General features: G+C 40.8%; 3 protein-coding genes and 2 long non-coding RNA genes across 6 annotated transcripts; 4 read left to right on the forward strand and 1 right to left on the reverse strand.

The window, feature by feature from the left end:
• Positions 1 to 1299: 1299 nt before the first annotated feature.
• LOC139611709 (uncharacterized) lies at positions 1300 to 71867 on the forward strand. Its single transcript, XR_011686344.1, has 4 exons — positions 1300 to 1618; positions 10662 to 10734; positions 70438 to 70564; positions 71736 to 71867. It is a non-coding gene; the product is annotated as an uncharacterized lncRNA (long non-coding RNA).
• A 4068-nt stretch (positions 71868 to 75935) lies between these two features.
• On the forward strand, positions 75936 to 80439 carry LOC139611708 (zinc finger protein 703-like). The gene is made up of 2 exons (XM_071466580.1): positions 75936 to 76536; positions 77629 to 80439. The coding sequence occupies exons 1-2, from the start codon at positions 76294 to 76296 to the stop codon at positions 79162 to 79164; spliced, it is 1779 nt and encodes a 592-aa protein (XP_071322681.1). The 5' UTR covers positions 75936 to 76293; the 3' UTR covers positions 79165 to 80439.
• Positions 80440 to 89574: 9135 nt separating this feature from the next.
• LOC139611434 (uncharacterized) lies at positions 89575 to 90536 on the reverse strand. The gene is made up of 2 exons (XR_011686312.1): positions 90396 to 90536; positions 89575 to 90167 (listed from the first exon to the last, which is right to left on the reverse strand). It is a non-coding gene; the product is annotated as an uncharacterized lncRNA (long non-coding RNA).
• Positions 90537 to 90583: 47 nt separating this feature from the next.
• On the forward strand, positions 90584 to 98195 carry LOC139611433 (GRAM domain-containing protein 2B-like). 2 transcript variants are annotated; one of them, XM_071466121.1, is made up of 14 exons: positions 90584 to 90722; positions 91125 to 91250; positions 91983 to 92070; positions 92169 to 92238; positions 92330 to 92433; positions 92540 to 92635; positions 92716 to 92787; positions 94349 to 94429; positions 94610 to 94721; positions 95130 to 95246; positions 96046 to 96136; positions 96274 to 96378; positions 96511 to 96595; positions 97261 to 98195. In XM_071466121.1, the coding sequence occupies exons 1-14, from the start codon at positions 90628 to 90630 to the stop codon at positions 97297 to 97299; spliced, it is 1281 nt and encodes a 426-aa protein (XP_071322222.1). In that variant the 5' UTR covers positions 90584 to 90627; the 3' UTR covers positions 97300 to 98195. The 2 variants fall into 2 exon arrangements, with proteins under 2 accessions (XP_071322222.1, XP_071322223.1); XM_071466122.1 differs by lacking the exon at positions 95130 to 95246.
• Positions 98196 to 99738: 1543 nt separating this feature from the next.
• Positions 99739 to 111638, forward strand: LOC139611431 (TNF receptor-associated factor 2-like). Its single transcript, XM_071466120.1, has 11 exons — positions 99739 to 99927; positions 101923 to 102132; positions 102931 to 103009; positions 104196 to 104294; positions 104427 to 104588; positions 104701 to 104775; positions 105860 to 105934; positions 106343 to 106909; positions 107241 to 107418; positions 107737 to 107885; positions 108513 to 111638. Exons 2-11 carry the CDS (start codon positions 101945 to 101947, stop codon positions 108729 to 108731), a joined length of 1791 nt encoding a protein of 596 aa, XP_071322221.1. The 5' UTR covers positions 99739 to 99927; positions 101923 to 101944; the 3' UTR covers positions 108732 to 111638.
• Positions 111639 to 138803: the final 27165 nt, after the last annotated feature.

Here is a 138803-nt window from a genome sequence, read left to right on the forward strand (position 1 = left end):
ACTATGAAGAAAGTGTCCCCTGTGACTGATTTATTATTATATTTGACATTTAACAAAGCAGTTCATATACTGTAAAAGTAGCAATACTACAGTTTAGAAATATTTTGTTATGACTGAAAACTCTGCATTTGATTTCTTCTCAAGTACAAAATCACAAGCATCAAAATATACTTAAAGTACAAAAAAATAATAATACTTGTGCAGAATGTTCTATTTCAGAGTCAAGTATATTATAATATTATATTGTAATTATTGATGCATCTGAGGTGACATACCCTGCTGGATACCATGTGAATTTCATCAAGAGATCAATAAAGTTGTATCCATAATAATATGCCATAATCTATTTATTGATTATGTTATGTTTTATTAATCTCAATCTTGAAAGCGACTTAAATTATGAATAAATCTTGTGGAGTAAACAGTGCATTATTTCCCTGTGAAATGTAGTAGGGTAGAAGTAGCTGCAGAAAATGGAAATACTCGAGTTAGCAAAGTAAGCACTTCAAAATTATAGCCTACTGAAATGCAGTACTTGAGTAAATGTACTTTCAACCATCATTTATATATAGTTCCCAACCTGGGGTTGTAAGACAAAATCAGAGGGACCATGAGATGGTGATGGGAGGTGGCAGTAGTGATATTATACCTCATGACTTTATTGTCCATCCTAAGCTCCAGTGTTGTTACAGTAAAGCACCAGATTTTTGATAAGATTAAGATTCTCTACAGAAATTGGATGTTACTTGCAGCAGCTGCCTGCTTCATGCTGCCAACAGTGAGCCTGCTTCGCTCTTCTCTTAGCCAACCACAAACCCAGTGGCAGCGTGCCTGGTACATCTCCTCACACATTTTTTAGGCTGCAGCTTAGGTATACCTCACAGTATAATGCAACCTAGTAAATCAGTGGTGAAGGAAGTATTCATATTCTTAAGTAAACATTGCAACACCACCCGATGCCACAAGTAAAATCCTGCATGAAAACATTAAATACATGAGTATTATCAACAAAATATACTTAAAGTATAAAAATACATGTCCCCCTTCTGCAGAAAAATGGACCTTGTGACTGTTGACCATGTGCAGGTCAGCGTCCAATAATAAATGGCCATTGACCTGAATGGATTTTTCTTGTAAATTCATACAAAATTGTGTGAATAACATGAAAAGAACCTTAATGTTAATTGATTTTGTAATTTCAAGTGTTTTTTATGTCTTACCTCAATTTGGGGATAATCATGCTTCAAATTTCCCATTATGCTTTGGGTGATGCAATCAGGAAGTATGGGCTAATGTCAGGGACAAGTGGCTATTTTTGGCAAATTGACCCCGTTAAAAGTATGCCGATTTGGTTTGCAATCTGCCAAGAAACACACAAAGAAAAAGAAGAAGAAAAGTATGCAGAATTAGCAATTAGCAGTTTAGGTTTGCAACGTACCCATGGATGTATAGACAACTGTTACTGGATTAGTTTTATACCAAAGAAAACTTAAAAACGTGATGATTCTCAAGCTAGTTCTGGAGTAATAAGGAACGTCTTTTTTTAGTACGATTTCTAAGTGGATTTATGGACGTTTCTTCACGATGGACATCGGAGACAATTATATCTTCAGAAATTGTAAGTCACAGTTAATCTGAAAATATGTGTTACATGTATGTGTGTTGAGATTTGACCGAGTTATGAGTCGGAGACGGAGTACTGGTTTTGACACAAATTGGCAATTTGGTTTCAAAGTTAGCTACATGACAATGGGAATATTTATTATTTAAGATAGTTACATCACAGTCACATGTTAGTATGTAAAATTATGTGTTATGTGTTATCTTAATGTGAAAAGTAGTTAGTAACTTCATCTGTAAAACAAATGTGATGGAGTAAAAACTTACTTACCTCAAAAGTGCATTTCTGAAAAATAACCTGTTTTTCCTCTGAATTTCTGACTTTATGTTTTGTACAACTTATAGAATTGTGCATTAATTTCCCAAATTATCATTTCCAGAAAACTTTAAGTGTAATTTTAGTTAAAAAAAATCCAGTCTCCAAGCTCTTTAAGTACAGTACTTGGGTAAATGTACATGTACTCACACAGACATTACTCAAGAAGCTTTAAACAACAGAGGCATATGATATTTATTCATATTGTTCAGATTTAATATGTCACATAAACAAATCCCTGAACAATGTGCTGATGTGGGGCCAAATTTCTCCTCCTGCAAAATCCACCTCAGCATTTCTCCTCCCAGTTTTTCTTTCCTTTTTTTATCACTCTATCCTCTCCCCCTTTCCTTTGCCCCCTCTTGTTCGCCCCCTTCTTCAGCCTCCATGAAGGACAGACACCGGGGTAGAGGAGGTCAAGCATTAGCACAACTATCTAATCACTACCTCTCCTCTTTTTCTTTCTCCTCTCCTCCCTTTCTCCTCCTTCTCCACTGACAAGTCATCTGTCAACAGGCTGGCGGCCCTGGCCTCTCCATTAGAGCCGTGGCACCTGAGTATTTCTCAGTCCTGCACACACACACACACACACACTTTTCCATGCACCTCCATTGCCCAGACATCCTCCCTATGGGAGAGGGGGAGTTAGGAGGAGGGGGGGATCAATGCTGCCAGCTCTATGCATCATTTGTCACACTGCTGCCCTCTCTTTAATGAGCTTGTCTGGCTTCAGCTCCTCCTTCGTTTTCATTCTCCCTTCTTCCTCCTCACCTCTCATCCCTCGCTCAGCTGACTATTGCAATCTTTTAACATGTAGATCCACATTTTTTCTGCACTCTTGTCCCACCGTCGGCCACCACTGACTCCTTCGTTATTTTATTTATAGTGGGTGGAAATGACAAAGGTCACCCTGTGGACAGTGTGGGAGGATGTATTCAGATCCTTCAGCTCCTTTGGTAAAAGTGCCACAGTTTCAAAATATTTCATTTTTATTAAAGTGAAAGTCCTGCATTCAAAATCCTGCTTCAGTAAAACTACAGAAGAATTAGTATGAGGTTGAGGTGGAGCAAATTTTTTGTGTATCTAATGACTGACTGTTTCTCCAGCCAAATAAAACAACTGTGTGGACAAAACAAACTTTTTACACTCCTCCATTTAGTGCCTAATGACGCCCATGTAAACTTCATAGACCCACAGTTAATGGCTGAAAGTTAAGATGACAATTGTGCTATTAAATATATAAGCATAAATGTTTTTTATAAATATCGTTTGAACACATCTTTTGACAAAAATACATTAAATATTTTATTTACATATATCCAGGGTGAAACCAACACAATGATAGCACTTATCAATTTCTAATTTCATATTTCATAATGTTTCATAATATTTGTAGCTCATAAGTTGCTAATAATTTCAAGACCAGTATTTGTTTGATACAGTCATTAGTTTTGCTGACTAAGCAACTTAGGCACTAGCATCCACAGACAGAAGAAGAGAAGAGAAATACTGTTGGTTAGTTTATCTATAAAAAAAATCATATAATTTGTACGTAAAATCTTAATTTGTAAAGTACCTAGTAGCTGTGGCTGTCACATAAATGTATTTCATATAAAAAGTACAATTTCCCTCTTAAATGTGGTGCAGTAGCAGTAGAAAGCAACATGAAAGTGCATCAGGTTCGTACTTGAGTGAATGGACTTCCACGTCTGCCTGTGGGTAATAGTCTTGGACAGGCTCGAGTGGTGCTGCTGGGCCGGTAAATATGTGACGGCAGTAAAACATGCTTAGGTAATGATGGTAGATGAGTAGTTGCCACGGTGCTTGAGCAGCTAATCTGTCTTTAGAAAACTAGACGAATGAGCCGTTTGCCAGTTTGTGTGTGTGTGTGTTAAACAGAGAGAGAAATAACAGAGAGGAGGGAGGGAGGAGCCTTGAATGACTCTATTAAGAGATATATGTGGTGCCACTTCCTGTTGGGCTGCCAGGAGTCACCTTACTTGTCCCACAAGAGGTGATGCATGGGCCCCCGGATCCCAAACATAACACCTCATCAGCCTGTTTGACTGTGCACAGGCGTATCAGTGGCTGTGTGTGGGTGTCTGTGGTTTTCACTGCTGCTTCTGCATTTGTTGCTTTGGGTGTTTATCTCTGAGGCCGGAGCTGCAGACACTGTGGTTTATGAGGACGGTCTTTCGTGTAACCCCACACTCCTCCACAATTAATCGAAATGTTGATATCATAATATGTCCAAGTGCAATATCGTACTCGCAGGAGCTGCAGTTATTTGTTATAAAGTTATAAAGTTATGTAATGTGTCATAACATAATGTAAATGAAGCATTGTGGTGCTGCAGAGATGCCCCCAGCCTGCAAAGCTTATTCTCCAGACATAAAGGACCCCAACAAACATCCCATCATCATCATTTTTATAGATTTTTTTCAGTAAATGTGAAATATAAAAATGATCATATTGCAATCGCAATAGGATTTTTTTTTTTTTTTTTTGCATATCGTTCAGTCCTACAACATAGTCATAAAAATGGTCATAAAAATGCAAATTCAGTAATTTAGAAAAATTCTTCAAACAGTGGCCAGGACTTTTATTTACCTGAGTGGCAGAGAGAACCAGGCCTTTATTCCTAAATTCCCTGGAGTCATTACAATCTCCAAACCTCCTCCATGTTTTTCTGTTGCCTTGATAAATTCCAGTATGTCCCCGTTCTTTTAGCTCTGTTTTGGTCTCCACCAGCTCCTGAGAGAAATATCTGGTTGCTAAATGCTCCACTGAGTCTAACTTTAGATGTTTGCTGTTCGATGCCATTGTTAGCATGCAAATATTGATTAAAGCAGCTTTAACTACACTGCACAATGCACAAGGCTGACTAGATGTGGACCGTTAGACTTAAAAAGACCGTTGAGGACACTGTAGTCACGCGTCATCTGTGCCTCTTTGATAGATTCTGTTTGCACTCTGCAGCTGTGCAAAGATGGAGTCAACATGGAGAACAATGGCGTCAACACAAAGGCACAAACCATCCACACAACTGGTCAGTTCATATATGTTCCTGCAGCTGAATAGCATCGGGTGACGTTGACAGTATTCCTAGATAGCAGGGCTGCGATCTGAAACTCGCCGTTCACCATCAACAGTGCAGCGCTGCAGTGTTGGAAAGGTAGTCAGACTAAAATAAAATACTTTGGTGTCATTTCAGTCTAGAATGAGATCCAAACAGTGATTTATGAGGCGTTCGAGGGTCCTGAAGGCTGGAAATCACAGCCATAATGGATGATGTCCCGTGGATACAGAAACATAAAGACCGGCAGAGCAGGACGCTAAATTTTCTCTGTGCTGAGGAGCGAGACTTAAGGGGAACATTTATCCTAAAACAGTCTTTAAAATGGGTTTTTAAAAGCCTATTGGTGATGTAACTTGTTGTCGTGGAAGCCATTAGATATGTACCGCTGTATTAATCTTCACTATTACCACATCAAAAGAATGATGTCACACTGAGAGATTCTCAGCTACTAAATACATCTACATTTTCATGAGCTTCTCTCTAGACTCATACTTTCCACCAGTGTTAAGCAAGTGAACATGGAAAAGATCATCATGTTTAGCAGCCTCCATAGACCATTAGACCATGAGGGAATACAGCTGCAAAACCTGTTGTGTTTTTCATTTTAGACAGATACGCATGAATAAATACCACTGTTAGTTTCTTTTCAGACTGAGAGTGAGTTCCAGTGCGCTTTCCTGCACCATATAAACAAAACAACATGTAATGTAAAGTGACAGTAAAGGCAACAGTGTGTGCAGGATATCAGGTGAGACTGGAGCTGTGGCACATGGTGTTGTCTCTGTTGGCAGGTTGTACTCGGCTTGACTTTAGAGACCGTGATGAATCACCGGTGCAGTGTGAGACCGGGTTGTCTGAGTCACGTGCGTCAGGGCTGTCGGCTCTCTGGTGTTACTGTCTCGTGGTCTGTCCCGCAGTTTTGAAGACTCTGAGACTGGAGGTGGAGCTGTGATGAACAGAAAATACCCTTTCCCTATTTTACCTGCCACTTTTACAACCCAGTGTCCCAGAAAGTACATTTATATACAGCTAATCTGCAACATAAATATATCTTAAAGGAGATATAATTCAGACTGGATTATGTTTTGTTTAACATCATAAGGAAACGCTAATTAACATCTGGCAAGTCACAAAAATCACAGTGACACTGAATGAATCAGTGAGATGTTCACTGACAACATGTTTCATTTGTTTTCCACCAAAGGATCTGATCTTGATCCTTTAGTGACAACAGCATTATGAAACTTTTCTGTGGTTTTGTTGAGGCAGTGGCTGCTCTTTTTTAAGGTGGTGTTGGTGTAATACAGAAAAAATGTACAGTGATGGAGTGTTTATCAATATTTATCTGAAGCCACGATCTAATCTTAAACGTAGCGCTGTGGAGACGTCCTGCTCTACAACTGAAGAATAACAACAATAAAGTTTTTTTCTTTTAAATAAGTTTACCTATTGGCTTCACCTCCCCAAAAATCACCTGTGAGAAAAGACAGCGGCTGGTTGGACCAAACGATGAGCTTTAGTGGTGCAGTAACTGATCAGCTTCTTTATTGATTAATCTGTGGATGATCCCATATAATAAAATACAATTTTAAATAATAACATAAATTTAGGCGTGGCTTACTTTCACCACCACTTTCAGATTGAAATACCTCACAAAATATTTAAGGGATTGCAATGATATTTGTTACAAATATTCATGGTCTCCAGAGGATGAATCCTATTGAGTTTCGTGATCCTGTAACCTTTCATCTGGCACCAATATCAGGTCAGAATTTCAGTTTCTTCAATACTTTGGTTTATCACTGAATATCTGCAAAGCTAATGACCAATTTTCATAAACCTCTTCAGCACTTTGTTTAGTGCTAATTAGCAAATCTTAGCCTACACCCTAAATTCAGATGATGAACATGGTAAACATAATCTCCACTGAACATCAGCAGTTTAGCATTTCTCATCAGTAATTAGCTCAAGGCACAACTCCAACTAAATACAGCCTTACAATGCGACTGTTTAATAATATATATGAGAGGAATTAGACACATGAAGTCTCAGGTTAGTTATTTAGTTAAAGGATTATTTATCTACAGACTCAACATTGATCATTTATGATTCTTCACTGCTGTTGATTTGTTGTAGTTTGGCTTTTTCTGCTCTACTAACACTATCTGGTCCTCTGTTGTCTTTTTACTTCTTTTTCCCTGATGCACAAAGACTGAAAAGGTGTTTATGAGGATAAGATAGATGTAGATATGTAGCAGTTATTTTCTGGGAATAGTTAATTTGGAAATTTTTCCATATAAATACGTTATTTGAAAGAATACAGAACTTTTTGGTCTGGTTTTTCTGCATGTGTATTACCAGAGGAGGAATGTTTTCTTTTAAATAGCAGTAGTTTGTGATCCCATCAGGAGTGGGCCAGATGTTTAGTATGACACAATCAAATATTATCAAAGACATGATGACAACTAGCTTCATGTATTTATCAGTGTGTGAGTCTCTCTGCTGCCCCTGCCTGGTCTTCAGCGGCTGCCTCCTCCTCCTCCTCCTCCCCTCTGTCCACCAGCTGGCCCATTCCTCAGTGTTATTATTGGATTTCAGAGCGCCGGGAGGGGGCGCATATCGCATCTCCCTTCGTCACCCCTCCTTCCCCTCGTTCACACTCATTCTTTCATTCATCCTTTTCCTTTTTAATAACTCCCTCTCTGCTCTTTGGCCATTAATAAAGATGAACTCCCTGTGCTGTCGCCTCCTGCCCTCATCTCTCTCTCAGTCGCCTCCTTTTCTCTTTGCACTTTATTCACCCTCTTCCTTAAAACCTGCATTTACCTTCCTCCTTAGATTCTCCTCGATGCCCCCCTCCCCCATCCATCTATCCCTCAGTTCACCCTCTTCCTCTCTGTCTGTAAACAGCCCTTGTCTTCCCTCAGTTCTCCTCCGCTCTCTCTTCTCCTTCACTTTCTCTCCGTCTGACACAGCAGTCCATCATGTGCCGGGCTCTGGACGCCGGCCTCCCTCCCGACGCTCTCATTCATCAGGACTTTGAAAAGCAGAAATCACTCTCTCCTCTCCTCCGCTGGCCGCTGCCACTTATTGCGCTATCCATCACACCTGGCGGATGATCAATACGAGCCCTTCCCCTCTGCCCCTCCCTCACCCCCTGCTCTTTTCTCTCACCACATCTCCCCCCTCCTCCTCCTCCATTACTCTACACTGTATTTCTTTCACGTCAGCACGTCTTTGCAGCCTGGTTTGATGTGAGGAAACTGAACTTGTCAGCCCTTTAAGGAAGCTGAAACAAACAGAAAGGGACATATCCAGTGGTGGAGTGTAACAAAGTACATTAACTCAAGTACAATTTCAATATACTTTACAAGATTAGTTACCTTATACTTGTACTCAACTACATTTCAGCAGAAAATATTGTACTTTTTACTCTGCTAAATATATCTGCAACTCTTTATTTTCCTTTCCATAATTTCTTGAAAGTTTCCTGAAAAGACTCATGTAGTTTGGTGCTAATTACATGGAGATTATTGACACTAAGACAAATTTATTTAAACCTTTATTATTCATTTATATTATTGGTGACTTAATTCTCCATACAAACTGAATTGTGTGTTTGTTTGTAGACACACTTCACATGTGTAACTACACCTGCTGCACCTGCATTTAGAAATTAAGGAAATGTACCAACTTATCATTCTGTATTCCACCTACAATTACTACCAAATTCTGTGGGGTTTTTCAGGAAGCTTCTTGGGAGGTTATTTGGAAATACAATGGAATTTATGGACCCATTAAAAAAGCATAACCAATTATTATTAGTTATTGGTTAGTTTACAGATTTTAGAGACAAAACATTGGATAAACATATTAAATAGAACGTATTCTTAAAGGTCCCATATTGTTTAAAGGTAGATGTCCATGTGTTTGTGATTATAAAGCAGGTCTAGGTTCTATATTAATACTGTGAAAGTATCAAAGCCTCAGTCCACAGAGAAATGCACACAGCCTGTATTCAGACACTGAGCCTTAAAACCAGCCGTCAGTCCTTCTGGAACTTTGTGATGTCACAAAAGAGAGGTCACAGCTCTCAGCCATGCCCCCAGCCCTGCCCACCTGGACCCACCACCCAACCTTGCAGGATTTGGTTTCTCTGAGGGTTTACCTAAAATTTGGTATATTTTTATTTAGTCACTCAGAAACAGTCAGCCAATCAGAAGAGAAGCTCAGAGACTCTTCTGATTGGCTCGACTTCTTGTTATGAGAGAGGAGATGTAAAATTACATACACACATATCTTCTTATGGATATCAACACTTCAAATAAAACATTAAAATTAAACACTGAAAAATTGTAAACTATCGGACCTGTAAAGTTTAAACCAGTGGCTCCAAACCTTTGGCTTGTGACCTCTTTTCGTTATATGTTGTTAATGTTGGACCAAACTGGGGGGCCGAGCCAGTGCCACACAGCTGGCATAGCAAAAGAAAAATATTTCACATTTCTGTAAATATGAGGAAAAAAATGAAGCCATTTTTTACTGCAGGGGAACTTCTCCCAGGAACTTGTTAGACAGCAGTCTGAATTAATGCTGTTATTCCAGCGATCCCTCTTCAGGTAGGACCCAGTTAATGGGGGCAGGCAATAAGAGTGGCTAACAGTGGCTGTAATTCTGCTGAGAGCAGCTTTGCTTTGTAAAACTGATTTGCTCAGGACAGAGGAGTCGTTAAGCACCGCGGCCGAGCCTCCCAGATCCTAATGCCTCCCTAATCTCCTTTGGTATCACTAATTCTTTTTGGTCTATACCGCCATTAAACTTTTTCACAGGTTGTTGGCGATGAATTAAATTATTCTGGATGTATTGAGCAAGCTAACCATAAATTGGCCTTTGCTGCCCACACTGGTGTAGGTGGAAAGCTGAGAATACATCAGTTAACTGGCTGCAGCTGCACCGTAAAAATGTAAGAGGGACAGAAAATGCATAAACTACAGAGACACAGACTCCTGCATACCTCACCTCAGTTTGTGCCTCTCATGTGTTTTCATTACATTCAAGTCACAGAGCTACTGTGAGCTACTCCCTCTGAAAAATTAATAGTAGGTGAGCTTTAAAAAACCCAGACTGTCATTTAAACACTCAATATGGCAACATTTCAATTTAAGTCCTCATATTTATCATTTATAAGATTTAATTAAAATGTATAAGGACATTTTAAGTGTTTATTCGTATGTTTGACATTTAAACTTCAGTGTGGCAGTAAATCTGATTTCCCTGAAGGACAATAAAGTATGATCTTGATCTTAAACTTGTACGACATGAACCAAAATGAAAACATTTCGTCATCACTCATTGGTCTGTATCGATGTTGCTTTCTATTATTTTGTTTTTTTGTGCTAAATACGTTTTAAAATGAGAAAGGACAGTCATTAATTTCAGGCTACATTGGAAAACAGGTTGGCAATTGATTCTGTTGTGTTGTATTGTCTCTGAGGATCCTGGAAATACCTCCAAAAATCACTGGGAAGGTTTTTTTCAGAGGAACATGTGTTTAGCTCTGTGTATGAAATCTAATTCTAATTAAGAGCCACAAACTTAAGCTATCTTCACCTTACTGACACACATTCATCATCTTTGCTTTTGCAGTGACTCTGCCGCCTGAGATGACCCCACAGTTGCAGCAATATGATGTGGGACTTGGATCTGGACGTGAAACCAGGTGGGCAAACCTGCCAGCGGCTCAATTATCTGTCATTAGCAGGCAGCACAGGCAGCACCGGGTAATTTGACAAGCTAAACTGATGCTCTTTCATACCGGACCGCTTCAATGGACATGAGTAAATATATTCTCAGGCTAATGCATATAAATAGAAGAGTTGTGTTTGAACAGCTGAGAGAAAATGAAGGGTCAGGGAGAGTGGGTAGCAGACAGAAACAAGGGGTAGGTTTGATACAAGTCAGAAAATGATGACGAGCTGTGAAAACCTGGACAGGAGTCGATCGAAATACTTGAGAAAACGGTTTGTGAATGGCATCAAACCTTATGATACTATCTCAGTGGACATGCAGGAGTGACCGGGGGGGGGGGGGTTAATCTTTTCTGAATCCCTTTTCTCCCAAAACAGCTTGTTCACACTGATTGACATAATCCCGAGGTCACAGTCTGTTTCAGCCGCCTTATCTCTCCGCTCCTTTCAATGATTAATTCATGATTAGTCTGTATTTGTGTATGTTGGAAAACAGGCAGGTGCTAACAGTAGCACCCAGTCTTAACACTCCTCTTCATCCTCTTGTTGAACAGGACACTATTTTTTTTTTTATTCTCACAGATTCTTGTTAGCATATTAATCACCTTAATTACCTCAAAATTAGCTTGTATGTGTTTGAATGTTCGGTTAAGCTGAATTCTGAGACAAGACTCTGAGGTATATTATGTATGTTGAGCCTCCCAACTGTGGCAGCGTTTACTGAAGAATACTGACTGTACCCCAGAGCCTATACACAGACATAATGCTGGACAAAACTGTACAAACTAATCTTATTCGTACTTCTTCCAGGAAATAGCTGAGTGCTGCGCTCCAGTGTCTAACACTAACAAAAGATTTCACCTTCCTCCATCCTCTCAGCTTTTATATGTTGTAGAGATGCTCCCATATTATTTTTTTCCTTCCTGATACTGATTCCGAAACCTGAACTTGTGTATTGGCTAATACCGAGTACAGCTCTGATACCAAAACATTAAAATAAGATGTAACAGCTGTTTACTAATAACCCTGTATAAATGTGATATGATTGCTACCATTGTTGTGTGGCATGGCTGAGGTTAAACCCTTTGTAAAATATGAACAAACACATGAATGCCACAGCATCTCTCTTTTACTATCTAATTTGACTGTCAATCAAATAATGAATGAATAACAATTCCTCGCTGTCCTAACACTTGAAATTAAAGCCACCCATCCTGTAACGTTGCCTTTTTACTTTTGGGACTTTCCACTGTAACATGATGCAGAATTGGTGACATTTTGCTAACGGCTAATGTTACTCTGCTCGCTGGAAATCAGTTCTCAGCTGTTCTACAACATCAATTTTTATCCAGGTGTGAAACTATAACATTTATTCATAAATGAAGTGGTATCTGATCAGGTCAGTATCAGGGTCATTTCTGATAGCAGCTCTAATATGTTGCCAAACTGACTGTCAGCTAGGGGTGTGCGATATATATCGTTTAAAATAATATCGAAATTGTTGTTTTAACAATGAGGCAGCTGGCATTATCGAATATTTCTCTCACTTTGCAATTACCAATGTAAAATAGCAGGACACGTATTGATTACGTCGTGGCTTTGTGAATTGTACTAGTTCGTATGCGTATTCAGGCTCCAGAGAGCTGCAGAGTACAGGCAGAAGTTAATTTCACCATCTCTGGACTAACCACCAGGCTCAGTACGAGGAATATGAAAAGCTTCGGGAGTCCGGTAAAATTCACGTTAGCTGTGACAGCAAAACAACAACCGCAGCAGCAAATTTTAAAGTCGTTTGGTAAATTGGCAAATTATTGTTTTTACAGTTATTGTCAGTTTTGAATAAATTCAACAAGACCTGCTCTTCTTCAAGCGTTGTTGTTGATGTGTTGTTGTGTGCTGTTTCTCAAGTACCATTAGTAAGCAACAGTAAATATTCTATTCACCAGAGCAAGCAGGAACAAAATAAGACTTAACACTTTTTGTGATTATTAAAATATCGACAAATTATCATTATAGGGAAAATGGCAAAAAATATCGTGATATCAATTTTTGTCAATATCAAACACCCCTGGTGTCAGCCATATAAATGTAAACATAACAACCTTAAACAGTGGTGCAAACTCACATGAGTGCTGTGTGTTTAGCTGTAAGCAGAGCAGACAGTGTCTGACTGAGTCAAGTTTTGTCCTCCGGGGACAGAATGGATGGGAAGAGATAAAACAGAGTGAGAGAAGTGCATTAGCTGCGTCCTCTCCGCCCTCCGCCCTGCTGTCTGTCAGCTGTCAGGATGCCGAGTGAGGACGGACACTCCTGCCTGACACACGGAGCGACAGATGTCAGGGGAAAAAAAAAAAAAAGTGTCAGAGAAACAGGAAGTGACACAGAGGGCGAGAGATCTCTCATCACCTAAACATCCTGTGAGGAACCTCGTGTTTGAGAGTTAACGGGTCAGACGCTGACGGACTGTCGCTGTGGAGATGTGCTGTATATGAATATGAGCACAATATGAACAATATGTGGGTTTTATGTGTTCAAATAGTTTTGCACTGTGCAAGTGTGGAGTGATTGATTTGTCCTTCCTCCCTCAATGAGTTCTGCTCTTCTTTCCTTTCCCTCCCGACGACCTCTGACCCTGATACTGTGTGACATGCAGTATTAGGACTGATGCAGTGCTCAGGCTCACCTGTTTATCCTCACACACCCTTAACACAACCCAGGAACATTCCTCCTGTTGTCCTGGCACTGACACTATGAAGTATGGACATTTACTTATATACTTGGGAATAACCCGGTTTTCCTCCTTTCTCCGTGTTGACCAATATCAGGGTTTTTCCACTTTCTTCCCCACCTCTGAGAACATGTGGCATCAATCGTTTTTTTTGGCTATACTCTCCCACTTTAATCCTTCTTCTTGTGAGACAGAGCGAAAAGAGGGGAAAAAGAAAGATGGGAGTGTCAGCGAGGAAGCACACGGCAGCTGAGGGTCATTAATCACTGTCATGAGGGAGGGAGACGGAGGATGAAAGACATGAGAGATGGAGCGCAGCAGACATGGCAGGAATCTCTCTGCAGAGATGAGATGAATCAGCCCATTCAGCGGCCTTTGCTTTGTTGTTCATATGAGGCTGCGACATCACATCCTGAAGGGCTCTGAGTCAGTGAAGCAGTGACGTCCTGGTCAAGAGAGAAGGGAAGTGAATGCATCATGCTCTGATTGCTGAACAAATATGGACTGTGCATTGAATTACTGGCTCTCCAGCAACTCCCACGGGCCAAGGAGACAACCAGCTTATCAAACCCAGAATGTACAAAATCACAGACAGATTAAAGAGCCAGGACACACCAGAAAAGTGGTCTGTGAAACTACAACTTGTTGGACTTGTTGTCCACCATGTTGGAAATCAAAAGTAGTCGTAGTAGTTTATAAGGAAAGCTGGGTGTCATGCCGACTGTCAAAGAGAGAGGGGAGACCACTGGAGTTTTGAGAGAGCCCGCTAGTAGTGGACAGTCTCTGCAGTATGGGATCTTCCTCATTGACCAGAGACGTCTGTAAAACTGGGGACAGGACACCTCCAACTGCAAAAAAGTCAGTTATTGTTGTTTGGACAGAGAGCTGAGGTCATGATGTGATGTCAGCGTGGCAGTCATTGTAAAACTCGTGTCTGAGCTAACCGCTACCTGTCGACTTGCTCATGGACTCACCTCTGCGGATGAACTGTGATGTTTAGCCTAAAAATTACAAAAATAAAGGTGTTCGTTAAGGGCCACGAAAAACATAAATACTGAAGAAATGGCAATATTGGGACGGCTATGGCTCAGGTGGTAGAGCGGGTTGTCCACGGATCGTAAGGTTGGCAGTTTGATCCACAACACGTGTCCCCGTGACGGAGCGTCCTTGGGCAAGACATGAACCCCAAGTTGGCTCAATTGTAAATCATTTCGGATAAAAGCTTCAACGAAATGTAAATGTAAATGTAATATTAGATCGCTTTTTAAAAATTTACTGTCCCTGTCTAAACATATGAAGCGAGTCACACAAGATACTGTTGAGAAAGGTTCTGTCTCAAGGCTGGAATTTTAGTTATAAGCTTAGTTACAAATCTCAGTGGGATTTTTAATGAGGTTTTCTTTCTTCTGGAACAGAACCGAGCAGTTCTAGTTTTACTTTGGCTTTCTATTATGATTATTATTATTTTTTTTAAATCATGGAGGTTTTATATTTGTAACACTTCTACAGAGCCTAGAAAAGTATCTTAAAGTCTATGAGCCGAGCGGCGCCACACAGGCAGGGGCAATGGGAGAAACTAATGAACATGTGCACTGGGCTGTACAACACTGGAGCAAACCTGGAAGCTTGAAAGCTCTTTTGGATTATGTGTTGGCGCCATCTTTGAGTCTGGTATCCAGTTCTGATAAAACAGCCAGAAGACACATTATTGTTTAAAAATGGGGATAATGGAGCTCATTTCCAAACAACAGCTCTTTGAGGATGTTGATAGTGTTGAATTCAGTTGTTCACATGAAAAGTGACAGAAACTTTCTAAAAGAGACGTTCGAACCCTCGCTTCTTCCTCACCTCCGCCCTGCTGACCTTTCATGGCGTGAAGTGGCAGTGAATGTCAGATTGCAGGTTTTGGAAAATTACAGAAATAATCGGAAACCCCCTGTTCTGATGTTGGAAAGGTGCGGAGGGAGGGAATTTCTGATGCATTTTCAGCCGTTTTCAGCGTACTGTACGTTTCTCAAAGTTGGAAACAAACGTCTACATTCATAAGGAGGTCGTATGAACTGACATCACCACATTAACCACAGATATCAGGTTACAAAGGACAATCGCTGATCGCAGAGGTAACAACTGTGGCAATTTTTTGCTGTTGTCACAATTGATCACTAAACCTGCAGATTTTAATTCTGTGGGTCTGGAAGCTGATTTATAAATATAGTTTAAAAGAACTTTTCACCAAACCCAGTAATATGATCATGTTTTTTTTTTTTTTAAAATAACAGTATAATTATGAATTATCAGCCTGTTACACAATAATAAGCACATTCATTTAAAAATTGGACTGTGTTTAATCCTGAAACTAAACAAATAAGACTGTTTTGGATGAAGAAATATCATTTGCACATGTTTTGAACACCCAACCTCTGTTATGTTTTTATAAACATATAATTAAACACAAACATCTTTCTAACAAGTCATCATGAGTTTTGTAACAGTAACATGTCATAATTATAGAGAATGGAAAACTGACCCAACTGTCCCTGTTATGTAAATAGTGGGGGATGTTTGTCAGATTGCTATAGAAGAAAATAACATCTATCAATCCTTCACACTTTACGTTAGCAGATACCAGTCTACACAACAACGTGTGCATCCTCACTTCCTTGTGTAGATGCCAAGTTAATAGACAAACTTGCTGAAACACAAAATGTGAATTACATTTGGATTAATGCAAAAACATGGTCTCCCATCCTAAAACCAAAAAATATAAAAAATAGATTTCTCCCTTCTGTTTTTTTTCCTCAAAGGAGAACACAAGACGTGTGATTTACAGAGCAGATATGCTGCAACAGAAAGAAATACACCCTAATTTAATCTGGACTTAAAATTATACAGAGAAAACAGGGAGGAAAGCAGAGGAATGAGCGTGATACTAACTCCTTTCTCCTGCCCACATTTCATACCAAGACTCAGGCCTGCTGCGCTGTGGCCGACTCCTCAATATGAACCAGATCCCTGGAATCACGATACTTTATTATTCCGGCCATCCTGCAAATCTATAACATCCCTTAGCTTCAAACGTGAAACGTGTGGATTGCATGTTCTGTATATATTTTTCTTGCCTCAGGCTGAGACGTTGGGGTGGAAAAAAAAAAACTTAAGAGTATGATGAATGTGTTCTGGCCAGAGGAGTGTGGGTGGTCTGTATCTGTCAGCGCCACTATTACAGCAGACAGCAGAGTTACAGGCCAATAAGCCGCACTATCATCACCGTCATCAGCAGCAGATCCTCTTACAACAGCTCTCAGCTGTCCACATCACAACCCTGACAGCACAAACATGTACTTACCCAGAAAGCTCTGCACTTGAATGTCTCCCATTTAAAAAAAAAAAAAAAAAAACCAAAACATTTGGCTGTTTTACTGTGTGTTCTTAAAGGGCCAGTTCATCCAAATGGCAATTCTCACTTACATCTAGTGGTAACCAGTCATTAAGATCATATAGCTCTTACCTCCTGTTTACCTGTGTTTTATTTGTAATGATTTTTTAGATTTAATATTTTAAATATGTTACAGAAATCAATCAAAATTAAAATAAATAACTGAAACAATTTTTTGTTCACTGTCACATTATCGTTATGGCAATTTAGTGATAGTTAATAAACAATATTTGTGCGGATTTTTTTTTTTAGTTTAGCAGTTGGTTAAAAAAACATCTCTTCTAGTCTTCTGACTGCTTTCTGAGTGATCGAATAAAAATATATCAGATATATCAGGTAAACACTGATTCTATAAGGTTGGATGGTGGGTCCAGGTGGGCGGGGCTTGGAGGCGAGGCTGAGGGTGGCGACTGCTTTGTTGTGACATCACAAAGTTCCAGAAGTCCTGGCGGCTGGTTTTAAGGCTCAGTTTCTGAATACAGGCTGTGTGCATTTCTCTGTGGACTGAGGCTTTGATACTTTCACAGTATTAATATAGAACCTAGACCTGCTTTATAATCACAAACACATGGACATCTACCTTTAGGCTGGATGGAGCTTTAAAGCAGTTGTCAGCACTATACTGACGACAGAGGAAATGATAGGGCCTCATTGTTTGCTCGAGCTGTTTTACTGACTGTTTCACAAATGTAAAAAAAAATCACGCTGGCTGACACGAGTGCTGTCAGGTTTATTTAGGTTGCACAAAAGGAGAAATGAGGGGGCATGGTTTATTATCACTGGAGTAATGTACAGTATATGTGAAAATTAGCATGAAGACTCAACCTCACAGGGATTAGTGTGTGGAGCAGCAGTGTTCTCTGGTAAACAAACTACACAGCATCAACACTGGTCATAAAATAGCTCAACACCTATCTTTGGCTTTCCATTACTTACAATCTGCCTTTATTAAGAGATTAAGATTTTTCTGCAGTTGGATTAATTCATGCTCTTCTTTGGATTAACCAGAGGAACAGGGACATTGTTCCTGAAAAGAGAAATACCTCAAAACATGGACACACAAAATGAAAATGGTGAAAAAGAAAAGGAAACATTTGTTTTGATTAAAGAAACAGCTGTTGAGAAAGTAATGGCTGAAAAATTTTGAAAAACAAGACAAGTGTTCGTGTTCTTTCACAGCGTCTTCCCCCCTGTTACCTCTTGTTTACCTGTGTTTTCCCGGAGCTGTGACGCTCGCTCCCTGGAATCTTTATGAGAGATTTACTGGAGCAGTACGAGCCTGGGCGTTATAATTGCTGAGCTAAACAGGAGAGAGCTGCTATCAAAACAGTGTGACGTTGGTTAGTCGCGCTGATTCATGACTGTGAAAACAGGCGACATGCACACACGCACACACACACACACACACACACACACACACACTTCTAGAGGGCAAATGCAGGCAACACTTTGTTATCTATGAGATTGGGGAGGAGAATAATGAGGTCACCTATGAGCCATCTCCACTGTGTTACATTAATGAGGTTGCTGTCTGCCGCTGTGGCCGGCTGCAAGGACACACACACAGTAGATCACCTGGCATTATCTGTCCTCTGTCGCTTGGCCTGGCACCGGTGCAGAGCCAAAGCGGGAGCGTATCAGAGCGTGGAGCTGGACTGTACCACTGCTTCCCTCCCCTCTGCTGCTTATGTTAGACCCTGTGACAACACAGCATTGATTTATGACTCCTGCAGACAGACGCAGCCAGCAGACAACCAGTGCCTGTGTGTTTTGCACTCACGTGATTGATTATCCTGTCTGTCTTGTCTGTGGCGTTTTTGAAATGTAATCTCTCTGAACAGCATGAAAGGTGTGAGACCCCAGAGAAAACACCCCCACCCCAACCCCCACGTGTATCCTTGCCTGTATTATATCAGCATACCTTTGCTCAGGCTTGCTTGGAAATTGAATTCCCTCTCTTCCTGTAACACTCTCCCCGGGATTAAACCGTCACTGTGTGATTTACTGTAACCTTGCCATGAACAGCAGCATCCCTCCACACAGCGCTGATTGATGGGCCAGCAAGTGTTTTGTGTTGCCACGTTGTCACGCCATCATACAGTACAATTCATTTTGCTTACAGCACAATAAAAACAGAATAAAATGAAGGATGTTTGCATGTCCGTAGAGAGAGTCACACTGATGTGTTTAAGACTGATTTCCTGACTCCATTCTCAGAGTCCAGAATCGATTGGCTCCAGCTCGGTTTGATTATTGATGGTTCTGTTACATCACATAAAAAACAGTGTTGTGTGACACGTTTCTCAGAATTTATCCTGCACATCATCGTAGACTAAACTGTAGACACATTTCTCAGTTATGTGGACCATATTATAGTACAGTATATAGTATATTATAAAACTAATATACTATAACATGATATATGGTTTGGTACAGTTATATAGTGCATAGGATATATAGTAAAGTGAAGCAGTACAGTACAGAATATAAAATATACTGCAGTATAAAATGGTATAGATGCCTCACTGTCTCATTTAAAGGACAGTTAGAATAATTTAGGATTGTCCAATCATAGCTCACTGACTATAACTAGGCACAAGCTTTATACACTCAGCGACCACTTTATTAGGAACACCTGCTTATTCATGCGTTTACCCAGTCAACCAATCATGTGGCAGCAGATAGAGGTGAGGAGTTTCAGTTAAAAAGTGACTCCTGCCGATCTTCTGGATTTTCACACACAGCAGCCTCCAAGGTTTCCTCTGAGTGGAGCCAAAAACAGAAAACATCCAGTGAGCAGCAGCTCTGTGGAGGGAAAAACTCAGTGATGAGAGAGGTCAGAGGAGAATGGACTGAGAGGTTGGAGCTGACAGAAAGGCTACGGTCACTCAGATAACCACTAAAGAGCAGAAATCTGAGGCTGCAGGAGACAAAGACTCACCAACACTGGACAGTTGAAGACTGGAAAAACCCAGTCAGGTCTGATGGATCTGGATTTCTGGAGCAGATGGTGGGGTCTGAGAGGACACTGTCCATTCTCCTCATAGTACAGTCTGGCCCATGAAAACCATGATTGATTGGTATTAAGGGCCCCTCAATACCAATCAATCATGGTTTGAATGCCACACTCTATCTGAGTATTGTAGCTGACCATGTTCATCCCATCATGGCCACAGTTGACCATCTTCTAATGGCTACTTCCAGCAGGATAAAGCTCCATGTCACAAAGCAAACGTATTTGAGTGGCCTCTTCAGTCTCCAGATCTGGATCCAGTAGACCACCTCTGGGATCTGGCAGAACAGCAGATTGGCAGAATAAATGTGCAGCTGACAGATCTGCAGAAATGTTGTGATACAGTCATGTCAACACGGAGCCGAGTCTCAGAGGAAAGTTCCCAACATCTTGTTGAATCCATGACATGAAGAACTGAGGCTGTCTGAGAGCAAAGGAGGAACTACACAGTGTTAGTATGGTGTTCACATCCTGAACCAAACTTACACTCACGCCTTACCCACTGTACTCGTCGTTATGTGTGTAGTTTTCCAGCCTTGACTAAACTGTGGTGGCTTCTTTATGGTTTATGTTTCAGGCACCATCAAAGTTTGTTCTTGCAAAGTCGCTGTGTTTCCAGACTTCACTTTGGTGAGTGCAGCGTTATCGTTACCTACCTCTGAAACGAGACTAACATCATAATAAATTAAAATGATGATCCTTTAAAGCTTCCGCACTGACGCAATCCTAACAGCCAGGACTCTGGCACTGCTCCTCATTTTTCTTCTTGCGTTTGTGTGTGTGTGTGTGTGTGTGTCTGCCTCTGTGTAGCTGATGATAAATGAGTGCAGCGGATCCTGAGAGAGCTCACAGAGGAAAGAATAATGGGTATTTAAGCACACTTGTAAATTACCAACACATTTGTCTTAGACTGTCCCCTCAGGGAAGTCTGACAGCACAGCACACAAAGTATATAAAGCTCGCATACATCTGTTCCCACATAGCCTTATTGGATCTGCTGACATCACTTAAATACAAACTGTCACGCCATGTACCATAACTCATACTTTGACAAAGCGCATAAAGCCAATCTTTGCTGTCTTTGCACCTGCATGTGTGTATATGATAGAGCCTGTCTCAGCAGGTGTGTGCCGGGTCACGCAGAGTGCACGGCGATGTTTATCTCTAAGTACCGCAGACAGGCATGCTGGACCGCCTGGTGGGAAAATGGGATTACAGCTATCTGTTCCTCTGCGGCGTGCTGAGCGCAAAGCCTGTGATTCTGCAGTTACATGCTTCCATCAGCTGCACACATGCTGTCTGCCACTTTGTTATGCAAAGATGTTTGACCTAGCAAAACAGCTGCACACAAGAAAGATGATGACGATGAAATGTCTGGCACGTTCGATTAAGGTTTCTGATGAAGAGAGATGGCAAAATTAGTGAGAAGGAGCTTTATTGTTATTAATTAGTGATTGGAATATAAATCAGAAAACAGCGGCTCCGCTCTGAACTTGATGACTTTGCTCTGACTTTTCGTTGGGCCGCGTCCTGCAGCTGAGTTGTTTTGAGTTTCCTGCCAAAGTTGGGATCATAACACAGCTTTGTGTTTCTCCAGCCGCAACCTGCTGAACGGCTTCCAGAGAAAAGCCAGAACGCTCCAATTCATCATCCTCATTCATAAACAGTCATTAATGTTTATGACAGGTGTCGTGACATGTTTACGACAGCATTATGTCTGCTTTACGAGACCACTGTCAGGCCGGGTTTTTACGACCGTGGCACTCAGAGGCAGCGAGGGGACGGCTGGCAGCACGCCCGAGAGGTTTCTGGGATGTTTAATCAGTTACTCCAACACACTCACAAATAAAAAGAGAGAACAGCGTTTGGCAGCGAAGTCGGTCTGTTTGACAGGGTTAGCCATCAAACCTTCTCATTAAACTCTCTGGATGCAGGCTCCCCCTGTTCTTGAGGGCTTTTATTGGAAAATCACTATTCTCAATTTGCTAGTTGTTGTAAAAGTTGTGTTCCAGGTAGTGGTTGTGGGGTCTGGTGGGGGTTAAGCAATGCCACAGGATCCCCCACCCTCCTGCTTTATGGCCCACTGTAAAGCTGTTGGCAGGCCGACAGCGGCAGTATCATTTTATCCGGCTGCTAATTTAAGGAAGGAGATTAAGGCTGTGAATTACATTTACGGCATTGGCTTTTTTTGTATTTGTTGATGGTGAGTCGCTCTTTCTCCATGTTTTATCAATGGTCTTGTTTCTGCTGTGTTTCTCTCTATTGACACTGAGGTTAAACAGCCATGAATAGTTGTCTTAATTCAAATGTAATTTTGTATGTATTTTGTGATTATGCCACTTTCTAGCCAGACAAAGCTTGTAAAGGCTTTTTGACTTTATTAATGGTTAATAAATCATTTGCTTAAGCTTTTTAAATCAGTTATAAGCCATTAATATAAAGAGCTTTTGGTCTGTCAGGTTGTGAAAAATACCTTTGACTATGGATTACCAACATTTATAACAGCTTTACTACCAAAGTATTAACTGATCTATTAGACATTAAACATGAACTATGTCTTATAATGGCTTTATATGGGGTATTGGTTATTTCTGTGCCATTTCTGTTCTATACATCCATCTAGAGATGGTGGCATTAGAGTTCTGCAAGGGCCGAGACCAGAACCTGGCCTGAACCTGGGCATAGGCCCGAGGCCTCGTGAAAATGGCTAGATACAAGCTTTACACAAGACAACAACCTGGTTTAACAATGGTCAGTGTGGTCTAGAGTTCAGCTGCCAGACCCAAACTCAAAGGGTCCCGACAGCGTGTTGCGCGTTGGGTCTGGTTTTTGAACTCTACACAACATTTCTCGTTGTTAAAACTGCCTTATGTTTATGTTTTCTGATGTAGAAGAAGCATAACATTAAAATGCAGTGAAACCTCCTCAGGACGAGGTCTGGAGGAGGTCTAGAGAAGATCTGGGTGGATAACTACGACGATCGTCTGACTTTGACACCTGAGACTGCAGTTCACATAAGAACATCAGTATAGGACAGTTCTGTAAATCCAGGTTAAGGTTAGGGAAAAAGTCCCAACAAATGAACTATGGTAAAGTTGTGGTTCAGGTTAGGCAACTAAAACACATGGCAAAGATCAGGAAAACCACTGTTATTGTTAATAACCTAAAAAAAAAATGTGATAAAATGAAAGAGGTGAGAAACCTGGAATGAACCTAATTATTACTCGAACTGCTCAGCTTCATGGAGGTTTATAGCGAGTTTCAGCTCATTGTTTATCTGTCTGGCTGCAACTTTGGTGGCTTGGCTATTGTTTTCTGTGTTGTGTTTTCAGCAAAAAAAGCTCTCAAAGGCCCCGTACATGACCTGCTCAGCACATTTCACATTTTCCTAAATCCCTTTAGGACACACTAGGATGTCTTGTTTTGTAATTCTCACATTTAAGAAGCTCGAACTCGAGAGTTCCCTGTAATTTTGCTTGAAACTGATTAATCAAATGTTGAAATAGTTTGCAGCTAAATTTTCTGGTGAAAGACTGACCGATAATCAACTAATCCTTTCAGCCTCAGCTGCTCATGTAAATTGTTTTGCAATGGATGAATAATTAGTTTGGGATGGCGAATAACACAAAATGTTTGTATGTTTCTGACACAGGCATGTAGCACTCCGTCCAACTGAGTCACAGTGATGCTGCAGTTTTAAGTAATTTACAACTTTTATGTCTTTACAAATGACTCAAAGATTTATTGCTTGACTGAATTCACCTCTTTATTTTTACAGCAGAGCTTTCTGTGGCCAGTGTAAACATTTAGAGAATATGGTAAAGAATGTCTCTCTTTAAATAGCTAATCTTTTACCTGTAATAGTAGCTGTGTGTCACCGGGGCCGTGGACGTGCACTGCCCTTCCCTGCGCCCCGGCAAGCACTTTACAAACAAACGTAAGCAGTTTTATTGATAGGGTAATTCTAGACTGATTAATGACCCAATAATCAGCCGTAACCTGCAATAAATCAGCCGCTGATCGATACAGCCTGTGCTCTGCAGCCGTGGCCAGATCATTACCATGTCACTGTATATCTACCATTAGCACAGGATGGCTGAGCGCTAACGGGAGGGAGAGCAGTGGAAGAAAAAGCGTTTCCTTTCTAATGTGTTGGAAATGGGATTGATAGAGAGGTCATTTTTTAATTTCATTTGTCTGCCTGCCCGCCTCCCTCCCTCCCTCTTCTTTCAGACTGATTAATGACCGAACAGCAAAGGCAGTGATAAAGATGGAGAGGGGTGAGCAGGATGTTAAATTATGATAATGACAGCACAATTAATGACATTGGGAGACATTATTCTTCAGCCTTTCGGCATATCACAGCTGCTAGTGGGGCTGAAGATGTACAGTGTGCTGTTGCAGTTAAAGGTGCACTCATATAGACAGCATCCTATCTCAGGTGTTCTGTGGCTAGACTTCAACAGAAGTGGTTTCCTACTAGGAATTTGAGATAGAAATACAAAGATTTCTTGAGCATGTATGCTGTCATACTGAGAAAAACCACAGTATCAGGCTACGTCAATACAACTGCGTCTTAGTTTTCAAATGCATCTCTTTTGCTACGTTTACTCCTGCAGTTTTCAAATCCCTAAAACAGAGACTTTAGGAAATACTGCTGGCCCTGTTTTAGTTCAGCCACAGTCACTTCCTGATTGGCTCTAATCAGGTGGTGAAAAGCAACATGAACAACGAACTACAAGCATTAATGGCCTTGTTGTCTTTGCTTAGCAGCTTTTGTGGAGTTAAAGTCATTGTTCCTCCTTCATAGCAGTTGCAACTAATCAACTCCAGAGCAGGTAATCTGCTTCCTGTTCACACCAGCTCGCACATGCCCAGTGTACTAGTTGGTCATGTATGTATGTGTTTTTTCAGGTGTGATGATATGGACGGAGATTGTTTCTGATACGGAGCTAAAACAGTCATCTGGACAAAGAAAGTTTTCATTTTAAAACTGACATATTTGTGTGGATGTGGCCTCAGATGTTTCAGCAAATGCTAAAAAACACCATCTGCTTAGCTTGAAGTGACAAAGAACTGTAGCGACCATTGCTAATAGCGTCAGAAAGGATTCTTTTTGTACACTTTATTGTTGTAGATTTAATTTTAAATGGATAAAATGCCAGTTTTACCCATCAATCTCAATGACCCATAATTAAAAAATAGCTAATTCACAATTTCGATAAATCTCTTGCGTCATTCTACCCATTTGTCTTTTTGAATTTTTTTTTTTTGGTGCATTTGCATTTTTAAACTTTTCATGGCTAAAAATGTTCTTCATTCTTTTCATCCTTTGCCATTTCTCAGGCTACCTAAACATAATCATTACAGCATTAAGTTTTCCTTTTTTCAGTAAATGTTGTTCCAGCTTTGTATCTTTTTCCCTGAAATCTAATTATGTGGATTAAGACGTGAGCCCGACTTTGCTCCCTGACCTGGCTCTGTTTCAGGGACAAGCAGGTGAAAGCAGAATTAATCAAAACCAGTTCTTGGACAACTGAAGTAAGAAATTGACAAAAACTGCTCTCTCAGCTGAATTGGCTGAAACTAGATCTGCAGCGTCTTATTTATGCGATCTGGGAACATGCAGCTAACTCAACATGAATCACTCCGTCAGTCAGTGTTTATTTATAAAACCATAACAACCATAACACAATAAAACCAACTGTGTGTGTGCCTATAAATCTTTCACATACTGCTTGGAACATAATCTCTGCTGATATGTTCTGCACCTGCTGCACAATCCAAACCTCTGTCCAACGGCATCTTTGAGTTGAGCAACAGCTCAAACAAAAACGGATCATTTCCAACACAGTGAAGCTGGAACGTCTCTGCATAATGAGCGACCAGAAGTCACACAGGAAGAGGAGGAGTTGACGTCCAACCTCCCAAATCTAAACATCGTGGGGGCCTACACTCATCAACCGATCAGTTCAGCCACTTTGAACCTCTTACTCTTTTCACTTATAAAACTCAGTGCTGTGGTTGGTGGTGACTCTTCCACCTTCATGTTTCTTGTGGTCATCTTCCTTTTTGTTCTTTTTGAGTTTTATGATGACTGGAAAACTATGAAATGAGTCACTACCTCCACCCACTGCTCGGGATTGTGTCATTGACTTTAGTTAAGAGCCTTTGTTCACACCTGGTTGGTTGAGGATGCACACATGACGGTTTCTCTCAGCCGACACATCTGGATCGTGGTTGTGCATGACCATTTACACAAAAGTAGGATTTAGCGGCCGAAACCAATGTAACAGTGGGGTTGGTGCATCATTTTTATTGCTTGTAAATCTAACTGAGGTGATGAGATGATGAGAGTCAGCACCTCCAAGTCTGAGGCCTTGGTTCTCAAATGGAAAACGGTGGACTGCTCAACTGAGAGGAGACCTCAGTGTAGACCCTGAACTTGCTGGAGGGATTATATAGTCAACACAAAGGCAATCACGCAAAAACGTGAAAAATAAAGCGAACTACCCACTGAAACATCAGATGGAGCATGGAAAGGAGTTCCAGCATGGACACAGCCTTGATGAAACGGAGGCACCACATTTGAGTGAAGTGTCCCTGAAATCAGACTAGAGGTCAGGATTTGGTAAAAGCACATCCCAGGTCCACAGAGACGACGAGGAGATTGGTGGAGCAGTGGAGGGACGAGGTCACGGAACAAGGGAAATAAGGATCAAATCAACTAAGTGAGCAGAGGAGAGAGGATAGAGCAGGGTAAAAGGAAGTGAGGATGACAAGGTGCATGCAGAGGAAGAGCATGTGGGGAGATAAGATAAAGAGAAGGAGGAGGGGGGGGGGGCAGAGAAGAAGAAAGGTAATTTGAGAGAGAGAGCCAGTAGGAGAGGTTGAGGCAGGGCTGACAGTGGGCCATTCATCCTCCATGCTAGAAGAGACAAACTGCTGGCAGAGGAAGACAGGCCCCATAAATCACTTGGCAACACACACACACACACACACACACACACACACACACACACACACACACACACACACACACACACACACACACACACACACACACACACACACATTTGTGCACACAATCGCACAGTAAAACACATCCACAGCCCCACACACATGCGCAGAGACCCACATGTGAACAGAAAACACATATCTCCTACAGCTTATTTCAACAAGGTCTTTCTGTTTCATGCTGGTCATCTGGGGGTCGTTTTTTCTTTGTGCATTTACTCCAGTACTCTACTTAACTCCTCAACACTGAGAAATACTGTGCTTTTTACTCCACTACATTTATTTGACAGCTATAGTTACTAGTTAGTCTGCAATTTTATACATTTTATTATTATTATTACTGTTATGAAAGTTGTCTTTGTGCTTGAACTTGAACTCCATACATAACATTTGATTTTACTGATTATGTGCAGAATACAAGAAGAGATGTGGTGACTTGGTAATACAGCGACATTCTGGGATTTCTTGCTGACAATTAGATGAGATCATTGTGTTTAAATGCTAAATATAAAGCCACCACCAGCAGCCTGTTAGCTTAGCTTAGCTTAGCATAAAGGCTGGAAACATGGGGAAACAGCTGGCACATCTGTAACACTACAACATGTTGCTTTTACATGTTGCAGACAGATGCAGGCTGTTTTCTCTGTTTTCACTCTTTATGCTAAGCTAAGCTTTTACTTTTGACACTTAAAGTACATTTTTCTGCTTTAGTCAGGGAATTGTTTAGCTGCTCTTTTGCTCATGCAACACAACAATTTGCAAAGGCGAGTGTGTGCTGAAGGAAAAACATGGAGCAAAAATTGCTGTAACCTTTGGGATTTTCCAATCATAGACCAGTTATACTGAGCTGGCGGCGCAGCAGCCGGGTTGTCTTCCCCTCTGTCTCTCTGCGGCCAAGGCCGGCCGCTCTGTGACTGATCGACTCCCTCTCTGTGGGTTCTGTCAGTCACAAACCTCCCACTTTCCTCCCCGGCCCAGAGAAGGTGAGGAGTGCCAGTTCCTCTTCGCCCAGCCCTGACCTCCGCGCTGACATGCATGGCGTGTTATGATAGTGGGCCACACGCTGACCATGGCTGCCGGGCAGGTCAGGGGAGTGGCTGCCCTCGTGTTTTCACTGGAGGATGTTCTTTTGTTATTTCAGTGATTATTAAGGTTGGCCCTTTCTGAAACAGCCAATTAAATGGGGTGAGGATCGGATTCACTCACCAGCTTCTTCTGTGGCAAAAGAAACCTGCCCGATCTCGCCCTTAAGAGTTTCTTATCCACCTTAAATTATTCCAGTATCATGGATATTAATGAAGACATTTAGTGCTGGTTCAGGCTTTTAAACTCTGCCAAGAATTAAATTGCTGTAGAAATACTGACTCCCGTGAGAGACGGGCAGTTTTAACTAAACTTAAAATAATGTATGAGCTATTTCTGGCAATCAGACCACCAAAGAAACATACATCTGTTTCTTCTTCCTCTGTATGTAGCACTTTTATTAAATTGAATATCCTTATGTGTGGTGTTTGGAATTTATCCCTGCTTATTTTAGATTCATGTAATTGTTTATTTTAAATCATATTACCTATAATCTGCTCCAAAGTATTGATTTTAATTTGTTTTTTCTACCTCCTGCAAAAGAAAATCATATAATTATCAACATACATAATATTTATATACTTGAAATTGTATATCGTGGTGTTTCCTGTCTGGCTGACATTCAGGTAGAATAGAGGCTTAATCTAAAAGCTGCTAAGAGCAAATAACACTTTCTTTCTAAGGATTAAACACACTATAATGTTTCAAACACAACACACAACACACAACACCAGGCTTTTTAGAGATCTTCAAGTTACTGACACAATTTATAGATTAAAAATGATCAGTGAAAAACTGCACCTCTGGCTCTGCCTCTACCACATCCCCTTCCCCGTCCTCTTGCTTAAACCCCAGGGCTCTTGATGGATGACATGTGAATCTATGTCATATGAAAATATCTACAATTATTACTTTTGTCAATAGAGCTCTTCATTGCTATATATATCTGCAGCACTGTACAGAAAATAATTCCCGAAAGTATCTATAAGACCATATATAAATATAAACGTTATGCTGCAAATCTGCCGACTGAGCCATGTTTGTTCAATCATTTGCTACTTTATGTTAATGCACTTAAATGTGTATTTCGCTTGTGTGTCTGTGCACACTCCAACAAGCTTGTGTGAATAGTCATATTATGTGTAATGCATGCAGACAGTGCTGCAACAGCTGGTGTTTTAATGACGTATATTAGACAGAGCCTGTATGTGCACAGTGTGGTGGCTCTCACTCATTGTGTTTACAGCAAAAACAGGATATAAGTCATTAGAGCGACCCAGGTCACACTGTATATAACCTTAACACAACAGCTCTGTAGACAGCAGCAAGGAAAGTGAATGTGACTCACATTAGTAATGCTGCAAACAGAAGGGGACATTGTACTGTTTGTGTAAGTGTGTCTCACATGAGTAGTATATATGTAAGGACAATAAAGGCAAAGTTATAAAAACTGTAAAACTAAGATATGTTTCCCTGTAATTATAAATAAACACGCAGCTTCCCAGGAGACCAAAGAAAAAAACAACATAATTGTACAAAACATATAAATCCCATTAGAGTCTCAGGGATCTGAAGATAGAAACTCATAAATCGAGTCAGATGTGATCTATCTTCGCTTTTCAACATATGTGTGTGAGGGGAGTATTTTTATATCTTTATCGAGTGCATAAAAAGTTTTTAAATGAGGACAAATGAAATCATTTGGAACCAGAGTCATGTTACTATCCTGTTCAGCTATTCAGTTCCCCCTTCCAGTGCTTCTTTTTTCTCTTTTCTTCTCTGTCTGTCTTTAATATGGGTCAGTAATTCCCTTCTTGACCTCTCTTTCATTGCCTTCGACCATATGTGAAGCAGCGGGGTCGGGTCAGGGGCGGTGGGTGAGCACGAGGTCAAATCTCACTAGAGGAAAGTTTTCCAACTTCATCGCCGTCGACCTTCTTCTCTCCCCGACTCCTCCACCCTGTGATCTTTCTTTTTGTTTGAATAACACGAGTTTTAAAGAAAACAGTCTGAAGAAATTAAGTTGAACCACTAACTGTAACATTCATTTGCTGCAGTTGTTAGACCGGCTTTCATTTTGTATTTATTTTCCACCACATAAGTATGGTTGGCATATTTTATTACACTGCTTGATTCAATCTCCATAGACTCTCATGTTAAAATGCTCAACTTTACAGCAGAAATAAACATGTTTACAGCCCTGTACAAAAAACGAGCTAATTTCCTGTTTAAATTGCATGAAAGCTTAAAATTATACATAATTGAGGGCGTGACCACTTTGAGTGACAGGTGGGTGAGCATATTCTCACATGCCCCACCTCTTTTACCCATTTTTGGATTAGCCAGGGGCGGGCAGAGTCAGGCACTGCCAAGATGGCAACGGCGGAGCAGCTCGCTTTGAGCTTCAAAACCATTTTTCAGGAACCTGTTGGTGATGTCACTGAGGCTGCGTCCATCTTATTCACAGTCCATGCTTCCTCCTCATTCACACACTGTTCAGCGGAGTTTGAAAACTGTGACAGTAACATATAACAAAAGAAAGAGAGCAGGGACCGTTCGACGTGGACACTCTCTGTTAGCTGGCATCACTCGTAATTCTTATTGAGTTGAGAATTTCTTGAATTATGTTTTTAATATTCACTTGATGTCTACATACATGATACACTAACAGACAGAGGCTAAGCTAACATGTCCAATCTCCAGTTGATGATCCATGTATAAGATAAAGAGACAGCAGAACCGAACACCACACTGCAGCTCCTTCCGCAGACAAATCAAATCAGTCAATTAAATGTGCAACAAATGGTCTTTGAGTAATTGGTTGTTTGTCGTCAAATGTCGCCTTCGGTGAGTACAGTTGAATTAAGCTTTTGGTTCATTAGTTTCCTAACACTTTGCCAACCAGTGGCAGGCAGCGACGACTTTGTGATTGTTTGCCAGCACAGTCGCAGCCAATTACAGGACTCAAAAGGAGAGGCATTAATCAAACCTTGAGTACGGTGGCAGACATCAGATTGCAGAAGGCTGCAAAACAAATATGTCACTGTCAGTGAGGCCATACAGAAGGCATTTAGGGGATTGCATTAAGTCGATGGCTCAGCTGAATAGCAAGCTAAGCTAATGTGGAACAGGGGCCTCTGGAAACTATTTGCTTGACATAGTGGGAGGCAGAGGGGAAGAGAGCGGAGGAGTGAAGCTGCCTTCATTCTCCCATCCCTCATTTTCTATCTCTTCGTAATTCTTTCTGTCTATTTTTCCACCTTTTGTCTTTTTTATTTAAGCCGACAGGCTGAACTGGAGGGCGTGGGATGGCCAGTGGGGGAATAAAGATGAGAGAACAGCCGTACAGGGGAGGGGACAGATGAAATGAGATAAATACAAGCAGCTGGATGAGCTGCAGTGAAAGAAACAATGATGGAGAACGGTTGGGAGAGGAGGCAAAACAAGGAGCGGTGCAGTGTTGAGTTGAAAAAAACAAAAAAACAATGGTATGAGTTTCCTTTGGTGAATTAGTGTGTATTTGTGTTTCCGGACAGACGGGACAGGTGGCCTTTGGTGTCCTCTCACTTTATGATCAGAGTGTATGAAAATAGTGTTTTGTGACAAGGATACCATCATGATTCTTAGTGGATCATGATGGTATCCTTAAAAATGGATCCAATTTGAGGTCATTACAGCTCCAACACAATACTGAAGGGTAAAGAGTACCATCGGGGAGAAAACCACCTAAGATAAGGGGTTATTTTGACACAATCTTTGGGTTATTTGCTTTCTCTAAACTTCACTATTGTCACTATTTCTTACTGATTATTAGTAAAATCTGAATCTGAGTGTGAGTTTTGAATGGCATATGCACATCATTTTACACAACTAACAGTTGTTTTTGCAGCAGTTTTAAGGTCAAACTCTAGGACAAAATAACCACGTTTTAGTTTTTGTAAATAACACAACAGTAATATAGATATAGACAAACCGCCATCTCCTCTCGTCTGCGTCACACTGCCTCTGTTATCTCTCTTCATCAAGACTCTGCAGGTCTCTGCTGTCGCAACATAATTACTCATATAAATGAGGACAAGACAACAGCACACACACACACAGGTTTGTACAGGCCTGTACAAACAAAATGTCATGTAGGTGAGAGCTTGACGCATCTGGTCATTAGCTGCTCAAACAGGGCGTCATTGTACGACTTTCTCTTTCAGAAAGTTACAGAAATAGTTGCATGTATGTCCCCCTCAGTTTGGGCGTCAGAAAGTGGCTTTCAGATGCTGTTAGAAGATCCGAGCAGCAACAGAGGCCATGTCATCATCACCAGAAACAGCCTGACACATCACCTCCTGCAGAACCACCGGTTGTTGTTGCCCTCTGCATACATGCAGGGCCTCAGTGAACCTGTCAGCGATGAAATGTAACTGTAAGTCCTAAATGAAGCCTCCATAAGAGATCTCACCTTGATGACATAGAGTGGAGTCATGGGAAGAGTCAAAGTGAGAGTTTATGGATCAATAGCTGTCACTGCTCAGGACTCCGATGATCTGTAAAGCTCTCTGCTTAAAAAGATTATGACTGCACTGTGGGTGTTGGGCTACTGTGGCTACACAGTGTTAGTGTGTGTGTGTGTATGTGTGAGTGAGTGCACGGAAAAGAATAAATTACAGGGTAATGATATTAAAAGCACAAAGTCGTTAAGATGCCAAGTTAAGACACAATAAATCCACTCATGGCTTCTACAGCCTGTCCCCACACTGGGTAATTAAATTAGATTTATAAGCCATATTACATCAGTGCTAGATACTTCATCCACCCTCAGCTCCTGCACCATCCCTCCATTTTGCCCCGCTTTATTAGACGACCTGACAGCCAGTGAAAAATATGGGGGAATGTTTCAGGTCTTGGGCTGCGAGAGCGCTGCACTGGGCACTCTGTCTTTGGCGGTGTCAGTCGTGTCCACTGATAATATATTAAGCGCTTCACTTCTCCGCAGAGCAGGGTTGTAGCTGGGCTGCCGATGACACAGTCAAACAGCTTTATCATCATCCACAGTCACTGCTGCCACTGCTGCTTTGCTGCTGCCGCTGCTACCCAGACACCTTCACGCTCCTCCGCCTCAGTGCAGATACTCCGGAGGTTTTTGAGCACAAATAAGACGGCAGGAAAAACTGCACAAAGCCCTGAAGATTTACATCCATACGCCCAATACAAGAGGGTAAAGGTGTGGATGTCAGGAGGGCTGAGACTTTCACATGGGAGACCAGACTTTGCGCGCTGTTACAACCTGAAGTTGCCTTTTCATTCACTGTAACTACAAGTCAGTTTTCATAGGCGAGACTACTTATTATATTTATGCCAGCAATTTAAGAGTTTTGGTTCACTCTCACTCAAATTACAAAAAAATGGTCCGTCAACCAGCCAAGTTGTAGGAAATATGGTCACAACCTCTTCTTCCTTACAGCCATGAATATTGGCCAGAAGTGTTTTTGCAGGACATTGTGATGTCACAGTGACGTTGACCTTTGGCCACCAAAATCTAATCAGTTCATCCTCTCAATGTCCAAGTGGACATTTGTGCCAGATTTGAAGGAATTTCCTCAAGTCTTACTGAGAAATCATGTTCACGAGAATGGGACGGACAAACGGACAACGTGAAAATATAATGCCTCCGCGGCAACAGCCAGGGCCGGCGGCATCATGTTTTCAGGTTAAAATCTAAATAAATCAGGGTGACCCGATAGCCGAATGGTTAGGGTGCGTACCACATGACCACAGATGCTGTTAGCAGGTGAGTTGTAGGTTCAACTTCCGACCGGCCCGACTCTTTCCTGCATGCCCAAAAATATCTGTAAAAGAAACAAAAACAAGATAAATCTCATTTAGATCTTGTTGTATTGAACCATTTCTGCCGCCATGTCAGTACGATGCAGGTAAATGTGGTTTTGTTTGTGGTGCTCACGCCGTTAAAAATGACATATCAACTCAACGGCAATGTTTGTTTCCACTAACAGCATCTCTACTGTGCAGAACACACTGCAAACCTTTGGCTGTTTCTTCGTCTAAAAAGTAGTTCCAAGTCCATTCACATCCAATGTACTGTGGATGTAAGAAAATTGTAATTTAATTGCATTGACCATTTAAAGTTGAGGCAGAGTGCAGGGAATGTCAATCATAAAAACAAAAAAAAAATCCCAAACATGTAATGAGATAAAAAGGATGAATATGCCAGTCAGTGGGAAGACTGGGGGCAAAAAATAGCAAACACATTATTATTATGGATGAAGGAGAGTGTGTGGGAGGACACTTATCTGCCAGCATCAGAGCGAATTAGTAAAGACAATAACAAGTATAATAGCAAGTGCAAGATTAATATTATTACATTTGACGTTTCGGGTGTCAGCTACAGGCCTTCACTGCAGATTTTGAAACATTTCGACAGAAACAGAACAAAAACATGGAGGCAAGGCGAGCTCAAGTGAGAGCAGTGAGGAGGATAAAAGGGACTAAGTTCAGCCTGGTGTGGTTGATTTTAATGAGCTGCGGCACTTTTATTATCATTATTAATTAGCGGTTTTCAACCAGCTGGGTGTGATCAATAAGGTGGAGTGAAACAAATTTCAATGGCCCATTGGAATCAATCAGAAAGAGTTTTTATCTACATAACTGCCACTAAGCCCCGCTCGTTAGTGCTAACATTAGGAGATGAGAGATTTGCAGCATTTTTAATTGGAACGACATAACTGAGCAGCCATTTTTCTTCTTCTTCTGCTCACTTCTAATCTCTGCAATTTTTCTCCTTCTCTTTGTTTCTCCTGCACTAGTATTTATTATTATTATTATTTTATTTGAATAGGCACATGCATGTGTGTTGTGCATGCATGCAACACACCACACATGCACACACATACACTCGCACCCCTAATCCTTCTCACCTCTTAATCAGACAACCATTAAAATGGGATTAGAGACTATCTGCTGAAATTCCACGTTTCCAAGCGGGAGATGTTGTCCTTGTTTACGAAGACGTGATTTTCCTCATTGGAAAGCGAAACAATGCCGCACACTCACCATGATGAGCACATACGTAACATACAAGACTCCAGTGTTTTCCCTCCAAACTGGATTATAGGTGCACAAAATACTGCACCAACATACAATTATTGAATTATTAAAGAAATATTATATATATCTCAATAACTAGTCGATAAATTAGCATGAAATTTTGTACAGACATTCATGTCCCCCTCCAGGTGAACCGTAACAACTTAAATGATCCGCAGCCTTAGGTTCAAGTAAAGATGGTGATTTGGGTTAAAATAAGTATTCCCTCAATATTAGACAATCTTTGTTGTCATGGTCACAATAATAACATTGACCCATCCATCCACCCCAACCTCCTCCTGACGAGGACTTTGTCGCTCTATAAACCACGTCACCGCACTTTTCCCTTTGCTCCTGTCATCATTACTACGACCACTAGATGTCGCCTAGCAACAAAACCTCACTATGGGTCATAATAACCTGCTGCACAGACGACCTGTGGGCTCGTTTTTAGACTTAATCACGACACGGAGTAAGTAACGCACACGCTCAGATCACAGATGGGAGGAACATAAACTGCACAGTCAGCTCTGCGACTTTGGCCGACACAGTCCCCGCGTCTGGAATCAATGCTCCTCTCTCTCCTCAACCTCTTTTTATGACTAAGAAAAATTACATAACATTAAAATCATCATTAACGTCACAAGTGGAAACCAATTAAACCCTTTTGTTTTCCAGTGGAAAAAAGTTAAGACTGTTTTCTTTAACCTACATAAACCCAAAACTAAAATGCAGTATATCTGCGATCTGATAACCATTAGTCCGTCATTCACCCTCCAGTGAAATTAATGACTTCAGGGCTCAGTGAATGATACACGTAGTGAGCAACGCATATTGCTAATCTATTGCTTTATAAAATATAACTTACATTTCTTCAAACACTGTACTTATTTCTCAGCAAAAATGAAATTTAATTTAAACTTGAAACTTAACAAAGATCAAAGATCGTCTCTCTTCCATTATGTCCCTCCTTCTCTCTCCTTCCTCCTCTTATGGTAGTCAGTGGTGGAGGGCTACTTAGCACACAACAGTTAATACCTGTCTAATTTATTAGCCTCCTGCCCCAGCCCTGAAGGGCCATTAGCAACACGCACTGACACAGCACACCGGCCTGTGTCGTAATTTATTGTCTTATTACAGTGCTGCAGCGGCATCAATTAATTATCCATTAAAGCGCTGCTGTCCCAGGATTTATGGAGGGGACTGTGGGGGCTGGGGGAGATACAGTAGGAGAGGAATGAAGGAGAGAGTGGGTAGATGTGAGGAGGAGGAGGAGGAGCAGATTTATAGGAGAGGATGAAAGATGGACTTATTTCTGGGGTGTGCTATGGTTTGAAAGTTGGGATATATATATATATATATATATATATGATGTTTTATAACATAATGCATCCCTTACTGTTCATCTCCAGCTTAGTCTGCGCTCTCACACCACTGAAATGGTCAGAAAGGAGGGAAGACTTAAAAAAAGCTTTGCAGAAAGAGGCCGGCTGCTGTGGGAACTAACATCATTACAGTTACTGCTGAAGTTAAATGAATATGTTCAATAAAAACAGCCGTAATATGGGCAGTTTAGCAGAGTCAGTGGTAAAACGTGCTACAGAACCTGCTGTGTAATTATGCTGCATATTGGTTGAATTCGCAGGCTGACCAGTAGTTTTCAGCTGCAGTGGAAATCCCTTAGTTCTGTGTTTGAAACTGATGATGATCAACAACTAAAACAGACTTCATGCCGTAAAATTTCACCGACTCAGCAGTTACACTTGCAAACACATTTCTACCTAATGTGCACAGACTGGAGCTGTAAAATACAGTGACTCAGTGTGGAACATTTTCTATCTCATCAAGAAAGAAGAATTTTTGTGAGTTAATATCTGTTTATTTAGATACTTATTAACTGTAGCAACATTATTTTTTTCCATTTCCCTCTTAATTACTACTAAATGTGAAGGCCTTTTCTTGGAAACATCCTTGTAATTTACAGCAGATTTTTACAAAATGCTTGAGGAAAATTTCCAGGAAATAAGCTGGAAAAATACAGAACCCATAAAATAAAGCGTTACTGCAAAATTTGATTTATTCTTTGTTGTATTTGGTTATTTGGTTGTGTGCGCTCATCATACTGTATGTTTGTATGTAGAATTTTAATCTGTGAAGTAACTAGTAGCTATAGTCTGACATTCATCATAAGATGAATGTGTTTCTGTGTAAGACTCATATTTACATAAACCAGGTTAAATTTATAAAGCAGATTTCCTGTATATCCTTTACATCCTCAGTGCACAAAAATAGAAACACCCCTGCATATATCAGATATAGCAATGGCAGCCCCCCCCCCACCATCTCTACCCCACCCAAAACACAATTCGTACAGAAAACAAAGTGTTTTCCAGCTCCGACAGGCAGAATGGATTACTTCCATTACACTCTACAAGAAACACATTCTGTTGAGATGAAAGGGTTGTAAATTATTGCAGAAGGTGCTGCAGCTAACAAGTCTGGTGATCCGGGGCTAATGGGGCTCGCACTCACTAACTTCAGCCTGGCAATGTGACACATCAAACACACCCAAATGAGCATCATCTTCACCGGAGTCTGGGCAGCAACAAGAGCTGGTTCCTCTTTCTGATGAGCTGCCATTTATAAAGCATTTATAAGCTGTAATTAATGGCGTCATGAAGGGTTAATAAATCATCTACTAATGCTTTATCCAGTAATGTGTGTTAAGTTCTCTCTTATGGACTGTTTGACCACTTACACAGCAGCTCATGGTGACACAAACAATACACACAAACGACATATAAACTACAGTTGTACAACTGTAAATCTGCTGCAGCCTTTATCCTCCATGTTGTCCCCCAGGGGTCGGTCCTTGGTCCCTTTCTCTTCATCCTTCACATAACACCTGTCGGTCAATTCCTGTGTCATCATGGCTTCCGTTTTCACCTGCACCCCGATGACACCCAGCTCTACCTCTCCTTTAAGACCTTCAGCGTTCAGCCTGCCAAACACATAGTGCATGAAAAGTTCCCTCAGTGCCTCCACCCAGGGCTTTTCCCTCCGTCCTCCATCTCCACAACATCATCAGCAGAAACACTTCATGCTTTCATCACATCAGACATTTTTGGTTTTTAGTGACACGCAGTAACTCAACAACTGTATGACGCAGACCCATGGTGCCCGGATGATGTATCCTCATGGCTTTGGTGATCCCCTGACTTTTCCTCCGGGGCCACCATGAGGTTGACACTTTTTTGTTTTGACTGAATTGTCTCCACAACTGTTGTTTGGGTTACCATGGAAACTGGTACGGACATTCGTGTTAATTGTTTTGCACCATCATGGCATCAAATATTTTGGTTTATGATCATATTCCTGCAAAACTGATGACATTCCCATCAGCCTCTGCTGTACTTTGTGGTCAGAGCTAATTATCAAATGCAGCATGATTATGACATTATCTTTGTGTACATTGAGAAGTTTCATTGATGAAACTGATTCATTATTATTATTTGCACGTACACAAAAACACAACACACTTAAATACAGAGTTTGCACAATTTATATGTTTAGGATTTAAACATGTGTACACACACACACACACACACACACACACACACACACACACGCGTGTTTATAGTTTGGAAGAAGACCTTTGTCTTCCTTTGTTTTAACTTTCAACCAAACCAACCCTGACACCAACAAACCCATCATCAGTGTTTCCACGACAACAGTTTTATCATGGTCAGAGTTCACATTCATACAAATGTGATTCCTGTGCCATTGTAATCTCTTTTCATCAGCTCGGAGAAACAGGCCTGAGCGTAATCACAATAGATTCACACGTCCTTGGGAGGAAGAATATATCTAAACATGAAAAAATGGGACTTTCCTTCACACCTCAGTGGCGCTGTTGTCCCATGGGTGGCACAGACAGGAAATGGGAATGACGGCTTCCTGCCTGCGCTGGCTTTGAAGGCAAGCTACGAGGGACGATGTCACGGCAGAGCAATGTTCCTGAGCTTTCACCAGGCTCTTTGTAATGTGTGATTTACAGCTTCCCCCCCGCTGTTTCATCTGTGATTTAGTGTTTCCCGGTCAGATGGCTATCAGCTGCCTTACATGTCCGCTCTGTTCCTGCAGGACAGTACGTGGAAAAAAAAGTGACACAGGAGAGCGTCAGGCCACGACCAGGACTTTGCATATCAGCATTTCAAATAGATGGGTATCCAAACACTGATGCTTAAACTAAGAGTACCAAACACAGTCTAAAAAGTACAAGTAAAAGTCCTGCATTCAAAGTCCTATTTAAGTAAAAACAGGAGTATAATAAGCAAAATCAACTTCAAGTTTCAAAAGTAAAAGTTCTTGCTCTGCAGGAAAATGTCTCTGTGACTGATGCACTAATTGTTTATATAGATGCGTCAGTGCATAAACAGAGTTTTACTGTTGTAGCTGCTCGAGGTGGAGCTGGTTTTAACTCATTTAGCTACAGTTCAGCTGTTTAGTCCAGTGGTTCACAACCTCAGGGTTGCGTCTGTTGAGAGGGTCACAAGATAAATCTGACGGGTCATGAGATAATTAATTGGAGAAGGAAAAAAAAGAAACAATAAAGTTAATATTTATATATTTTTGGAGTTTTCTCTAATCTTTGTTTTTTAGTGAAGTAGTTTATTGTTAATTTCATCTCTGGGCCTCAAACAGTTAAATGAAATGATAGAAGTTTAGAGAAAAAATGTCTCTTTAGTAGCATTTCTAACAATTTAGAGGCATCTGAAACCTGATGGTGTTTCTTTGTAAGTGTGACAAACCAGAAAGGTTTGGATCCACTGGTTTAATCTTTAACAATGTTGACAGTAGTGTAATATAAGAGTAAACAAGCACAGCATGGAAATACTCCACTGTCAGTGCCTTTTAAAATTGCACTGAAGCACAGTACCTACTCTCCCCATCACTGATAATCATCAGTGAATCTTTGGCATTTTTGCTGAACACATTGACTTGAACAATTAATTGTTAATTGTTGCCCTGTCAGCTCCACAGTACTGGTTGGTTAGACCCCTCCACCCCCCACCCTCCCCTTAACACACACATGTTCCTGTTCATACTCAGCACTTTCCGTAACCTCTGACCTTGCCCTTTTCCCAGCCCTCACCCTTACCCCAACCTTAACCTCATCGTAAATTCTCTAAACCTATAAATCCCAAACCAGCCTTAAATTAAAAGTTGGGGTGATTTAAAGTTTAGCTGTCAACTACAATTTCATTTCTATTTTTGCCCCATCATTTTGTAATACAATTTTAATCCAATTTAAAACTACATTAATGTTTTTTTTTGGTTTTTTTTGAATAGGTGCTTGTTTTTAAAATCCAAACTTTTATTATGTCTTGAAATGAACTTGACAGCAGAAACGTCTTAATTAAAATGTTAATTAATTGACAACAAGATCTGTAAGTCAACGTCTTAACTCAAAACTATGGTGTTAAATAGATCATTAACAGCTATCACACTACATAACGCGAAATGATCTTGGTTACCATCTCTATTGTCTTTGTCTCTGAACACAGTAACCTTACAGCACCTTGATGCATGAGATATGTAGAATATGGTTAAATGATTTGAGCCCAAAGCCCATGATGACACTGCTTTTCTCTTGTTTTAAGGGAAATTCTGGTTTATTCCAACTTTTTTGTGCAGTTTCGGTGCTTGTTTCTTTACTGCAGGTTGATAACATGACGTAGATCTAGAAACATGGTGACATTACATCAACGAATAGCGACAAAGCAAGAAACAGGAGCAGTGAGACAATGAGACCGTTCCCCAAAAAATATCTGTATGTTCCAATACATGGTTTTTACAAATGCATTTTGGTGGAAAAGAGACTAAAAAAACGAAGTCATAGGTCATCTGTGCAACAGGTTATCACGACCAATAGTTACGTTTTGTTGCTAGGCGACATCTAGTGGCTGTAGTAATTAGAAGCAAAGGGAAAAGTGCAGTGACGTAGTTTATAGAGTGACAAGGTGCACGTCAGGAGGAGGTTGGGGTGGATGGATGGGTCATTTCAGGATACACCTCTACGGGTGGAGGATGGATAACTGGTTATCATTGGATTCTTTCACAATATAATAAGTTTGAAAAAGACAATGACATGCTGAAGAGTGTCTAAATTAAGAATGAATAATTACAAAATATAACATCACACAAATTATATTATTACATTGTGAGAGTGGACGTCAAGTCTAAGAAATGATAAACAAGCCACCAATCAAACTCAGTATTTTAAGAAACCACATCTTTATTGTCTTTATTTTTTTAAGTGTTCTGTCCCTACTCTGTCTCCACCTAAAACCTAAATACATTAGAAGTCATTTTAACCTATTTAGTTTGTTTCTAGCCTGAAAACACATTAGAATCTGAAAAACCTAACATGTTTGTAGTAATAAACCATAAACACGACACCCCCTAAATTCACAGAAATATGAGAGAGGACACCACCTCAGTGCAAAATGTCTTTATGTTGCAGGAGCTTTCCCTCTGTCATGAGACTGCTTGGCCCCTGTATGTACAGACGTGCAGACACCTCGTACTGAAGCATGACGAGTAAACTCCCTGTCTTTTTGTCCTGGGTGTTGTTCTCTCAGCTCCTTCCTGCGCTGAGCGTGGGGATCGGGGGCAGATGGTGTGGCCGCCATACGTTTGTTTTACTGTGTAAACATTCAGCAGCTCCTCTGACTAATTATGGTAACATTAGAGTAGAAATCCCACTAAAGAATAGCTGTGAGGGGGGCGGAGTGGGAGGGGGGGTATTATATTTCTTATTATTTCTGAATGTCTGTGAAAAGGATCCAGTAATGAGAAGTTTGTTTTAAGGCAGATCTGTGTGATGTACCCCCTCACAGTAACTCTTCATCAATCCCACCCGTCACGTTCCAGATGGATGTTATTTAAAATATACTGTATATATGTGTATATCCTGTGTGTGTGTGTGTGTGTGTGTGTGCATCTAAGTGTGCTTTTGTGTGAGAAAGTCCAGGGCCAGCCTTGCCCCGATCCCTCCCTCTCATCACGGCTGTGTCTGTTTTTAATCTGGGCCAGTGATTTATGAAGGAGCTCGGACTGTGTATATCTCCTCACTTCCTTTCATTTCTCAAATGGTTTGTGCACCGCAGGATGATAGATTTATCTACACACAACCCCTGCATGACTAATTAACTCTGAAATATCAGGGCCAGATGTGGAACTGAAAGATGGACCCCAGAGTGCTTTCTCTCCCTCTCAATCTCGCTCTTTCATTTTTCTAACTGTTGCTTGTGATTTTTCTTCTTCTTCTCTTTGTCCCACATCAATGTTCAGCTATAATTCTGCTGATAATACGACAGGGTGTTTTAGGTGAATGTAAATGTTGCACTGACTGAAATAGCAAATCGACACAGTTGGTAGTTTTAGACTAAATAAATGTTCATGACAACCATACAAGAAAATGCACCTGGAAACCACACAAATGATGACATGGGACTATAATACTTTACTGTAACCATGTATTTGGTGGTTAGGAATGTACCCATACTGTCCTTATCATCATTCATTAGATCTGACAGAATCACTCCCCGGTTCAACTCATTTCATTTCTCTTCATTTTAAGTAATATAATAGTAATAGTAATATGTCATCAGAGGTTGGTGTTTCTGCTGACTTAGTGAGTCAAATCCCATAGATTCTCGTGTTAAAATGCCCAAACTTTAAAGCAGAAATAAACATGTTTGCAGCCTGGTACAAAAGTATATGTTGTAGAGGATATGTTAAATGTTGTAATAAGAGTAAGAGTTTACAGCCATGCCAGTGGCTCTGTGAGGCTGTACTGCACTGTGCTAAAGGCTAATACACTCACAATCACAATGCATGCTGATGTGTAGCAGATATAATGCTCACTTTCTTAGTTTAGCGTGTTAGCATGCTGACATTTGAGCAGCAGCGCTACTTTGTTTTGAATATTTCAGCCTGGACCAGAAAAGTGGAATATCAGTTCACGTCCGTCATTTTTCTCACCTGCCAGTCAAACTATCTGGTCTCCTGTCGGCAAAACTGACGTCTGAAGTTCTTCTCCACTTTAAGAAAAGACAGATGGCAGTTTTGAATCTCCTCTCCTGCCTTTTTCTGTGCTCCTATCATTTTCAACCCCCCTTGTTTTAAAATGGGTGTGTATGAAGTGAGTAACGTGAGGAGAGAGAGAGAGAGAGAGGTAAACTCTTCCGGGCAGATCCACCTTAAGAAAGCCAGAAGGCCCCTCTGACACGCTGACAGCTTGCCATGAGTGACGTGGGATCTGTACAAATTTCGGGTCTAATAAATCTACCTGTCAGAGACGGAGACTTGAAAGGGCCGCTGCCCCGCGGCACAGCTTAAACGCAACTGCTGTTGCTGATGAAATTCTGTAGGCTGGAGAATTACAGCTGTCAGGGAAAAACGCCTACATCAGATCTGACAGCGCGCCTGGCTCCCTCTCTAACCTGCTCTCTGTCTCACACAGCCGCTCGCCTCTCCCCCCTCCCTTTCTTCACTCACTTCCTCTCTGGTGTTGCTAAGCCAAAATATGTGTGATATGAACTTTTAAAAACTTGCGTGGGAAACATTATCTCTCCAACGTGCAGCAGGAAATACTCTCTAAATTTTCTTGTTTGTTCTTTCTCACAACAAAACACACTCTGAAAGGAACAAAGCTAAATCATATCGCACACAGCTGTTTTGCTTTTCCATTACAAAGCGACTCTATTTTTTCATTGCTTTGAAGTTCAGCTGGACTATAGCAAGCAAGAGACATTTTCACTGCTGGTCCATGACAGCTATAAACATCAGCTCACCCATTCCATCATCTGAAGAGAGAAGCATAAACCAGCTGAGCGTGTTGCTGTATTTATGGGTAAACGAATGGAAAAGCCATTGCTTTCTCTAATCTGTCATAAAGGGGATTTATGGGTGTGCGATGTGAGGACCTTGTTGAGACTGTGTATTGACTCATCTCATGCAGACAGGCTCCATGAGGCATGCAGCTACAGCCAGAGTCCACATCAATGGAAACAGGATTCAATATAGAAATGCACATGCAGGAAAAACTTATTTTGTATTTCCATTTAAAGACAAAGAATTACTGAGCGTGCAACCAAGTTCTCTTTATATAACTAAACAAGAGTACACAGCCATGCTAGTGGCTATGTGAGGCCGTCCTTGTGCTATGCTAACATCTTGATATTTAGCTGGTATCATTTTTAGAGACTGTTCTGTAAAAAATGAGCCCATAGGTCTGTAAGAAATTTGCGCTCCATGCAACGATCAGTATCAGTGAGCAAAATGTTATCATAACCATTGTTCATAACAATTAAGATTTATTGAAAAGGGAATAAAATTGTCCAAGCTAGCTGGTCGCTAATGGTCAGTTAGCAAGTTTGTTAGCTTGCGACAATATTCCCGTAGTTTGTATTTGTACCATTGTCTCCAGTCAACGATTCCAGAGGTTGTCTGTGCAGCAGGTTATTATGACCCATAGTTATCATAGTAATTATGACAGGAGTATATATGGTATATTTTGTATATATATATATATATATATATATATATATATATATATATATATATATATATATATATCGTTCAGGTTGGAAGACTGGTTGCATTTTTACTTAGTTAACGATGTTAGCATCCTGCTAAATAGCACTAAATGCAAAGTACAGATGAGGCTGATGGGAATGCCGTTAGTTTTGGAGGTAGTTAGACTGAAAACAAAGTGAAGTGTTGACCTGAAGATGCCGTTAGAGGACGGAATCACCAAAGTTATTACAAATATTTTTTACCAACTTTGATGGCAAAATCATCCAATAGTTATTGAGACATTTCACACTCACTCAAGCACTCAGACCTACAAATGTCAACCTCATGTTGGCGCTAGAGGAAAAGTCAGGGAATCACTAAGGTCAGTAGACTTCATCCTCTGGGGACAATGAATGTCTGTACAAAAACTTATGCCAACCCCTCCAATAGTTGTTGAGATATTTTAGTCTGGACCAATCCTACTGCTGCATTGCCACATATAGAGCTATACCACTATCATGGCTAAAAACAATGCTGACAAAGTAACTAACAGTGATTCATAATGGGTCCTAAAGAGGCAAATAAAAGAGCAGTGCTTCCCCGTTACCTCTCTTTAACCCCTCTGTCACCTTGCTGTCTTTTTGCTGCCCATCACAGTGACCTTTGCCCCCTGGTTAAACTCCCAGCAGGCCCTGGGGCATGAGGTTCTCGCCGGGTTCTAGACCAACAAAGGGGTGCCCTCTCTTTGCTCACGTCTTAGTCTTGTATGTGTGTGTGTTTGGAGAGTCTTGTTTTCACCTTTTCAACTCCCCAAACACCCTGCTGGGAGCAAAAGAAAATGAAAAATCCTGGATCCACCTGGATCTCATTTTCTGCTGGGTGTGTAAGTGTGTTTGAACCAGTGTGGGAACATGTGCACTCTTCAGTACTGTATACAGTATAGATGTGTAATTGTGAATAACAGCTGCAAGAAGTTTGCACTCCATGCCTCAATCAATGAGTAAGAGTTATTATTAGTTTCAAGAGTTATTGAAAAGGCAACAAAACTGAGCTAGCTGGTTGCTAATGGTCAGTTAGCAAGTTCATTAGCTTGTGACAATATTCACACAGTTTGTATTTGTACCATTGACTCTAGTCTCTGTTGGTCAGTGTGAATTTTCACCAAAGTTTATCTCAACATAAAAAAAAATTCACAATTTTTCACACTGGACTGTCTCGTCACTTTCCGATACTGAGTCACTGATGGGTCCAGTCTGCCATGAAGAAGCAGCTGATCAGAGGACATATTATAACATCTTGTCTTGTAAATGCAACAATGGCTAAAGCTCTTGGCAAGACTGGTAAGTGAAGAGCTGCTAATGCTAATACTGGCCATGTACCAAACAGCAGAACTTACAAATAGCTTCTACAAAGAAAAATGCTTTGGCTCTGTGCACATGCATGGTTTCATGTGTTTGTGTGTTACCCCCTCCGGTCTGAGTGACTGCAGAATGACCCCTCCCTGGCGTTCTGAAACTCTCAGTAAAGTTTCAGTGGTTGCTGGTGTCTTCATGTCCTTCTCAGGTAATTTATGGTTTTCAACCCTTCAGGCTCTCAGTCAGTGCTACCCATGAACTCTGCAGGAATTCAGCACACACACACACACACGGAGGGTAACGGGCGCTGAGCAGTGGCTAAACTGGGCCCAGAAATGGTGAAATCTTGGGATTTTCATCTCACATAGAAACTTATTTTGTCTCACTAACCATAAGTAATTCCAGAGTTACAAATGCAAAACTGCGGCCACCGCTGCACTCCGACTGTTGGAGAGTGTAGAGGGAGACACATTGAAACCATGTGTTTCCACTCCACACTGTGACCAGGGGAAGTCTCCAAAATCCCCAGCACAAGCCCCAAGCGCCTGCCACCATGCACAGAGTCACCGGGCTGCTCAACGCCTCACTTCAAACCAGATTTTCTACTTATCGTGCCAAGCTGCTGCCATATCCCATTTCTCATCAGACCTTGATGGACCTAATGTGGGAATCCATTATCACACCCGTACTGTTTGCGGCTTCGCTCTGTTCTTTTTCCGGCCGCATCGACTGTCATGGATCCACAGCCTCCGGGGCCCCCCAGCTCCCTGTCTAGCCTGTGCAGCCTCAGCCCTGGGTCATCCTCTGTTTTAGTCCTGTTCACCCTTGTCAAAAGACATTCTCTTAGTGTCAGGATGCAGAATAAGAGACAGTAGGTTCAATGTAATGGGCTGGGATCGAAAGAAAGGCAGTTTTGTTGGATAGCCACACTTGATTTTTCAAGGCTTTGAATAGATGTGCTTGTGCTACAGTTACTTGACCTCTCTTTGCCCAAGTCTCTGAACAATCGCTCCTGTGTTTTTTAAAATTGTCAAACTCTCAGATCCTTCCTTTACTATAATTGAGGAGTGGTACCACTATACATATATGTTCCATATATACAGTAAATCTAACTACTTCTGTATGTTTCTAGTCTTTGTCTTTTTCACACACAAGTCTGTTTGTCTCTGTGAACTCTTCACCCCAGCCACAACCAGAAGGCTGTCATGCTAAATTATACCTACGTTGTTTTGCGGCCCCTCCCTTTGATTGACAGGCAGGCGGTGAGATCAGAGATACAGATTAACTCTCTGTGTATGTCTTGAAAGTTTTCCTTCCACACTTTGCAATTAGATTACAGCTACAGAGGGACAGAAAAAAAAACCCTATTCGTCTTCCTCTTCCTTTAGTTTAAGGGCAGCTGGCGAGAAACGACACCTGGCACTGCCACTGTGATCTAGTTAGAAGTGTGGTTCGGGTTCAGCTGTGACACACGATGGATTTATGTTTTAGGTTTGCCAAAGATACATAGCTGCAGAGTTTTAATGCATTAAATTTAATGACTTCTGATCGGTTCAAATGTATAACGACCTGTCTGTGCTTGTTGGTTAATTTGGTTTAAGGTGTGGAGTAGCCTTGAGAGCACCCTGGTCTTTGACTGTGCTCATCGTGTGTATGGGGCTGAGCTCGATTTTTGTGTTTTGCTATTTTGAAGAATAAAGTTTGTTTTTTTTAAGAAAACAGCTGAAAGGAAGAAAATGGACTTTGGAGTTTTACTGAAGCACAGATTAGCATCAGTTAGTTATGAGCCTTGACTCTGTGGTTTGAGGACTTCTTTAAGGAACAGACTCTAACAGCAGGATGCTGACCATCTCTACCTTCTCGTGCCAATGCACAAACGCTGCTTGTGCACAAAATGTAACAAGAAAAGCAAATGAGTAGTAAATAAACATAATAATTAATATGAGACAGGATTGAGGTCTGAGTTCCCATGTTTATTGGGCCAATATCGTGGATCATATAGTATGAGACACACTGTATTGCTGTTTGTGCTGTTTCAGGCTGCACAGGTTTAAAATGGGTCTGATTGCAGCATCTGTGTCATGTGACTGTGGTTCTGTGAAAACACAGTAAACATGTAGATGGGTGTAGTTTTCTGTAGTTTAAGGTGTCAGAGCGCAGACTTCCCAGTGTTGCTGCTGCTGGTAGTGTGTACTTGTGGAGCGTTACCAAGCCAACACTCTGTCATCCCAACTCCGTTACTAGACAGACGTTCCACATTCATCTACTCTGACGGGTATTGTCGAATTTTCAGTTTGTTTACGGCTCTCGAAACATGGCCAGTAGTTGGATTTTCAAATTTGACTCCGTTAGTGTGGATAAGTTGAAAGATAAAGCCCCCACATCTGCTTCATCTGCTCTAAGCCAGCACCTGCTGAGTGGCTGTGAGGTCTCTTGGATTTCGTCCCACCTCTGACCAACTCAAAGAACCGTAATAAACTGTGTTAACTGCTCCTTTTGTCAAAGCGTCCCGTGCGGCAGTGACTGATTTACGGCCAACACGCAGCTTTCATAAACTGTAATTTATTGCAATCTGACCTGAAAAGCATAAGCTGATTAAAGTGGAGCAGCACAAAAGCTTGATCTGCTTGATCTAGATTAATGCTTTGTTGGATTTTGATACTGAGGCAGCCCAAAATGAGAGGGCCAGCTGAATTTTGAAAAATCCATTATTCAGGAATTGTTTAATGTGATACTGCTCACTCTTCTGAACATGTGCTCACTTGCAAGTTTTGTGTTTTGCTGTTATTATTTTTTTTTTCCTCTAACCAATAAAAACACCTGAGACAAAAAACTGGGATGTTGAAAATATGCAGGTAACCTTAGTAGCTTCTTATTTTTAATTTGCGCTGACCATTACTTCCTCTTACTTCAGGGGCTGCATCCTTTGGAAGATGCGGTTTACAAAGGTGTGGCCCTTTCCAGCTGTCGTAGACCACAAAGGCGGAACTGAAACGAGATTGGTCTGGCCAGTCTGGCCTATGAAGGATTTTTTTGCTTTGCGTCAACCGCTGTGCCAGCCCTTCCTTTGCGACCGTTTCCACCACAAAGCACAATAACCTAGTAGGGGGGGGGGGGGGGGGGGGGGGGGGGTCCTCGGCCGCTGTGACCCAACTGGATTTCTGAAGGATGCAGCCCCTGAAATGGGACACGGCTTCTATCAGCTGTAGATAATGAACATTAATATACGAGTAACATGTCCCTACAACGCCAGCCCTGACAGTAGCTTATAAAAACTCTATACAAACGTATGGGGTTGTCTTTTCGACACTAATAAGACAGGTGTTTTGTTACAGAAATATCTTGCAGTGTTAATGTGTTGTATCAATACAGCAGGATACACTCCAGAGTTCATCGTGAGTGCGAGCTTGTGTTGGCTCATTCCTTCTTGACATTTTCCCCTCAAACCCCCCCCCCTTCCTCTGAGGTGCAAGACAGGTCTTAGCTCATCATCTGAAGCCTCCCTCGAGTCGAGAGACGGGCCACAGTCTTTAAATTGCTCCCTCGCCCTCGAGCCACGTTCATGTGAGGATTCGGTTTTAAGGGTGTGACAATGAGGATCATCTGGCTCAAATCAGCCCAAACAATCACAGTTCAGTACCCTCAGACAGACACGTTGGCCCAGACATGCCCCAGAGAGACGCTGACAATGGCGTCCAGGTCCCTGTCTGCGTTGCCCGTCTTTATATTCCAGCAGATAAGAAGACGCTGAATTAATTACACTAAAGAGATCTCTAAAAACGCTGGACGGCTTAATGCCATTGATGTCAGACAGAGAGATGGTCCTCCTTGTTGTCCTCGCCATCAAGCTCCTCTTCAAAGGTTATCATCCGAAATTCCAAGGCAGGAATCAGGGAGACGGAGGGGGATGAAATAGATTTGAAGAGCTTTGATGAGAGAGACTTGCGATGAAATAAGCTTTCAGGGGCACAAAAAGGCCTCTCTACTCCCGTTCTCTTGCTTTCTGCCACTCTCCGAGATCTCTCCCCTGCCGGTGTCACACTCTGGCTTCGAGCCACGAACCCAAACTGGTGTTGCAGCAGATTTCATGTACAGCACCGCGTGCTTGTCTCTTTCTGTTTTTGCTTGTCGTTTCCCCCTTTTCCTCTAATGTCTGCCATTAGCATTGTGTGCAGACGGTGGACCAGCTACAGCAACACCCCCCCCCCCCCCCCCCGCCAGCCTTTTAATATCAAGACATGTGAGGAGTGATGAAAGGAGAAAGAAAATAAGTAAGATGTCATCTTTAATGTCAAACACCAAATGTGAGCTTTCATTATTTTCACCCCCCCCCCCCCCCCCCCCCCCCCAGTCTGGCTCCTAAGCAGTGCTGTAACATTAGCCGTGTTGCTCGGAGCGACACCCTGTCAGGTAGAGTTTAGAGTCTCTGACACAGGATCCAGTAACCCCTCGACAGGGTGAGTGCGAGCCAGAGGAAAAACAGCAAAGAAAAAGAGACGGACAGAAACAGTGAGAAAGACACGTTGAAAGAATAGAAGCAACTGATCGTGACAATCCGGAGCTGCTGTTTTCTCATGTGACCGGCTGCTGCCACGGAGGCCAGATATGAAATGTTTGAAGGTTATTCAGTCGATGCTTTCACAACACAATAACCAGGGTCAGGGCTGAATTCTATAACAGTGTAACACCAGCCTTTAAAGGACCCATATTTTACACTTTTCCAGTGTTTTATCTGAAGTGTTGATCTCCAGCAGAAGATATATTTGTGGTTTGGAGAAACAAAAACCATCTCGGTGTAGTTTTACATCTCCTCTCTCAGGCTTCTCTCTGGAGCTCTGGTAACAACAGGTCGGTGAGCCAATCAGAAGAGAGGATCTGAGCTTCTTTTCCTCTGAAAGTGTAAAATATGGGACCTTTAAAGCCATTTTTTCTGCCTCTCAAAGTTCAGACTGACTGTGAGGTGAATTTCAGAGGCGCATTTGCATACAAAGTTTCATCGATGGCGCTTTCACCACAGTTCAGACATAACTCAATTTTTGTGAAAACTTATTGCCTGTTTTCTTGGCACTAATCCGACATCTCGCTGACGTATCTCTAAACAACTTTGAGAAATCGCTGTCATTTCTCAGGCTGTTCACTTTGGCTGAATTCCTGCATCTACCCCTATGACACCATCACATCTATCCTCCTCTTTCTCTTATCTACGAATACTGACTCTCCCTCTACTTTTTTTTTTCCTTAACTGAATAGTTTTTCCTCTAGATATTACCCATCTGTTCTGTGCTGGAGTCTGAAATGAGTCTTCTCCTCCCTCTCTCTTTGTTTTCTGTTCGTTTTGCTGCCTGTGCACAAACATGTCTGCTGTCTGCCTGCCTGGCAGCCAGCAGGTTTGAGGCCTATATTTAATCACCACAAGGCTTAACTCCCTCCGTCAGTGACGGCTCATTTGACGTGGCGGCCCTGGGCTCTCTCTCTTCCCGATCCTGTGCCAAATACAATAACTCCTCTCTTTCGTTACCCTGCTGTATTTTATAATTTCGCTATTTTTCAATGTCAGGGCCGGGCCTTTTGAAGAGTTTTTATTGAATTTCCTGCTGGCCCCTGCTGCCGGGGCCATTTTTTATTTTTTATTTTTTTCTCTGTGAAACCATCCCTCGCTTTGCATTTTCTCTTTTTCTTCTTCGTCCTATTTCAACACAGTTAAAAAAGAAAATTAGAGCGTCGTTTCATCAAATATTAGAGACAGTGTTTTATTGTTGCCAACATGAATGTATTAAATTAAAGACCCACGGTGGAGAAAATCCCCTGCATATTTACTTTTAACGGTTCTTGTTACTTGTCGATCTCCACTGGGTAAAATTATCCAACCCTCATCAGTTACATGTGTTCACAATTCTTAAGCGTTATAAATCTACTGTCATGAGTGTCTTGAAAGTATTAAAATGCCTGTTGTTTGACCAAATGGAAAGAGACTAGATTCAAACAGTACTTCACTCTTCCTGTCTCCGGGTTCACAGAAGTTAATGCGTTTGGCAGTAGCAGATGCCGTTCTCCCCTCTGAGTTGTGTGCAAGAATGTCACCCAAGTCTAATCAAATTACGCCTGTTACAGCAAACGTCAAACCTTCGCTTTGGATTTCGGCCCCTCACCGCTGACGGTTCCTGCACCTTCTCGCTCCCATTTTTGTTGTGATAAGGTCTCAGTGAGAGCGTGTATGGGAGGGTGCGCTCTTTGATAATGTGGCTATAGATCATTTGGTTAAAATCAGTGTGCGGACAGAAAGGGTTTGTCTGCGTGTGTGTGTGTGTGTGCGTCAGCTCTTGTGACCTCTTAATATCGCATCACATGTCTGATCTTATTCTTGTCTGCCATCTGAACTCCTGTCATGTGCTCCTTTTGCTAATCTGTCACACTTAATCTGAGCGGAAAGAAAAACTTGAGAGGAGAGCCTCCAGTGCCCCGGGAACGCTTGGGGTTGGGAGAAAAAAAGCGAGCGGAGAAACAAAGGCAGGAGAAGGAGAAGAAAATCACAACGGCGTAGCATTTCAGGGGCATGAATGGCATCAATGATTCACAGAGGGGGATAAACGGGGTGAGAGAATAGAGGGAGAAAGACGAGAGAACAATGCGTCTGTTGTTCTTTAATCTGAAGTAAATCATCTGTCTCGCTCTCTCTCTGTCAGGTGTTGAGATTTGCTCTCATCACACAGCGCTTCAAGGGTTTGCCCGGTACAGTGCTGTCCTAATGATTTAGTCAGCGCTCCCTCTTTGTCTCATCTTCCTTTTCAGTGTCTGTTTTGATTTCATGAGATCTGACGCTGAAGTTTTCTGTCCGTGTCCACTCAGTCACTTCACACTTGTTAAATTGATGATTATTAGTGTTTTTTTTGTGGCGTAAAAAGTATTGAGGGCCCAAAATTTATCAGACCTCTAGGAATCACACATCAGAAAGCTCCAAAGTACCAACTTAAAGGAGCTATTTGTAAGTTTTGCTATAGCTACATAGTCAGTGTTAGCATTAACAGCAGTTTACTCAGCAGTGGAGAAGAAATATTATGAGTTCAGCATTAAAACTTCCTTTACTCACCAAGAGCTGTCTCCAGCGGTAGAAAGCAACCCTCTGGTTTTGCTTCTATTTCTGTCATTTTTCTTTTACTGAAATTAGCATGCTAATAAGCTAACTTTGGCTATGTGGCAATAGCAAAACTTTAAGAGTAAAAGAAAAATCCAATCTTTCTGTGGTCATTTTCCATCCATCTGTAGTGATTTTGCGTCTCTTTCAGGTGATTTTTCATCTGCTTGTTTTGCGTCTTTACTTGTTTTCTGTCTCTTCTATCTCTTCATGGTCATTTTATGATCAGTTTGTGAATTTGGTGTTTGTTTGAACCCCTGTATTATCAGCAAAATGCTTCTATCCCTGCTTCTGAATGCTCGGTGGGTTTAAAGTCAATTTATTGATAAACTACCTAAATTAGTTCTTTTTGTCTATGACACTGAACATGAATTTATAATGTACATGTAATATGTAATTTTGAAGACATTTGTTATATCATGACATGTTCTATTATTGGAAAATACACTCAGAAATGATGTCCTGTTGATTTCATATACAGTATCATCCGGCTCAACTGAGAGCAGCAGCTTTCATCTGCAGCTGTTGACAGATCATAATTTAGAGGCAGACATGTTTTGTGTGTAAAATCTTCATCTGCAAAGCAGCTACAGCCTGCAGATTAATGTGGTGGGGCAAAAAGTAAAATGTTGAAATGTTGAAATGTGGCATTAAATGGAAATTCTCGAGTAAAGTACCCCAAAAGTGCAGTTACTTCATTTTAGCCCTGATATTTATCCAATCAACTTCGACATTTTCTGTGATGAAAACCACGCATGACAATGTTCTCAACAGCCAGTAGAAATCATTTTCCAGCTTCCAGATTTCTCACTGCTTTAGATTTGTGTCCTTGGAAGATCATGAGAGTGCCGAAAGTCAAACGTGTTCAGATTTAAGTCGTTTCAGACATCAGTTCCTTAACGCAAACCATGAGCTGGCTTTTTGTTGGTCTGCCAGATGGGACAGCTGCTCGGGTGCAGCTGAGCTTTACTGCGCTTCTCTCCGGGTGAAAAGTTCATTTCCAAAGCACCATAAATCATGTTTGCAAAAGCGGCGTTACCTGAAGTGCATTACCTCGTATTTCTGAAGCATATACACTGTAGGTGTTTTATCAGCTATGAAACATGAAACATAATATTCTCAGCATCATAAGATTAGATTTATTTAATCAGTATTTGTGCAAGTGAAGCTCTTAAAAAACCTGAAAGCAGAACACTAATGTCGCAACTTTAATCTTATAAGAAGGTGGAATTTGTTGGATTTTTGCAGACAGTTAGTTGGAATCTGAATTTATGAGCTCAGAAACTTTTCTTTACTCTTGCAGTCGATTTTGCTTTCAATATAAATCTAGATGACCCCGGTTCTAATGACTGTACATAGAGTTACGAGCTAGAAAAGTACCTAAGAGTCATATCCCCAGGAGACTACTGCTGTGTACTGTATTTGGTTTCCAGTATGTTGCCAAATGAACAGCTCAAGGCTTTCAGGAGACATTAGTAATGCTTAGGTGAAGTCTGTTTTTCATTAGAATTAAATTAAAGAAATAGTTCAACCTTTTCGTTTATTTGCTTTCTTGATGAGAGTTAGATGAGAAGATTGATGCCACTCTCTCGTCTGTATAGTAAATGTGAAGCCACAGCCAGCAGCTTTTCAGCTCAGTCCAAAGGTAACATAACTTAAAGTTCACTGACGTGTAAATGTTACATCTCCTTTGCTTAAGTCATAAAAAAAACAAAACATAATGGTTTGTTGGGGTTTTACAGGGGTTGTGTGCAGGACTTGTTCTGGTTGGTTTTTATGTCTTTGCGCCGGCGGCTTTACGTTTCCGGCTTGTCCATCCCTCTCTTGTGAACATGATATCTCAGTAATGCTTTGAGGGAACTTCTTCGAATTTGGCACAAACATTCATCTGGACTCAAGCATGAACTGATAAGATTTTGGTGGCCAAAGGTCAAAGGTCAAGTTCACAGTGACATCACAAAAACACGTTTTTTTGGCCTCTTGAATGTGATATCTCAAGAGCGTCTTGCGGGAATTTTTTTAGATTTAGCACAAAAATTCACTTGGACCAATGGATTAACTGATTAGAATTTCGGGGTCAAAGGTCAAAGTAACTGAGACCTCACAAAACACGTTTTTGGCTACAACTCACAAATTCATGCTCTAATTATGACACAATTTAATGTCTATAAGAATAAAATGAAGTGAAGTGACATTTAATATCCAAACAGTCAAAGGTCAACTTCACTGTGACATCATAATGTTCTGCAAAAACACCTCTGGCCATTTTTCAATGCTTTAACTCAGGAAGAGGAAAATGTGACCATACTTCCTGTAACTTGACTGGTTGACCGAGACGTACAACCAATTAGTGAGCTTTAAGGGCAAATTTTGGGTTCCTATGCTAAGCTAAGCTGGCAACTAACTGTATTTAACAGGGAAACACAAGAGTGGTATTGATCTTCTCATCTCACTCTCTGCCCAGAAGGCAAACATTCCCAAACTGTCAAACTACTCCGTTCATACAGAGCATTTACAACATTCATCTAAGCACTGAAACGCCGACTTCATTTGAAAAGTCTTATCAGTGTAGATTCAGGTTCTCTGTGTCCTGAACCACGTCATTCACAACTTTATACCAGGAGATGAAAAACACTGGACGGGGCTCTCGTTTATAAACACATTCAGAGTCGCTGGATTCAAAGCCCCATTAAATGTTTTATGAGAGGAGCTGAAGTTATGGACTCACACAAAACTGTGAACATATGGCAGCATGTGGAGCCGCTCTGTGTTTGACCTGAGCCATTGGCACCAGCAGCTCGCTTTAATGTGTCAAATTAACCCAACGGTGCTGCTGACAGAACAGCACTGACCTCTGTCAGGGGAAGTGTGTCTCTTTTGTCTCGTGTGTCGTCTCTTTCTTGTCACATGCTTCGTAATTTGGCCATTTTCAACTCACTGTCACTGCATCTTTTGACATAATCTGCCTCCTGGCAATTTGCCATTGAAAATATCCCCAATTTTGCATCTTGTAACCAAATAATGGCAGGTTTATTAGGAGAAGTCAGTTAGCTCAGACAGCTAATTCTTCTCTGTAGCACTTATTGTCATTAGCATTTTGTCACGGAGGCCTGTTATTGCTCTGCACTGCACTTTGTATAATGGCTGCACAGCTCAGTCAGTCATGTGATATCAGTTCATGAGGCCAAATAGATTTGAGAAAAATAGTATCACACGACCGTTTGGTTGCCATTGTTAATACACAGGTTGCATTGAATGGCGAGCTTAGCTTTGTTTTACTCAGCTACTGGAAGTCAGTGGAATCAAGTAGCAGCTTTGTTCAAAAATACTTTTGCAAGTCTTTACTTTAACAGTTGAGATTTTGACTTTCGACTTTCTGCTTCTAGTTTAAATGAGCCTGTGGCGGGTTGCAAGCCAAGTCAGGGGTATAATGGGAGTTCAGATGGACAATAGCGCTGTGTTAAAAAATACGGGCCCCTCATTTATTTTATTGAGATCACATTAGCAGAAGGGGGATCCCGGCGCTGAGGTCGTTGGCAAAAAGAAACGCAGTGTTGTCTGGAACAAAAATTGAACCTGGCTCGATCATATTGACCAATAAACTACACGAAAATGCACATTCCTGGTGGATTGTTAATGAAACACAACATGTCTGATAAGCCTTTAAGCTCATTGTATATTCAATCTGGACAAACTTGGATCATATTCCTCTCAACACTTCCTGTGGCTACACAACCATACTACTGCAGTCACTGGATTTTTTAATGCAGGGTTGTTGAGCCGACTCTGTGGCTCGCATATGGCTCCCAGATCTGGAGAGGTTTTGGAGGCGGCACTTAAGCTAGCTTCGGCTAGCTCCTTGATTGTATGTTGGACTAAAGACTCGGCCGCACCAGCGTGTGAAGTGACTAAGTCAATTCATTTCATGGAATTGCTGCAATTTGTGGAGGAAAGTTACTCAAATATTTGGTATTGAGCTCAGCTTTTGTAGATTTGACACACAACTTTGTGTGCGAGCAGCTCTCTAGCTCTCTGTCCTGCTCAGCGTTTCATGTGAACAACCAGATGCAGCTCTGCAGCTGTCATTCAGGAGGTCAGTGCAGTTATCAGCATCACATCTCCCCTCTCTGTATGACCTCCGACTGTTGGTTTCTGAAGTGCTCTTCGCTCTGACAGGCTGTAATCTCAGCCTAACACCAACTAGCCCTGCGTGTAGCTCCTATGTCACAAACCTCTTAGCGCCTCCTGTTTCACAATCATGCGAAGGAACTTCATAATGACACTTCTTGGTTTGACTGGGCCTGTATTTGTCTGCCACTTTAAGGCAGATGAGGAGCATTATCCACTGAAGCAAGAAGACAAATATGGAGAGGAAAGAGCCGCGTTGTGCAGGTGTGCCCTGAAATATGTGCGGCTAGTCAGGGACTGTACAGCGTGTGTGTTCGCCTCTGCTCCTCTCCGGTGTGGGTGTTGATATGTGGGCCTCCTGTCGCTGTCGAACACTTCACAGAACTCCATCAAAGGGAAAACAGAAGAACAGAAGAGCAGAGAGGGAGAAGCGAGAGGGGGAGGCATCAAAGGCCGATTCTCCCCACTGTTTCCACATGCTGCAGCGTCCCAGAGGTAACAGCTGACAAGCCCCTCTATAAACAGCCTGCTCAGATCCTGCCAGCAGGATGCGCCCATTCAAAAGCAGTTTGCTCCCTGTGCTTTGTTTATTGAAGTGCTGCTCGGACAGCAGGGCAGCATGACGGGGGGGGAGAGGTGGGTAGAGTCAAAATACAGAGAGCGCAGGAATTAGGAAGGTAAGAAACCTGACATGAAGGAGAACAAAAAGGAGGAAGACACTGTTCTTATCTGATGTAGTGTGCCTTTAAAGCTGAAAACTGAAGAGCGGAAACACAGCTGAAGAGTTTTCACAAAAACTGGTTGATGGACAAAAGCAAAATGCGATGAAGTGAAATTGAAACAGACTCAGTGAACGGTGAAGTAGCCTCTGTGACGCAACCCATAGGTTTGTGAAGCTCAGAGTGGGCTGCTCTTTAACTACATGCCATCCAACACCAGAACAGACAGCACAGTACACTGCACAGACTCTGACTCTGCGATGACGCGCTGCTGTTAGACGTTTGAGAAGGATGGAGCTAATGCTGAGGATGTACAGTGACGTGCTAACACTACGTCTAACCATCCAGCTCAAACCTGTAAGTTCACCTGCTAGTGGGATCGGATCGAGTTCAGAACCCTTTCATCAGAGTTTCGCTTGGGGCCGGGCCGAGACCGCCTCCTCAAAGGGGTCCTGGTGCGATTTCTGTTTCCACACCAAACGAATGGCACCGAGGGGGGAAACCAACCAGGGTGTGATTCAACCGGACCAAAAAGTGCAGGCGTGAAAGCAGCTTTATATTCATCAGGTGGACAAACATGAATCCAGATGAATGATGATGTGGCTCCGTAGCAGCTGTTTGTCAACACGTTCACTTCACCAGCTTTAGAACAATTTGCTACCTCAGATTTAAACATGCTCATTCACATTTGTACAGTTTCTTGTGTTCCTCCTCGCCCCCTCCCTTCAGTTTTCTCCTCCCGTTATCTAAACTATCCAACAAACACATGGACAACTTGTAAGTCTCTTCTCTCATCATTTTTGCGAGAGATGCTGCTGAAAGGCCTGAGAGATTTCCAGGTAAATATTTGCTGTCAGACGACCAAATGATCTCCAGCGAGACAGAAAGTGTTTTGTTGTCAAAGAGACCAAAGAGAGAGGAGATGTCTTGTCCAGATGTCTCTGGCGATGAGTGTAAACAGAGCCAAAGCCTGTGTTTACTCCAGTGGGTGAAAGGTGTGACTTCACACACACACTCGCCTCATCCTCTCCACATCAAAGGCTTTTTTCAGTTTTAAGCAATCGCTCCACTTTGTGTGGCAACAGGTTTTTCTCTCAGCTTTCATTGTCATTTCTTAACATCCTCCTCTTCCCTTGTGCGTCCGTCTGTCAGGGCTTGATTCATGTTTTTCTTTTTTGCCTCAGGATGATTGGTTGAGCAAGAGGAAGAGCACGAGTCACCTCTGAGAAACAGAATAACAAACATCTGGACATGCTCCCACAGATTCCACGTCTTATTACCACTTCCACTTTCCCTCCAACATCCAAAATCAAGCCTTTAACCGGTCCACACTACTGTGTGTGTGTGTGTGTGTGTGTGTGTGTCTGTCACACTTCAAAGATCAAAACAGCAAACATGACAGAATAAGACTGAGTTGCATTCCTCTCAGGTGATGACAGCGATAATCCACAGGCAGCCTGGATTCAGCCGAGCACGGATGACAGGGTTGGAGTGACACACTGCCACACATTACCTGAAACCCTCCCATCCGCCTCAGGCCCTACGTTGAAAAAAATGTGGGTCATGGGTGAAGACTACAAAGTGTGTCTTGCTTCATCTACACACACACACACACACACACACACACACATATGCACAAACCTCTGCATCTGCAGCTCTAATCCTCCCTGTCAGACTTTGTGACAACATGATCGACAGATAGAGGAGGGGGATGCGGTGTTCAATGTTAAGTGGCAGGGTGACAGCAAAATGACAGTCCTAAACCCCCCCCAACCCCCACCCCACCCCTCCCCAGTCCCTTCAGTGCTCCACACCCTTCACTGGTTGCATCTCACCAGATCTGAAAAAAAAAAAACATACAGGTAATTTTATAGTGTTTTCTTATAGGCATGAAATAAACAAAATAAATAAGTCGATGAACTCCTCTGGGAGGGAGTTGTGGTTAGAAGCACAGTTCTGCCATAAAGATGAAAAGTTAAGGTGATGAATAAACTCATAGGAAAAGAAATGATAAGATACTAAGTCATAATGTTTAGATGATTAAAGTCAAGATTTATAAGAGTAAGTCAGGCTTTTGATGTACAAAGTCAAATTTATGAGATGACTTAGAATAATAAGACAAACATTTGACTTATTATCTCATAATCTTGATTTAAAAGTCAATATTCTGACTTTGTATCTCATAATTTTGACTCTGTAAATCAATATTTTGACTTAATGAGTTTTAATTACAAGCTACTATGTCAAAATTCTGACTTAGTATCTTATTATTTTGACCTGGATCATAATTTTGTACAGTGTAGTATCTCATCTCTTGACTTTGACTCAGTCTCCTCTAATTCTGACTCAGTATCTTGTAATTTTGGTTTATCAAGTCAAAAGTTTGACTTAGTGTCTCATATTCTGACTTATCTTATAATTTTGATGTGATCAGTCAAAAATTTTACTTGGTGGTGTAGTTTTGAGTTAGTGTCTCATATCGTTGACATAATATCTCAGATTTTCAAACCAGCAAACCTTTCGTTTCGCTCTGCGTGGCGACACCTGTGGTCGGACATGGTGATTGCAGGTTTGTTTTTGAACACACGTCACTAACTGCGTGTTTGTGATTTTGCATGAGTCCTACCACACACCCAGCTCACAACGCTGTAAAATACAAGGACTTCTGTATCGTCAGTGGGTCGTAGGCCCAGTCGCCGCTGAGTTACCTCATTCGTGACAGATAGGGATTTTAAAGACACTTAGGCAAAGCAAGGCAAATCTTTTTGTATCGCAAATTGACATACACAGAGGTCATTCACTGTGCTTAACAGAAATAACAGAAGCATAAAAAATAGAAGTAAACAGCACAATAAAAACTGTTTAAAACACAGGTTATTAAACAGATAATATCCAATTAAAGTGCAAGATTAAATGAAAATATTCAAGATTGCCACTTTAACTTAGTAAGCTGAAATTCTGTGACTGTTTCAACAGTTTTTTTTCTTTCATTCACACCTTAAAATTCTTCAGACAACTCATTTTGAGGATCCCTCTTGTCCTCACCCGACTGCAAGTCATTTCCTGGAACCAGTAACCAACTGGGAATGATAAAACCCTTTAATGATTCCAGTTAAGCACCAGTGTTGGGAGTCGCAGCTCCCTAATACCTTGTGCACTCTCCACAAGGGCTGATGTGCCAGAGGCAACACCCTCATTTGTCACTGTGTCAGAAAGATGGCTGCTGCACTGGTGCTGGTGGGGATAATATAAAAGGAGGTTAGATCTGTGGAGTCTGGGACAAATGGTGCCTCTCTCTGAGGGACCAACACAGAAATGGCTTTGATTTATCCACAGCTCATACGTTTGACAGAATTTTAATTCACAAGATCAGAGGTCAAAACAAGGATACATGGTTGGTAGTCACAGTTTGTGAGGTCACCAGTGAAATGAAGAGGAATGTGAGTTTCCTACTTGCTCACAATAGGTGTTTTGTCTCTATTTTCTCAATTATGAATAAAGTGGAAGGGGCATCCTGTATTTCTACTTTATGTTGACTGCTTAATGCTTCTGTGAATTGTCAATAATGAGATTATTGTCCGCAGAGAAAAAAAACAGGAGAGGAACAATTTGAATAGTCAAATAGGAGACACACACACACACACACACACACACACACACACACAGCACAACCCTCTCTTGTTGTAGCTTGCCCCCCCCCCATCTTCGCTTCTCTTCCTGCCAAATCATTTCCACGGAATCCGTTTTGATACGACATCACAGCGCCCCGTAAAGTGAAGATAATCCTTGACATTTTTATCATTCACCCCCCTTTTATTTAGTCTGCGCTCTGCTCGCCTGTCTTGTTTGCTGATAAAATCTGCCAGCCGATGCAAGCCTCAGCGGATCACACATCAAAAAGGTCCATTTCCCCCCAGAGGGTGACGAAGTGTCAAAATAATATTCCTCTGTGTGCTCTGGGTGGCAGCCTAATTTAAAAACTTCATCTGATGATTGTAGCCATTTACATGTTGTTCTAGGCTGACTGTAATGTCTGGATCACCTCCTGTTCTGATTTACTACATGACAAAATAATTATAATAAGAAAAGCAAATGATAATAAATTATAAAAGAGCACTTCTAGAACAAGTAGATACTCTGCTCAGAGTCCTTAAGTTACTGTAGAAGCTCAGTTCTGCCAAGAAAAAAAGTGAAAAAGAGAAAATAATAAGACCAAGAAAAAACAAGTAAAACATTTGACAAAAGTTTGAGTCAAAATTGTACTGATGCTTCGAGCAGGACCACAGATGTCATATTAAAAAATGTTATAAAAATGTTTAAATAATTATAATAATTATTATATTATTATTATAATAATTATAAATAACAGTAAATGGAAAAATAAACAATAATATACGATGTAAGATAAATGTTTTTTTTTGACAGTGATATGGACAAATGTGACAGCAGTCCAAGAACAACTTTTACTAGATGTTTAGCACAGGTTGAGGTTATTGAGAGCTTACTGAAGCCCATTTTCATCAAGAAAATAAAAAATAAAAAAATTTAAAAAAGTAAATGATAATAAAAAGAAATAATGCATTAATAAATATAAATATAAATAAATAAATAATAAAAAGAAAAGAAAAAAATGATTGAGTCAAAATCATGAAATACTGAATCTAGTGGAACTGTATGGAGGACCACAGGTGCAATGTCAATAGTTAATAATGATTTTTTTTTTTTAAAGTTGTAATAATCAAATAACAGGACAATCAACAATAACAGCTTGTTTATTTCACAGGGATATGGACAAAAGAGTAGTTAACATTTTTTTTGAACAGATCAAATGTTTGACTTAATGAGACAAAATGATTTATTAATAATTAATCATTAGGTATTTCATTTATTAATATTTAAATTAGCAAGAAAATTAATGTACAGATTAATATATGAATCTGTCATTTAATAAATAAATAGAATTACTCTTTGTTTTTGTGATGTTGTTATCATTTATACGACCCTTTGTCTTGTGCAACAAGCTCTCCGATTGGATATAGAAGTCAAAACTTAATTGTCCATAACTTTTCAGCTGTTTTTTTCTTTTCCTTGCACATATGGTCTTACATAAGTAATGGATTAGAAATATTGTAAAGTGGAAATAGTTGGACTCTTTTCATACTGTATAATGTGAAGTTCCATGAACTGTGTGGCTTATGTCGCACTAATGTGATCCACTGAAATAGATGAGATTTACACAATGATAATTTCACTGGTCTTAAGCTTCAATAAAATATTTGAGTGTCCAGATAGACTGTAACAGACTGTGACAAAGCTTACACTACACTGAAAGAAGATATGAAGAAGGATAAAGAGCCAAAGATATGTGGCCAAAAATCCACTCAGAGCTTCAGTCATGACATTCTGACTCCATGATTAATCTCATCTGTCTATGACAATACAGAAAAAGATCCTTTATCTTAGAAAATATTACAGCTTTTTTGCCTGTTGGCCCAGTGTTTCCCAACATTTGGGGCTTTCCTGCATCAAGGAACAAATTTCTCCCAACTGGTTCGGTGGAATGAACGGCTGTGGCCAGGCCACGGTTTTGAGTTTAACAGCAGTGAGCACAAACACTATAAATTTACAGACACAAGAGAGAGTTTTTTAATAGCCACTCAACTTTGCAAAGACAATAACTCTCTCAGTCTTACTTTCTCTGAAATGCCCCCCGCTGTTTGCTGAGGTAGCTGGAAGTGCTCAGTGCTCGCTCTGACAAGGTGCTTTGAAATACCAATCACTGAGTTTATACAGCAGGGAGGGCTCGTAAATGTGTCGAGTGGGGAAATATACAATGTTATACTTCAGTTTTCTTTCAGGTAAAGAAGTAGAGTTATGGTCTCAGCAGTGTGTACACCTTACAGGTGATATAATATACGCTCAGTCTTGTTCTGAATCTCATTTATCATGAATGACAGTAGAGGAAAGTGCTTTAAGTTGTGTTATCCTCGTGACAATCCCCTGAAACCTCTCGCCAACACCTTATACATGTGTACACAAATACTCGTACATGAACATGGATATATGAGACGGTGAAAACCTGCACCGGCTGGATGTGGCCAAGCTGTGAATAATTTACAGCACCATTTGGAAGGAAGCGAATAGAAAACTTGCACTTTTACCCACAAAATAACACATTAAAGTGTAAGGCTTCTTTACCAGATGTGTCCGGCTTCTCATTTGTAGCCAGCAACCATTGATGTTTTTTTTTATGCTGAAATGACAACTGTAGTTAGCTGGCTAATCAACATAAGCCCACAAGACCCTTAAATATGCCCTTCATACTCCAGACATGATATAAAGCTAGAGGTCTGAGGCCAAAACTACATGTCCTAGGCAAGACATCAATGTCCTGCTGCGTGCTTTAGAGAAAACATACTTGAAGAACAACTCAGAGGTTAGATTTATTCTGTGTCCGAGACTTTTTAATACCATATAGCAGAGGTTTTCAAAGTGTGGGACAGTGACTTCAGAGAACAGAAAAAGAGCCGAGCCCCCTGCCCTACCTCTGATACAACCCATGGGAGCGTCTCCTGAAATAGCGCTCCTACAGAGGCCAGACTTTTGTTGTCATGGTTACACTAACAAACTACTTGGTTAGGTTTAAGTAAAGATCGTGATTAAGGTTAAAATAACATTCAACATTTGATGATCTTTGTTGCTGTGGTTACAATAATAGTAACGTGGTTAACTTTGTCCAACGGTCATGGATAATAGAAACAACGTAAACTGCTACTTTCACACGGGAATCGAGCACTGCTCTGCTGTGTCATATTCCTGTGTTTCTGTCGCTCTATAAACTACGTCACCACACTTTTTCCTTTGCTCCTGTCATAATTACTACGACCACTAGATGTCGCCTAGCAACAAAATGTAATATAACCTAATAATAATAACCTGCTGCCCAGACGACCTTATGCTCCTTGGCCTTGGTAGTAACACTTTGTTACCTCTAGTGCGCCCGTTAGCCGGGTGTGCTAATGTTTCTAGTTTATGCTGCGTTCAGGAAGAATGGGAAAAACAATAAAACTTGTTGTTATTCCAACTTTGAAGTGTTCTCTCATTATAGCCTAAAGTAGTAGAAAGTTATTTTTAAATAAACTGAATATAGTGTATTTTTGATAAAAATTAGATTTTATATATTTAGATATGACTACCAGGTGCTGTTTACCCACTAAATAGCACATGAAATGTGTAATCTTTTTACCAGATGCTACAAGGCATTCCCCAATAAACAGGAGGTGAACAGTGGAAGAAGAGTAATCCATACTTACATCAGGAGTAATCTGAAGTTACTATTCAGTGACAAATCATGGTGTTATCACACCCTCCAAAAGTTCGTCATACATTTGAAGCTGGAGGGGAAGCTGTCCTACTTCAGCAGAAATCTGAGGTCAGCACAGAAAATATTTCATGGCGTGTCAGACTGCTCTGCACATGGTGAATAATGTTCAACATGACACTGTAATGCTTGTTCAGGTGAAAAACGGTTCCCTCCACTACTTTCTGGGGCAGTGGTAATAATATTCCATCTGAGGGAGGGGATGTGTGTGAAATATGGCACTACTTCACATTCATGAATTCATCCTGGAGAGATAAGTTAGACCCCAGACAATCTAACAGTCTAACTTCCTAAATAGAGCACTCTGTCATCACAAACTAAACGGAGGTATGGAGGGTGATCAGCAGAATAATTCATAATTCTTTGCATCTTGGCATCAGGAGCAGGGCGACATGGCTACACATGTTCTTCAGAATTAGCTGTAAAACATACTGTAAATAATCACCTCGCGCAACAGGAAGACAAAACACCGCTTTAATTTGAAATAATTCCTCATCCTCTCCAGCTCTCTGATGTACTACACTGCAGCCAAGCTGTAACATGAACTGCGTCCTTTATCTTGATCTCGACAGTCAAATATCATGCATAAAATAAATTAGAGTGGTGCAGCCGGGTGAGGATCATTTGTTTGAAGTGACATGGCTGATAAGCGTTGATTTACTTACACAATAATGGCCTTTTAATTGAGCTCTTCTGTCCTTTGTGACATCAAAACCTGACAAGTGGTTTGACAGCGGCGCTTTCACTCCCCGCTCTGTGACTGACAGGCACAATATGGTCGCCGTCTTCCCTCTCGGCTTCCTTCAGCTGTCGCAACGCTTGAAACCAGACCTGTGCCTGTGTGACAAACTTCTTGTCCAACAGAGTTTGAAATCAAAGCTGTTATCCCTTTTGGAAAATGCAGAGTAACTGCAGGGCAGTTTGATTTTATTCAGGGACACTGTGGAACATGCACGCTCTTGGTTTGATTTATGTGTAAAGACAGAAATACAAATAAAGAAAGCAATCTCATTTACCACCTTCCAGTGTTGCCATAGTCTGTTAAACCACAAGTCAAGTGTTATGACAGACTTTGTCTGCTCTGCTGGCATGTCTTGAGGGAGAGCAGAGGAGGCGTGTGGTGCGTGCTGAGCGATGACAGATGTGGGACGAACGCTGAAATGCGCCTCTCGTTCTGTAATGGTGTGTTTTGGGTAGGAATAGTTGCTGCTGACCGGTGATTATGCGGCTGCATGCACGCAGGAACACAGCCTATGTTTGGTGTAGCTCACATTTGGCTTTCTAAATGGTGCGTGGACTCATTCCTGACATTTATGAATGAGGGTTGTGCTGAGGGTTAAGTAAATAAAGCCATCAAAGTGAGGAGCAAAGAGTCGCCCTCGTGGCTTTCTCTTGCATTCTTTCATTTCCCAGCCACCTCCCCGCTGTTGATCCGTCTAAATAACCCACAGAGTTTTCTATCAAAGTAGCTTATTGAACAGAGCGAATCAATGCGTGACACGGGGTGATTCCTGGCTCAGTGCTCCGTTAAAGCTAACTGCTTCTTCTTTGATTTTATAGACAGGTTCAGGATTAATGGGAATCCAGTAAGAGAGCAATTGACTTCTTTGTCGCCCTCTTTCTCATTATTAACACGTGGCATCTGCATGAAAATAGCTCCAAGAGTGTTTGATGTTGGAGTTATTTCTTTATTAGTATGAGACCTTTTTTTTGTTGTGAAAAAAAGGAAAGTACATTATGGAAATGGCAGTGCAGTTTTCCCTAACCACGGTTGTTCCACTGGATTTTTAAGTTCTGCTTGTGGGGGAGCTTTGCTTTGACCAAGGACTCAATAAACTCGTGATTATATTTGTGTAATGCACAGAAATGCCATTTATGGTTTCTAGATTGCTTTTAACTTCAGTGATACATTTGTTCACACTTTTGCTTTGTCTGTTCAGCAACACAAAGATAATAAAAGGTTCACTTAACGATAAACTGTAAAAACACTATTGGCTCAATAGCCATTTCCAAATGTATAATGAATTTCCTCAAATTTTAATCAACACCATGGTTTTCTCACTGAGCTGATAATAACTCAGGAAAAAATCCATAATATAGAACCATATTGTCTTGCCTGTCTGATATTGAATAAAGTGAAACTTCCATGTGTTTGTGATTATAAAGCAGGTCAAGGTTCTATATTAATACTGTGAAAGTATCAAAGCCTCAGTCGACAGAGAAATGCACACAGCTTGTATTCAGAAACTGAGCCTTAAAACCAGCCGTCAGGACTTCTGGAACTTTGTGATGTCACAACAAAGCAGTCACTGCTCTCAGCCACACCCCAAACCCCGCACACCAGGACCCACCATCCAACCTCGTAAGATTTGGTTTCTCCGAGTGTTTACCTGAAATTTGCTACATTTTTATTTGATCACTCAGAAAACAGTCAGCCAATCAGAAGAGAGACTCAGATCCTCTCTTCTGATTGGCTGAGAGGAGATGTAAAACTACACTGAGATGAGTTTTTGGTTCTTAAAACCACAAATAAATCTTCTGATGGAGATCAACACTTCAAATGAAAAGTGTACCTTTCACATTGACCTTGATCCTCAAAAACTCTGAACCTCTCCTGTAGCATGTGAGTAAGATGGACACCGGCTTTAGATAATCTGTGACATAAGCGCTGACAAATGTGATAAGCTTGGCCTCGTCGAGTGTTTCAAACAGGAGGGAGATCAATGGTCAATGGTCACTTAGCTTCTGTGTGAAGTGAAGGCTGCAGGGAGCAAGGGAAAGGTTTGTTTAGTGCCTCTGGGGCTGTGCAGTCACAATCAGTTTCCCTGCTACAGTCAAGAAAAGGTCCACTAGATCTTTAAAAACCCTGATAACACAGTCTCTGGCTGACTTCTTCTAAAATTAGAAAAACATGTTTTGTTTCATTTTTACTGAAAATTAATGTAGAAGTAAAAGATTATAAAAGCTATAAATAAGCTAGTTAGCTGGGCATGCTAACGTTTGCAGCTAATGTCAGAGCAGACCAACACATTCCTTAACATACGCTTTGGCTCTTTTGTTTTTTGATTTTTGAAAAAGAATAATAATTTTTAAAAAAATAGCCCCCATCCTTCTCATTATTTAAATTACTACAGCCTCATGAACACTGCTTCAACAAGGTGACACTGGTCCTAAATCCATGTGAATTATGGTGGGTGGACATAAAATTTTATTGGAATAAAAAGCAAATACCTCGAAAGCAGTTAACACATAACCCTTCTGTGGTGTTCCAACCTTTTTCATTTTACAGTACACGGTAGCCAGCAGGCAGCTCTGAGTTTTTGGAAGAACATCCTCTGCAAAAAGCCAAATCTAGAGGGGTGTGAAAAAACATCTTTGATGTCAGATGAAATTTCACTGAACAGCACTGTGCAATCTGATTGCAGGCTGGCATCCTCTGGCAGCCTGATCTCTGTAGATCGTTCCACCCACAGGACATGCAAAATGCATCTGTGCTACCGAGAAAGTGTGTATATTTGTGTGTCCGTGCTCGTGTTGTGTGTGAACAAAAGAGCTGAAAATAAGCTGATTTAAATGTCTGAGGGAAAGTTGATTGAACAGGTGCACAGACTTGAACACTACACAAATTCTGTACCAGCAAGTTAGCGTGTGTGTATCAACTGACTTACAGTCCTTGTGAATAAATTTAGCTTCATGTTTAACAGATTTGAATTAAAAGATTCAGTTTCATATTGCCCTGCGTACATGAGCTTGTGTGAGGAAGTCTGTGCATTTTGATTGTTAATGCTGGATCTTTAGATGGCTGCTTGTGTTTCACACCAGTGTGATCAACTGTACAAGAGACAATCAGTGTACAAAGAGTTTGGAGGCTGTTGTCTGTGAGAGAGGGTTTGTGTGCTCTCAGTAAGATGCTAACATTAGCATGTCTGGCTAACTATCTTACCTCCTATAGTAGTAACCAAGCACTGCTTCCAAAGCCAGGGAGCACATCACCCCCCCTTTATTTTTCTTACACATTGATACATCAGTATTAACAATCCCATATTGTAATATTGCAATGTTGACTGATAATATATTGGTTTGATACTTTAAGTACATTTAGCAAATATCTGTTCTTTTACTTCAGTAGGACGTTTCGTGCAGGACTTTTATTTGTAATGGAGCATTTTTACATCACTGTACGGACCCTAAATCCTTCTGTAAAGCCTTTTCTCATGTAAAAGTGAAATTTATGGTTTGAACATAATTCTAATCTCTGTGTTGCTTGTCCAAGTATGTTTTCCTTGCAAGTATCCAAACCATTAAGGGTTATGTTAGAATGAATAACATGTGACTTACTGTATTACATTAGGGCTAACTGTCTACCCTGATAAATAACACAGTATATTTACTTATCTTCTACAAGAATCATGAACTAGTTTGGATGCGAACCTAGTAAACTGCATCACGCTATGATGGAAAGCTTGCCAGGCGTGGATAGCATGGGAAAAACGTCTTTTAAAGGAAAGTTTCGGAAGCGTCTGGAAGTAACTCTACACATTTAATCTGATTTTGGTAATATAGGCCAAAAGGCACAGTGAGGACCCGTTTGCTGTTTAGAGTTCTAAAGATAGCTACCTTTTAATTACTGCAGGTTTATTACATGCCACATCAAAGAGGAAAAAAACACACTATCAATCACTCCTTGCCTTTAGGCACAGTACAAACCCTACTGACGATATGTTGTCGTAGTGGGAGCGTTTAATACCGGTCTTAGTCCATCTGTCAGTTTTGGTTCCATTGTTTTGCCATGTGTTGCTGCTTTGATTATGTTTTTGAGATAAGGGAACAAGAGGAAATGAAGCAACAACAGGAAACAGTAATCACTCTCAGACACCGTGCCAATGCTTGTTAATGACCAACTTCAAGGCAAGTCATGAGAAGTTAAAGAGAAGAGCCCTATTGTTTATTGTGGCCTCCTCCTCAGTGTTTGACCTTCTATGACTTCTCTCCTTTTGTCTTAGTCTTTCCTCTCTCTGCCCACAGATCCTAATTTCTTCTACAAACACTTCTCATCCTGAAGAGATCCACACCTGGACAGGAGTTTACAAACCCAGAGCCCAGACCTGATGAGGTTATGTCCAGAGGCGAGTATGTGTTCAACACTAACTAACTAAGTATGAACGCATGATTGCAAAAAGTAACCTTAATAAACACAAAGACGTTAGGTTGAGCTTTTATTACGTGACTGAATAAACAAAATAAAGCCCATGAAATAACACAATCACACAAAGCTTTAACACTGCAAACACAACATCCCTGCTCAGCTTGTTTTGTGTGAATCTGTGGTTCAGCAGTGATTTAGATTGTGTCTGATATAGCCAGTGGCCGCTATGTAAATGTCAATGAGTCATCAACTGCTGTTTGTAATTTCCCTCCCAACTTGTGAGGGAACATTGATTATTTGGTTTGAAATGAATCCTTTTTAAGGTTAAGTCAACATCTTGGTTGAGGTTAAGGTTATGGTTAATAGAAACTAACATAACTAGTCTCACGACTGGAGATCGAGGAAAGTCAAATTTAAACCTGCAATATCTGATTTTTTTTGGCAGCAGAAACGAGCTGTAAACACACTAAATATTGTGAAATAGTTCACTAACTGTGGTCTGTTCACACATCCAGCAGATACACAGCGACTTGCTTTCTGGCTGCGTAATGATAATGAAAATATCAGAAAATATTCAGCCACAAATTGCTCCTTTACAATTAGAGTGAACAAAAAGTGAAAGTTGAGACACAATGAGCTGAAAGACTATAAACCTCCGCAGAGCTGAAGCAAACAGAGCAGAGTGATTGTTTACAAGTCATGTGATGCTTTGTTAATATTGTGTAAGTAATGATTTATTTTAGTTACTAAATGTTACCACTGAACCTAGAATGATTGGTATCCACAAGAGCCTATTAAACTTTGGTTTGTTTTGTTGAGATAATCAGAGATTTATTGACTTAATTCGTTATGTTTTTATCATGGGACAAAGTAACGACCTTGTTGATCTCTATCCCCTTGTGACCCTGAACGAAACGTGTACTTTATTTTCTGACTTTCTCCTGTGGCAGCTTCCTGGTCCCATGAATCTTCATCTGTTGCACATTTTACACAAACACTAAATCTTTTAGATGTAGATCTGCAAGGACAGAAATGCATTTTATTTTTTAATTGTTAATGCACTTTCTAGATCTGTGCCTGTATACTAACAACTACTGTACTGTACCGGTGCTTGAAAGTCAAACCACAGCTCCTGCTGTTTTTGTTTTCCCCCAGAGCCACACAAGTGCTGTCTCCTCGACAGCGGTGCAGACTGTGACCTTGTTTCCTGATGAGATGGTGCTCCCACTCTCAGCTTCTTATCACAAATGGGACATTGATGGATGGCTGTGAGTAGCTGTTCTGCTGTTTAGGGCATTAGGTCAAGGCGACAGTTACTTGAACCAAAGGTGTTTTTTTTTTTGTTTTTAGTTAACAGGGCCTGTAAGGATTGTTAATAAGAGAATTTTCAAAATGCATGTTTTGCAGAACATATGAGCCACTGCTTTTGAAGATTAAGAAACACCCTGCAAAACATGTACAAATATCCACCAGCTAATTCACATTATGCAGCCTTTTGCCCACAGGTAATGAGGGATTAGGACTGATTTTGCACTCAATTGAGGCGGCAAAGGATTCGGAGAATCAAAGCCCCTCACACTCAGACTATTTTGGGCTGCTGCTAATAGTTCTTGTCAGCCGTAATTTTTAAGTACTTTAACCAATTCATTGTATAATTAGGTTAGCAAAATTAGCTCATTGCAAAGTCAGTCAGCAGGCAGTAATGCAATAAAGTCATTAACATTCCAGATTTATGGAACCATTAATATAGAGGCGATCTGTCTTTATCACATTTTTCTTCACTGGTAAAAAATGGCATAAATTAATAAAAGAAAATAGACTCTAGTGTGACATGGTCTGTGTACTTTATTGATTTTTTTTGTCCTCAGATTTGCTCAGAGCAAAAGCTAGAAGACAAATGATCTGTCACTATGACATGTCAAATTAAAAGCATGCCTGAACTTTTTAAGCGAAAGATAAAATTGTCAGTAAAGAGAGTCTGCATGATGTCTTCAAAGGTCCCAATATAATAATGAAAACATTTTCAAACTAGCATTGAGTTGCATGTGAACTGGTCTGATAGATCGCTTTGTGACAAGTGGTGACAGTGTTCAGCAGGACACAGCCTGGGACGCTTTGCAAACAGGTTTGTGAACTTTTGGAGGTTTAAAATTGAGCATTAAGGAAATATGTGACTTGTCCTGTTTGTGCATCTGTCAACTACCTTCATTTCTTTTTCTGTTTTTCCTGTCGCTTATATAACGTGAAAGAACTGCCTGCACAGCACATGCATGTAATATGGTCATAGACTGTGACATAAATAATAAAGTTTATAGACACATTTTAGAAACAGATACTGTCTGTTTGTTGACGTATGAAATGGAGAAAATATCCTCTGTTCAAACTCAGTTTTACAGTGACCTTTAGAAATTCCTTTATCTGTTGAATTTAACAGCAGAGGCCTGCGTGTATTCGTTTAGAGAAATCCCAAACATCCTCACACAGGACACTGAGGTTATTGGAATTGGGATGGAAATGTCAGTCGGTCCATCACTTTGGTCCAGACAGAAATATCACAACAACTGTTGTATGTTTAGCCATGAATTTTGGTACAGACATTTATGGTCCCCACAGGATGAACCCTACAGACTTTGGTGATCCTTATGTTTCCTCTAGCGTCACAAGCAGGTCATATTTTTTATTTATCCAGTGAAATATTGCTACATCTATGGATACTACTATTTTAATATGGTATAGTGTATTATTACATTATATACACTATTTTATTCCTATATTGAAACAAATTTTGATGTTGATTGTTTTTATTGTCTTTTTCTTTGAGGATAAGTTTTGGAACTACAATTCCCATAATTTGGCTAGGAGATGAAAGAAACAGGAAGTGCAATGTTGCCATGAAGCCAGTTAGTTGAGGCCCATTCTTAAGCCTGTATGTAACTGGCACCATTAAAACTCTGCTGAATTAGCTGGATGTACAGACAACTACGACTGGATTATATGATTTTTCTGTGGATGTATTTCAGATTGGACTGAGTCATGACCACAGATTTCACAGTCTGAAAATCTCTGTGCTGGAACTACACCACACTATGAAATACAAGCATCTGGACTAGTAAACCCATTTTAGTGTTCGCCCTGCATGTGCTGATCTGCTTGTTGACAGCGAGCGAAGGATGACTCATGTGACCATATGACTTATTTCCACTGCTCACTGACTTTGTTCTCTGCATCATTACACTCACAAAAGAGCATTTTTAGTTTTAATAAGGGGTTTATGCACCACATCCCAGTACACTCATAGGATCCCTCTCTGTGAAGTTGTCAGTGGATTCCTGGTCAGTGAAAGTTCCTGATGGTGACTCAGATCTGTGTTTCATAAGATGGAAATTATACGATCCTATCTGACATTTTGAGCAAAGTTTAGTTTCCCACATATTTATGATTGGGTGGTTTCATTTAGACTGCCCTTTGGCTTTAACTACTGCATAGTCATATGTCAAATATTTGACTTCAACATCTTTAAAACTGCACTCTGAGGCTGAACCTCATGATCTGTGGTCCACAGACTGTTTGCTTTGTTACTAAAGCCCCAAACAACTGCGAGGTCAGATCTTCTAAGTCATGGTTGACATCAACAATTACCCAACAATTTTATGCTTTGTGTCTATGCATCTCCTGTTTGAGCACACCATAGAGTTTTACGTTACAGAGAGGGATTACACCTGTCCAGAATATTAGGGTATATAATGTTCCAGTTCATGAAGACACGAAACACTAATGTTCTTTATTGTCCTTCAGTTTATTATTGTTTGGGGATTTTTTTTGGCCGTTGTGCAAAACGATATTACAGCGATACATTTCCTTATTTGCATAAACAAGCATGGTTGTTCCTGTTAAGAATAACTGAAAACACACTTCAAGTACAGAAAGCAGAATCATAATATTTTTATAATGGAAATAATGTCCAAAACAAACACAAAAATAATATAATAAATATTTTCTAATAACAATTAAGGTAATGATGTAAAGCTATAGATAAAGTTGTTCAAAGTTGCTTATCTGTTGACCTGGAGAATGGTCTATAGTTAGTCTGACTGTGTGTGTTTCTCAGAATGAAAACTCTAAGAACTCTCAGACTTGTGATCTGTGATTAGCTTCTATGAAAACACAAATATAAAGCAGGTCTGTTTGGCCTCTTGAATGGGATATCTCCAGACCACTTCAAGGGAATTTCTTCAGATTTGGCACAAACATTCACAGCTCTGCAGTTCCCGTTGGTGTCTCCATTTAAAGTCTCTTGGCTCACTGTTTTGCTTCACTCTCAATGCTGTTATCTGGGTTGTTTTAACCACAGCTGGCAGCTCTGTTTTCAGCCAAAAATAAATTATCAAAGCCTCAGGGTTAGAGACTAGCACAGGAGGAGCATTTAGCAGCTAAAGAGGAGTTGGTGGAGACCAAAAACAGAATCAGAAGAGAATAAATATTGGACTATTCAACAGGTGCTGCCTCTTGCTTTAGGTGCTCTGGTGTCATGATGATCAGATCAGCACAGCCTAGTGTCCTCCTTCGGTTTTATGCCTCTGCAAACCCAGTCGCCCGGCTGTGCTAACGATGCTAATGGGAGCATATGTTGACCTCAGTTATTAAACCAGCATGCACCGAAGTCTGGGCTCCAACCATGCCCCACCTCTTTGCCTGTTTTATGGATTAGCCGGGAGTTCGGCGGAGTCAGACACTGCCAAGTTGGCGACGGCGCAGCAGCTGACTCTGAGCTTCGAAACTGTCAGGAACCTATGGGTGAAGTCACATAAGGAACATTTGTTATTTACCACTACACTCTGAACTGTCTTTAAACAGTGAGCTAAGTAATTAACAGGGGATATTACCTTAGGTTTGCATGTCAATATTGCATTCACCTAATAAATCATGACATATTTATCTCTCTTAGTATTGCTTGGTATTGGATCAACACCAAAATTTGATTTATTACCTACCCTTGCTGTGGGCTGTGCCAGTCCTGTTAAAATCCTGTTGTGCTGCCCCCAGGTGGCCAAAAAATGTTTTTTTAAATGAGTTTAATCTTGATACAGTGTAAAGTTGCACATACAGTACATCAGTGGGACTGTGTCTTTCTCTGTTACATGTTTATTTAATGCTTCAGCAGCAGACAGTAGTGAGTGAGTTCTGAATTATTACATTAGTGTGTGATAAGGCGCCTGAGAGCGGGGGGGGGGGGGGGGGGGGGTGTTGTCAGCTGGAGGACGGGGTCGCTCCGCCTTCCTCCCCGCCCACCTCATTCCCGATGCGGCCACCCAGCGGACGCACCGCGGCTGCCTCGCTCTGAAGTCCGCCCGCAGCGCGCAGTGAGCCGCCGAGGTCCGGACCGGAGACACGCAGTGGGACGGCCGCGCTCAGTGCTCGGACTCTGGGAAGCGGGCTCTGCTCTCCTTCCTCTGCAGTGTCCGTCTTGTTCACACGCTGGATTGGTTTTTTGGTTTTTTTTTGTTTTTTTTTTGTTTTGTCTTTGTTGATGGTTTGACATTAAAAGCTGGAGTAGGAGCCGTGGAAGAAGATGCACCGGGACTGAGAGGCTGCTCCGTCCTGTGGGACATTTAAGGACGTCCGCTTGTGTTCTTAAGGACACGCATGGATTTACAACATTTCAACTCTGTCGTGGACTAACGCACACGCACCACAGCGCGACGCCCTCTCTCCAATGAAATTTCTCCCTCCAGGATCAGCTGCGGATCGTGAAAGTAAGCGGATCGTGCTCAGTGAGACCCCCGACGGTAGAAACTCTCGTCCCGGTGCCGCGGTGTCTCTGCTGACCCCCCTGGACCCACTTCGGCAGGCAAAGCGGCTTCCTATCCGACTCCTCAAGATGTTGACGGCGCACACTGGACACTTGCTACACCCGGAATATTTACAGCCTTTGACGTCCGCACCAGTGAGCATCGAGGTACTGACTGTCTTTTACACCATATTACACTTTCCTCATTTCTGTTTTCATGGTGGAAATGGAAAGATAGATTTAAATTCCTCAGTAGCTAGTTGAGAAATATGTAGGTTATAAAAAAAAATGGAGTATAATAAAATTAAAGAATAGACATCCTATGTCTTTGACCCCGCATTCAACTATGACCTGAGTTATTAAGAGATGAAATAAGAAACCCACGCTGCCCTTGTCTTGTGTTATTATCATACGAGTTACATAATAGGTTGCTGGTCTTAAATCATAATAACCCGCTCCAGCAGAGAGAACTTCATTAAATGTTTAAATTAGCCCTGAAACGATAAGTCGATTGATTAGATATTGATCAGTCAGAAAATTAATTAGCAACTGCTTTCTTAATAAATTCACTGCTTAAATCTGAGCACTCTGTCCTTCTTTGTCAAATATGACTTAACTGATTTTTTTTTAGGTTTTATATTGTTGCTCTGACAAAACACATTAAAAAAATGGGCTGCAACTGTAATGATTATTATTTTAAAGTAAATGTTTTTATCATTAATCATTCAGTGTGTGACATGCCTGTCTTAACTGCCACAGCCTAAGGTGGCGTCTTGCCTCAGGTCACCTGTCTTGTTTTGTTCATGTTAAACCAGAAGCTCAAAACCCCAAAAAGCTCAGTTTAAATTAAATTGATAAATGATTATTATTTTTTTACTGCTTTTACTTGAAGAAGATATAACAATTAGTCAGGTACTGAAACAGTTGGCAAGTATTTATGTGTTGATCAGCTAAACAATGAATCGACTAATTGTGCAACTCTAATCACACCAATTTGGAGACACATCCTGGAGTTATGGGAAATTATATTGTGCATTATTTTTTACTATTTTCTGACACTCTATCCTTGAAAAAACAACGGTCAGATTAATCGATTAGGAAAATAAAAGTTGCAGCCTTGTTTAGGTTGGTTTACAGGCCTACAGTTGACCACAGAGAACTACTGTTGTTTGGTTTGTGTTATTTTTTACGCCAAAATGTCTTTGGACAGAACACAGTAAAAAAGTCAAGGAGCTAATCAGAGTCTATATTTTGTTGTAGCTGGATGCCAAGAAGAGTCCTTTGGCCCTGCTGGCGCAAACCTGTTCTCAGATTGGTAAACCAGACCCTCCATCTTCCTCCAAGCTGGGCTCATCCTGCAGCCAGGGGGACAAGGAGTCCAACAGTCGGTTGTCTGTCTCCAACCTGAAACTGGGTGAGCACCGCCCCTCCCTGGAGGACAAATCAAGCTTCAAGCCCTACAATAAAGGCAGTGGGGACTGTCGCAGAGAGGGAGTCACCAGCAGCAGCGATAAAGTCGGGTTCAGAGTACCCAGCAATAATGTTACAGCTAACGGAAATTCAGCCAGTGGCCAGCAGTCCTATCCGCCCCACGCTGCTTCACCCAGCTCCAGAGCCGGCAGCGGCTCCCCACCAGGACACACTCAGCAGCAGCAGCCTCACAAACAGAGCCAGTCCCCTGGTGGACAACCGACGTCACACTCCCAGACTCCCAATGGAGAATCTGCACCTGAGCGGGGCAGTCCTACCAGCACGAGCAGCAGCAATAATAATAATCATCCCAAAAAAGACGCTGATGTGAACAAGGCCAACTCGGACAGCCCTCACCATGCAAACTCCAGCCACGTTCGAGCCAGTACAAACTGCAGTAACGGCAGCTCTGATGGTGGTTCCAACCATGAGGGAGGTAAAGCAGAGTCTGCCCAGCCTAACCTTGGCCCTGGACATATTACGCCCATCTCTCCTTACAAGACAAGCCAACCACTCTTCCCACTGCCCTCTTCTAATATGGGCTACCACGGATCTGTGGTGGGGGCCTACGCGGGCTACCCATCTCAGTTTGTTCCCGGGCTGGACCCAACCAAGTCGAGCCTCGGCGTGGGAAGTATGGCAGTCCCAGGAAAGCACCCGAGCTCCAGCCCTCTCACGGGCGCCTCCCCTCCCTCCTTCATGCAGGGTTTATGCAGAGACCCTTACTGTCTAAGCTACCCAAGTGTGTCCCATCTCGGCGGAAGCAACTGCAACTCCTGCATCCACGACCCTTCCTCCACCCTCAAATCAAGTTTCCCATTGGTGTATCCCTCCCACCCGCTCCACTCCCTCCACCAAAGCCCCCTGTCATCCAGCGCGTCCTCCTCCCTCTCTCACCCCCTCTACACTTACGGCTTCATGCTCCCTAACGACCCCCTGCCGCACGCCTGTAACTGGGTCTCCGCCGGGGGGCCGTGCGACAAACGTTTCGCCACTTCGGACGAGCTCCTGGCCCATCTCCGCACGCACACAGCCCTGCCGGTGGGAATGGACAGTAAGATGCTCTCTGTTTCCTCCTCTGGACCTGCCTCCTGCCACCTTCACCTCCCCCACCAAAGCAGCCCAGGCTCCATGTCCAGCTCCCTCTCTCTCAGGGCTCCCCCCAGTCTGGGTTTAGCTCGCTACCACCCCTACAGTAAGGTCCATCTTCCCCCTGCTCCCTCCTCCATCTCCCTGCACTCTCTGCCCACCACAGGCCCGTACTACCCTCATTACGCTCTCTACAGTCAAAGACTTGGATCTGCGTCTGCACTGGGATACCAGTGATACACCATCGGCTTAAATGTTTAAAAGGAATAGTTTGACAATTTGGGAAATGTGCTTATTCGTTTCTGGTGGAGAGTTAGTTGAGAAAATTGCTTGTACTTTTATATCTGTTATGTAAAAGGATACAGTCATCAACTTGTTAGCTTAGCTTAGCACAAACACTAACATGTGGCCAGAAAAAGCAAATCCTCACATTTGAGAAGCAGGAACAAGAACATGTTGATTGTTTTTGTTTGAAAATTGAATTAATTATCAAAAATAGCCAGAGAATTATTTTCCATCAACTAATTGCTGCACCTCTCATGTTAACTAGTATCCATTTGTAGTGAGCTTTTACCTTTGCACAGAGCCAGGCCGGCCAGACTTTGTGCTAAGCTAAGCTCACTATCTGCAGGCTGTAGCTTGATACTAATCGGTCAGACATGACAATGGTATCAATCTTCTCATCTGATTCTCTGCCAGAGAGCCAACAAGTTTGTTTCCCAAAATGTGAAAGTATCACTTTAAGTTTGTATTTAAATGAGGCAAGTTGCTGCCTCTTGTGAGTGGACCGGATTTAAGTGGAACTGGGATCTTAAGTCCTGGATTTTGACTTGAGAGCATCGTCACACTTTCTTTATACGTTCTATATGAGATTTGATGTTTCTAATCTGACTCCACTCCTAAAGAACAGAGGACACACGAGGCTCTTGCATGTCTGCACTTTGCTTGGATACTTCTGCAACAGACATGACTGCCCTGATGTGACTTTTGCCGCCCTGTGGGCTTGGCAAATTGATGGTTGGACGCTGTGTAATAGCTCTTGGATGTTCAGGGTTCTCGCTGCAGACGACGATGATTTAGTGCAGAGAAATGTAGTGTGGCGGGGATAGTAATTAGCTGATGGGCTGATGTAAGCCTGGCCACAGTCGCTTTCTCCCTGCAGGTCATGCATGTAAGCTCAACACAGCATACACACTTAACTGTTTATTCAGCCCCATGGTTTGTGATGATTTGTTTTGGTTCCTTATGTTTTGTTTATTCCTACTGAGATGTTGTATTTATTTTATACTGGGAATCTAGCTTTCATGTTTACTATATAAATCTCTTCTCATTTTACAGTCCTCTGGGCAAACATGTGGGAAGCCAGATGACAGATGTTGAATACGTCGTGTCTTAACACTTCTCCAGAATGAATGTCGAAATCACATCTCTCTCTGAGCTCCTCAGCTTTTTTGATTTCTTTATTTTCACAGCAAATCAATAAAAATGAGATGTGATATTTTTTGTAAAATTGGGGGGTGGGGGGGTGGGGCACCTTGTGGTGGTATCCAGCGAAGGGGTGGGGGGTAATATTTTGTTAAATAAATAAGACTGAAGATGTATTTTCTGTTGTCTTCATTTCTGATTTTGTCACTTTTTTGTCAGCCAACCTGAATCTAAATATCTGACACATTGAACAAAACATGACAGGAGATTCAGTCATCATCAAGAGGCCATTTATTATGTCTTTACTAGTTTCTGTACAGCTTGATGAGGGAATATTAACCAACAAAAGTCATAATGTTTTCTTTGATTTAAACACATTTTGAAGAAACATTTCGACAAATGAGACAAAAAAACAAACAGAAAAACAAAAAAGAGGAAAAGAGAAAACATTTTTTAAATCAGAATAAATATAGTATAGTATATATAGTATAGTACATAATAAGATTCATAATGCAGTTGCATTATGATTCAACATTATCATTCACTTTTCTGTTCTGTTGGTTTGTTTCAGGGGACAAGGACATTATTTCTAATGCCACTTTTGTCACACTAATAATAATGCCTCAAACCTAATGTTTTTATCCCTAGTTTCAATTTGAAGGTTATGCTTTTAATTTTGAAATGTAATTGTTTTACTGTCAGTCTAATAACTGGTTGATCGAGGTCAGTCTGTTGCGTTTGTTCATATTAAATCCCTCTTTACTCATTGAAAACAGTGTAGACGATGTGGTGGTTCTCTTCACCTTCATCTGATGTACTTATAAGTGATATTCCTTGGTTACATAAAGTTTCATTCTTTATATATTTATATCTATATATGTCTTTGTATAACAATACCTCCCTGAAGAACATGTATAATAATTTCCTCACCGGCTATGCCAGTCGACAGAACTCAACCTTTGAAAGGGGGGAAAAGAGATGAAGTAGTGAAAGGAAGACGAATACGTTTGTCAGCGGGGCTTTAGTGGGGAGTGGTTTTGTACAGGGGGCTATTTTTACTGTGAAAGAATCACATGATTGATGACTTCGGGTGTGCTGTACTTCCGCTAATTTTTCACCGTGTTGACAGTGAGATTGTGAGCGGACCAGAGGGATACAGATCACATTAAAGCGACAGCATCCTTATTCCTTGCTCATGGATTTAGCATAGGTATGTGTTTTGAATATATATAAAAAAAAGAGACATCAGTGGACATGGAGACAATATGCAAAAGTCAAACCTATCAGGATGTCATTTATACACACTGTACTGTAGGATCCTGATAAGCATCGGAGCTGCTTCCCGTATGTGTTCTAGATGAAATCTTCCTGACAGTCACTCGAGTTACCGCGACTGCTGCATGATTGGCAGTGGTAATATGCCATTTCCTAGCAACACGAAACTGTGACACCCTTGGTGAAGTATAGATGACCCACGCTGGTCACTCACAGCTCTGACAAGGGACCCACAGGGGTCAAAACAGCCCGTCCCCGCTGTAACAAGAGAAAGCGCTCCTGTTTCAGTGGTCTGAGATGCTGTTATGGGGTGTCTAAGTTCGGCAGGAGGGCATGAGATCCTGTAGGCCCACTCTGGAGGTTTCACGTTGCCCAGATATGTCCCAGAAAACAGACGCACTTAGTTTATTAAGTCTGAGAGAAGAGTTGGCTGCGCTCCAGTCATTCCCAGTCTCGGAGTTGGTCTTATTGTGTGAGAGAGATGGTTTTACAATTTGTCGGGTTTGCTTTTGCTTTTCAAGTATTTCCAGTCCACTGTGTTCAATCTAACAAAGGTGCGCAGCATAGTGTTGGATTGGGATGCCACCTGTTTTTAACCTTGTTGACATGTCCTTATGGTGTTTTTTGATATGACACAACACGTGATGAGCGAAGTAAGCAGTTAACACAGTGGCTTAGTATTTCCTCCTTGGAACTGCAATGAACCAATAACGGCCGGAATTCGATATGTCACTAAAGCTAAGGAGCCAATCCTATCAACGTGTGAGGTGGGCCTTTTTAATATCATTTCACCATAGCATACCTCTGATGCTAATGTATAATGCTGCAGCAAAACAAGGTATATCAGAAAAGAAGCTAGGTGTGGCTAATTATTGGTATTTTACAAGCCAAGTTAGCTAAGGTAGCTACGTCAGAGTTGAACAAGGCTCATTGAATACGTTTCATGACTTAATCAACTTTCTTTCGTACAGTTGTCTCAGTTTCTAGTTCAGATGTGTGTGCCTACTTCTACATTACCACCCGCTATTGTGTAGCTTACAGTAGCTTGCAAAACAGAAAACAAGCAGCAGTTTGTGTGTTCGATGAGCTGCAGGTGAGTGGCTGATGGGTGGGTGGAGATAGAGGCGGGGCTAATTCGAGTCCATGAAGGGATTTGTTCCATGGAAAATTTAGTAAATGTCAGGAGAGAAACTTTACATCAACCTGTCCAAGGACTGCTGATGAAAATGAGCCTTTTACTCAAATCTGACACGTTTACATCATATTGCTATTTAACATGTGTGTTGCTCCTAATAAGTAAATAAAAGTGATAGAGACTACAGACTGTACAAAAATAACTGGGGAGGTCAGAAAAGAGGGAGGTTACATAGTTCTTGTTTTTTCTTTCAGAGGGAGAATGGAAGAGTCTTTAAATGTGTCACTATCCCAGTTTTATATATCAATGAAGCCTGTAAAAGTTTTTAAATCTTGGCTCCATGGCTTCCATGTGTGCCGTGATGGGTCATACCTGTTTTGCAATATCCAGGCGACAACTTAAATATTAGACTGAAAAATACCATCTGAGTCAATTCACATTTGTTTGGGGCAACAAAACGTTGTGGGGCTTAAACTGAGATGATGAACCTGGTAAATTTTATACCTGCTAAGATCAACCCCCCTCCCCACCTGAATAATTTTCATACAGTCCCTTAGTTGTTCATGCAGCCTATGATTTTCTCTCTACTCATTTATTTTCTCTAGTTGTTTCCGCTCTTTTAACCTGTTGACGTTAAGTTGACTCATCATTCATGCCGTTTTCCAGTAACACTTACTGTAGTTAAGAAGTTTGGGCCAAATGTCCTGCTCAAAGGCCACTCAGCAGTTGCTAAGGGAGGGGGTCGAGGTTACTCATTCACTTTTCCCACCCACGTTTCCTCAGTCAACCAGAGGATTCATCCCCCACATAACAACTTTCTCCTGGTCGCCGCTGCCTCTTTTTTTATGAAGCACTCCGACCTAAACCCGGAGTGTAGAGGACATATTTTGCTGTAATGTATAAAAAGTCTCCGGGTATTGCTCTTGGAGGTGAGGGCTGCCTGCCAGGTTGGTCTGAATGAGTTGTGGGTGCAGCCTGACAGCCGCAATGATTAATGATGACAGACTGCGGGGCTGCTCCTTCATTACATGACAAGTCTTTAACCTCTTTTTCAGCCTAAACCAGTTCAAAGAGGCCAAATAAAAAAGGGGGAGGAATCGAGTGAGGTTAGAGTGAAAAGATATCCAAGGATATTTTGTCAGTGAGTAAAGTCAGTGTGTCTGGACTCTTCTTCTTTGTCCTGAGAGACAGTAAAATGGTTCATTGCATTAAAACCATTAAGTGTAGTCAAAAGTGACCAACATCTGCCTCGATGCTCGCTCTAAATTGTCTGTGAGTTACAGATTGCGGACTGCTTCCCAGAAATGGACTCCTCTGCTTTCATTTTGTCTTCTGTCCAATTTTATCACTTCATCCATCATCCTACTATGAGGGCTTTTCAAGTGGTCCAAAAATAAAGAGGACACAGATGTCAGCCATGCTATACTGATGTTTCTAGACCGCCATAAACCCATCACTTACTTCCACCCACAGGCTGGGAGAAATGTTGAAAATACACTTTTCTCGCATACAGAAAAACACTCCACAAAACCACTGTCAAACCGAGCTGATCCACTGCAGTGCTCCTGTGTTAAATTACCCACACCTTATAATAAATTAGGCTGCACTTGAACAGGTATTTTCATTTCTGAAAAGTGCACGTCTAAGGTCTATCCCACATCTCTTTCCTCTTGTCTGTTGTAAAAAAACAAAGTCGACAGAGGGAGTTTAGTGGTGTACAAGAGGGCAAATGCAATTATGGTTTCTCTGCTAATGTGCATGGCCCCAGCTGGTTTTGATCTGGCTGTGCTCTCAGGGCTCCTCGCTCACTTGTCAGCTCTCATGCATCACAGACCCAATGCTTAACGGAAAAACGTGCTTTGGCAGCGACCTAGCAGAGGCCTGGAGGCCAGCGGGTGCTGGTGGGTTAGCCACATGCGGGGGGTGACACCATCCTCTGCCTTCCGCATCTGGATCCTCGCAGTCGCATTTTCTCCTCGGTTATGGTTTTTCACCCTCCTCATGAACATAACTGGCTGTAATTGGCCGGCGTGACCCGGCGCAGACGCCATGCCACAGACTTGGGAGGTCAGAAAAAGGCTCCAAAATACACACACATGGATGGCAGCAGAAAGAAAGAGAGAAAGAGAATGAGGCAGAATGAGATGCTTGCATGGAAATAAGCAGGCATGATTACTCAAATACAGTCATTAAGGAGGAAATGTTGTTTTTCAAGCTGTCAGGATGATTAATGAGAGAGAGCAAATCCACTCAAATGCTGTTGTTTAGTCTAACCACCAGACCTGATCTCTGCCACTAACTTAGATCAGACAGGATGTGTGTGTTCAGCAATGTGTGTGTGTCTGTGTGTTGAATCAGTAGAAAAAGCTGTAAAAAAGGTTACAGAGGAAAACTGCAACTAATGACTGTTTCTATTATCGATTCATTTGCCACCTGCTCCCTCGATTAATCAATGAGTTGTTTGTTCAGCAAAACATCAGAAAATTGTGAAAAATCTCCATCCCAGTGCACAAGCCCGTGACAATGTCTTCACATGCAACCGCAGAGCAAGAACAATGCTTTCTCTTTATTTGCATGTCTTCTACATGGATCATTAACTGGGGTGGATCCTGACATCCAGCTTTAGATGAAGTATTTTAGCACAAATCATACGTGGAGCTATTAGTGAATATTTAAGATCTTTAGGAGATTTTTTCTTTGGAAACAAATCAGATTGAAGCATTAAAAAGTCAGATGGAGGTTGTGTTTTATGCAGCTGATGTTAGCTTACAGCCAGCTAGCTACAGCTGATAAAATCCGACAGTGACAGTTGTTATCTTAGTCGGCAAAACTGATCTTGGTCTTCCAGAAGGTGCCTGAAATCAAAACATTTCCGCGGTATTTTAAATCTGCAGTCGCTGTCATCGGGCAAGAATGAACAGCTTGACAACAGGTGTAACAACAGTAACTAAGATGTTAAATGTTTCATTACAGGGAAAATGTTTCCTGTAATTTAAAATATGTCAGCTTCTTAAGGAAAGCAGTCTGAGAGATGTTTTTCTGGTTTTCCTCATGCGCATACAGATTCATTGAAAAGAGATTTTTATGCTGCAATAGATCACCTGGTCGATCGTGTAAGTGTCAACACATCCTAGAAAATTAGCCGTCTCTGTGAGTCCTCCAGCCCCTACGATGCCAAAGTCCTCAGAAACTCCAGATGTTTCCCAAATTGTGCTGGAAGGCTGATAAGGAATCAGCTTTCAGCAGATGTCTGGACGGGTGATTTAGTGGCTGTGAATGATGAAACAGTGTTTCAGTGTCTCACAGCCTGACTGGCTTTCATCATTATGCAAGCAGCTGCGGGTCGGGGTGACGTTATGTCAGCGGATGGGAACGAGGATGATGGCACATTAGCTTTTTTTTTCACATTTTTGTATCTTTGGGTGTTTGATGTATTTGGACGTGGAGGACAGCGTCTCTGTTTGCTACAGCGTGACTTACAGTGACAGGAATGTGGAACTGAAGCACAAATGAAGTTGAGCTGCAACTAATTATTATTTAGAGGATGAAGATTCATTCTTGACCATGAAGATTGTAGTTTGACAGAATAATCATAACTCAATGTCCATTTACTAGCTTTTCCCAGACTGCAGAATCCAGGTGAAAGCTCTGGTAAGAAAACTAGTAAATAGACCTCGAGTTAGGATTATTTTGTAAAACAGTTTTCATAATCTTTCAATATACCATTTGATTTTCAGAAAGTTCCAATGCTCACAGTGGTGCTTTGAGCTAAAAACCAGGTTTAATGTTACAAAAATTCACTAAACACAAAGTACAACTGACGCTGATGGGAACGTCATTAGTTTTGCAGGTATTCCATCTAAAACCAAAGTATGGCTTGAGGTGAAAAGTCTCAGTTCATCCTGAGGGGAACATGAATGTCTGTGGTAGATTTCTGTGGCGATCCATCCAATAGTTGTTGAGGCATTTCACCTTAAAACCTTAAGGTGATGTCATTACAGTTCATCCTGAGGGGAACATGAATGTGTGTCCAAAGCTTCATGGTAAACTTCTTAGGAAATTATTTGGAAATAAATTGGAGTTACCATAAAATTTTAATTTGTAAAGTAACTACAGGCTTTAAATAAACGTAGTAGAGTAAAAAATACAATATACTCCTCTGTATAGAGTATAGAGTAGCATTAATGTTAAACACTGGAAGAGCTGCAGAGGTGCTTGCCAGGCTAGCTGCTTCCCTCTGTTTCCAGTATTTATGCTAAGCTAAGCTAATCCTCTGGCTGTAGCTTGATGTTCAGCGTAGAGACGTGAGGGAGGTGGTGCCTGACAGCACTCATGACTGACACAAACACTGAGGGAGTTGGACAGATGAGAGCCACAGGCGTTGGGAGTTGGGGGGGGCGCAGGGTCAACACATTGCCCACGCACTGAGTGTGGCCCGGCAGCTGTATGCATAGGGGAGCCTTGGCCTCCTGCTCTGCATGTCAGGGGCCATGATTAATGACCCGCAGGCCTTGCTCTTTACACCCCCCCTCCGCCCCAGAGCAGTCACTGCAGCCACTGCTCATTTAGCTAATGGGCACAGCCACGCACACACACACACACACACACACACACACACACAGGAGACGAGGGCCTACATACAGACACGAAATGAAAGCAGTCTCCCTTTTTACAAAACACCACATACCACCTCTCCAGGTAATTTCAGGGCGAGAGCGATGATATCTTAGATTAGTGTGTGCACGGCTGTGTGCCTGTGCAGTGTCGAGGTTGAGAGGGTGCCCGTGCCTGCGTACTGGTTCCCAGCTTGTCAGGCAGCTGTCGGGGGGTGATTTATGACCACTAGACTCCAACCTGTCTTCACTGCCAGTTCAGTATTGTTACAACTGACAGCTAATGAGGCCAGACATGCTTTCAAGCAGAGCACTTAACAGGACTTCAATCTTCCCCCGTCACAAGTACCATTTTTGCACTCTCTCTCTCTCTCTCTCTCTCTTTCACACACACACACACACACACACACACACACACACACACACACCCACTTTCTCTATGCCTTCCTTGTTCTACGTCTCTGTGGTGGAATATCTGACAGGCTCTGAAAGGGCTTCTGCCTACAGAAGGAGATGTTTCTCAGAAAGGCAGAGGCAGCAGAAAGTGTCCCACGATGCACTGGGCATCAGCTAATGCTCGATATCATCAGGCTTTAAAGGGGCAGCTATAGAAAAATGCTTATTCAGTTTATTGAGTTGAGAGTTAGATGAGAAGATTGAAACCACTCTCGTGTCTGTACGCTCAATATGAAGCTACAGCTAGAGGATTAGCTTAGCTTAGCATAAATACTGGAAACAGAGGGAAACAGCTAGCCTGGCAAGCACCTCTGCAGCTCTTCCAGTGTTTAACATTAATGCTACTTTATACTTTTCACCACATCTCACAGGAGTATATTGTATTTTTTACTGTACTACACTTATTTAAAGCCTATAGTTACTTTGCAAATTAAAATTTTATGGTTACTCCAATCTATTTCCAAATAATTTCCTAAGATGTTTCCTGGAGAGAACTATGTAACTTGGTTGTAATTATAAGTAGTAATAGAATGCTAAATGCTAAGCTAGCACAACACTGAGACCTTTATTCGGAGGATAGTAGCTGTAGATACACATGTAAAACAACAACTAAAATGTGTCTACAAATGACAAATAGCCAAACAAATCAGTATAAATAAAGATTAAAGTTTCCAGTAATAAATTAGTGAGTAATAAATATTCACTGGGGTTTAAATGGAGTAATTTCTTTCGCTGAAATTCACCTGGAATAACTAATAATAATAAACTGAACACAACTAAATGAACTAAAATGACAGTGTCAGAGCTTTGTTCCCATTTTCTGTGCATTAGCACCAAATTACATGATTCTCTAAAGCTGCTCATGCACTTTGGTGCTAAGTCATTTTTTACTGGAGTATTTATTCCTGTGTCTGTGTTGGATGCATCCTTCCTTGGAGACAAATTTCACATTTTTGACATGACCTGCTGCGCTCTGAAGAAAAGACTGCAGTGCTGGAAATGACTGTTTTGACCTTAATTGTAGTTTGTGAATTGGAGTAATTATAAAAATATGTTCTTGGAGATGTGAACAGTGAACGGACGTGAACTCCATGTTTCTGTGTCTGTGAATAATCCTGCATTATAAAATTACTTACAGAGACTCTGGCAGCTTTCTTTAACCCCTTGTTCCTTGTCAGCCATGATAAATGACAGGCTAACTAGCTGCTTGCTCGCAGCGCTGGCTGTGCCATTGTCTCCAGGATACTTGATTAACTCTGACAAGCCTGTTGCAAAACTCTGAACCAACGTTTTCATTAAATGCAGCAACAGCGTCTCCTGGGGGTCGAACTGTGTCATTGTATGGTATCTTGCATGATATTGTTTCAGTGTTTCTAGGCAGAGAACTCATGGATTTTTTCCTCATGTGTGAGTTAGTCAGGGTGCAGGTAACTGCTCAGCCACTCTGCTCAACATCTGCCGTAGTTATTATAGAAGAAACAAGATGTACAGGATATCAACTCAAGAAATGAAACCCTTTAAACAGCAGATGATCCAAACACTGTTCACACCCACAGAACTTTAGTTTAAATTCTAGTGATCTGAAAGTTTCCAGAGTGGATGAATTGTTGGGGAAATGTGTTACAACATGAAGAACAAGACATCTCGACTGTTTCCAGAAATGCATCTTACACATTTATGCATCAGTAATATTAATCTACTGATAAGACATACAATAAATAACACCTCTGACAGGAATAGATAGGCTGCATCATGAGTACTTTTATTTGTGGTACTTCAAGTACATGTTGCCAGTGATGCAAGGACCAGAAAATAGATATAGTCATATAGAAATACTTCTTTACAAGTGCAAGTCCTGCATTAATAAAAGTAGTAGTAGCTGGAGCCGGTTTTAACTACTTTATATATATTTAGGTAAATTATCCCAGATGAGATAAAACTGAAGGGTCATGAGACGATTAATGGGAGAGGTGAGCAAAAAGGAAATAGTTCTGTACAAAGCCTGGATTTTCATTTATTCCTGTGATTTTTCTCTAATCTTTGCTTTGTGGTAAAATACTGGATCATTTGTCGTCCTCTGATTGAACAGTTTAATGAAACCACCTGAGAAGTTCAGAGGAGAAATGTTTCCTCGGTAAAAGTATAAAGTAGCTCTAGCTGAATGTGCTTGGTTACTGTCCACCACTTCATGCTGCTGATAAACTGTATTTTCACAGTGAGGTGCTGACACATGGTTCTTCAGGACCTGGATCCTGACGGTCCACACTTCTGCTGCCCCCTGCTGGAAATCTCTCTCTGATACACTCTGTTGTGACAGATCTGAAGTGATATGAGTCCTGAAAACAGTTGAAAGCAGTTGATCAACAGTGATTCAGCTCAGTGAAGTCAAACAGAAACCAGCAACTTCAAGCTTTTAACGGTTGTTACGCAAAGATTTTACGCAAAATTCAACCTTGTGAGTGATTTGTTTTCATGATTGTGTGTGTTTAGGAAATTGTATTCCCCTGCTTTGAGTGTTTTGTGACAGAGGAAAACTGTATCTCTGTAAAGTTTAGGCCTCTCACAGGATTCAAACCGTGTCAGCCCCAGCAGGAGTGGGCTCCTTCCCTCCTGTTTCTGATGTCGTTCCCGGCTCCTCCCTCCCCTCTCCCGGCTCCTCCTCTGTCGGGCTCTCGGGCCATCGAGCGATCTTCCCAAACTTTCCGTTTCGCAGCTTCCTGGAGCTCCTCTGCTGTCTGAGGGGAGCAGGGCAGCGGTGGGGACCGGTGTCGGGGGATGTGCTGTGAAATGTGAAAGATGGTACTGATGACCGAGCAGGCGGACGGACCTCTGACCCCGGTGGCTCCGCCGGAGCAACTTTTCAACAAGGACTCCCGAGGGACGCGCTCGACGTGAGTGTGGATGAGATGGAGAGGAAAGGCCGGGCTCGCCTCCCGGCTGAGAGCAGGCGGTTCAGGCCTGATGCATTGTGGTTATTTGCATGTGTATCCTGCTTCAACAATGTATTTGAATTAAAGGGCTGTGTTGTTTTTACTGGATGGATGTGACGCGTACGTGGCACGGAACAGGACCAAAGAGGTTCATCTGCATTTAGGAGTTTCAGATGACAAAAGTTTTTTATGGTAGTAATGAATAATAGTGACTCTGCTTTGGCTGTTTTCTGCATTATTTGGAGGTGTGTGTGTGCTGTGTGTGTTTTGATGGAGCCCATCAGTCTGACAGTCTGTTTTCTGTGAGTTTTTCCAGGTGATTCGTGCTCAGGGAGAAACAGTGATGTTGTGTAATGTGTCCAGGTCTGTGGTGGAGAATGGGGGAGAGAGGAGGCAGAGGAGGCGCGGACGGTCACCTGCAGACCTCCAGCTGTGTCTGGACACAGAGTCAGACCCCTCAGAGAGCAGGAAGAAACCAGCCAGCAAGAGGTGAAGAGGCTTATGTATTGTCCTCTGTGGTAACACTTTGCTTTAAAACCCACTATTTAGTATCATAAAGCAATATTTACAGTTCTGACACACTGTAATGTTGTTGTCAGCAGCTTATCAGGAGATTTTCAAGTGGTAATCAACATAATGTATGTGTCAGCAATTATAACTGGACTTACATTATTATAACTGTGTTTTAAATGAATGAAAACCAGACTTCCTTCGATTTGATTTACAAACAGGTGAGAAACAAACAAATTCCTGATTGTTCTGTACGTAGGAGCTTTGTTTTTGACAATAAGTTTAAAGCTGAGTTTTGCAAACAGATCAAAAAGAATATAAATCAAAAAATAGTTTAGTTCATGCAGCCAGTACTTGCCAGTAGTATAAAACAGCCCGAGCTGTAATTGTTTTGACTGGAGTTGGCTTCAGGATCCTCTCTGACATCAGCTGTACGGTGCAGCTCTATAATTTCTGTTTAACTACCGACTACCTGCATGACTGAGGTGCTGTCTACAGATTTGCTGTTGCTGTGTAAGCAGCTCTTGCATAACCACAGGTGACACCGTGCAGGACCCCATGACGGACATTTACTGTTGTCTAATAATATATTCTGTGTGGATCAGAGGAAGCGAGCGAGCAGATCGTGTTTTCTCATGCAGCTGTCTCGCCGGGGCCTCCTCAGGTGTTACTATGCTATTTAACCATAAACACTGATCTCTCCTCTGTCAGGCCGAAACCTGTGGAGCAGCTTTCACCAATGCTGAGTCCAAGTGACTTTGAAACAAAGTTTGAGAGGAAGAAATCGCAGCCCAGCCAGGTAAGGACACATTCGCATCTAACAATTTTCAATAAACAAATTTCACACTTTTTTTTTTTTTTTTTGCTGTTTCATCACAAAAAGTCTGATTTTTTCAGTTATCAAAGACAAATGCCCAGTATCACAAGTTATTCAAGGAAGTCAGCAAAGATGAGTCACTTAAACAAAGTAAGTGTCAGATTGTATTTTTATCTGCATATAGAAGCACAGAAACTTTGGATTGTGGCTCTTAATGTGGCGGGTCTTCATGTTTCGACAGGTTACACTTGTGCCCTGCAGAAAGACATGTTATATCAGGGCAAGATGTTCGTCTCTGATAACTGGATTTGCTTCCACTCCAAAGTCTTCGGCAGAGACACCAAGGTACCACAGTGTAAATTATTTCACTTCATTGCCAGTTCATGTTTTATGGATGAATTCTGCAGTGTAGCATGTTGATGATTAAAAAGCTGATTTTTTTCATCCCCAGATTTCTATCCCGGTGATGTCCGTGACATTTATCAAAAAAACTAAAACTGCATTATTAGTGCCAAACGCTCTTGTGATTGAAACCACAAGCGACCAGGTGAGAGAGGATCATTGAGACCATCAGTTTTTCCCTGTTAGACATCAACATGAAAGTGACGGTAAACTACTGTTTTCCAGCATGTGTTTGTGTCCTTCCTCTCTCGAAACACCACCTACAAACTTCTCAAATCCATCTGCATTCACCTGGAGGTAAGAAACATCCTCTGTAAAACAACAGGATTCAGTTTTTTCTAATAACATTTCACTGTAGTGTGAACATCAGGTGGAGAGCAGAGCAGGTCTGAAACTATTCATCAATTTAATCGATTAGTCAACAGAGAATTAATCAACTTTTTTTTTAGTAATCATTTAAAAACAAACATTAAACATGTGCCACTATTACCCTGACTGTATCACATCAAATATCATATGTATGTATTTTACAGTTTTTGACATCTGTTAATAATCAACAGATTAATCAATCATTAAAATAATCATTAGCTGCAGCCCTAAATTAGAATAAGTGTTAAGCATTTGTTACATCATACTTTATTTTCTATGAAAGAGACTCATGCCTGATTTAAGTCATTTCAATTTGTAATGAAGTTTGAAAACTATTAAGTCAATCGATATTTTAAGCTTAACACAAAAAAATACCAGTAAGTTCACGTTGTATTTGATAAGTATTTTTATATTAACAATGGATCAAATAACAAAACTTGTGAAAGCTCTTGCTCAGAATGATGAAAATGCAAATAATTAAAACCCCACTCTGTGGCATTTTAGTGCCTTTGAGCTGATTGTTTTGGTTTTGCATTCAAACCACTGTCAAGCTTGATTTATAGTTTTATGTTCAGTGGAAGCTACAGAGAACATATGCAATAGCTGACGTTTATTTTCCCAGTTAAAAACCATGTGGGCTGCAACAGATGTGAGTAGCTGCTTGTATTTCTGAAGCCGGTGGAGATTATTTACAGCGGAGACAAAGACGACTCTCTGTTAATAAATGACCATAAACATGGAGACTGAATGCGAGCAGTTTCCCTATTCAGTAACGAGACATAGCAGAATAGAAGTTAGCTGGATGTTACCACAGTTATGTAAGAGCGTCCATAGTCCAGCATCACTCTGTATCACAAGAAAATGAGAAAAACATCAACACAGTTATATAATAAAGCACAATAATGCACAACGAATCCATCTAGTGCTGAAGTGGCGCCATGAAAAGGGTGAAATCTGCACAAGATACAGCAGGACTCCACTGTGCACCATCTGCCCAACATCAAGTAGCAGACAGGCTAAGTTAGCAGCTAGCTGGGGAGCATAGTGGAGCATTTAGCAGCTGAAGGTACAGATATTTACTCAGGAAAAATAACAGCTAAAAGGAAAATGAATAGCTCACATGACCATAAACATGACTCCAAGTAGGTAATAATATGTCAGTGTTGTGTTTCTGCTGCTCACCAAAAAATCAGTTCATTCTTTTTTAAAGGTCCCATATATGGCTGAGAGCGGTGACTGCTTTGTTGTGACATCACAAAGTTCCAGAAGTCCTGACGGCTGGTTTTAAGGCTCAGTTTCTGAATACAGGCTGTGTGCATTTCTCTGTGGACTGAGGCTTTGATACTTTCACAGTGTTAATATAGAACCTAGACCTGCTTTATAATCACAAACACATGGAAATATCACCTTTATATGATATGGGACCTTTAAAAAAGACAAATATTTTGTATGTATTCTTAATACAAAAACGTGTGAACTGTCATTCCAGGTAGATAAGACCTGTAACAGCCCCATCACTTCTTCCTGTGAAAGTAGCTTCAGAGTCAACTGTCCATCGTCGCTTCCTCTGGTCAGTCTGTCCGTCGTCTCTGTGGGATGTTTTCTGGATAGATTTACTGTACATGAGGGTTTTTTTTAAAAACTTTCCACTGTGACAAAAGCTCTACAGAAACACCTCGCTCTCGTGTTATACGATACCCACTCAGTGTGTTGTATCCATGTTATAATTTCCCTTTTGTGTGCGCTGCAGGACTTTTCTGGAGACTTCTCTGACCTCGATGGGGTCGTGCAGCAGAGGCGGCAGGAGATGATGGAGAGCAGCAGCTCTGGGTCTCAGACTCCAGATTATGACAAACTAACTGGTGTGTGCTCCATCTTCTTCCCTGTGTGTGCAAAGCTGCTATATACTTACGTTAAGCTACTGTACACATTATGTTTTGCTTGTCTCCGAATGTGCTCAAGGTGTCCGGTGTCACTGTGGCTCAGACAGTGTTTAGTTTGCAGATAGCTGGAGCGAAGCCAAGTGACATTTGAGCCATCGAGGGTTTGCTTATTGTTATTGTGAAGACAGTTGGCACGAAAACAGCGATGATCCTATTGAATAATGAATGAACTCTTCAGCTTGTCGTTGGTGTCATTCTTAATATCGAACCAGCCTTTTTCAGCTCGCACCGGGAACACGTCGACCTGCCAGGACGTCTGTGATTCTGTTAATATTTACTGGGGCTGGTCACTGGCAGCCGGAGTCACAGGTTTCTCTCTGTTTACAGACTTCACCGGCCTCCCAGACACGTTTCTGAGTGCAGTGAAGAGCGGAGAGGTTTCGGTCCACGCAGACATTCACCTCCAGACTCCAGGCCAAAAACACAGACCCGCCCTCAACAACGGTGCTTTAACAACTGGATCTCTCTGAGTAGAAAGAAGCTTCTGTTGTTTTCAGTTTACCAGAGGGAATTCAGTATCAATGGAAACATCAGTTTTAAGCCAAGAATCACACCACCTTGCTCATTTCTTTGTGCAAAGGAATACTTTGCTTTCTTGCTGAGAGTTACATGAAAATTAATACCACTCTCACTCTCTGTGTGGTAAATATGAAGCGAGGGCCAGCAACTGGTTAGCTTAGCTTAGCATAAAGACTGTACCCAGGGGGAAACATGTCTAAAGGTAACAAAATCCACCCTATCAGTATCTCTAAAGCTAATGAACAAATTATATCCCGTTTGTTTAATCTGTGCAAAAAAGAAGAAGAAGAAAAACTTCATTCTGTGGGTTTGTACGGTGGCCCTGAGAGCTCAACACACTGCAACTGAGGAAACACATGAAAATATGCAAAACAGAAACAAATTCAGAAAACATCTTCATCAATTTGACAACACACCTGCTGCAAATACTCACAACACAACACAACCAATTACAGAAACAGGTTCATCACTTTTTTGTGTCCCCTGGAAACACTTCTGTTGTGTTGCTAGTATTTGCAGTGCATGTCTTCTGAATTTGTTTGTGTTTTGTCTATTTGCAAGTGTGTTGAGCTGTCAGGGCCACTGTAGATTTTTTTTTTTTTTGGGTGGTTAAATACTTTTGGACAGATCCGTTTCCCAAAATTCATTTGTTTCCTTAATGTAAAAAGCAGTTTCAGTGCATCCAGCAACAACCAACTCAGTATTTTGCTTCTTGTACTTACAGGGTCAGCCAAGCCGACCCCAGGAGTCACACTCAAGGACAAATCCTTGCAGTCCGTGTCGCTGCACGCCATCCTCCTAATCTATTTGGTTTTGTGAGTGGCCTTTCATCATGTGGGAATATGAGAAGCCGGAACGAGCGCTTATTTCCATTAGTGGGGCGTGTCAGCGATTGTTCTCTGTGGTTAGAATTTGAATGTTCATCCTTCGCTGTGTTTGTTTGTCTTCACAGAGTCGGCGTTCTTGTCTTGTCCTCCTGTTACATGGCTTTTAAGATCGTGGCTCTTGAGCATCGTTTGAACTCCTTGGTCTCCGTGGGGGAGCACATTCGAAACGAGTAATAGCCTGATCTGCATTTTCTCCGTACAGTCCTCGGTGTCGCAGTTACTGATTTCACTCACACCGCTTTATTTGATTTGGTTAATCGCACATTGTTTGGTGAATGATTCATTCCAAATCTGGTTTTCAGGAATGCAGTGAGCCGCAGGTCTCAGGATGAGCTGAACGCTGAGATCTATGGAGAACTGTCCACCAACCTCTTTAAGCTAGAAAAGGTTTGTCCAACTGTTGTTTTAGCGGCATAGCTAATGTGGTCGCTGAGACCTTCTGTTCAGTGGTTTTTTCCTGCTGACAGTCCGTATGTCTGTTACATGTCATATTTCAAAATGTTATGAATAGATTTTTATACAGGAAATCACAACACTTAGTCAAAGAGGGTGTGATCTCTGATCTCCAAAGCAGTGGTTATCAAACTCTTTCACATCAAGGGCCCTAAACTGACACAAATTAGAGCATTGACTCCCATCTGATAAGATTTTTATGCCTCCACGCCGGTGAAAGCCAGGGTTAGGATGGTTCTCATGAGCACGATATCTCAGTAACGCCTTCAAGGAACTCCTTCAAATTTGGCACAAACGTCCACTTGGGCTCAAGGATGAACCAGCTCGCAGCCTGGCCCTGTCATCTACCCTGTTTGTTTGATCCAAACAAAAACTGAAAGGTGACAACAAGGCTCCAGGAAGTAACTGCACCCAGCCAAGATAAGAGCCTCATCTTCTTATCTAACTCAAATAAACATGTTTCCCAAAATGCCGAAACCTTCCCTTTAAAACTAGAATAAATCCTCTCAGTTGTGTAACAGATATTGACGTCTCCACAGTAGTAAATCTTGGTTTTAAATTGCATGTTTTCAGATGTCCGATGTGTTTTGTCATCCTAGATTCAAAGAAACCTCCGGAAGCTGCTTGAAGAGACTTAAAGGAAGCCTGTCGTCTGTCTGCCTGTCGGGCAGAAGCTTTATCTTTTATTATTGGTTGAACTGATCTGATGCAAAAGCAGGGACAGCTCGTACACAGAGCTCTCCTCAGCTGGCGTGAACTTTAACTTAAATTGTGCAATAAGAGCTTCTCTCCCCTTTTTTCCACTCAGGACTATTCTGTCACTATTTTTAGAGAAAAGGTTGTGTTGGAGGGTAAAACTGAAGCAGCGTGTGAGTGTTAGTGAAGCGACGTTTTGAAGCATGTGTGTGGTATTTATCTGAGAGCTTTTATTTTGCATTTCATTTTAAGGTCCAAAGGTCCTGTTTCAATGTTCCAAACATTTCAGAAAAGGTCAACTTGTGCTGTTCTCGTGTTCTTTTGTTAGAATTAAATTGCCAATAAATTATATTTATGTCATGTATATAAGGCACTCAGCAGGGGATGTTTGTATGATATGTTTTAATTACATTCATGGCCAATTCTTATTGTATTTTTCACTTGTAGTGTGCGGTATCTGAAGGCTAAAATTCACTGGACATCTGTGAATATAGTCAGGCTGCACATGAGACTGAAAACCTGTAGAAATCAACTGCAAATGAGAGTAAAACAGCTGAGTTTAATCTGTGTTTTTACTGTAAATATGGACTTTTTACTAAAACTGTTACGTCACTTTTTGAAGGCCTAACCCGTACTCACATAAATTACAGGTTTATTTGCTTATATAACTGAAGAGATTGATCATAATTTAAATTTTCTGCCTTGTTTTCACCTTCGTCAGCGTCAGAGAACATTTCTGCTGTAACTTTGATTTTGTTGCTGTCTGTCTTTTCAGGATTAATAGAAACTTTCTACATCTTGTTACAACAGCCCTGAAATAAAAGGCTCTCATACACTGCTTCAAGAGTATTTTTATTTATAGAATAGAATTGAATAGAATTCTCTTTGTTTGTCATCACAGAACTCTTTTCCATCCACACAGGTGTTTTCACTTGCGTCTCTCAGGTGGACCTACCTGTTTACAGGGCAACTTTTTGTTCTTATTCCCAACATAACTTCACCCAACATCCCCCTAATTTAATTAATTAGGGGGATAATTAATTAATTTACAAGGTAACTGCAGCTGTCAAATAAATGCAGTGGAGCAGGAGCTGATTTTCTTCTGAAATGTCGAAGAGCAGACATATGAAGTGTAAATATTCAAGTAAAACACACGTAGGTGAAGATTTTACCTCCGTTCTGCAGTAAATCCGCTCCTGCAGCTTCCGAACACAAACATGGTTCAGCTTTTCTTCTCCACATCTGACTGTGTCTATCTGCTGCTCTGCTGCTCTTCACTCCCACTCTACAATGACTCATTTTCATTATTTAGTTTTTTTTTTTTCAGCATCTGATTTATTCTTTCTGTGTCATTTAGAAAACATTAGTGTGGCTTATGTGAGCGCTTGTAGTGCATTAAACAACTGAACAGAATAAAAACAGCAGCAGCTCAACACAAACAGCAAAGAGTAGCATGTAGTTCTCTGTCATCAGCGATCGTAGGCTGGTACGTGAAATAAAGTGTGTGATGGTTTCAAATCAAGACTTTATAAACACCTGAGAAATTCATGCCAGATCTATTTGAATTTAAAAAATGAAATAAGAAATTAAGTAAATTTGAGAGATGACATTAAAAAAAATCTATATTATGTATTTATTATAAGACATTTGACTACATAAAAGAATTTTCTATATGTTTGAGCAAAAGAAAAGTATAGGTCTGTAGATGTAAGAATAAATATTAAAGTAGTGTATACTGAAGTATAATGTTATATATAATATAATATATGTGCAGTGTACTGTAACACACACACTATACAGTAATAATACAATTCTATGACACCAGACTATGAACACTACAGTACAGACACTAGATACTAGGACTTGGAAGCACTACTGTAGGTGTATTTTGGTCATACTACTCTGGTTTAATATATTTTTACTCATTCTTACTTTTTGGTTGTAAAATTCTAAGCGTTACCTTTCAAAAAGACAAAGGTTACGACTGTAATCAAAAGGGTTGAAGAACATTAACCTTTTTCATTTGTGTACATTACATCTGCACAAAAACAGAGGCTGTCAGTGAAGGGTTAAGTTAGACTGTGAAGGTTTCCTCCACCTCCTCACACACTTCATAACGGGGGTCTTTGTAGCTTTTATATAGAAAAATGTCTTAATGTCACATTTCATACAAAAGATTTAAAGACAGATGCAACATTAACTACAAATGCGTGCAATGTGCATCTCTGTTATCCGGAGGTTTATTGTGCTCCCACAATAAAGCCCCGCCCACCCTTGAATTTTGAACCAATGACTTTCACGCCTCCACATCTCGTCTGCCTATCAACCCGCATCCAGCCCCCCCTCCCCCCCCACGAATGACGTAACACCCAGTCTGAAAGTGCAATGGCGATATTGGACAATAACAGCCATCGCTCCTGGGGACCACATCTATATTATGTGGCTGGCGCCGAAGAGAACTCCTCCAGTCGGCTGCAGAACCGCGCGTAACGCCCGCACAGCGCACCCCGACTCCCTGCGTGTGATTCAGCAGCCTCCGCGGACGATGACAGTTTAGACCGAAAACGCTGGTAAGTGCAAACTCCGGCGATGGCCTCAGCGTTTGCGGAGGCTTTTCCAGTAAACGCTCTCTCACATTTCAAAGGGGCGTGGCGCCGTGCTTGGGTACCACTCCTGACTGAAGGATGCTGATAGCTTAGCAACAAGGAAGGAGAAGGAAGCAGAGGACAGACAATGGATGTGCGATTTGTCAGCATCGTTACTGGGTAGGCTTTAGCTGAGCGGGTACTGTTTGACTGGAGAGGAGAGGCAGCCGGTGATCATCATCACCACCACCACCACCATCATCATCATCATCATCATCATCAGTTTGTGCCAAGTCAACTACAAGGAGCCATGAATTCAGAGTGGAAATGTAAACAAAGGGTGTGGGCCTTTCAGCTGGCCTGTGATGCTCAGCCACACAGAGAGGAACCTCGACTGGTGCTGGAAGATTTCACACTCATGATACAGTCATGTTTGATGGCTGGCACTGCCAGAGGCACAGCTGGATTAACAACAGCTGGACGGGGAGCACAAATATTACACTCACTCACTTCAGCCTTCACTAGCTCCAGCTTCTGAATCACTCCGTTCATGTGTCTTCTCTTTGGACGGCTGATCAGATCAAAACAAGCCATTTGATGTGTTTAGGAAAATATAACACAGTTTTATTTTTATTATTTTTTCATAGATCAAATGATTAGTTGTTTAATCTAGAAAATAATCTGCGTGATCGTTAGTCACAGCCCTGCAGAAGTGTTTGCTTCATGACATGCAGGGTAAATGTTGGTGTTTATGATTTTTGCTCTTTTCAATGCTCTTTCAAAAACACGTGTAAAACTAAACTGTGGTGCAGACATTAATTCATCTGATTTCACAACCCCACAAGGAAAAGAAACATAAACAAATACATGTGGAGACAGGGCGCTGTTCCATTTATAACTTGTATCCTAGAATATCTGCTTTGTCAGGTCCTCAGTTCTCCATCTTGTCTGGTGGAGGGACCCAGTCTCAAAACCTGGTCTAAGACCTTAATGGACAGACGTTACTCCGACTTCACCACATTCATTTGACAGCTTTAGTTACTAGTTACTTCACAGATTCATATTATTAACGCATTAATATTGGTAAACAGGCCAATTATGATGTATTATTACAAATATCTAATTGTATATTATTATTATTATTATTATTATTATTATTATTATTATTATTATTATTATTATTATTATATTCTTATCTATTATTTATTTTTTTCTTAAGTATCTGTTCTGACTTTTGCAGTACTTTCTGTTGCAATGTCCACTTTGCTGCTGTAATACTGCAAATCTTAATCTGAATTTTGGAAATGCTACTCAGTAAAATTTGCTCCACCTTTACCTTTACAATAATTATAATCCAATAATGTAATAAACATTACTCTGAAATGGCTCTGTCTGCCTGAGTTTTTACTTTTGGTACTTCAAGTAAAATTTTAAGTGCAGGGTTAGTTTTATACTTTTACTCGTAACTGAGTATTTGTACACTGTGGTGTTGCCACTTTTACATTATTAAAAGTTCTGAATGCTTCTTGGGAGCCTTATTAGAAATCTATATATAAATATACATAGATAAATGTACATGTGAGATGAAAAACAGATGCAAATAGTAAGATCATTAAAAACTAATCTTTGTGGTTATTTTTGTACATTTTGTTTTATCAGATTGATCATTATTTAGCTGTAAATTACTAGAATATTTCCAAAAACATAATTTGATGATAAGAATCATGGAGAAAGTGTTAGTATATGTAAAAAAAAAAACACAAATAAAATATTCTCAATATCCTTGGGATTTACAGCTGAATATCATTTCCAAATTTTAGGAAATTTTAAAAAAAGTTTTACGAAGCTGGAAAATTCGGGACCCGTAAAAAAAAGTGCTACCAAAATATTCACAACAGCTAATTTATTACCCAACGCTTTTCTAACTGTTGCAACAAAAAGAATGGTTTTCGTTCTACTGACGTATTTTTTCTTCCCCAGGTGTGACGTGTGAACAGACACCATGGCCACGCAGGAACCGTCCCCTCCTTCGTCCATGGAGAGCAATAAACCTGGCTTCCCCAAGAAGATCCTGGGAAACAAGCTGGAGGACAAACACCTGTGCAACTGCTGCCACAACATACTCAGACGACCATTTCAAGCCCAGTGTGGACATCGCTTCTGTTCCTACTGCTTCAACAGGACAGTGAGGTGAGGAAGTATCATGACGGGAGAGCGTAAAGAAAAACTGAACGCCGCTCAGATGGTTCCAGCGTCGGTTGACCCTGACGTCTGGATGTGGGTTTGTCCTGCTGAAGCTTCCTGGTCAAAAATAGTTGGCGGTGGTCCTCTCGCGGTCACAAGTTCTCAGAGGCCAAAACAGCTGGAGGACACTGAGAAAGCTCAAATCTAAACGTGCACTGATGAATCTGTGCGTGCACGTTCTCAAATGATGACTTGCAGACTGAAGTTTTGTCAGCACTCTACTTCCATAAGAGTTAAATCACCAAGAGTCTTCCATACATGTTTCGTAACAATACACAGATGTAGAAATACATTTTAAAAAAATGTCTATATTCAATAAAAGTGTTAACACAAGTGAAAGTTCTCTTCATGAGGAAAAAAAGCTCATGTTACTGGATTATTGTCTGGAATAAGTACACAGCAAACAAATATATAACAACATAATTGATGAATTCATATGTAAGCAACTCATTTCAGCTACTTGATAATCTGCTGGTTAACTTAATCTATAATAATACAACATTGTTTATTTGTTGACTATATTTTGTTTAATAATCTGAATCTGAAAAGTGAAAAGTGCAACATTTCCCTCTGAAATGTGAGTAGAAGAATAAATATGCAGTAAATGGAGATACTCAAATAAAACAACTAAAAACTGTATTTAAGTAAAATACTTGAGTAGATCTACTTAGTTACTTTCAGATATTGGGTATCTAATGTTTGCATGTGTTTGATTTGCACTATATTATGTTTTCTCTGTTGCAGTAATGGACCCCAGAAATGCAATGCTTGCATTAAAGAGGATATTTTTGAGGAGCCGACATCGATTTTGAAACAAGGATGTGTGAGTATGAAACCATTTTTTATCCAGTAAAGAAAAACATTTTCCTCAACAGGAATTTTTGTTGAATTAAAGTGAATATCTTGATATAACTTTAGCACCAGTGAATTCATGTTAACTGTACCATGGATGCTCAAGTAGTATTTTCACCCAAATACAATTTTTCTTGATGAATCGTCTTTAAATGTCAAAAAATGGTCGTCACAGGTTCCAATGCCCAAACTGAAGTCTGCAGAAGTTAAAACCAAATAATCATTTCAGCTCCACGTAGATTATGTGTTTTGCTGTATATATGTGTTGTTTAAGTTACATTATCCTTATATGTCCTTATAGTAAAGCAAGGAATAAAAAATCCAAACAATTACAACAAAGTGCATATATTTCTGCAGCGTGGTGAAGCATTTCCCAGACCTACTGTGCTTTTTAAGCTGCTCACTGATGTTAGATTCCTCCTCATCCTCCACTGACGCTCTCAGATGACAAAAATATTCGTCTGATCCACAAGATGCTGCAACACATTTCCTGCAGGAACCACAGACACTAATGAAGAAACACGGGCAAGGACAAACAAAGCTGGTTTCATTTTGATGTCTCTGCACAGACACAGACGATCTGTGAGGAGCTCGGCTATTTCTGTATATAAGAACGTCAGATGTTTGTCACTTCAGCGCGTCTGTCCCGCCGGTGACGCCACCTTTTTTCAGCACAAACACCGAGACTCATGCAAGAACATCAGGTGTATGAATGATGCAGAAACTTTAACATGTCGTCTCTGAAATGTAGTGAAGTAGAAGTATAAAGTGGCCTAAAATGAAAAAACTCCTTCACTACTTCTCTTTTAGCCTTTTTTGTCCGAATAGTTCCAGGTACTCGGAGGCCACAGGAGCTAAACTACAGAATAAAAGTCCCCTTTTGTGTTTCTGAGGAGCTGTGGAGAAAAATTAGAAAAACTTTTTTTGTTTCGTTGCTTGTAATAGTGGAACTCTCCTGACCTTCAGAGCTGCATGATGCTTCATGTGTGAGCAGATGTGCTTTTTAGATTCACTCCTGCACCCACAATTAAACTTCAGTGACATGTTCAATACACCAGTTTCCTCAAGATGAATAATCAATATAATGGAACAGGAGGCGAACGCTGCACAGACACAGTGTGACGGCAGATCCTCTTCGTCTTGTCTTGTTTTTTCAGGCTTTTCCTGACAACGCAGTTCGAAGGGAAGTTGAAAACCTGTCAGCTGTTTGTATCAATGAAAGTTGCACTTGGAAAGGAAGCATTAAAGAGTACGAGGTGAGGCGACCTTTGGCCGACTTTTTTTTAGCTTTCGCATTGTGTTCGACAAGTAGGTAGTGCTTTGTTTAGAGCTCAGTGTCACCTTGCTGTGTATGTAGAGAGTAACAACTGAAACTCTACCTTCTACAGCTGAACCACGAGGGGAAGTGTGAGTTCATGATCATCCCCTGCCCCTCCTGTAAAGAACGAATTCGCTTCAATGAGCAGGAGCGCCACAACGAGCGAGAGTGCCCGGAGAGAACGCTCAACTGCAAGTACTGCAAGGAGCCATTCCACTTCAAAAACATCAAGGTTAGAAATGATTTATTTAGACTTGAGATGCTCGGCATGTCGCAGCAGCAGCAGCTCTTTGTGTCATTAAAAGAAACACTGACGCTGTCTGTGTTTTGTTTTTTTTTTCCAGGCACATGATGAGATCTGTCCCAAGTACCCGATGATCTGTGAAGGCTGCGCCAAGAAGAAAATACCCAGAGAAAAGGTGAATGTGTAAACAGCATGCAGACGAGAGGGAAACATTTTGTAGCAGTAAAGGTCACAGTCTCGTGCTGTGGTTACATCCTGACTCCACCTCCCAGCTAATCCAGAAATGGGCAAAGAGGTGGTGTGTGTGTGGAGCCGAGATGTCGGTGCAAGTCAGTTTGTGGCAAGCATACGCTGACCCACCTGTCAATCAATTATGCATAACTTTAAGCCTTAATAAAATTTAAATGAGTGAGTTATATAGTAATTCACCCCCTGTACAGTTGTCATGAAGAAGGAAATTAGCTCCAGAGAACAAAACAGGTTTTTGTACCAGGCTGTAAACATGTTTGTTTCTGCTGTAAAGTTGGACTTTTTAACATGGGAGTCTATGGGGACTGACTCACTGCTGGAGCCAGACTCTAGTGGTCGTTAGAGGAGCTGCAGGTTTTGGGACCTAGATGCTGGCTTCATTATTCACTGGCCTTGAAAAATAACAAAGGAAAAAATACTAAACACAACATGATTTAACAAAACACACAAAACAAATGAAAAGAGTACACAAAATCAGAAACAAGGATCATGTAAAAACAAAAGACAGAATTAGTAATAAACAGGAATTAGACACGAATTAAATGTGATGACAGTTTTTTTTCTTTATAAAATGTGTTTAAAAGTTAATGAGCTCTTGAAAACAGGAAGAGCTGAAGAGTCGAGAATTTGAGAATTAAAATTAAAGAAGTTTGCAAGAAAATGTAAAATGTAACAGATCAGAAAACCTTTCAATTTTGATTCCTGCCACAGAAGCAGAGACGTGTGATTTGGAAACAGACACAACTTTTTTTTTTTAATCAAGATGGTCAGAAAAGTCTTTTAAGGCTCTGGAAATATTTTCAGAACTGTGGTAATCGACTGTCTGGGTTGTTCAGTTATGACCAGTTATTTATCTTCTAGAGAATCAGATGCTCAGCTCTCTGACTCAAATGTGAAGACAACACTTGAGGCACAAGCTGAGGCTAATGAAGAAGCTCCTCTGTGTGTTTTTCTTATAAAATTATACATAATGACCTTTTGTTGTTGTTTTGTTGTTTTTTTTTTTCCAGTACGTGGATCACATTAAGTTCTGCAGCAAATTCAGAACTCCGTGTCGATTTCATGTTGTGGGATGTGATATGTCTGTAAGTAATCATCACTTATATAATATATAATTATATAATAATAACAATTATCAATTAATCTGCTGATTATTTCCTCAATTGATCAATTATTCATTCAACATTTTTTTTCCAAATTCATTTTTTCATCTTATTGTTATTATAATATTATTATTTATATTTTTCAAAATTTTGAATTTCCCTAGGGATTAATTAAGTATTTTACAAAGTTATAAAACATTGAAAGTTATAAAACATTGAAAAGCAGCAAACCCTCATATTTATGTAGCTGGAAGAATTCTTGTCTTTTTTTGATATTTATCAGAGTACCAGTAGTAGCTCGTTCATTTTCAGGTCTTCTGACCAGCTTAAGATTTGTTTCTGTACAAAAACCCCACTTTGACCTTCAGTGTGTCTCCCCCCTCTCTGAAGGTGGAGAAGGAGAAGATTCATGACCATGAGCGCGCCTATGCCTACGAGCACCTCAACCTGCTGCTGCACTACATCATGGGCATGAAAGTGAGCATGGAGGGCCTGCAGCCCCAGGGACTGGAACTCGCCGGACACAAACTGGTGGAACTCCAACAGTCCCTCCGGGAGCTCGAGGCCAGAGTCTCCCAGCTCAGCACCACCTCCTCTGGGCCTCCCGTGCAGGGAGCAGCCGCCGCCTCCTCATCCTCCAGCTCCGGCCCCCCCGGTCCACCCGCCTCAGCTCCCCTCCCTCCACCTCCCACTCTGGCTCCCACTCTCTCTGTGTCTACCTCCTTCACACCTTTGCCCAGCTCGGTGGGAGCGGCGCTGGAGCTCCAGCTCCACAGCGAGAAGACCAAGGTGGCCGAGCTGGGCCGCAGGTGCACCGAGCTCGAGGTCAAAGCCGGCACGTTTGAAAATGTGGTGTGTGTCCTGAACAGAGAGGTGGAGAGGTTCGCCACCACCTTGGAGGCCAGCAACCGTCAGCATAAACTGGACCAGGACAAGATCGAGGCTCTGAGTAACAAGGTAGGACTGGACTGAGTCTTAACTCTGTCAAATCTTAACAAACAGGCATGATACATACAATTCTGTGTGATTTACACTGTTTGAGGACATCAACAGACAACAGGCATCCATACAGCCACTTAGCAATGTGGTTATTATCAAGCAGCAAACAAAACAGCCAACACTGAAGCGCCAAAAACTGGCCACTTGAGGCCGGTTACAAAAGTGAGTCAGTCACCATAGACTTTTAATTTGGTGGAGCATCGCTTCAACTGCAATTCAGTTTTTTACGTGGAAAATCCGAAATGAAAACCGTGATGTTGCTGAAGCAGAGCGTGTGTGTGTTTCCCAGGTGCGACAGCTGGAGAGGACGGTGGGGCTGAAGGACCTGACCGTTGCTGAGATGGAGGGCCGGCTGAGGGAAATGTCTGCCACCACCTTCGACGGCGTCTTTGTCTGGAGGATCTCCGATTTCGCCAAAAAGAGACAGGATGCCATCGCGGGTCGAGCCCCTGCCATGTTCTCACCAGGTAACAGGGGCCACTGTCAAACACGAGAGGTCTGTGTAGGTCCAGATTGGTGGGTCGCATTTGAAACAGACCTGTAGAGACAATCCATCAGTTTGCACTTTACAGTTCACCCTGCAGAATACATGTGTTTCTCCTCCAGTGATGATGATGCACAGAGTGTTAAAAGATAATGACAAATGCATTTAGTCAAGATCCAGTCAGCTCTGAGTCCAGACCTGATTAGGCTGCAGGTCAAGTCCTGGTTACTAGAAACCAAGTCAGCCTGTTTAGATGTCTGTTCCACTACAGCTGACTTCCTGTTACACTTTTCCCTCTCAGCCTTCTACACCAGTAAGTACGGCTATAAGATGTGTCTGCGGATCTACCTGAACGGAGATGGGACGGGGCGTGGCAGCCACTTGTCCTTGTTTTTTGTGGTGATGAGGGGACTGAGTGACGCCCTGCTCAAATGGCCCTTCAACCAGAAGGTAACACATATAACACAACGAGGAATTTAATGTTTTTTTTTGTTTGTTTTTTTTGGGCGTCATATGTTGCGTCAGTAACGTGGAAGAAAAACTGTAGAAAATTGTTTGATCTAATGCAATATTCATTTTAAAGTGGGGAAATTAAAAGATACATTATAAAGTTAGTTTCTCAACATTTTTCCCAAAATTTCTGTCCTTTTGTGGGATGAATGCACGGCTGCAGGTCTATAAAAGTCTGTGCTTGAATCGTTGTTCTAAGTTTACCCAGGACACTTTGTTTAGCGCTGCTTTGCTTTGCACGTGAGACACATAGAGATAGAGATGTTTCTGTTATGATACTAATTCTGCTTGGATATGAATGAGATGCTCAGAGGACTAATGCTGTTAATTGTCCCTCTAACCTGGTGCCTTATTAAAAATATTCATGTTTACATGACGAATGACAGTGACATTAATGCACTTGACACTTGTTCACCTTGGGTCTTGTTTCCTTTTTTTGGCGAGCTACCTCCATGGCGTTTTCTTCTGGTTCTGCCGTTTTCTTCTGCACAGAACCAACGTTGGCCTCAGTACATATGTTTTCAACAGTGCATCAACTGTTTCTCTCTCCTTTTTTCTCATTTCCAGGTGACTCTGATGCTGCTGGACCAGAGCAACAGGGAGCACATCATCGACGCCTTTCGACCCGATGTCACTTCCTCCTCCTTCCAGAGACCTGTGAGCGAGATGAACATCGCCAGCGGCTGTCCGCTCTTCTGCCCGCTCTCCAAGCTCGACGCCAAGAACTCTTACATCCGCGACGACACCATCTTCATCAAGGCGATCGTGGACCTCACCGGCCTCTAGACGGCTTTGCGGGGCACGGTCCAGTTTGGCAACCAGGCAGCTCCTTGACCATTACGGCTTCATTTTGGCTCAGTCGTGGTCCCTTTAGGGCTCCGTTCAGGCATCTTAATGTCCCCTGCAGCTTTAGGGAGACAAACATGCTCGCGACTGGATGCTGCATGTGGCTGCAGTTTGCTCAGTCCAGGCGGCGCTGGCATCGTCACACCCGGTGGTCCCTATGTGAGAACCACCATCACTGCTGTACATTTAGGGTGCGAAACTTGTTTTTTTTTTTTAATTTCTTTTGACATCACAGCACCGTTCCCATGGTGATAAAATGTCACTTGAGTTCTGCTCATGAGAGTTCAGTGAAAGTAAGCAGCAGTGCAGCACGGCCAGTGCAGCGTGGAGGAGAGGCAGATGTGTCAAAACGAAAAGTGAGGATGGAGGGAAAAGAGAGAGTAGCGTCTTTTTTTTATCTCCTACTTTTGAAGACTTGGGATGTTGCAGAACATGCAGACTGCGTTAGAGCAGGATTGTAGATTTCAGATAGTTTACGTGATCATCCTGATGTCAGTGTAGGAAGCTGGCAGTAGACTTATTCTAGAGTTAGAGTGTGGCTTGATGCAGTTTTTGCTTTTTCTTGCAGATTGTGGATATTGTGAGCTTCTCAATTCCAGTGTCGAGTGAATTTGCATAGACAAACGTGGAGTTATGTTATGAATAAGATTACAGGCATTTATTTTTTATTTTTTTTATTTTTTTTGCGCAAAAGTGCATGCTGCTGGCGTTTTTAGTATAAAATTGCTCCTTAACTCGATTGAGCTTTCTGAAGGTTCCTCGTTAGTTGTTGAACTTGTTAGTGAATTAGCCATCCGTGATGGTGGACATTGCCTGCATGTCTTCGGCACCAGGCTATTTACATGTAAAGTTAGTGTTGCGTATTTGTTCCTGTTAGGGGTCGGTGGTTCTGATTGGTGGTTTGGTACATCTGTGGAAGATACAGTGAAGTTACCAAGGAGTCAGGGCAGCTTGCCAGTCAAGCCTGAGGCATAAAAGCTTACGTGTGTGTGTTTTTGGTCTCTGACAAACGCACATAGCTGGAGTTTTTTCCCTCAGGATATGCTCACTAGCTCACATCTCAACACATAGTACTGTGCCCCACCACAGACTGAGGTCAACACAGATTCCACGAAATGAAGGAATTGTTCGTTCCTTGTTCTCTGTCCATACAGTATACAGTGCGTACGTGTTTCTGCTGCTCTGAGATAGAATACTGATGTGAATCTAATATATATGTTGGTGCAAATATACATGAGATAAATGTGTGTGGACGCTGAGAGGCTGAAAACGAGAAATTGTAATACGTTGTTGTAGGTGACGGGCCATTGTTGACTTTATTTATTGCAGATCGATGTTCAGCTCAGCCCCAGTTTAATCTTTAAACTTCAGTGTTTTAGTCGTGTGCTCTGACACATCTCCAACACGGCACCGCAAATCAAACACAAAATCCACAGCATATATACAGTATATACATATATAAAACGAGATGTTTCTGTAATTTTGCTACGTGTCCACCAGAGGTTGCTGTTCTGCTTACTTAGCATGCATGCTGAGGTTTTAAGGTTCACGCTGGCCTGTTTGAAAACCAGTCCCGACCTGTATTGAAACCTCTCTGTGCATGGGAGGCTTCAATTCACATTCACTATGGAGTTTCACGCCGGTTTGCTCCCGTGAGGCGCGCGTAGAAGCATTTATTTGTATTTGTTTGGATGAAAATACTTAATCATAGGATAGTTATTATGTTATATCTGGCGCTGCGTCTGTTCAACAGAGGCACCTGCCTATATTCATAGCAATTTATAAATATGTATCTTTCATATCATAATGTTCAAATAATCTATATATCAATGTTAATATACACGAGATGTTATAATAAGCATAGTATTACTGAATACCTTATTAATTCTATATCTATATACCAGCTTTTTGTTTGTCGTGATGGTTTGAACAGGCCAGGACAACCCCTTTGTGCAGTAAGGACTTAGGATTTCTTCTAGAGTGCAATATATGATTATGTCTTAGTTAGATTTTGATGACATCTTGGCTTTGAAGGTTTAGAGAGGTCATACTCAACTTATCTGTTGCCTTTTGTTTACATTGCTCATCATGGCGCTGAAGAACTGCAACCATTTTGAAATATGGTGCTTTCCTTGTCATTAGGCACGTAGGCTACTTGATACCACTGACACGGGGATCTCTGTAGTCAGAGTGAGGTGATGATTTAAAAAAAAACATTTTAACGCTGAGGGATTCTTGCTATATACAGGAAGTGGGTTTCTATTCTCAACTTAAAAACCTTTCGGTGACAACTGAAGCATGTGATAAGTAGGATTACATTAACTTTTTAAACCTTTAGTGTTCTTGTAATGTGCCAAAATCAAATATTACCTCCATATGATAACAATGTCGTATTGCAAGTTGTATTTTTATGTTCTATGCTAAAACATGGTGCCAAATATACAGTATTTATACTTAAATTTGTATGTATGTGTGTGTGTGTGTGTGTGTGTGTGTGTGTGTGGTTGCGTGTGTGTGCCTGTTTAATACGATGCATGGGTCACTGCTTCGGTGAGCACCAGAGGAGATAATTGATACTGTCCCATGAAATTACAGACCCTCCCGAGGTTTCTGAATGTAAGCTTTAATTGATTTTTTTTTTCTAAAGCCACAACAGCAGTTCTGTAATGTGATGCAGTTGACTTGAATCAACTTTATTTGTGCACTTTGTATTGGTTGTTTGTCCAAACAGGGTATTTTGTTGAGTGATTTCTGTAACTTGAAATCAGAGCCATATATATTCTGATGTTGATAATTGATGTATTATGCTAAAAAGGACATGCAGTATGTAATAAAGTTTGTTGGTTACAACTTGGTGATTGTTTGATTAATTATAGAAGAATTCAGATCTCAAGTAGATGACATCCAGAAGAAAATATATTTGTGGTTTTAAGAATCAAAAATATTTGTTTCGCACTCACGTTGAATTATTTACCCAAACTAACATTACTTTACACTGGGTCAAAACAAGTACAATAATCTATTCTATTTTTTTATATAAAATCTTGATCTTTTATCTGAAAAGTAACCAATGATTATAGTTTCATGGCTGTAAAATTGTAGAAATGTTAAGATAGTTGAAATACTCATCTTACCTTACCTCACAGAAGTAAAGTTACTTTCCAACAACGCTCACTGGAGGGAGCTATTGATCTGTTAACAAATAGCTGAAGCCCTCATCCTGTTGTTCAGCATGAGGTCATACTGTACTAAAAATAAAAACCAAGGAAAACAGGGATCGTTGTACTTTTATGGGCAGTGTAATTTGAAGATTATCTTCATTTGAAGACAACAAATGAAATACAGACCATTCATGACTTGAAGTGAACTGCTGGGACGTCCTCATTAGAAGAAAAAAGTAGACACATGAGGACGTTTAACTCACCAAACAACACTGTTCATTGTACAGATGCTAATTCAGAAAGTGACATTAACTTGTTCCCTAGAAAGACAGAGCTGCAGAACTGCCACGATTCTATTTTGCTTTTATATCATTAGGATTTGATGTAATTTTAACAATGTTTTAAATGTCTTTTTACCCTCAGTGTGCTATTAAAGTGCTGGTTGTTTGGCTTAATGAGACGCAGAGCGTAGAGGAAGAAAACTGACGCAGTAGTGGTTGCAGGATGTGGTCAGGTAAATGGATGGAGCCAGTAATGCATAATTATTATCATTTTTTTCATGAGCCATGTCTATATGCATTGAAAGAAGAAAGAAACTTAATGCAGCCCAAAGCTTTTTTTTTTTAAAATCCTGTTTTGCTTTATTATTTGTAACATTTAATAAAATTCAACACATGGTGGCTGTGGGACAGTAACTAAGTATATTTACTCAATTACTGTACTTAAGTACAATTTTAAGATAAAATCATCTTCACCACGACCTGCACCATTAAAATGCTGCTCACCTCACTGAGCACTGTACAGATGTGTGTGTATATAAGTAAATGTACAATCTAATGTCAAGTACTGTACTTAAGTAAAGTTTTGAGATACTTGTACTTTGCTTAAGTATTTTCATTTTATTCTACTTTATAGTTCTACTCCATTACATTGCATTTTTGATATATGAAATATAAGAAAATACATATGTGAAAATTAGATATTAGAAATTGGAACAATTTCATATATTGACATATATGTCTAACCCCTTCAAATATGTATGCTGATATATGCTGATATTATAAAGGCTACAGCAGGAGCCAAAAGTCCACTTTCCCTGGGAAAGTAGGGAAGAGACATTAAAAACTTATGAAAACATATAGAATTTTTATGTATGTTGTTTTAATAAACTTGCATATATAAATTAAAAATATATCTCTATGACTGCAACATTTTATACCATATATGAATCCATCATATAGATATCTTTAATATATGTACATATGGAAACTCTATTATGAGTATTTCATATATTGTGAACTTACATCTTCATAAATCTGGAGAATGTATGTGTGATAATAATATATCAACTTATAGGTGACATTTATGGCAACATTATTCTTGGTAGCTTGAAGCTTTTTGTATAACTGTGGTCCCTGAATTCAATGATACACTTGCTCAAAAATGACCTTCACAAATGAGAGGATGGCGCCGGGTAATTAAGCCTTGACTCTCACCTGGTGCAGGATATGAAACTGAGAGAGGGTAACTGCTGCTACGCTTCATGTAGGACTTCATAAAGAAGCCAATCCTGCTGCCTTCAAGTCAGCATCTCTGAACGACGGTGTGAAGGTGGAATCATCGTGTTTGTGTTATTTGGTTGGTCACAAACATGCACTTCAACGCGGATCCCGGAGTTTTCCTGCCGCAGTGGCTGAGACTGAACCACAGCTTCACACCAGAGAGCTCAGTGTTAAAGCTGGAGCTGATGTGAGGACAGTGACTGTGTTTTTGTACGGGTGCAGAGACATGACAGGCTGTGAGCCGGTGGGAGCGGTGCTGCTGCTGTGGGAAGGTCACGGGTTAACAACTGACAACTAACTGGGGTGTGGGGTTGTACCTATTGTAGCTAGTTCTTTTTACAACTACAGTTTTTTAAGAAGTTTTGGGCAAAGGATGATTTGTTATTATTTATTTATTTATTTATTTTGTTTGTTTGTTTTTTAAGTGATTTTTTTAAATATAACCCCTGGAAAACAGGCATTAAAATCAGGCTTCAAATCTTCAGTTTTCAAGTGTTGATGCACAAGGTAATAAATTATATAGTTCTATAGCTATATAGCAATAGTTAACTGTAGCTCTAACTAAAACAATCAACCACCAAAATAAATGAATAAATAAATAAATAACAAGAACAAAAACAATCGAGCTCTAGCAGCATTTGCTGCTCGGGCCCCTAAAAAAGATGAATTGACTAACTGTTGCAGCTCTATGGTCAATAAATTCCCACTACCTAATACGATGATGCTTTTCTACGGAAGCCAGGAAAGGCCATACTCAGATTTTTTTATTTTTTATGTTTTGATCCCGTTAGATGACGCAATAAATGAATAATTATGCCGGCTTCCGTACTTCTGGAACCCAGACAGAGTAGTGTTTATGCTAACGTAGCAATGTTCCATCAGAAAATGGCTGGATTTTGGAAACATTGATGTCTGATAAGCACTTAAAAGTGTTGTCCTGGAGGATGTGGACCTGTCTATCTATCTATCTGTCTGGACCAGTGGTGTAGTGGAGCAGACTTGGGATGAACATTTCTGTTCTCTGTCCAACACTCCTGGGTGGAATAGATGACACGCTCCTGCACAGAGTCTCATGAATCTCTACAGATATGTTGATGCTGCTGTCGTCCCTGTTGTTCAGCTCAGTCAGTTTCCTGTTCAGCTCCTGTGAGTTATTTTCAGACAACTGCAGAGCTCATTACAGATAAATCACTTAGGCTTACTGTACTTTTTGGAGCACCTGGGCCATAAAGTATGTATTTCTCTTATTTGTCTCAGTTGTACAACATAGCTGAGAACTAGAGGCTGAGGTGGGGTGTGACTACTGACAAGAAAGATGGAAGTTTAATGGCTTAAGTACTACCTTTAAAAACATAATTTCTTACATAACTAATTATTTTACAGATTATGTTACAGACAAGACAACTAATCAGCTAATTTAAAAAATAAATGTCTGGTTGATCGATAATGAATGATGATCCTGGTATCCTTCCAGAGTTTTTATACCAATCCACTAAATTTAATAATTAAATGAATAAACGAAGCACATGTGTGAATGTAGACTTCATGTCAGATGGAGGTAGGATTCACCTCAAGTGCTGCGTTTTTGTACCGCTTGTTTGAATCAGTTTTAGTATTTGTCTTAAATAATTAAAGCACCTACGTGAGGTTTGGGTTCACAGCCTTGGCCACGGTTCACAGTGGTAGTTGTGCATCTGGATTTGTGAGGCAGTTTATGAGGGGTGTCAGTGAAAACTGCCTTAATAACAATAATTAGCTTGTAAGTGAAGCAGTGACCTGTCATTGGCAGGTAAAGAAAGCAGCTGTGTGATGTTTTCCTGACGTCAAACGGTGCAGGTGGTTGCAGGAGGTAGGGCGTCCACGTCTGACTGAAACATCAATTCCTTCTCTCAAACGTGGACGTTATGAAAAATCAGCTGTTTTATTCTGTGAATGTGATGGGCTCCTTTTTATACAAACAGTGAAGTCTTACCTTAAAACTGAAGCTTCTCACTTGATGTTCAGCGAGACAAATATAGGTCAAAGGTCACCATTTACATGTGACCACAGAAAAAAACTACATTTGAATCTTTTAAGCTTGTACCAGTTGCACAAAGAGCTCCATCCCGTTATCACGTTTCATCATCTTTGCATGAGGCTGCAGAGGTAAACGAACGACACAAACGAGGATGACGAAGCGGTAACGCATACAAAAGCCAGACACAGAGAGCGACGACGGGGTATTCAAAAGCCTGAACACCTCACCGCTCTTGGATCGCTCCCTTTAAAGTCAGACATGCAGCACTGATGCCAGCTGCATCCCTCAGACTAAACAACCTGAGTAATGAATGTGTTATTTGGTTTCATGGAACAAACTGCAGCTTTGACCCCATGTGGGGTCACAGGACGTCCGAGCATGATTCATAGTCTGCACAGAGGTTTTTATTAAACTCAGTGTGTCAACTTTTACTTGCATCTTTTATCTCTCTGGAGGTCAAAGGTCATCTATAACACATGAATAGGGCTGTTAGTGATTTGAACTGACTGAAAGTTTCCATTCTAGAAATGTTAATTATTCTCTGTGTAATACTTTCTGCAGCTGTGACTAATTATTTCCTGGTTATTATATTATATTGTATTATATTATATTATACTTTTTATGGGGAATCCTTCTAATGTTTCCCTTGATGATGAAAAGCAGTCAAGATTTGAGTCTCCCTGTCTTTGCCTGTGCTTGTTTTTCCCGCTCTTTTGCCAGTACGTGAAGCTGGAGTTGCTCTGCTCACAGTCACATATACAGTAGCAACAGCTGATTTCTGATGACCTCACCCTTTGAAAGACTCTGCGTAATGCAGCTTTAACCAGAACTGAAGCTGGAACACTCGGCTCATTTCCTCAGCTATGTGGCTGTTTAAAAGATCGTGGCTGGAGAGCACTGCTACAGTTAATGAATTTAAAATGAAGTAGTCTGCAGGAACGGCCTCTGGTCTTTTAGGTGAAGAATGTGTTTGATCTGTTGGGCGTGACTTACCAGAGATAGTCCTTGGCAGTTTTTTCCCCATGCTTATGATGCAGATGTAAGAATGGCACACTCAGGTAGTAGGTCATCCCACCACTTTGGTCCAGACGGAGATATCTCAAAAACTTTTGGATGGATGGACATGAAATTTTACAGTAAAGGTCCAAAGATGATGAGTTGTAATGGCAGTGGTGACTTTTCCTCTAGTGCTACCAGCACTCTGCTTTGTGATTGGACTGTCACTGTCCAATCAGATTCAGGTGTAAAAATCAGGTCACACTGAGTAGTGTCCAGTTCGGGTCTGTGGTTCCCTGATGCTGAAAGGTGCTGAAGTCTGTCAGAGCAGGGGCGTCCCTCTCTGTCTTCAAGAATCTGTTGAAGACTCATCTCTTCTGAGAGCACCTCCTCTCCTAACATCTAACACCCTCACATGCCCAACTAACACTTGCTATGCATTTTCAGTGCACTTCTTTACCTGATCTCCTTGCACTGAACAGACAGTTTCCTACTGCACTGAAGCTTCAGTGACGTTTCTCACTTGCGGGTCGCTTTAGATAAAAGCATCTTCCAAATGAGTAAATATCTGACACTAGAGCAGTGAAGAACTAAAGACGCTGAGTCTTTTTTTTCTCCACTCGTGACAAACATTAATGAACTTCTGAATAAGGGTCCGTTCCTGTCAATAGTATTATGTGTCCTTTGTAATCCAAACATTTACTTGTGCTGTCACAGATGACGTATGCTGCCCTTGTCTCACTGAAATGAAGACATATTTTCATGATGGCGATCGCCACGGCGTGCTTGGTCTCCAGTGTTTGTTGGCAGCCGGTCAAAGTGGATTAGAAAGAACACCTGCAGTTCCTCTGTTTATTTAGTCGGCATACTTTTCAAAGTTGTCTTCCAAGACCTTGACTGTAAAGCACAGGACAGTTTGTAGTTGCCAGGAAGCGCCGCAGTCAACTGAAAACAGCTAACTGACATTGGCACTCTATTAAATTATTGTGAAGCTCACTGGATATTAAATCCATCAGCTGCTGAATTGTAGAAATTACATTATTTCACACAGATAAAAGCGAGTCAAATGGTGGTATGTTTGGAGTTCAGGCTGTAAACAGTTCAACAAAACTGTAGCAACGTGGAGAGCCCGTGGATTTTACAGGAGCCACAGTTTCCATTTGCGTGTCCCGGATGCTGTTTTACTGCTTGAGCTGCAGCCAAATGAGCTGTGGCTGCAGTTTAGTAGCATGATTAAGACCATGGAAATGCCTCCACTGCTGTGCTGTTTCTGTCTGACTAAAAATCAAGCAATATTTACACTTTATTGATACAGACACTGGTTCTCCTAACCACTATAAGCTATATTAATATAACTCAAAATCATCAGCTTAATGATTAGAAGATAAGTGATAACTGATTATTTTTCAATGATTCTGTTTGTAGCTTCTTCACTGAGATGAATTGCTGCTTTCCTGTGTTTTTATTTAACCTGTATTTTTTTCTAATATATTTATTTATAATATAAATATTTAGAAAGATAATAATGATTTTTATTTATTTATTATCATTATTGTTGAACTGTAATGCACATTAAGTCCTACAAGAAATTGGATGTTTCAGATATGTTTTAGTCTTTCAGGTCAAAAATGGATTGGCCCAAAGCTTGGAAAAAAAATTTATCTGGAAAAAAATAAAGTCAAAAAAGTGACTTTATTTTTTTTGTTTGTTTTTATTTGGGTTTGGAATAAACAATCTGAAGACATCACTTTGGACTCTGGAAAGCTGTAAAATTTTACATTCATTTTAATTGATTTATAATTAAATGATAATTTAATGTCTAATTTCATAGACAAATGTAATATATATGCATATATTGAATTTCTATATATGAAATATATGTATTTATAAAATAAAAACAAATATGTAAAAATTGTAAATGTAATGTATTATAAATTGGAACAATTTCCTATTTTGACATATATCTAGCCCATACAAATATGTATGTATGCTAATATCATAGACATGTTACATAAATATATATCCATCCCAAAGCCTGTTAATATATATTGATATTATTTACAGCGGCTTCCAAAAGTCTGAGACCACTTTCCCAGAGTGAGAAGACAGACGTGTTTACAATTAATGAGAAAAACATCGTAGCCAGCCAAAGATTTTCTGTGGGAAGAATTCAGGCTGAGAAATAATTTCTGGTTTGATCATCAAGATTTCAAAATCATGAGTGTAATTTTACAGGTCGTTAAGTGGAAGCCTCCACACAGAGGATCATCACAGCGTGTTTCTCCTCTGTGCTGACTGTGAACTTATAGAAAAGACTGACACATGACGTTTTCCTGGAAGTAGTGGCACTTTTCTGTTCTGGTACCAAAGGCAGCATTAGTGAATGTCCTCAGCCCTTCCTGGACTCATCTGCAGTGCACAGTGCGCTCACTGTTTTCCTCACCGACACCCACTTAAGAACACTTCGTAAACCTGCTACTATTTATTGCCTCAGCAGTTACTTTACTCAAGAGATACTTTGCACATTTCGGGATGCTTTGCACAAGCTGTTGCACATTAGATCATGTTTATCCTCAGGCATGTTGACACTCTCTAATTCTCAGTGTTTATACTGAAGAGTTTACTGAATCAAACCTGCCACAGTCCATCATTGAGTGGCCTCTGAAGTCAGGCAGCTCGCCCTCGCCTCCTCCTCCCAGAGTCCCCGTCCCTGCAGGAGATTTATCAGCTTGTGGGATGTAAATCACACAACTCTGAGGCTGAGAACTGCCCCCTTTATTAATCCTTTTGTGTTGTCCTGATAATAACACAAACACAGAACACTGACTTCACTGAGCCATTCCAGTCTAAGAATGTTTTGTATATTCTTTATGCAGTGTTGTGCTCTTGTCTGTTACCATGTCCCACTTTGACTAAATGCTTGTCACCAGTGAAATCAGGTCACTCCCCGGGGTCTTGTCAATACATAATTAAAAGACAGGATACTTGCACACTCTGCTTGCACTGGATGGATGTATGTACCATCATATAGGTTAGTTACCGTCATATGTTGAAAACAGAAGTGTAATTATGAGCCTTGGTAAGATGTATAACTGCACATTTGTCTCCGCAATATCCAAGACATTCAGTTAATCAATAGAAAGGCTGAATGATGAAGGGTCTGCTGATGTCAGTGGCTCCACTGTTGAAACTGGATCGTTTGTGTGACCAGTGGGTAACTCATCTGCAGCTAATTCATCTTCCACCTGGACAGCAGTGAGCTCATTCACTAAATACTCTCATAAAAGGGGTGTCTGGCCTCTTTAGTAGACCCGCCTTAGGGATATTTAATACAATATCATTTTATCAAAGAACACATAATGAATCATATCCAAGCTGTGGAGTGTTTTATAGAGCAACTAATTAATGAAAGAATCTAACTGTGATCACAAACAATCTATTTTGCTGCGTTCTGAATTGCCATTTCATTTCACTATATCAATGCAGCCTGGCATTGTGTTGATTGTAGCCCAGCTAATACTGGATTTTTGACGCTATTGATCTTTCACACACACAATCTCTATATGTTCGTCCTAGATTTTTGATTTTTTTTAAATATTGCATCCAAGCTGTGAAGTGTGTAGGACATTTTAAAGTTGAAGACACTGAAAGACAACTTTCAGTGCTCTGCTTCTAAAGGACGTCAAATCCAGTTTGGCATTTCTGTTCTGCAATTTCTTTTTACTTATCAACCCAATATACATACTGATGTATCTGCCATGAGACAATAATGGCCAATGTGTATTTGTCTTGCTGTAGTGCTCAGGTCAACAGGTTTCTTGTTGGGGAAGGGGGGGTGTTTTGTTGTATTTTGCAAGTGGTGTATCATCCTGCCAAGTTTTGTCCATGGACTTACAACACTTCAAACAGCCAAGTTTTTTATTGCCATTTTCCATGGATGAAGTGAAGTAGCTAGAGAATGTAGAAAGATGATGTCTTGGGTTACACACTAATACATTTTTCATTTTTAAACAGAGTTTTAAAACGAAAGCAATCCCCATCCAGGCAAGCAAATGATGTCCGTCCATGCTAACACACCTGAAAATATGATAATATATGACCATTCACGTACACTGGGCATGCGTGTGTCTTCTCTGCAGTTGGTTAGTTGCAGAAAATACTATGAATGAGGACCATCAAAGGCAGTTGTAGCGTTAAAGTGCAGAATTTAACTGCACAACAGCTGCTAGCAACGACAACAAGGTCTGTAGATCAGTGGCAGAGTGTGAAACCATGCAACATGCAAGCTCATGCATATGTATGAGATAAAAAAAATGGGGACCCATTCATAAATATTTGCTCCATAATGCTACTAGAGGTCAGCAACTCCACAGGAAACTTTTAATTACAGGAACTAAGTTCTGATTGGTCGGCTGTTTTTTTTTTTGTTTTTTTTTTAACAGCTGTCAGTGGGAATAACACCAGAACTATTCAAACCACTGAACTGAAGTGTTCATGGTGATTTAGAGGTCTGTAACCACACTAACAGGCTCGAGATACAGCAACGACCGCAATGAGTCAACAGTGGTCACATTACTGGTTGGGTTTTCAGTGCATGTCATTGTGATGTTATTCAGTCCAATGAGGCCTGCTATGTCATCTTCCCTCTAGTGAACCTGTTGACACTGCTTGATGCTCTTTCCATGCTAGGAGCAGTCATCTGTCAAATAATGTGCTTCTGCTATGGTGAATCAAATGTGCCTCTGATCGATAGCATTACATGAGCTGGAGTCAAATAACAGGAGAATTTAAAAAAACTATTGGCTTGAATTTGTCGACAGATTTTTACTACACTACAATAGCACAATAAGATAAGATTTTATTGATAGGTGTTAGAGCACAAGAATTAACAGGACAGTTAAATAGAGCAAGCATATATATATATATATATATATATATATATAATGGGGAAACCATGCATAAAAATGAAATATTTCTATACAGATACAAAAAGTAAACGGTATATAGAGAGGAAACTAAAACAAATTGAAATAAAATTTACAATATAATGTACAATAATGAAGTATACATGCAAGACAGCAGTACTTAAAACGACAAAGGTTAGGTGGATAGTGCACATATAGTATAATGGGATATTCTAACAATAACAAAGAGATATTGGAATAGACAGTGATAAATGGTGTAGAATATAAGGGTGACATATGTATCACAGTAAGAAAGTGCTATAGTTCACCATTACATAATAATAAGATTATAATAAGTCATAATACACATGCAGCAATAGCAATAATATTATGACACTGAGTGTAATGATATCCAAAGAAATCTTTAACTTCACCAGTAGTTGTCAAACTAACCGGTGCCCTCGGTGGAAATCACATCTACATTAATCACTAATATTGTTATTTCCAAAATAGCAGCCTTCCACTAAAATAAATAAAGGGTCAGGTTCCAGGAGCAGAGTGTGCTTTATTGGTGTTCTTGGATCAAGTAACTTTGTTCAACAATTTCCTGAGATCTCCCAGGGCCACCTGGGGCCTTGCACGTTTTGGAAGGACTCTTGGAGAAAAGAGGAGAATGTTTATAGTTTGAGCTTTTATATCCATTACACAATTAATGAGATTGCCTGCCACAGGACGTCTTGACAGAGAGAGATGTTGGTAGCCTGATGAATGTCCACAGGGACCAGAAAACCTTCTGTCCAAGCTGCAGTTAACAAACAGTACAAATTGGTTAATCTGTATGTTTTGATTTCTTCCACGTAAAACGTTTTCAGAAGACAGGGCGTTGCACTGTGGCCTCAGCAGTTGAGTTCTGCTGTTTTCATTATGCCAACATAACGTTACTAACCAATGTTAAACATTTTGACTCGATTACAGAATCAGTGAAAGATGTTTATAATAAATCACCTTTTTAAGTAGAAACTAGGTTGCAAAATACTCTCAGATGCACTGAGATGGATGTTCAGTGATGTTCCTGGGTTCAGAGGGAGTTCTGAGTCTTTCAACATCAGACCCCTCTCCCAGGTGACCCAGCTGGGGTTTATCAAGTCCTGACTTGCATCCCAGCAGCAACAAGCCAGGGGCTTGCACTTCTCATCCAGAGCCACCTGCTGGCTCTCTCTGCAGCTACGGTGATGGACCGTACAGCCCACGGCCCGTCGCTGCTGCAGAGATTCCTAACATCCAACTGGCTGGTGTCTATCCTTCTATTTTTTTTTTCAGCTTGACTCTTGAGACAAAGTCCTTCAGTATCTTACCTGATAGTTTACCTTCTTTTTTTTTTTTCCAAATTAAGCGTTACACCTGTGAAACGTCAAAAGTTGTCAAAAAATGCAAATTATGACTTCACAAAGCCAAATGTGATCACAGGTTAATCAACTAATCAAATAAATTTACTCATTGTTTCAGCTCTTTTGTGGATAATCTGCACCACAATCCATTCATTAACTTTTGAACATGTATAATTGCAGACCTATAAACCTCATGGTGTCCTGATACATTAATCATCCATCAGCGTTGGTTCATGGTTGATTTAAACTGTCGCATCTCAGCTTCCTGTCGTGTTAATCTCATCTCACAAATGTCTGATTCATCTGATTGTTTTCACCACAAGACTGATTTTTGGCCTTGGCTTCCTTTTTAAGATCCTGCTGACGTGTTTGCTTTGTCTGACCCACTTTATTGTCTTTAAAAGTCTGGTGTTGCACATAAAGTTATAAATTACAGTCGTCCATTTCACTGCCAAAATATACATCTGCCATGCAACTCCAGTGAATCCTGCATGTTGGATGAGAAATCTTAAACTCTGCTGCTGCTGGCGCCCGGCCACCGATGACTTATTTGAACAGTACAGAGAGCTCAGCATCATCTGGTACAATATTGTTAATCTCAGCCAGAACAGCACTGTTATTGTTAGACTGAACGTTTACTGATCAGACAAAAATGCAGAGTAAGACGACTTGTCAGCCAGTTTTAAAAATATTTGCACTGATGCTGGGTCAGATCTTTCCCTGGAAACCAAATATTTAAAGCAGTCCAGCAAATGGAAACATCAGTCTGTGGAGTTTTTGATGAGATAAATCCACAAAGGGGCATTGATAAGAGATTACTGTCTGGATGAGTTTAAACAAGTGAAAGCTAGTTTGCCAGAGGTTTTGTCTGTGAAACTGACTTTAACAGCACAAAGTAAAAATAAAAGTCTGGTAATCAGCTGTTCCCAGGAACTGGGATAGGCTCTAAGCTGATGACAACATCATTCAGTTAACAAAAGGCCCAACACATCCCGCTTTTCCATGATTTTATTCTCACAGGGGGAGAATCCTGAAGCAGTTGGCAGCAGCATGGTGTGCAAGCCTCTTTTCTGCATAATGCTAACAGAACAACATGGACTATGCTCTCTTTTCTATCTTTAAAAACAAGTATAATGCAAAATGCAAAAATATAGCATATATAGACTTGGGATGGGCTCAAAGCAGCAGACTAGCCAAACTATTCCCAGACTCAGTCCCATTCTCATGGATGCATTTCTCAGTAACACTTTGACAGAACGTCTTTAAATTTGGTAAAAATGTTTCCCTGGACTCAAGGAGAAGCTGGTTAGGTCAAAGGTCAACATCACAGTGACCTCACAAAACATGATTTTGGCCTTGTGAAAAAAATATCTCAAGAACTCCTCAAGGGAATGCTTTGAAGGGCTCATGGATGAAGTGATTTGACTTTTGTGGTCAAAGGTCAAGGTCATGGTGACCTCGCAAAACTTGGTTTTGGCCTCTGTAAATATCTCTGTAACGCCTTGAGGAAATTTCTTCAAATTTGGTACAAAAGTTCACTTGTTTTGGTATAAAAGTTTGCAATCAGATTGGCTGACTGAGTGATCGAATAAAACAGAGCTGATTTGGAAATTGGTAACTGATGTTTCCAAAGCTATCTAAAAATCTAAAAGCGACAGCGGTGGTGATGATAGGTAATATCCAGAGGTGTAAAATAAATACATTTACTTAAATTTAGTAAATACTGTGCACTCAAGAGTAGTTTTCAATCACTTGGGCTGTATTTATACAGTATTGTGAGACTTTTATCCCTCAATATATCAGAGGCAAGTATCAGTCAAGTCTTTGAGCTTATAAAATATCAGAAGATGGTGAAAAATGCCTCTTTTGTAAATTGGATAAAAGCAGCGAATCCTCACATTTGAGAAGCTGAAACCAACAAACATGTTCTTTTTTTCCTTGATGATAAAAACATGGATGACAAATTTCTTGTTGATCAATTAATGCATGAATTGATTAGCACTAATATCCTCTGCTTATTTCGAGGGAAGAGATTTTTAGAATATGACTAAACTCTGGTAGCTGACTGAGCCGTTTGACCTTTTTTAGCCTCTCCAGTATTTGCTGCAGAGATAGAGAGATCATTGTGAGGAGTGGTGGACATTATACTGAAACTCTCATGATTAATGCATGGAAATAAGGTTGAACATTGGCCTTGTGTTTCCTTTGGTAACACGAAGTCAGCTGACGACACTCTGAAGTAACATTAAACATCCTCAGATCACAAGAGAGGGGAAAACTGGTTACTCATCACCTCCCAGTCACTAGATAACCCTTGAGGTGGAATAACATCCAACACTTACAGTGAAAGAGGGAAATTCTGACTTTGGTCCTGGAAGTTACATAAGTGTTGTTCGCACTGGCAAACGAGCACAGAGGCTTTTCCAAAGCTTTGTGTTTGTCAGGAGCGACATAAATCAGCAGCCAAACGATCGGTTTCCCCAGGACTCCTTCAGGGCAGCCTCTTAAGAGACAGATCAAAGACACCAGTAAAGTATCCATGTCGGCTTTACCTCTGACCTGCTACCAACTCCAACACAAAATATTTACGACGGATTTAACACCGGACCTTATACACATATATACATCACTGCCTTCACCTCTTGAACATGAGAGCTATGTGTTTTAATATAATGCCGGTTGTAACTTAACTCTAAAGGTCGTCTGGTGTTGTGAAAACATTTTCTCTGTGGGAAGATTTCCTTTTCCTTTCACGCATAAATCTTCTATTTAAAAAAAGGCTTCAGTTTTTGACCTTCAATCAAGATTCAGGCCGCATTAACGTCCTAATTAGTTTCAACAATGCAGTGTAATGCAAATAATTCTGTTTACTGTGCCCCAAGGTTAGAGTATAGAAGAATTACTAAATGGATGATGACGACCTGTTTCACTTGATAGGCTAAATTTATGGCATAGATACAATTATTTTCAGATAAATTAATTTTTTTTCTCTGCATTATTCATGTGATGTAGTCAACATCTTGTGGCAGTGCACTGCTACTTAGGCATGAAAATATAAATAGTCGTGACATATTTCATGTTTAAATCACATGACAAGTTACGTAATTTATTATTTCTGCATTATCACTTCATCTTGTTATTTAACAAAATACGTTGTATAAAAAAGAGGAAAAAAAATTCCAGGCAGTGATTAAAAGAGCCAGCAGTCGTTTAAAATGACTGGACATGACACATGTTTAATGTGTTATGGCTGTGAGCTGCTTTTGTATTGTTTTGTGCATCTATGTGTGATTATTGTGTGTGGCTCTGGTGTCATGTTGGATTGTAAACCGATAACAAGGATAAACAGATGTTTTACTTTCGTGGAATAATGGGGAAACTGTTGTGATTTATAACTTAAACGAGTTCTTAAAGAATAAAGTGATACAGTGTTTTAACAGGAAACATTTCTTTTTAAGCTGCATGATTCTCGTTTTGTTAAAACAAGAACATTTTCTTGTTTGAACCAGAAACTGAGCAAACATGTTTTTGTAATGGTGGTAACAATATGCTGCTGCAACATTGCAACCACAGAGACCAAAATGTGCTTAAATGCTTATGAGATTTTGCAAATGGCTTTAAAAAGAAGCACAGCTGATGCCTCCTTTACTTGCAGCATACGCAGGTTATTTTATTTTGGCTACAGCACATTTACTAAAATCAATTTCATCTGCTCTTGAAAAAGCAGTAAAATATCCCGCTGTGCAAAAAGAATGAAGCTCTGAGGGAGGGTGGGACTTAAGCTCTCGTGTGTGTATTTAACAACGTGCAAAAGTCAATAAAAAAATAACCATCTTTAAAAGTCTCTGGAATTATACGTGACAGCTAATAAAAATGGAAATGTTGGGTGATAAAACTTCCATCCAAGAGTAGGACAACAGTGTTGAGGAGTGCACCCAGACAAGCGTGCCAGCTCTAATCTCCCTCTGTCTGGAAGCGCTGACCTCTTTTGTTCAGTTGATGGCTTATTACCACTATTGATTTTGGCTCCTTTATTTTACAGACTCCCTGCAGGGGGGCAGATGACCCATGCACATATCAGCTACTGTTGGCCACCGAGAACACCAGCAAGCATTACCAAATTGTTTTGCTCAAGATAAAGTTATTGTTTTACTTTTTTTTCTTTTAAAGACACCAGACGACAGAATGGGTTCTCCGCTGAGGGATAAAATGTCTCCTGCTGTGGTACCGGATCATGTCTGAAGCTCTTGGACCTGAATCGGAGCGTGTTTCTGGGTGTTTGTCGTCACCTTGTCGATGGAAGCTTCTGCTACAGGACTTTATTTCATCTGTTCCACAGAAAAGTTTTACACTGTAAGTGCCAAGAGATGACTGACTTGATGTTTTAGGTAAATAGACTAAATAATTATTCAATTTTCTAAATTTTCAAAAGGGATAAAACTGGGGAGGAAAAGGGGAACTAAGTATATTTACGAACTAGTAATTGTATTTATATCCCTGTCTTTTTCACCTTTCTATAGTATTTGTGGGATTTTAGTGAAGTATTAACTGCAAACCACAGTTGGCCTCAGGGAGGTTGGACTTCTCCGGATATACTGTGATATTGATTAGGAAGACAACTGATATCCAGTGATGATGAAAATAGTATGTGCTCCTTTTAAAGTGGATTGTAAGTATTTTGCTCTGTAGTAGCAACGTTTATTTTTTCATATGCAATTTACAATTTACGAGATATGAGCATGTTAAAAAAGAAGAACACTGTAGTTAAACTGCTGGTTTCCAAAATCCAATCACCAGTATTATGATTTAAAACTGCCCTTTGTGTTAACGGAGCAGGATTATGGGAAGGGAAGGGAATATTTTACAACAATTGTTGTCTTATAATGCTAATAACTAGAAAACAACAGGGAACGAGTGGCCCACAGCTGTAAAGTAACTTCAACTATTGTTTAAGAGATGTTGAAAACAGCAGCTGGATGATTTGTCAGCACATCTGTTTCATGCCGACAACATCCACCTTCCCTGCTTCACTGAGCTTTTCCCCTATCACACTCGCTGTTTGAGCTGTTTGTGTTTTGCTCACCATGGTTTTAGAGACAGGAGTCACATTCTCCTGGAGATGGATGGCAGTTTGAGGCAAACAGAGACTCAGTCTAAATACAAGCCAGAGAGTGTGTCAGAGTGCAAACTGTGGGGGTCACATCTCAGTGTCCTCAGGGGCCAGCATCAGAAATGTTGTGAAAGCAGACGGCAGTTTGTAGACTTTTCCTCTGTTAAACAAAACCTCTACCTTTGTCGTAGAGGTAGAGGAAAGAGCGTGGTTATTTATCTGTCTATTGACTGATCGATTAATCAGCTAATCGTCACAGCTCTAATAATGATGAGATAATTGTGTCATCATGAGGTTGACGTGTGGTTTCTGAGTGAAATATCTCAACTATTGATCCTGTGACTTTTCATCCAACAGCATCAAGTGTCAAAATTAATTAATACTTTGGGTTGTGACCATCTAAAGTAATGACTTTCCCATCAGCTCCAGTTTCTGTTAATGTATGTTAGTATTCTAGCACACCGGACTAAGATGGTGGACATGGTATAAACTCCATACCTGCTGCACATGAGCATGTTAGCAGCTGTGGACTCTAGTCTTGTTCATTAATTGGTTAAATTATTTAGTCAGTAATATCTCAGGAAATGGGGAAAATGCTCATCACTATTTAGATTGTTTGTTTTGCTTGATGTTGTGAATTTATATTGATGAAACTTATACAGGTTGTTAATAAGTTAATAATCCATGTAAATCAGTTAATGTGGAGATAATAATAAGTTAAAAGAAGACTATATATTTTATTTGAATATTTGATTTGTGAAGCAAAAACTGCAAAAGATAATTTAGAGGCAGAATTCCTTATGTTGGCGAAGAAAAGGCCAAGGTTTTAAGGGGATAGGGAGTTCTTACTCTTACTTGTTAGTCAAGTTGCGTACCCTTTGTGCCTTCACTAAATGAGAACGTTTGATTTGAAGTTCAGACTCTCATCTCTTCTCCTCATCTTGTCTATGAAATAGAGAAAGTTCAGCTCTGAGTTTCCCTGAAGTTTGAACTGACTCCAGGGTGACGGTGTGGTGAGTGTGCGCGCCATGTGAAGATCATCTATGAGTAACATCCGCGGAAACGTTCCACCTCCCACAGTCACCCACATCTGACGGCGGCAGAGCAGTTGTCAGGGTAACAGCAGATTGTTTTGGTTGGTTTGGTCGGGGCTGTTGATGAGAGCGGGGGGGCATCTTTATGAGTTGCTTTTCCCCACTTTGCCATTAGTAATGTTTCTTGTAGAAGAAGCAGCACGTTCCCACTGACCTGATGTACATGGAAATCCTTAATCATGGTGCACCATCACTACCATCCTCCTCCAATAAAACTTTATGAAATTATTTAACTGTGGACAATAACAACCAGAGAAGATTATGCTGACAGATTTATCACAAAGAAAACTACACATGTTGGGGGTCTGGATTGTGGTAAGCGTGTTTGATATGAGGGTTGAGAGTCCTTGCATCTCCTGTTTCAAAGTTTCACTGCAGTTTATCTGAGCATTGTCCACAGGACTTGAGAGCACCAAATATCAGACTTCATATTTGGAAGAACATCACTCAAGTGCTGCAGAAAGACTGGGTGGTTTGGTGCTTGGTCTGTGGTCTATGGCATGTTCATGGTGCATGGTTGACCACATTTTCCTCCGTGCAACAAGCCTTGATTTTGGCCTTGAGATATGTATAAATTGGAACGTTCAAAGGATGTCCTTTCAAAGGATGTTCACATTTCTTAATACAATATTTAGCCGTTCATATGGGCATTGAAAGAGTTATTGGTGGCAGCAGTCATTCCCCCGTCAGGACTGAAGAGATCCCTACTTAACATGGTCCCTGTTGGGAATGTGGGTTTGTCAGGTATTTGGTCAAAAATCAATATATTAGAAGGTTTGAAAGTAAAATTTTGACCCGATTCAATAGTTGTTGCACCATTTCACTAAAAAGCAAAAATGTCAAGCTCATAGTGGCATTAGAGGAAAAGTCAGGGGACCACCAAAGGTATTAGGATGCACTGCTTGGTGAACATGAATATTTGTACAACATGTTTGTGCCAATCCTTCTGGAAGACACAGAACTATTTCACTGAATAAATGAAAACTTTGACTAGTTAAAAAGTCAGGAGGTCAAAGTTCAACCAGTTCCTACCAACCTGAACAACCATATAACCCTCTGATACCGCCCATAGAAGTGTCTCCTGAAATTGCACCCTCGCAGCAGCAGGCATACATTGGTTGTCATGGTTACAATAATAAATGCGCAGACTGTACCAAGACTGGCCTACCTCCCTTAGTCGCCATGGTTACTATAAAAACGGTCATCGCTTGGTTAGGTTTAGGAAGTGATGGTGATTTGGGTTAAAGTAAGTACCTCCTCAACATTAGATGATCTTTGTTGTCACGGTTACAATAATAACGTGATTAACTTTGTGGATGATAATGGAAACAACATAAACTGAGAATTGAACACCGCCTTCCTGTGTCATATTCCCGTGTTCTGTTGAGCCGTCCATCCACCAGAATCTCCTCCTGACGTGGACTTTGTTGCTCTATAAACTACGTCGCTGCACTTTTCCCTTTGCTCCTGTCATCATTACTATGACCACTAGATGTCGTCTAGCAACAAAACGTAACTATGGGGCATAATAACCTTCTGCACAGACGACCTGTGGGCTTGTGTGTTTACAGGAGGACAGTCTCAGTCAGTAGCATTCATCCTCTGGGGACCAGTATTTGTTGAGATATCTGAGCCGAAGTGGTGGACTGAATGAGATAGCCATTCCTGTATCAACACTGCTACATGGCAAAAAAAAAAAAAAAACGTAGATGCTGGATTTTTGCAGCTGATACCAAACCAAAGATACCCATATGATATTGATTAACTGTCACTTCTGAAGCTTAGACTACAGTTCTGCGCTGAGAGAGGACTCTGGATTGTGTCCTCGAACTTGGAATAAAATTCAGAGGATCTCTTCACAGTCAGTCGTTTAAGCTCTTTCTTAGCTTTGATTTCTTTCCATAGTAATTAATCCTACTAATGGACACATGGCACAGTGATGTTTAACTGACCATAGACGTGTTTATCCGCTCGTTCGACTTGCACTAACTTTTCCAGTAGCCTGACAGCCATGACATCACCTCTGGTCTTCCTGTCCGTGTGCAGTATTTGTTGTGTTTAGAGCACAAAGCAGCTGCTCCGTGTTAAACTCTTAGGCATCGCTGTTTGAGCTGACCCGGCACTTATCCCGCTGAAACTAGAGCCATCATCTTGAAATGATAAGAGGTGTCTCAGTTTGGTATTTGATATTGAGTACATAAAACAAACCCTTCCAGAGAAAGATCCCCCCTGCAAACAGAAACACATCAACAAACTGACATTTTAAAGCTGTTTGAAACAATAACATGTTTTTGTCTCATGTCCAGAATTAGAATGAATCAGAATGGTAAAAATATGAACATGTTTTTAGATGATGTTGTTTTTTTTTGCTTCTCTCTGTTGACCTCACCGGTTTTTCCTCAGATGGTGACTGCACAGTATGGAAGTGATCAACCTGAGCAGCTGGTGTGTCTTCCTGCACAGCTGTAAGATGTTCTCAGGGTAATGCCCTCCGCTGATTGGCACCTATTTTTCTTTCACTCCCTTTTCTAAATTTGTCTGCAACTCTCTCTAAATTACATGACCTCATGTTGTAAATATTTGGTTGTACCTTTGTGTGTGTGTGTTAATGTTTCCTACCACATTTTATACAAACAGAATCATGAGCAAAAAATGTTCATAGCTTTTCATGCGTTGACTGTGCTGCAGTTCCCTACTGTGTCGGCTTTGACTAGTTCAGGCTGCAGCTTCTTTAGATATCCTGCAGTAAATAGGTAAAATGCTCATGTCCTGAAATGTTTGTGTTATTGTTTGCAAATTGTGACACTAATCTTGGGTGCCCACTTTGAAACTGTGGTGATTGTGTAGATCTTCTGTGGTGCCAGGTTGAAGATGTGTGTGAAGCATCTACACATTTGAATTTGTAGTTTCTTTGCAGCAGTGTCCATATTTGACACGTCGGGACAAACTTGAATGTAAACTGCAACTTGACTGGCTGGCGGAGGCAGACAACCATGAGGCAGTAATTCAAACAAAAAAGGATCTTGAAAAGATAATGATGAGTTGCAGACATCTCTGTCCTTCCTGTCAGCTGCAGGGAGAGATGGTGAGCTGTGCTGCCTCAATGTGGCCTCACAGCTAGTCTCTACGTGATGTATTTATTTTTAGGCTGTATATGCTTTATCCTCCATGCAGCAGAGCCGGTGTTGACAGTCAGGGATGACTGGCCGACTCATCTGCACCATAGACTGTAAATAAAAATGGACGTGGACTCTATGTTTGAAAAATGAAGCCAACGAGGAAGCATTCTATCTAATGACCATCAGGGGGCGACTCCACTGGTTGCAAAATGAAGTCTGGTTGCGTTGAAGTCTATGAGAAAATGTCTCTACTTCTGACTTGATTTACTACCTTAGTAAACGTTTTCCTGATAAGTTTATGGTTTCAGTCTCTAGTTTCAAGTCTTCTTCAATACAACCAATGTTCATTTTTAAAATTATGGTCCCATTTAGAGGAAAATAGACCATAAAGCAGGGTATGCATGAGGGCGGGGCTACTGTGTGATTTGTCAATCACACAGTAGCCCCGCCCTCATATGACTGCAGCACACTTGGCGACTTGTCTAACAATCAGGATAGAGGACAGAGCAGGTCGGACCCACCCCTCACTGCTCAGCTCCACCTTCTCGTCCAAATATGGTTTCTTCTGGTTCAAAAAACAAGATGGCGACGGACAAACTGCAAACTCACAGCATCAAAACAGCAGCTCACAAACCAATGGGTGACGTCATGGTGGGTTAACACTTGGTCTGCACTTCAGTCAGCAACAGACTGCTATAGAGAGAATAATTAATCGCTGTTCCCAGTTCATTGTGGTATAGATGTGCATGTGTTTGACCAAAGCATTTAAATTAAATACAGTTTTATTGGTGTTATAGTAACATTGATCTTTATTTCTCCAATAGTGTCTTTTAAATTTTACAGACTGGCCTCAGATAAGGAAAGTGATCTCACCAGCTAAGTGTTATCATATAACATTTCTTTATAGATTTCCCTCATAGATTTTATGTGACTATTTCTTATATCTATGAAAACCTTAAGGACCTCACAATGAAAGATGTCACAGGAGTGAGAACGCTCACTCCATGCTCCCACACATTTTCCATGTGTCGCTGTCCAAGTAGAGACCGCGGAGTTCCCACATCTGTGTGCATAAAAGCGCTGAGTAGCTGCTAACTAAGGCCAGACTGAGTAGCCTCTGTGAAGACCAGCCATCTCCCACAGTGGGTAAATGTCAGCTGGATGGAATGAGGCAGGCCTGGAACCGGGGGAGGCCCTGCTTCATGCACAGCTCAGCCGGGAGTACTGGAGTTATAACTTATCCAAGACTGCTTTCAGCTGTATGCCGTGACTGTTGAAGGGTAAGTTGTGCACAAAATAACATGTTGTGAACCACAATATTAAGCTGCCAAGATATTAGAATGAATGGCACATAAATAAAATAAAGTAGACCACCATGAAGATGTCCACCACTGTAATTATAGTTATTCTAGTTAATGATATAAAAAAAGATGGTGTACATCATTTAATAGCTCTAACCACACTGCAGCCGATATTGACGTCGATATTTGGGAATTTAGAAAAATTTACAAATTTAGAAAAACAAACTAAACACTGGGTCGGACATTTTACAGTTGAAAAACCAACTTGTCAGTTCTCTCTGGTGGACAAACTATGCAACGGAGGCACTTTTTGTAAGTTTCAATAAGATGATATCGGCCAATTTTCTGTTCTAGTTCTGCATCACTCTATGATCTTAGAGTTTATATCGAATTTCTAGCTCTCATCCAGTCTGAAACGAGGTGATAAGTGTAAACGTAAATACATTTCAGTGTAAGACTTGAGTGACAGAGTTGCGAGATCAAGTTACACCATTGGTCAGCCAAATGTTGGACTTTTCCTATTGGCTGTTACTCTTTCAAAATGATTTGACATGAATTTTCTATGAAGTCGTCAGGGGGCGGTTACACTACAGCGCCTCCAAAACAGGCTACTGTTTCTCCTCAAAAGTTGATTGGAGCCTTTTTTACCTCAAACGCAGAAGGTAACAGACTTGTACTAGAGGCAGCTCTTTATTTCTAATTCCCTCTGTTTGATATATATAGTTGGTCGTAGCAGTATTTTAGTACCAAGCCTCATTTTCAGCCGCTGCTGTTTGCCATGTTACTGCGTTACGTGTGAATACAAACTCAACAATCCCTGTAATCATTTCAAAATAAAAGCCCTCTGGTGTTTCAGTTTCACAATGAGTACACAGAAAGCCAAAGACTACAAAATGCTGGTACTAGCAGACAGGCTAGCCTCTTGTAGTAACGTTACTCAAACCCCTCCAGCAGTTGTTCGTGTTGTGAGCAAACATTGCTTTGCTTTAGAGGGTAACGTGCCAAAAAGGTCAGGAGAAACTGGTTGAATACATTCAAAGACATGCAAATGACGATGATATTTAAAAGTTCATAGCTCCATTGTTCGTAGAAATATTCCAAACAGAGACTTAGCAGGATAGCAGTTGGCATGAATGTCCTCAACACCCGAGAGGGGATTACAGTCTACGACAGAGATACAGTTAATTGAGGGCCTAGTGTAATTGTTCATCATGACATCTGAGTTGACTCATTCACGGCTTCGCTCTGGGAGATTTTTGTCTTTTGGGATTTTGCTGCTGTATTTTGGGACAGTGCGTATTGCTTGTTTAGATTTGGAAGATTTGTTGACATATTTTCTACTGTGTCCTTGAGTTGTCAAGCTTCAGTGCTGTTGTGACAATAGTACTGTGCACATACTGTCAGCAAAATACATCAAAGACAAGTTATGAAGGTTTTGTACTTTGTCATCATTTGTGGTAAAAAAAAACAACCCATTTATAAGGTTATTCATTATTAAGCAATCACAGCAAATGCAGCCAAAAGTAATGGGTTCATTGTAAAAGTCTGAGGCAGATGATGTCTACAGCTGAATTTTCTCTCCTGCTTTGAGGAAACTCTGTGTGGTTAATAACCTCTGAACATCTTGACTTTACAAGACCGAGTTCACTGAGGCATGTAGCACTGACAAAAGACACTCATATGCAGTCGCTGCCTGCTTTATATTTCTTTGTACCTTTTAATTGACAATGATAATTTCTCTCCCAGCGCAGCTCAAGACCATTAACTCAGCAAATTAACTGATCCAAAGAGGAGAATGAAGTACTGAGATTATTTTGGAAAAGTGCAGACTGAAGTGGATTGTTTTGACTGCAGCACCAGAACTCTTTTGTAGTTTTAATGGAGGAGCAGTGTTCAAACAATTATTAGTCAGTTATCTGAATAATTTAAAGTGCCATTCCTTATCTAATATGAGATATTATTTTTATTAGCAGCAGTAGCAGTTTGGCTCCCAGTCCACCACTTTGGTCCAGACAGAGAATATCTCTACAACTATTGGAGCGATTGCTGAGACATTTTCTGCAGACATTTATAGTCCCCGGAGGATGATGCATACTGATTTTGGTTATTCTCTGACCTTTTATCCAACATCACCAGAAACTCATCACTTACCTAATGAAAATCTCCACATCTGTCTAAAAATCTTCATTTGTGAAATTCTTTGCTTTATGACCAGATATTAGCAAAACTAATGACACATCTACTGTATCAGCCGTAGCTGCACTTTGTGTTTATGCTAACATTCTGAATTTAGATGATGATCATGGTCAATGTTGTACCTGTTAAACATCCCCATCCCTAACGCCACCATGGTGGTGTTGCATTTTGAATGTGAGCACCACTGTATCCAGCTACAGCCTCACAGAGGCGGTGGTGTGGCTGTGGACTCTTTAGTCTTGTTGCAAAGAAAGTGTTACTTTAAACAAATGTATAATCTCCACAGAACGTATCAGATAACTTTATAGAGGTGTGCAAATGTTAGTGAGAGTTAGACAGTTGAGTCAGACGTAGAAGTTTTATGTGCCAGTTTAATAAAAGATAAAAGCAGCGCAGTAATTCTCCGGATCACAACAATATTAACTACAGCGATGAATGACTGATCACTGATCTTATTAAGGATATCAGGCCCTCTGGTTGATTAAGCTCTAACCCAACACAGCCAAGCACAGCTGTTAACAACAAAGAGTCACATTCAGCACAGATCATTCACCAGTGTCTCTCTAATCCTTAAACTAATGCCTGGATGTGCAGATCCTCTAATCAGCAAAGAGCACAAGCTCATTAGAGCTACCACACTGAGACAACAAAGGGAAGGGAAGGGATCTCCATGCGGAGTTTGCAGTTTGTGGTTGTTGGTCGAAGCCGCTCTCAGTTAGTTACTGCAATCAGACGCTCTCAGCAGAAGTTTTCTTGCAAGGCTCAGGAGCGACCTGAGAGGGATTTGTGATGTCTCCAGAGCCATATTAGTTCATGTTTGTGTGAGCAGTGACATCTCTGGTCTGCTCAGTGTCTGCACATGGCCTGTAGCTGACTCAGAGTTAGACTGATGAGGATGTATTGCCACATATGAGGATGCTGGTCTCTACCATAGATGTTAGACTGTCACTCTGCTCACCACCATTGGTATTTTCAACACGATCAGATGTTAAACTGTATTTTGAGGTTTCTTGAAACACAGCTCTGCCACTGCCAATATTTTGTCATTTGAGAGATTCAATTTATTCTGCAGTTAAATCATGTCATTATTGTCGTCATTCTTTTATCTTACATAAGTATGCAGTTATTCCAGCATTTCAGCAGCTGTACTCATGAAACAGACACTTGGCAGATACAGTTTGTGTCATGTTTTTGCAAGAGTTGTTCTGGGTCATTAAAACTAATGAGGTCATCTAAGAAGTAGCTTCTCTGTGTTGCGGTGTTTATGTGTTACTGACAGTTTGTTGATCATAAATCCGATGACCCTACTGGAAAAAACTCACAATCTACAAGTCCAGAGAATCTTGGACTATGATTTAATTATTGTGTTATTTTGGTCTGTCCTGAGATTAATGTTGTCATGGTCAGCACCTACAAAAAAATATTGTGGGCATATTTTAATGTACTGGTGTTTTGTCCACCTCAGCCTGTGGTGTTACTGCTCCTCTTTACGATAGCCAAACTCTACAGTGCAGCATTCTGCCTTATGTGAATATGAGTATATCTGTGTGCACCAGTTGTACTCAACCAAAGATGGTTTGTGAGGGAGGAAGCGTCACTCTGTAACACCACTGTACAGTCTGTCTGTTGTTCCAACAAATCCAACAGAGGAATACATCATCTCTTAAGTGGGTTTCATCATGTTGCACTCTTTCATTCACATCATATTAATGATTTAAGCTTATAAACTTTGTATTTTGAACCACTACTTGGCTCAAATAGCTTGTGTAAAATAAGGCCTGTCAGACAGAGCACGCTACAGTTGTTATTTCAAGGTGTCAGATACATATTTAAGCGTATTATAAATATAAGAACCAAACTAGACTCAATATTACCCAGTGTGAAAGGACTCTCACTGGTGTCAAAGCCAGAAATGCTTGATCAGGACCATGAACTGTAAATAAAGATGGACGTAGCCTCTGTTACATCACCCACAGGTTTCTGAAGAGTGGTTTTGAAGCTCAGAGAGAGCTGCTCCACCATCGCCATCTTGACTCCGCCTAAATCCTGACTAATTAAAAAATGGGCAAAGAGGAGGGGCACGTGTGGAGCTGAGATTTCAGTGCAGACTGGTTTCTGGCAACCATACGCTCATCCAACTGTCACTCAAAGTGGCCACACCCTTAATTATGCATGACTTTAAGCTTTAGTAAAGTTTTTATGTGTTATATAAAAATTTACCACCTGTACAGTTGCCAGAAAGGGAAATTAGCTCTAGAGACCAAAACTATTTCTGTGCCAGGCTGTAAACATGTTTACTTCTGCTGTAAAGTTGAACATTTTAACATGGGAGTCTATGGAGATTGATTCTAGTGGTCATTTGAGGAACTGCAGTTTTCGGTACCTCAGTGTTGGCCTCGTTTTCAGCTATGGAGGTTGCGGCTTGCTCAGGACATTCCTAATAAACACACCTATATTTAAAAGATACAAATGTGATGAGTCAGTATCGTGGCAAAACCTGCACCATGAAGACAAAGGAACAAAACAAGCAACTCCAAAAAAAGTTTGATTTGAAAAAAAGCACAAGTCAGATGATGTTGAAAAGAAACTGAATGTCCATTTAATGAATGGAAAGCATATGAAACAGCTGTAAAACTAAACTGTGCAGGGAGACTAGTGAGGGAGGCCACCAAGAACAACTTCTTTATAGGCTTTATACAAGGATGTGAAGTTTCAGTGATTCATTTTAGAGAAACACTGAAACAAAAACTTCACTGTGCATCAAAATAGGGTTCAAAGAAAGTCAAAGATACACATTACTATGTACAATAAAGGCTAATCAAAACTAATATAATACACAATTCTAGAAGGGCTGCTTTTACAACACAAAACTTTATTTTTAGTCAGACTGTTCCCTGTTGTTTCTTCTCTCAGGTTTGTAGTCTTTAACTAGAAAAGATCAAACAGTACATACAGTGTACCTCCTACTTTAAACCTATTTACACAATCACACAGTAATTGTATATACAAAATGTACCACCTGCATAATTAAACACTATGTAAGTCGCCACATAAATATTTCAACATGCTTAGATGGAAAAACGAACCAAACGAATATCTTCCTTGGCAGCGAGGTGTGTGTATGAAGATCCAGTACTTTGTAGCTATAAAGTGCTAAAATTGTG

The sequence above is a fragment of the Trachinotus anak genome, unplaced genomic scaffold, assembly GCF_046630095.1.
Source record: "Trachinotus anak isolate AG129_WGS33_773 ecotype Australia unplaced genomic scaffold, CSIRO_AGI_Tana_v1 ptg000028l, whole genome shotgun sequence".
Taxonomy (NCBI): domain Eukaryota; kingdom Metazoa; phylum Chordata; class Actinopteri; order Carangiformes; family Carangidae; genus Trachinotus; species Trachinotus anak.

What these genes read in the sequence shown, in the direction of transcription:
- LOC139611708 (XM_071466580.1), top strand. Translation starts at nt 76,294, where the DNA reads ATGAAATTTCTCCCTCCAGGATCAGCTGCGGATCGTGAAAGTAAGCGG. An exon ending in CCGCACCAGTGAGCATCGAG is followed by an intron (nt 76,537 to 77,628) that starts GTACTGACTGTC and finishes ATTTTGTTGTAG; the next exon opens with CTGGATGCCAAGAAGAGTCC.
- LOC139611433 (XM_071466121.1), top strand. Translation starts at nt 90,628, where the DNA reads ATGGTACTGATGACCGAGCAGGCGGACGGACCTCTGACCCCGGTGGCT. An exon ending in TTGAAACCACAAGCGACCAG is followed by an intron (nt 92,636 to 92,715) that starts GTGAGAGAGGAT and finishes ACTGTTTTCCAG; the next exon opens with CATGTGTTTGTGTCCTTCCT. An exon ending in GGGGAGCACATTCGAAACGA is followed by an intron (nt 96,379 to 96,510) that starts GTAATAGCCTGA and finishes TCTGGTTTTCAG; the next exon opens with GAATGCAGTGAGCCGCAGGT.
- LOC139611431 (XM_071466120.1), top strand. Translation starts at nt 101,945, where the DNA reads ATGGCCACGCAGGAACCGTCCCCTCCTTCGTCCATGGAGAGCAATAAA. An exon ending in TCCACTTCAAAAACATCAAG is followed by an intron (nt 104,589 to 104,700) that starts GTTAGAAATGAT and finishes TTTTTTTTCCAG; the next exon opens with GCACATGATGAGATCTGTCC. An exon ending in AATGGCCCTTCAACCAGAAG is followed by an intron (nt 107,886 to 108,512) that starts GTAACACATATA and finishes TCTCATTTCCAG; the next exon opens with GTGACTCTGATGCTGCTGGA.